At 31.1% G+C, this 144179-nt stretch overlaps 6 protein-coding genes and 1 long non-coding RNA gene across 16 annotated transcripts; 4 read left to right on the top strand and 3 right to left on the bottom strand.

Annotated features, from left to right (window-relative positions):
- Nucleotides 1-35783: 35783 nt before the first annotated feature.
- On the top strand, nt 35784-46889 carry LOC126833640 (phosphoserine phosphatase). Of its 3 annotated transcripts, none has more exons than XM_050565082.1 (6): nt 35784-36044; nt 41143-41281; nt 44907-45041; nt 45122-45267; nt 45359-45520; nt 46404-46889. In XM_050565082.1, the coding sequence occupies exons 1-6, from the start codon at nt 35936-35938 to the stop codon at nt 46490-46492; spliced, it is 780 nt and encodes a 259-aa protein (XP_050421039.1). In that variant the 5' UTR covers nt 35784-35935; the 3' UTR covers nt 46493-46889. The 3 variants fall into 3 exon arrangements, with proteins under 3 accessions (XP_050421039.1, XP_050421040.1, XP_050421041.1); XM_050565083.1 differs by having other exon boundaries at nt 35937-36080; XM_050565084.1 differs by lacking the exon at nt 35784-36044 and adding an exon at nt 40835-41057.
- Nucleotides 46890-51203: 4314 nt separating this feature from the next.
- Nucleotides 51204-60158, top strand: LOC126833308 (sodium- and chloride-dependent GABA transporter 2-like). 2 transcript variants are annotated; one of them, XM_050564564.1, is made up of 12 exons: nt 51204-51406; nt 53923-54134; nt 54941-55075; nt 55180-55308; nt 55372-55732; nt 55795-55927; nt 56337-56575; nt 56804-57020; nt 57110-57262; nt 57967-58170; nt 58241-58411; nt 59411-60158. In XM_050564564.1, the coding sequence occupies exons 2-12, from the start codon at nt 53927-53929 to the stop codon at nt 59555-59557; spliced, it is 2097 nt and encodes a 698-aa protein (XP_050420521.1). In that variant the 5' UTR covers nt 51204-51406; nt 53923-53926; the 3' UTR covers nt 59558-60158. The 2 variants fall into 2 exon arrangements, with proteins under 2 accessions (XP_050420521.1, XP_050420522.1); XM_050564565.1 differs by lacking the exons at nt 57967-58170; nt 58241-58411.
- Nucleotides 60159-61499: 1341 nt separating this feature from the next.
- LOC126833233 (RNA-splicing ligase RtcB homolog) lies at nt 61500-64569 on the top strand. Its single transcript, XM_050564436.1, has 10 exons — nt 61500-61751; nt 62311-62506; nt 62587-62717; nt 62812-62938; nt 63014-63120; nt 63228-63387; nt 63503-63678; nt 63758-63892; nt 63987-64151; nt 64217-64569. Exons 1-10 carry the CDS (start codon nt 61656-61658, stop codon nt 64412-64414), a joined length of 1491 nt encoding a protein of 496 aa, XP_050420393.1. The 5' UTR covers nt 61500-61655; the 3' UTR covers nt 64415-64569.
- Nucleotide 64570: 1 nt separating this feature from the next.
- LOC126833230 (sodium- and chloride-dependent GABA transporter ine-like) lies at nt 64571-88453 on the bottom strand. Its single transcript, XM_050564428.1, has 12 exons — nt 87931-88453; nt 86757-87117; nt 75748-75947; nt 74822-74956; nt 73967-74180; nt 72175-72445; nt 69679-69907; nt 68691-68803; nt 68433-68573; nt 66889-67089; nt 65057-65233; nt 64571-64993 (listed from the first exon to the last, which is right to left on the bottom strand). Exons 1-12 carry the CDS (start codon nt 88082-88084, stop codon nt 64799-64801), a joined length of 2391 nt encoding a protein of 796 aa, XP_050420385.1. The 5' UTR covers nt 88085-88453; the 3' UTR covers nt 64571-64798.
- Nucleotides 88454-92463: 4010 nt separating this feature from the next.
- On the bottom strand, nt 92464-98112 carry LOC126833231 (kelch-like protein 2). 6 transcript variants are annotated; one of them, XM_050564432.1, is made up of 12 exons: nt 97760-98112; nt 97084-97209; nt 96882-97014; nt 95177-95408; nt 94925-95100; nt 94742-94850; nt 94490-94643; nt 94254-94345; nt 93832-94149; nt 93600-93749; nt 93224-93449; nt 92464-93144 (listed from the first exon to the last, which is right to left on the bottom strand). In XM_050564432.1, exons 3-12 carry the CDS (start codon nt 96929-96931, stop codon nt 92954-92956), a joined length of 1698 nt encoding a protein of 565 aa, XP_050420389.1. In that variant the 5' UTR covers nt 96932-97014; nt 97084-97209; nt 97760-98112; the 3' UTR covers nt 92464-92953. The 6 variants fall into 6 exon arrangements, with proteins under 6 accessions (XP_050420389.1, XP_050420390.1, XP_050420388.1 ...); XM_050564433.1 differs by having other exon boundaries at nt 97139-97209; XM_050564431.1 differs by lacking the exon at nt 97084-97209 and having other exon boundaries at nt 97756-98112.
- A 3249-nt stretch (nt 98113-101361) lies between these two features.
- Nucleotides 101362-107262, bottom strand: LOC126833236 (zinc finger protein OZF-like). 2 transcript variants are annotated; one of them, XM_050564447.1, is made up of 5 exons: nt 106455-107261; nt 104922-105089; nt 103871-104038; nt 102815-102982; nt 101363-102371 (listed from the first exon to the last, which is right to left on the bottom strand). In XM_050564447.1, exons 2-5 carry the CDS (start codon nt 105068-105070, stop codon nt 101633-101635), a joined length of 1224 nt encoding a protein of 407 aa, XP_050420404.1. In that variant the 5' UTR covers nt 105071-105089; nt 106455-107261; the 3' UTR covers nt 101363-101632. The 2 variants fall into 2 exon arrangements, with proteins under 2 accessions (XP_050420405.1, XP_050420404.1); XM_050564448.1 differs by lacking the exon at nt 103871-104038 and having other exon boundaries at nt 101362-102371; nt 106455-107262.
- Nucleotides 107263-107598: 336 nt separating this feature from the next.
- On the top strand, nt 107599-108984 carry LOC126833239 (uncharacterized). The gene is made up of 3 exons (XR_007684917.1): nt 107599-107714; nt 107819-107970; nt 108855-108984. It is a non-coding gene; the product is annotated as an uncharacterized LOC126833239 (long non-coding RNA).
- Nucleotides 108985-144179: the final 35195 nt, after the last annotated feature.

Below are 144179 nucleotides of genomic sequence, written 5' to 3'. Positions count from 1 at the left end.
AAGACATTAATTGTTTATAAATATTTATGTATATATAATCTCACATAATTTGAATTTGAAACACAAAAGCCTTTTTCCGAACTTTTTCTTCAAATTTCTCAGATGATTGCAAAATATCAAAATTTACATCAGACAATTTGTTTTTTAAATATTTCACATAAACTTCCGCATAAAGAATATGCTTTCGTATCGAAGATCGTACAACATCATTATAGTCAATACCTTTTGCAATATCCACTAGTGTGGATATTTGGCAGTTCGCAGAACTGATTTCTTTATTAGGCCACTTTATAGATCAGTTAAACATACTTGCAGGGTACTTGATTGCGCCAAAAACGCACTAACTATAACACTTAATAAAAAAGAGAAAATTTGTTTCCACGAGTTAATCTATTATTATTATTTTCTATGTATTCAAACTAGAAAGGTTGAATTGTCTTTGATAACCGAAATCAATGAGATCAATAACAGACTATGCAAGGAACTAAAAAATAATCATTTAAACAAAATGTAGTCTTCAGCAAAAATTTATTTAAAATTCATAATCGTACGTATAATTTGTAAGTTCAATATTTGACACCATATTTTAGCAAGAAATTAAATATTATGTAGGTTATTTAAAAGCATTTTAAATAATTATTTAATGTTATACAGCAATGTAAAAAATATGAAACTTAAAGAGTATATAATTGAGAAAAATCATTATTAGTGCATTTATTTTTTTTAACAAATAGAATGTTTTAATATTCTATATTAAACATAAAAGGTTGATTTTTTATTATTATTCTGTATATTTTAGTTATATAATCTCACATAATTTGAATTTAAAACACAATAGACTTTTCCCGAATTTGTTTTTCAAATACCTCGAATGATTGCAAAATATCAAAATTTACATCAGTCAATTTGTTTTTTAAATATTCTACAAAAACTTCCGCACACAGAATACTCTCTCGTACCGAAGATAGTACGTCAATCTTATAGCTAATGCCTTTCGCAATATCCACCAGTGTAGATGTTTGACAATTAACTGTTTTTAGAATAGCAGGTTTGTAGTTAAAAAAATTTAATCTTGATTTCTCTGTATCGTATTTTTTCAGCAAATGCATAATCTTAGACATTTTGTCTTTTAATGTCCAAAAAACTATGGGAAAAACGGTAATGAATTTCATGAAATCATCATTCTCGTGTAATTTAAACAAGCTAGCAAAATCATTTAAATGTTGTTTGTATAATATTGTTTCTAATTGTTCCGCTGACTGAGAGTTTTTCATCGTTTTCAAATTCTTTAAAAATGCCCACCATATACGTAGCATCACAGTTTTTACAATCCGCAAAAAATAATAATGGACATCCTTGAGTGAACGGATCCAAACGGAGAGAGATGACGTAGGATTCTTAGCTGCATTTATTGAGTTACTCAATCTACTTACAAGCATCTGTCCGCCGTCTAAGCCCCCAAAACTCGTAATCAAAGTGTTCAGAAATACAGTATCTTCTGCCACGTTGTTAATATATAAGCTTGAATCAAGATCGTTATTCAAGTGGACATGGCTTTCAGACATTATGTGGAGATGTGTACATGCTTCTGTAATCTTTTCTAATGCTGAATTTGGGTTTAAGCTATTTAGTTCTTCCTCGTATGAATCATACTTGAAATGTTTAGGCCACACATATTTACATTCTTCCATTTCCCAATTTAAATGCGTTTTCGCGTACCCGTGAAGATTTTTTAATTCTTTTACTGCGTCGCGCATTGCAAATATTTTCATTTTTTCCTTTAAAAAATAAAACATCCACAACGTGTACGGAAATTTTCTTAACGGGAATCCACTATTGATTATTGCGTTCAGCATATGCTGAGCCCAGTTTGAGCATGCATAGTCAACGCTATTATATAAATTCTCATTCGTGTAGTTTTCCGGAGTCATTACATTCATAAAAACTAATATATTATACGAATAATTACAATAAAGTTCTTTTCTAGTTTTATTTAAAATACCTCTTACTTCATTAATGCTGTCAATTTCCGTTAAATCTATTTGGGGGCTGGCAAAACTTCCTCTGTTGAGCGCGTGAAGATAGTTATATTCATCTATTAATTTTAGTTTATACAAGTATATCATTCTGCTTATGGAATTTGTGGATTTTGAAATCGACGGCCAAGAGTCAATTTCTCCTTTTAATTTTAGAAGACTACTGCCCATCTCGTTGTTTGTGGGTACGGCACTCCTTGATCTTAAATTAAATTTATCTTTTATCTTTAGTTTAGATAATTCCATCTCGTTGTGTATGTGTAGTGCACTCGTTGAGCTAGATTCAAATTCATCTAGTAATTTTTGTTTAAGTAAATCCTTCTCGCCGTCTAGGGATACTGCACTCGATATTCTAACGATTACGAGAATTGTGACCATCCAAATAGTAGTGTTATAATGTGCCATTTTCAAGCTTGTAAATCGTACTAACGTTTCCGTTTTAATGTATCGCTATTTTTTTTTATTTCCCAACTGTCTGTTCATTTTGTAAACACAACCACATTTGTCAGGCTGTATTATCGTATAGCTTACACCAAAAATGAAAAATATCTGGATTGTAATAAATTTACTTTAACATTAAAAACACTTTTTGCATTGTTCAATGCTGACTTATTCTAAAATACCGAAAAAAAATACCTATATGAAACATTTTTGGTTATTATCATACGATGTTATTCATTTCAATTATTTTTCTTTCTGTAAAATGATTTTAGGAGTGGTGACATAGAATTTCTTAAAGAAACCTGTATATTAATTTAAAAATACTCATTAAACTAATTTTTTCAAACACCGGTAGTAAAATAGAATTTGATTGAATTTAAGCCTACAACATCAATCAAAAGATCCGTAGCCTTTAAAAATGTCTTTTAAAAATATGATTGCAAAAATAACCGTAATGAATTTTGATGACTAATTTTAATTATTTAATAAGATAAAGATGGATTTAAAAATATCGACGTTTGAGTTTATAAGTTTCGGTTAAATGTCAATTTTGTTGGTATGTCCATTAGCTCCATTTTTCATCATCAGTTCTGTACAAAATACACTTGTACGGTCTGTTGGCTAGACGGCTAGATAGACCGAAACGACAGTCGATAGGGTTAAATTAGTGGACCTGAAGATGGGACGGATTGCTAAGCCATATCTACACTTAAATATCTCTAAAGTCTTCTTTATAAATTTGTTGTATCGCCTGAAGAGCTTAACATGCGATCGTACCTCTAAATAACTTTACTCTCAAGTGTGCAACGAAAAGGAAACAGGTTCATTAAATAAGTAAATCATCTATGTATTTAAGTATTGCATCTCCATCTGGGTGATAAAGCGATTCACCGTAGTTAGACACAGTAAATACCAGTACGGTATGAAGTAAGGTAAGAGACAAGAGCACAATTGTATTAAAAAATTACGAAAAAACAAGAGTATTTTACGATAAGTATAAAAACCTACTTTGTTTAATGTTTGAACAATATACTCGCACATTAAATTTCTACTTATCCAGTAGCGGCCAACCGAGGCCATCGGCTAGGCTTTCAATTACTGACAAAGTCTATTTAAAACAATTATACCATCTTCATTTTTGACATTCGATTCTATATATAATAATATATTTAAATCAAATAGCCAAATAAACTAAATTTAATTTAATTCAAATAGTATTTATAAAAAAAAACGCATAACGATAAAATATGCAGGGAACTGAAAAATAATCATTTAACTAAAATTTACAGCACAATAAACATTCAGTTAAAATTCATAAATATATGTATAATATGCTAGTACAATATTTGAAACCATATTTTAACAAGAAATAACACATCCTATTTGTTATTTAAAAATGTTTTTTAACATTATACAGCAATGTAAACAATATAATCAAAAAACTAAAAAATTTATAATTGAAAACAGGAATTTAAGAAAACTTGTTTTTAACATTCTATATAATATTAAGGTTGATTTTAATTAATATTCTCTAAGTTTTTAATCAATAAATACTCTCACTTGATTTTAATTTACCACACAAATGTCTTCTTTCGAACCCATTGGTCAAGTACATCAAATGATTGCAAAATATTAAAATTTACATGAGACAATTTGTTTTTTAAATATTCCACAAAAACTTCCGCACACAGAATACTTTCTCGTACCGGAGATCGTATTTCAATCTTATAGCTAATACCTTTCGCAATATCCACAAGTGTGGATGTTTGGCAGTACACTTTTTCTAGGATCACAGGTTCGTAGTAGTTCCCATAAATTAATTCGTCCTTCTCTGTTTCGTATTTATTCAGCAAACGTATAATCTTTTTCATTTTCTCTTCTATAATCCAAGAAAAACTAGGCGAAATTTCGCCAAGGCGTTCTGTCAACTCATTATTTTTATTTAAATTAATGAGTTTCATGAAATCATCATTTGTGTTTAATTTAAACAAGATTGCAAAATCATTCAAATGTTGTTTGATTAATATTGTTTCTAATTGTTCCGCCGACTGTGAGTTACCCATCGTTTTCAAATTCTTTAAAAACGCCCACCATATACGTAACATAATAGTTTTTACAATCCGCAAAAAATAATAATGGACATCATGAAGTGAATGGATCCAATCGGAAAGTGATGACGTAGGATTCTTAGCTGCATTTATTGAATTACGCAATCTACTTACAAGAATCTTTTTTCCGTGTAAACCTCCAAAACTAGCAATCAAGGTGTTTATAAATACAGTGTCTTCTACCACGTTATTAATATATAAAGTTGAATCAAGATCATGATTCAAGTGGAGTTTGCTTTCAGACATCATGTTGAGATGAGTACATGCTTCTGTAATCTTTTCAAATGCTGAATTATAGTCTAAGCTACTTAGTTCTTTCTCGTATGGATCATATGTAACACTTTTAGGGCAAAAACATTTAAATAACATAATTTCCTTATTTAAATGCGTCATCATGTAACCGTTAAGATTATTCATTTCTTGTTTAGCGTCACGCATTGCGAACATTTTCATTTTTTTCATGTAAAGATAATACATCCACAAAGTGTATGGAAATCTCTTAAACGGGAAACCACTATTGATTCTTGCGTTCAGCATATGCTGAGCCCAATTCGAGCACGCATGATCAACCTTTTCATATAATTCCTTAATCGTGTAGTTTTCTAAAGTCATTAACTTTATAAAAACTAAAGTATCGTACGTATAATTATAATCAAGTTCTTCTAAAATTTTATCTAAAATATCTCTTACTTCATCAAGTCTGTCAATTTTCGTTATATCTATTTGGGGACTGGTAAAACTTCCTCTGTTGAGCGCTTGAAGATAATTGTATTCATCTATTAGTTGGAGTTTAGATATGTATATCTCGCTGTTGGTGGGTGTTGCACTCGATGACTCAGAATCAAGTTTATCTTTTAATTTTAGTTTTGATAAGTCCACTTCTTTGTCTGTGGGTACTGCACTCGATGATCCATATTCAAATCTATCAAGTAACTTTTGTTTTAGTGGGTCCTTTTCGTTGCCTGTGGATACTTCACCCGATAATACAATGATTATCAGAATAGTAATCATCCGAATAGTAGTATTATAGTGTGCCATTCTCGAACGTATCATTCGTACTGACTTAAGTTTTTATTTTACTGCTCTTATTTTCGTGTAGGAGACTTTATATCGGCATAATTTTTAATTTTCAGTTCCTTTTGTAAACACAACAACATTTGTTAGGCTGTAATTGCATACAGCCTGCACCAATATGGAAACACCTGGTTTTAAAATGTATATTTACCTAAATAAGAGCAATAAAAAAATGCCAGTAGTCTAACGCTAAAAACTGTATTTTATGCCCAAAATATTGAACAGGTACAACGCATTTATCGATATTTGTGTTTTTATCTGTGAACACTGGCTGCATCTTACTCACTTAATAGTACTACTACTACTAATACTACTTATTTCTACTACTCACTTACGAATAATACTTTTCTGCGATGCTGGTTTGTATTGTGCTTGTTTTGGACTGTACTGGTTTCAACATACCATTCACAGATTCGCATCGTAACTTTTTGTTATAAGTGACTTTTTTACTTTCAGTTATAATATTTTCTGTAGGCCTGTGATCTCCTCGTTCCCACTATGCCCCGACCCCACTGTATTGGCTATATATTTTCACACAAGCATATTAAACACATCAGCATTTGTCAAGCTGTATTATCGTATGCCCCAACCTCATTTTTCTCCCTCCCTACTATGTTACTTCATCACTGTACTGGCTTTATATACTTTAAAATGTTTAAACTGCGTTACACTTTTGAAACACATGCGCTGATGTGCAAAATTTTACAAAAACCTTACATTTCAACATACAAATATATAATATGCTCTTATCATTAATGAATCACCCCGTGTATGTAATTTTAATTACATTTGGAGTTATTGAACTTAGGGTGGGAGCAATGGTAGAGTGAAATAACAGTTTTATTCGCAAGCACTCCCCAACCGCACAACACTTCTGTAAAAATACTGAGCTTTTGAAAATAATAGAAAAGATAAATGTTTAGTAATTTTATACATTTTTAAAATAACGCAATATTAAATGTTTCCAATTATTAGCAAAACTTAAAAAATGCGATTATCTTAAGAGAAAATGAAAAGATACACGAGTATTAATATAAAATGTTAGTTTTTTGACGATTTATTATTTTGTTTTTTTCATCGATGCACAAAGAAAACAAATGTAGTGTAATACCGACTGATAAGGTATAATATTTATTCTTGGGGTCTATGAAGTCCCTTGAAGCCCTATTAGTGGGATATTTTTGGAAAAAAATTCAGTTTTTTTGAAATTTTTGAGCTAGGTCGAAACTGTGGTTTTTTGTAAATTTTGACAATTTAAATCACACAAATGGGCAATTTTACCGGATATTCTGATTGCAGACAAAATTTTCTTGACTTTGATCTAGGTTTGAGCGGATTTAGTGCCAAAATTTAGAATTTAAGTAGGTTTTAGTGTGTTATTTGTGTTGGATATACCTTGAGTAAACCTAGTTTATTCTTGCTATGTTAAAATATTTGAACAATTAACACATATGTATGGGTTAAAAGGCAACCTGAGATATTTGTGAATCTTTTAAGCCACAATACAGCCCTATTAGTGGGATATTTTTGGAAAAAAATTCAGTTTTTTTGACTTATTAAAATTGTATGGTAACATATACAAAATGCCGAAAATTTAGAGCCATTTTTTATCAATTGATATTTAGATTCTTTTCACAATAATTGTGAAAAATAGTGAAATTGTTTATAAACACAGTCGAACAATCGATGACGTTAGTTGACGGTTAGTAAACTATACATTTAGCAACGGTCATTAAATTCATAAAAACTAACATATCATACGTATAATTACAATCAAGTTCTTGTGTAGTTGTAGATAGAATATCTCCTACCTTATAAAATATGTCAAATTCCGTTATATCTATTTGGAGACTAGCAAATCTTCTTCTGTTGAGCGTTTGAACATGATTAAATTCGTCTATTCATCTATGGTTAAATAACTTTTTTTCATCGTCAGTTGGTACGGCACTGTACTAAGCTTTTACTAGAAGCTGAGAAGGGTTGGTATTAAAAAAGATAAAACGATAATTTTTTTTATGGTGCGTGTGACTGAAGTACTGTTTATTAGTAATGTAGTAAAGGACTGTTCCCGATTTGTTTTTCATTAAAGATACCGCCATTTTCAATGATTATGAAAACCGTAGTAGAGATGATTATAATATTTAACATGAAGGTTTGTGATATACGCATTTTTTTTATACAGTATCATACATTCTTTACCATATAATTTACATTACTGGTCCAAACCAAGCACAGTAGGAAAGTATCTATGTGAGTTGCAGTGTCCACAAATTAGCGTCAAAGCATTTTATCCCTAACGAAGCACGTTGTATGTATATAATTTATAAAACGTGGAATTCTGATAACCAGTGACGCATTGTTTCGTTTCGGACTGAATGACCCACAATTTTAGTGGATCATTAAGATGGACATTTTCAATATTTATACATTTTTTTTGATAGAATTGGACTCCCAATCCAATGTCTTCAATAAAGTTCAAAGGTTGGATGAGTACAACTAGATTTTCACATTTTCAAACAAGGAGCTCCTCGCATCAATCTACCACGGATTTGGGATTTTTTTTCCATAGTTTTACTCTTAACCTGAAAGAAAATCACATTTTACCATAACAAAGTTAATTCATTTTTATACCACAAGTATTGTATCAATTAAAAAATACAATGACATTAAAAATTTGGTAGAAAAATTTCAGAAATTTAAGGGTCCCCCATTAAGCCAAAACGAACCAAAAAGTTCACTTGTTCTCAGGATCCCAAAGAATGTACATACAGGGTGGTCCATTAAATATAATACCCATATATTTTATATTATGTATAAATCATTTCAATTGTAAAAAAGTGAGGTTTTGTATAAATTCGCACTTCAACACATGTGTTTCAAAAGTCTTACCTAGTCTAAAGCCAAACACGAATTTTATCATACGGTTTTTTTTTTAAAGTTTTGTTTATTTAGTTCGTACCTAGGTGTGTAAAATCGACAAAAATTTCCATTGGTTACACGTATACTGTACTCATTTATATTGAAAAAAGTTACAAAATCAAAGGTCTTAGAACAATTTTTAGATACTCATAGTTTGCTTATAATTTACACCTAATGACGTCAAATACAGGGTGTTTAGTATTGCAAGGTTCACCTGACTTATTGAAGAAATATGAGATAACAACCTATGTGGAACGCAGACTAAAAAATAACCATTTAAATAGAATTTAAAGCACAGCAAAAATGGATTTAAAATTCATAATTCTATGTATAGTAAATGTATGTATAATATGTTATTACAATATTTGAAATGTATGTGAACTTGGCGGCTATCTTGTAACAGATCAGATCTCAACCAAAACATACTTATAAAAACCGTATTTTAACAAGACATAAAATATCACGTTATTCATTTAAAAATAATTTTTAACATTATACAGCCATGTAATCAATATGAAAATAAAGAGTATGTAATTGAATTAATTAGGAATTTGAAAATATTTATTTTTAACGTTATGTATAATATTAAAACAAGGTTGATTTTAATTAATATTCAAAAAGTTTAATATAGATAGATAATCTCACTTGATTTGAATTTACCACACAAATGACTTCTTTCGAACCCAATGGTCAAGTACATCAAATGATTGCAAAACATCAAAATTTACATCAGACAATTTGTATTTTAAATAGTCCACAAAAACTTCCGCACACAGTATACTCTCTCGTACCGGAAATAGTATATCAATGGTATGGCCAGTACCGTTTGCAATATCGACTAGTGTAGATGTTTGGCAATGGCCTTTTTTTAGAATCACAGGTTCGTACACGTTGTTTTCAAAAATGAATCTGGCATTCTCTTTTTCGTATTTAGTCAGTAAACGAATAATCTTTCTCATTTTCTCTTCGGGTTTACAAGTAAAACGAGGTATAATGTGGTCAAAGAGTCCACTCAAATCCTCATCTTCCTCCTCCTCATTTAAATTAATCAGTTTCATGAAATCATCAGTCTCGTGTAATTTAAACGAGCTAGCAAAGTCATTCAAATGTTGTTTGTATAATATGGTTTCTAATTGTTCCGCTGACTGAGAGTTTTCCATCGTTTTCAAATTCTCTAAAATAGCCCACCATATACGTAACATTATAGTTTTTACAATCCGCAAAAAAAAATTATGGACATCATGAAGTGAGCGGATCCAATTGGAAAGCGATGACTAAGAATTCTTAGCCGCCTTCATTGATTTATTCAACCTATTTAAAAGAAACTCCCTACCGTGTAAACCTTCAAAACTAGTTACCAAAGTGTCCGACGATTAGATAGTATCTAGACATATATTCGAATATAACCAGCAGTTTTCATATATATATATATATATATATAGTGACCTGGAAAGACCGTGTTAATAAAAAAACAAAACACCAAATCATGTGTATGTATTGAACGCAACCGTTGCCGACTATTATCGCCGATACATACTAAACAATATTTTTTTGTAAAAGCTAACATAGTACTGTGAGTACCGACCCACCAGAAACGAGAAAAAAATATCATATGGTTTTATATGATATTTTCTTTTCGGTGGACTCATAAGTACCGTCGGACGACAAATGGTTAAACTAAGGGGGGGGGGAGGGGTGGAATGGTATAGTGGAATAATAGTTTTATCTGCAAGCACTACTTTACCGCACAACACTTCTGTAAAAATACTTGGGTGTTAAGAATAATCGAAAAGGTAAATCGTATATATTATAATATATATAGTAATATTTACAAATTTTTAAAATAACACAATATTATCTAAACTTAAAAAATGCGATTATCTTAAGTGAAAATGAAAAGGTAAACGTGTATTAATATAAAGTGTTTGTTTTATAACGATTTATTGTATTGCTCATTTCATCGATGCGCAAAAAGTAGTCAAAGATAACGAATATAGCGAAATACTGACTGATAACGCATAATGTTTATTCTTGGGGTCTTACGATGTCCCTCGGAGGCGATTTCTAACAATTGATATTTTAATTATTTTTACAATTATTATGAAAAATAGTGCATATCTTTATAAACGCTTTCGAACAATCGATGACGTTAGTTGACGGTTAGTACATTATAATTTTGGTGACGGTATTTATTTTTTTTTGCAACACAACTGCGATGGCTGACAATGCAAACATAAAAACTTATACTTCTCGGGTAAAAATATATGCAATGGGAAAATTGTAATATTTGTTACCTAAATTTTTTTTTACGTAACTTAAAAAAAGTTGTTACGGTAAATCATTTCAAAACTTTCGCTATCGAATTTTTTGTAATATTTGAATAATACTCTTGTATATTACATTTTTCTATTTCACCAGTGGGGCCAACCGAGACCATCAGATAGAATTTCTATTCCTGACAATGGTTTTTTAAATTAACTATACCATCATCATTTCTGACATTCTATTTTATCTAAATTATCTTTATCGTTAACATAAAATGCATTTGTTAAGCATTTAAAATAAACGCTCAATGATATACTTTTCAGGGAATTCTAAAAGAACCATTTAACTACAAAATAGAGCACAGCAAACATTTGTTTAAAAATATAATTGTATATATAATATGTTAGTACAATATTTGGAACAATGTGTGCATGTGTGCATTGTCAGCCATCGCAGATGTGTTGCAAAAAAAAAAAGAATAAAACCGCCGTCAAAAGTATAGTTTACCAACCGTCAACTAACGTCACCGGTTGTTCCACTGTGTTAAAGAAAATTTCACAATTTTCCCAAATTAATGTAAAAACGCAAGTGCAAAATGCACTGCAATGCTCTTCAGCATTGTATCAGTATATGTATTTACATATATTATATGTCATGCATGTAAATTTGGTAGGTGGACCTTTTTTTTGCTGCCCTAAGGCGTGTGTCGAGTATAGAACATTTTGGCCTAATGTGGGGGGTGGGGTCCCTTGGAATGGACGGTAGGCCTCTATAGTGATGACGTACCTGTTGGGGTACTTAAAACCAAAATTTTCAGCGTTTGGACCAGGACTCTACACCAAACATTTGCCGCGGAGTTAAAGGGATTCAAAATTTCCAAAAACTAAAGAGGAGGGGAAGACACTTTTAATAAGATATCCGTCCTAGCACCCCGAGGTGGACGCCGGCGGCCCGAGGTCGATTCGACTAGTCCGAAAACTGGGTTCCCTACACCCGGTAGTGATAATATACAGATAACTATCGCAATAGATAAATGTCAATGTAAATAAGCCCTAACACGTTTTTGTTACTTGATAAAAATAATTATACTTTGAATTTTAGGGGAGGTCCTAAGCCAGAGACGGCGCGTAGTGGCAACAAGGAAGTAACAGGTGATAAAAACACTTTCAAATAATACATGCATGAGTCCCATTTTCGATAAAACAGACTGCTCGGTCATAGCTGACTAGTAAGTAGTTGAGGGTTTTCTTTAAAATTCATTTTGGTCGGTTCCGTGTTAAAATATAGCTTTTCAGTGTAATTTTCGACTAATGAAGTTTTTTTTTCAATTGGGTTTTCTGTTTTTTTTTGTAGTTTCGTTTGTAATTTTCGTATTTAAAGAATGAGATAGTGTCGAAGATAGGCACGAAAAAGAAGTTGAGGGGCGTTTGTTTATAGTTTTTGAGTGTAAGGATTTTGTCTTCGATAGGATTAAGTGTTTAGTTAAAGTGTCATCTGTGACGAAAATTCTAAATTGTAAGTTTTTATAATTAATGATTAAAGAACCAGGTAGTTTGTGGACATCTTCATTATTATCGTATTATGTACTTTTAGTTTTGACTTATCACGATCAATTTTGTTTCTTAATTAATTTAGAAATGGTATGAATTTCGTAATCATTATAAATGGCGATATCTTTATTGGAAAACAGCTTTTAACAAAATATTTCTGAAGTGGTTCATTAAATTCAAGTTCATTAGTATCTTAATGTCTTCTTAGTTCATACTTAATGATTAAAGAGCCAGGTAGTTTGTGTACATCTTTATTATTATGATATTATTTTAATACAGTTTTAATTTTAATGACCAATTGTGTTTTTTAAATTAATTGAGAAATGGTATGTTTTTCATAATCATTAAAAACAGCCTTTAACTAAATTACCGATAAACTATTCCTCAGTTGCTAAGCTATAAAAAAAAATCATTTTTATATCGTTTTCATACCCAACCTTTTCAGCTACAAATATAGCTAAGAAATTTCGCTAAAATAAGGTTTTTTGAACAAAAAAAGTTGTTGTACAAAACAAATCAAATCTAATCTCAAGTTCAAGCTTTTCATTCAGTAAATATTAATATACAAACAAGATGTTTTCCATTTTTCGCGAGGGCTATACAATAACAGAGCCTAACAAATACTGTTGTGTTTACCTTAGACGGTTGAAAATTGTTGTACCGATATGAAGTCGCCTACATAAAAAATAAGAGCCATAAAATAAAAACTAACGTTAGTACGATTTACAAGCTTGAAAATGGCATACTATAATACTACTATTTGGACGATCACGATTCTGGTAATCGTTGGACTATCTAATGCAGTAAACAAATTCGACGACAAGGACTCGGAAAAACAAAAATTACTCGATGGATATGAAATTGGATCAACGAGTGCACTACCCACAGACAACGAGATATATGTATCTAAACTAAAGTTAAAAGATGACCTTGATTCTGGGTCATCGAGTGCAACAACCACAAGCAGCGAGATATACTTATCTAAACTAAAATTAATAGATGAATATAATTATCTTCAAGCGCTCAACAGAGGAAGTTTCGCCAGTCCCCAAATAGATATTACGGAAATAACCAAACTTGATAAAGTAAGAGACATTTTAGAAAAAACCATAAAAGAACTAGATTATAATTATACATATGATACTTTAGTTTTTATGAAGTTAATGACTTCAGAAAACTACAAATATGAAAAATTATGTAAACAGGTTGACCGTGCATGCCCAAACTGGGCTCAGCACATGCTGAATTCTATAATTAATAGTGGATTTCCGTTAAGGAGAGTTTCGATCACTTTGTGGATGTTTTTTCTTTATACGAAAAAAATGAAAATGTTCGCAATGCGTGACGCAAAAAAAGAAATAAATAATCTTACCGGTTACATGATGACGCATTTTAAATGGGAAATGGAACATTCTAAATATTTGTGGCCTAAAGATTACAAATATGATTCATACGAGGACGAACTGAAAATCATAGAGCCAAATTCAGCATTTGAAAAGCTAACAGAAGCATGTACACATCTCAACACAATGTCTAAAAGTAACCTGCACTTCAATCTTGATCTTTATTCAACCTTATATATTAAGAATGTGGTAGAAGATACTGTATTTATAAATACTTTGATTACGAGTTTTGGAGGTTTACACGGCAGACGGTTTCTTCTAAGGGAATTAAAAAGTTCAATAAATGCAGCTAAGAATCCTACGTCATCACTTTCCGATTGGATCCATTCACTTCATGATGTCCATTATTATTTTTTGCGGATTGTAAAAACTATTATGTTACGTATATGGTGGGCGTTTTTAAAGAATTTGAAAACGATAGAAAACTATCAGTCAGCGGAACAATTGGAAACAATATTATACAAACAACATTTGAATGATTTTGCTAGCTTGCTTAAATTGCATAAGAAAGATGATTTCATGAAACTTATTAATTCAAATGAGGAAAAGAATGAGGAGGATTTTAGAGAACTCCCTTACGATACTTTACCACGGTCTTATTGTAAAACTAAAAGGAAAATGAGTATGATTATACAGGTGCTGAACAAATACGAAATAGAAAAGTCCGAAATCATAGTTGGAAAATACTTGTACAAACCTGTAATCCTAGAAAAAGTTTATTGCCAAACATCTACACTAGTCAATATTGCAAATGCTATTGGCCATAAGGTTGATATACGGTCTCCGTTACGAGAGAAAATTCTGTGTGCTGAAATTTTTGTGGAATATTTAAAAAACAAATTGTCTAATGTAAATTTTGATATTTTGCAATCATTTGATACACTTGACCAATGGGTTCGAAAGAATACATTTTTGTGGTAAATTTAAATTTAGTGAGATTATGTAACTAAAATACACTTGATAAATATTAATAAATATTAACCTTTTTTTCATTTTAATATTATATAGAGTAAAAAAAAATATGTTATTGAATTCCCCTTCTCAAATATATACCGTTTAGTTTCGTATTGTTGACATTACTGTAAAATGTTAAAAAATTTTTTTTTAACATCTATCCTGATATTTTATTTATTAATAAAATATTATTTCAAATATTGTACAAACATATTATACATACAATTATGAATTTTCAATAAATGTTTGCTGTGCTGTACATTTTATTTAAATTATTATTTTAGAGTTTCTTGCAAAGTTTATCGTTGAGGGGTTATTTTTTAAATGGATTTTTAGACATTGTGTGTTAAAGATAATGATTATTTAGAAAAATGAAACTTCAGAAATGATGTTCGTATATTTCTTTTAAATAGCTTTTGTCGGGAATTGAAACCCAATGTGGTCTCGGTTTGCCTGCACTGGTGAAGTAGAAAAATTCTATGCACAAGGGTATTGTTCAAACATCACAAATATGATAGAGAAAGCTTTGAAACGATTTACTGTAACAACTCATTTTAAGTTACACAAAAAAAATGTAGGTACCAAATTTCACAGTTTTCCCATTGCGTATATTTTCCCTATATATTTGCATTGTCAGCCATCGCAGCTGTGTTGCAAAAAAAAAAAAAGACCATCGCTAAAAGTATAGTTTACTAACCGTCAACTAACGGCATCGATTGTTCGACTGCACTTATAAAAAATTTCACTAGTTTTCACACTTTTTGTGAAAAGAATCAAAATATTAATCTTAGAAAATGCTCTGAATTTCCTGAAAAAATATAATATAGTCATTAAAATGTATAACGGTTATTTTAGAAATCGTATTTTTAAAAGAAATTTGCACAGGCTAAAGCTCTTTTGATTGATGTTATTAACTTGAAAGTTCAATCAAATTTTATTTTCCTACTGATTTTTGAACAAAAATAGCTTAACATGCATATTTTAATTATTGTACAGTTTTCTGTAAGATATTCCTATGCCATGTCACCACTGAGTATTGTTACCGATGGGAAAACAATTGCAATGAAAATAATATAATTTTATGATAAAAAAACAAAAATGTTTTTCACAGGTAGTTTTCTTATAATTTTTGAAAAAGTCAAGTGGGCCATGAAATTTTATACAACCTGTATTAGTTGACATTAGGTGAATATTTTTATTATATGCAAACCTAATAAGGTTATCCAAAAAACGTTAAGACAATTTTGAATTTGTAAATTTTTTTCAGTATAAGGGATTACAGTATCTTTCATATACACGTGACTAGTGGGAATCAAAGGTACATCAAATCACACAACTATTTTTCTCTAGTAATAAAAATTTTGTTTTCGAGTGTTCCTACCTAGGTATGAACTACATAAACAATACTTATAAAATATGTGTTTACTTTTAGATTCAGTATAACTTTTGAAACACATGTGCAGAAGTGCGAATTTTTACAAAACCTCACTTACTTTACAATTGAAATGATTTTTTCATGTATATATGGTCTCATGAACCACTCTGTATATAGAAACGTTGGGATCCTGATGACCAGTGAACTTTTTGGTCCGATTTGACCCCTAAACTCCCAAAAAATTGTCCACCAATTTTTAATGTCACCGCCATCTTAAATATTTTGAAATTGAGTGGATCATTAAGATGGACATTTTTAATTTTTATAAACCTTTTTTTTAAAATTAGACATTCATACCAATTATTTATCATAGTTTGATAATAGGATGTGTACAATTCGTGTTTTTTAATTTTTTTATTTAAAAAATAACTGTTTTTAATTGTTACAATATAATGCTTATAGTAAAAAATAAGAATAAACGTTATGACGGTAAAATGTATAATTCTTTTAGGTTTAAAAGTATAACGATAGAGATATATTCCAATGCCGTGGTAGATTGATGCAAGCAGCTACATTGGATCGCCAAATAGTTTTTAATAAGTCACTAGTTATCGAAATTCTAGGTTTCATGTATTTATGTACATATAGGGTGATTCATTAGAGATAAAACGCTTTGATGCTAATCCGTGGACACTGCAACTCACTTGGATACTTCCCTAATGTGCTTGGTTTGGAGCAGTGGTGTAATTTGTGTAATACAAAATGTATTATACTGTATTATAATTGCATATATTATAAATCTTCATGTGAAATACTAAAATCATTTTATTTTTTTTTATGCTATTTTTTTGTACAATTTAAAACCAGATATTTTCCATATTTGTGCGAGCTATGTGCTATTACAGCCTGACAAATGCTGTTGTGTTTACATAACGAACTGACAGCCGAAAATTATTGCACCGATATTAAGACTCCTACATAAAAATAAGAGCCGTACAATAAAATCTAACGTCAGTACGATTTACAAGCTTGAAAATGGCATACTATAATACAACAACTTGGATGGTCATGATGCTGGTGATCGTCGGATTATCGAGTGCAGTACCCACAGAAGACAAGGAGGAGTCGTCTAACCAGCAGTTAATAGATGAGTTTAATTATGTTCAAGCGCTCAACAGAGGAAGTTTCGCCAGTCCCCATATAGATATAACGGAATTTGACATTTTTTATAAGGTAGGAGATATTCTATCTACAACTACACAAGAACTTGATTGTAATTATACGCTTGATATGTTAGTTTTTATGAATTTAATGACTCCGGAAAACTACAAGAATGATAATTTATGTAATACTGTTGACCAAGCGTGCTCAAATTGGGCACAGCATATGCTGAACGCTAGAATCAATAGCGGTTTCCCGTCAAGGGACATTTTTCCAAACACTTCATGGATGTTTTATCTGTACACGAAAAAAATGAAAATGTTAGCAACGCTTGACGCAAAAAATAAAATGAATAGTCTTCACGTTTACATCAAGACACATTTAATGGGACAAATGGGAAAATGTATATATTTGTGGCCTAAAAATTACAAATATGATTCATACGAGGACGAACTGAATAGCTTAAATCCAATTTCAGCATTAAAAAAAATTACAGAGGCCTGTACACATCTCCGCATGCTGTCTGAAAGCAATATCAACTTAAATATCGATCTTGACTCAAGCTTATACATTAATAACGTGGCAGAAGACAATATAATAATGACAACTTTGCTTACGAGTTTTGGAGGTTTACACGGCGGAAAGATCCTTGCAAATGTCTTGAATAACTCAATAATTGCAGCAAAGAATCCTACGTCATCGCTTTTCGAATGGATCTTTTCACTTAAAGATGTCCATCATTATTTTTTGCAAATTGCAAAAACTATAATGTTACGAATTTGTTGGGCATTTTTAGAGAAACTGAAAACAGTGAAAAACCCTCAGTCTGCGGAACAAGTACAAACATTATTATACAAACAACATTTGAATGATTTTGCAATTTTGTTTAAATTAAATAAGGATGCTGTTTTCATGAGACTCATTACTGAAATTTTACCTGGAATTTATTGGACAATAGAAGAGAAAATGTCCAATATTATGAGTTTACTGAAAACATACGATTCAAAGACTTATTTTTTGAACTACTGTCCAGTGATTCTAGAAAAAGTTAATTGTCAAACATCTACACTTCTGAATATTGCAGAAGGTATTGGCTATAATATTAACATGCTATCTTCGATACGAGAAAGTATCCTGTGTGCGGAAGTTTATGTAGAATATTTAAAAAAAATATTGGCTAAAGTAAATTTTGATATTTTAAATTCGTTCGAGGTATTTGAAAAAAATTATAGGTTAACCTTAACATAGTAAATGTTATTTTGCTAAAATATGGTTTCTAATATTGTACTAACATATTCAAACAGAAATGATGTATACAATTATGAATTTTAAATACATTTTTGCTGTGCTATAATTTTTTTTTAAATTATTATTTTTCAGTTCTCAGCATTGTCCGTCATTGATATTTTTGTTATTTGAAAAAAGTATTTTTATATACATTTTGGGCATAATGAATAATTGTTGGATTATGTTTTTTTTTAATTTTAATTTAATTCGCTGAAAAATAAAAAATATTATAAAAACTGATACTCATGAGGAAAATACATTATGTTGACTAGCTCACAGTATGTTAATGATAGTTCGACTTTTAGAGTTTAACTTAAATTTATAATAAATATTAAAAATAGCGTGACTTGTGGAAAAATATTTTATCTTTTTTTTTTTAAATTTTTTAACCATAATTTTTGCCTTCATTCCTTGCCTTTCAAAATCGAGTTTGACATCCAAAAAGTGTGCATAATTGAAAATTTTAAATTACGGCGCACTGTAACTTTGTGTATGTAGGAAAATGAAACCACTCTTAATAAATAAAAATAAACAATTACGGCTCGAAAGGCAAGATGTTTACATACGGTTAGCATTGGCTGGTCAATGTTGCTTGGACACCATAATCTTATGTTATTTGACAATCGATCGCTAAACGAAAAGTTAATTTCGCGCATTATTTTTTTTTCTTTTTCTGTTTAAACCTTTGATTAAGATGAATATTGTACATATAATATACAGAGTGTATCACGCGAGAACTGCACTGCGCAATAATCAAAACACGAGAGGCGAGTTAAACCATTAACGAATGACAAATGATGAGTGCTAAGCATATAGGTACTACAGAAAATAGCTCTAAGAGGGACATAAAACTAGTGTGCTCTAAATTCTAAAAAAAAATGTCATAATCTTTGTCAGTTTAAAGCTTTACCCAGCAACAATGGATATATTGTAATTACAATGATGACTTTTTATTAATTTTATGTTGTGACCAAACCGTTCAACCCCTTAAACTATAAATAAATGAAACTTAATAATTATAAGTTTCCTAACCCAAACATTCTAATTTGTAAGGAATATTCTTATGATAAAGGACTATAGATAAACGTTGACAAAAAACCAGTTCAGTGGGGTCGGGGCATAGTGGGGATAGATTATAGTTGGGTCGGGGCATAGTGGGGACGGGGAGGATACAGGTTAACAGGAATTTTGAAGCCTGAAAGTGATAAAATCACTTTCGAATAAACACTTCGATGCAAATCGGTATTTAGTATTTTTAAGCCAGTACAGTCCAAAACAAGCACAGTATAAACCAGCAAAGTTGGAAAGTGTTAAATTGAGGTGCTGTATTTACAAATAAGCAATCAAAGCGTTTATTTGAAAGTGATTGTATTGAATTTTATCACTTTTATTTATAAAAATTCCTTTAGATCTGTGACCTCTCCATCCCCTCGTCGCTTTGATTACATTATGCCTATACTCTTCCGTACTAGTCCTCTCGGATAAAATCACTTTAAAAATCATAAAACCAACACATAATGTGGATCCAATAAACAACATTTCTTTTCATAATTTACAGGTAGTTGGACATAATATACTCATAGTTGACATTCGGTACGGTCGGCCGCGGTCGATAAAATAACGAGATAACGATGGTGGTTTTGCCATTTTAGAACGACTAAGTGCTCAAAAAGTAGACGGATCAGTTTTTTTCACAATAAATCGTGTATCTACTGTAATCAGTTACACGATTTAGTCGTCTGTGATATCATGTAATAAACACAATATTATGATACCGACCGTTGGGTCCTAACATAACCTAACACCGTTCGACGTTACCAACCGACAGTTCATTTCTCATAATTGGTAAACCGTGATTATAGTTTGATAATACATTTTTTAAGATTTTAGGTGTTTTTGTTAAAATATACGCAACCTGCGAAAACACAGTTTTCAGGCAGTTAAAAAAAAACTGGAGTGCAGAATTTTTCTCCGTTTAAATGTTATGGATACATATGAGTTCTAACTACTGAGAAATTTTCAACTTAAAGGTCCTAAAATTACGGCTAAAAATCTAAAAAAACAAAAACACTTGTACCCCCCATAGGGGGGTGCGAAACGGGTATAACTTAAATTTTATGAAATCTGTGAATAAAACCAGTAAGTTTAAAACCAGTACAGTCCAAAACAAGCACAGTAAAAACCAGCGCAACAAGAAAGTATCATACATAAGTGAGTAGTAGTAATAAAAGTATTAAAAAGTAGTTGTAGTATTAAGTGAATAAAGGAGGTCCAATGTTCAAAGATAAAAATACAAATATCGATAAAAGATTGTACTTATTGACTATTATGTGCTTAAAAAGTAATTGTTAGTGTTAGGCTACAGGCATTTTTTTCTGGCTACAGGCATTTTTTTATAGGTGACTATAAATTAAAAAAATAGATGTTTTTTACATTGACGCAAGCTATGTGCTATTACAGCCTGACAAATGTTGTTGTGTTTACAAAAGGAAATGACAGTTGAAAATTATTTAACAATATTACGTCTTCTACATAAAAATATAAGCCGTAAAATGCAAATCAACGTTAGTACGATTTATACATTCGAAAATGGCATGCTATAATACTACTATTTGGATGATCACGATTCTGGTAATCGTTGGATTATCAAATGCAGTACACACAGATGACGAGGAGGACTCGCTTAAACAAAAGTTACTAGCTGAATATGAATCGGGATCAACGAGTTCATTACCCACAGGCAACCAGATAGACTTATATAATCTAAATTTAAAAGATGAACTTGATTCTGGTTCATCGAGTGAAAATTCTACAAGAAGTGAGATATACTTATATAAACTAAAGTTAATAGATGGATATAATTATATTCAAGCGCTCAACAGAGGAAGTTTTGCCAGTCCCCAAATAGATATAAAGGGAATTGACAAACTTTATAAAGTAAGAGATATTTTAGAGACAACTATAGAAGAACTTGATTGTAATTATACGTATGATGCTTTAGTTTTTATGAAGTTAATGACTACAGAAAACTACTCGAATGAGAAATTATGTGAAAAGGTTGACTATGCATGCTCAAATTGGGCTCAGCATATGCTGAACGCTAGAATCAATAGTGGCTTCCCGTTATGGGAATTTCCGTACACATTGTGGATGTTTTATCTTTACACGAAAAAAATGAAAATGTTCGCAATACGCGACGCAAAAAAAAAAATGAATAATCTTAACGGTTACATGATGATGCGTTTTAAATGGGAAATGGAACGTTGTATAAATGTGTGGCCTAAAAATGTTAAAACGTACAAATATGATTCATACGAGGCCGAACTCAATAGCTTAAAACCGAATTCAGCATTAGAAAAGATTACAGAAGCATGTACACATCTCAGCATGATGTCTGAAAGCAAACTTAACTTCAATCTCGATATTGAATCAAGCTTATATATCAATAACATGGTAGAAGATACTGTATTTATGGAAACTTTGGTAACTAGTTTTGGAGGTTTACACAGCAGGGAGTTTCTTTTAAGTAGATTGAATAGATCAATGAAGGCGGCTAAGAATTCTAAGTCATCGCTTTCCGATTGGATCCATTCACTTCATGATGTCCATTATTATTTTTTGCGGATTGTAAAAACTATAATGTTACGTATATGGTGCGCATTTTTAGATAATTTGATAAAGATGGAAAACTCTCAGTCAGCGGAACAACTAGAAGCAATATTAATCAAACAACATTTGAATGATTTCGCTAACTTGCTTAAACTAAATAAGAATGATGATTTCATGAAACTCGTTAATTTAAATATAAGGAATGACTTCAGAGAACTCATTGACGATGTTATTTTTCCTAGTTCTACTTGGAAAACAGAAGAGAAAATGAGAAGGATTATTTATTTGCTGAGTAAATATGAAGTAGGGAAAGACGAAGAAGCGATGGTATTTGGAAACGACTTTGAACCTGTGATCCTAGGAAACGTTAATTGCCAAACATCTACACTAGTGGATATTGCAGAAGGTATTGGCTATAATATCGAAGTACGATCTTCGATGCGAGAGAGTATTCTGTGTGCGGAAGTTTTTGTGGAATATTTAAAAAACAAATTGTCTCATGTAAATTTTGATATTTTGCAATCATTTGATATACTTGACCAATGGGTTCAGAATAAGACATTTGTGTGGTAAATTTTAATGATGTGAGATTATTTATCACCTGTTAAAATTAATAAAAGTCAACCTTTTTTTTTGTTTTAATATTATATAGAATGGAATAAAAAGAGTTCTTAAATTACTCTCCTCAATTATATACTCTTTAGTTTCATTTTATTTACATTACTGTATAATGTTAAAAAAAATTGTTTAATAACTAACATGATATTTTATTTATTGTTAAAATATTATTTCAAATATTGTACTAACATATTATACATACAATTATGAATTTTAAATAAATGTTGGCTGTGCTGTACATTTTATTTAAATTATTATTTTAGAGTTCCTTGCAAAGTTTATCGTTGAGCGTCTTTTATGTAAACTATTTGAGTTTTAAATGCATCTATTAGGCATTGTGTTAAATATGTAAAATGGAATGTGGGGTTTAAGGATGGTATTTTTATTTGCAATAGTCTTTGTCAAGAATAAAAACCCTAAACAATGGCATTGGTTGATCTCTATTGGAAAATTAGAAAACTAATATATCTGAACAATACAATTAGTATTCTTCAAATACTAAACAAAGTATGTTTATATATTTAACGTAAAATACTCTTGTTTTTTCTATATAATTTTTGTGTTATGATTACAATTGTCCTTTTTTTCTTCGTAATGTACTGGTATCTACTATGCCTGTTTCTGCTGTACTAGGTTAAGTCTAAACCTTTTAGATTGTGTTGATCTATACTGTTTTTAAAAAGAATAAAAACAGGAAAAAAAATGTATTTTGTGCAAATGATGAAAAACGAAGCTTTTAGAGATACAAATTACCAACAAAACTAACTTAGCCAAGATGTATTAATCAATTTTGTGCGCTAAAACTAAAAATGTTTCACATAGTTAGTTTTTTCATAATTTTAGAAAAAGACGACAGGTGAGCCATGCGTTTTGAAACACCCTGTATTTGTAGACATTATGTGTATATTATATGCAAACTTAATATGGGTATCTAAAAAATGTGCAAAGTCTTTTGAATTTGTAACTTTTTTCAATATAAATGAGTACAGTTGTTGTACACGTGTAACCAGTGGAAATCAAACGTAAATCAAATCACAAGTGTTAGTAATACAAATTTAGTTTCGAGTTTACGTACCTAGGTACGAAGTAATTAAACTAAGCTTTTTTTATAAAAACGGCATTTGTCAATTTTTGTTTACTTTTAGACTAGGTATCACTTTTGAAACACATATTAAAATATTTGCGCTTATACAAAACGTCACATTTTTAAAATTGAAATAATTTATACATGTATTTATGGTCTTACCATTAATGATTCACCTTGTTTATACAACCCGTGGAATCCCAATGACCAGTGAACTTTTTAGTTCATTTTGGCTTAATAAGAGATCCTTAAAATTCTGAACATTTTCCACCAATTTTTAATGTCACCGCCATGCCCAATGCCCAAAAACCAGGCACAATATAAACCAGCACTGCAAAAAAAGTATTACACCTAAGTTAGTTGTGGTGATAAGTAGTAGTAAGTGAGTACGGGAGTTCCAGTGTTCACAGATAAAAAAATATACATCGTTAGAAGCAATGAAGCTATTCACTATTTGTGAATATAAATACATTTTTAGTGTTATGCTACTGACATTTTTTTTAAACTAATTAAATGCTAAATAAATTCAAAAACCAGATGTATTCATATTGGTTCAAGTTATGTACTATTACAGCCTATAATTATTGCACCGAATTATTGACTCCTACAGAAAAAAGAGCGATAAAATACAAACTCAAGTCAGTACGATTTAAACGTTCGAAAATGACATACTATAATACTTTTATTTGGATGGTCACAATTATTCTGGTAATTGTTGGATTATCAATTGCAGTATCCACAGAAGACGAGAAGGACCCACTTAAACAAAAATTACTAGATAAGTTTGAATATGGATCAACGAGTGCAGTACCCACAGACAACGAGATGGACTTATCTAAATTAAAGTTAGAAGATGAATTTAATTCTGGATCATTGAGTGTAGAATCCACAGACAATAAGATGGAACTAATCAAACAAGAATTAATAGATGAATATAATTATCTTCAATCGCTCAACAGAGGAATTTTTGCCAGCCCCCAAAAACATATAACGGAATTAGGCATATTTGATGAACAAGGCATTAGATATGGTAAAGCTGTAGATATTTTATTTAAAACTTCACATGAACTTGATTGTAACTATACGTATGATATATTAGTTTTTATGAAGTTAATGACTCCAGATAACTACACAAATGAGAGATTATATAAAAATGTTGACCATGCGTGCTCAAATTGGGCTCAGCATATGCTGAACGCTAGGATCAATAGTGGTTTCCAGTTAAGGAAATTTCCGTACACTTCGTGGTTGATTTATTTTTACATGAAAAAAATGAAAATTTTCTTTAAGCGTGGCGAAAATAAAGAAATGAATAAACTTTACGATAACATTAGGACGCATTTCAATAAGGAAATGAGAGTATGTAAATATGTTTGGCCTAAAAATTACAAATATGATTCATACGAGGACGAACTGAAAAGCTTAGAGCCAAATTCAGCATTTGAAAAGCTAACAGAAGCATGTACACATCTCCGCACGATGTCTGAAAGCAAACCCCACTTTAATTTTAATCTTGATTCAAGCTTATATATTAATAACGTGACAGAAGATACTGTATTAATGAACACGTTGATTACGGGTTTTGGAGGTTTAGACGGCGGACAGATTCTTGTAAGTAGATTGATCGGATCAATGAATGCAGCTAAGAACCCTAAGTCATCGCTTTCCGATTGGATCCATTCGCTTAATAATGTCCATTGTTATTTTTTGCGAATTGTGAAAACTATAATGTTACGTTTGTGGTGGGCATTTTTGGAGAATTTGAAAACTGTCAAAAACTCTCAGTCAGCGGAACAAATACATTCATTATTGTACAATCAACATTTGAATGATTTTGCTAACTTGCTGAAATTAAATAAGGATGATGATTTGATGAAACTCATTAAATATAAACAAGAGGATGATTTGACGAAACTGATTACTAATATTCTACCAAGTTTTAATCGGACAATAGAAGACAAAATGTCTAAGATTTCGAGTTTGCTGAAAAAATACGATACAAAGAATTCAGGATTATATTTTTGGAACCACGAACCTAAGTTATTAAAAACCGTTGCCTGTCAAACATCTAGATTAGAGGAAATTGCAAAATCTATTGGTTATAGCATTGACATACGATCTTTGTTACGAGAAAGTATTCTTTGTGTGGAAGTTTTTGTAGAATATTTAAAAAACAAATTGTCTGATGTAAATTTTAATATTTTGCTTCTTTTTGAGGCATTTCATGAAAAAGTTCGGGAAAATTCTTTTGTACGGTAACATCAAATTAACTGACATTATTTCACTAAAATACACTGAGTATTAATAAAAGTTCAACCTTTTATGTTTTAATACTATAAAGAAGGTTTAAAAAAAAAATGTGTACTAATAATCTTTTTTCTCAGTTTATTATTCTCTTTAAGTTACATTTTATTTACATTATTTGACATAATGTTAAACAACTGTTTAAAATATGTTTCACGAACTAACATAATATTTAATTTTTTGCTAAAATATGACGAAAATGTTGCACTAACATATTATTATGCGTACAAATATGAATTTTAAATACATTTTAACTGTGCACTAAATTTTGTTTAAATTATTATTTTTGAGTTCCTTACATAGTCTGTCGTTGATCATTATTTGCCTAAAATACGCTTATTTTTTCTTAATATTTGAATACAATTTTTTAATTTACAATTAAACACCCTTAGTCATCTGAATTTTTACTTGATAGACTGGCCTACATTATTTTATTCCTAAGCGAATCTCAGTAACGTCGGACGAGCCTCAGAGCATTGCCATCTTGGAGCAAAATAAGTAATTTTGGTATTCAAAGACAATTCAACCTTTCTAGTTTAAATACATATAAAATAATAGTAATAGAGTAACTTGTCGAAAAAAATGGTCTCTTTTTTATTAAGCGATGAACTTATTACATTTTTGGCCCCATAAAATACCTTTCAGGAACGTTTAATTGATCTATAAAGTGCCTGAATAAAGAAATCAGTTCTGCGAGTCTAGATACAGAGAAAAATAAAATAAAAATTTCTTCTGCACTGATTTATACAGTATAAATTGGTTTGGACTGTGCCTGATTTTAATTGTCCTTCTTTTTATGATGTTTTTGGTTTTGTTTTTTTCGTACAGCGCCTACCTTTATGGATCCCAAAATGTGTGCGATTTTTAACTACCTTACCCCCAAAACCGAGAAACAGTATTTTCTTATTTCTTTTATTATTTGTTACATATATTTAAGAAAATCGTGTTTTCTAAACAATTTTTGCTTATAATAATAGTTAAACCAAACATATTAATGGTTTATGAACGTAGTTTAGATTTTAAAAATTTAAAACTATTAAATATTTTTTCGTGAGAAATTCGGTTTTAATAATTACTGTTTATTCTAGCATTTTTTTTTTATAATTGTATATAGTGCATACGTGTTCATTTATTAGTTGCAAGTACGTACGACTGTATTTTTTAAAAATAACTAACACTTGTATACACTAAAAATTATACATTATGACTAACTACCAAGCGAAGAAACCTTGTCACTGTTTACATCATTAGCATGGTTGGCATAACTAGTGGGTCGTAGGGGCTGGGGAAGAACAAATTCTCCTAAACTCCTAAAATATTCTGATTGATTTTTTAAAAATCACTCTCTAAATACCGTACACAATATTTATACAATGATATTTTAAGGTCATTGTAATTTTTCCCCCTTTCGGTAAGGGGATTTCAGAGGGGCGATATTGGAATGTCTATTATTTTAGATATGGATTTTGAGCTATTTTTTTTTTTTAGTAAAATTATATTAGCCGTTTTATAATCGATTTGGGGTATTCTTTCAATGCTGTTGAAAACAATAGCGAATTTTGATTTTGATTTAACAGCATAACATTGTTTGATGTTATGGTTCTTCACGAATAGTTTTAATTGGATTTTGGTTGTAAAAATAAATGTACAAGTGTATTAGTAAAAAAAGGTGTTTGTTTTGCGACGATTAATTATTTTGTTTTCTTTATCGATGCGCGAAAATAAAATAGTGACTGAAAACGCCAAATAATTAATATCCCTTAGATGGAAACACATAGAAATTATTAATATCTTAAGTAAAGTATATTTTTTAGAAAATACCTAACAATTACTAAATTTTGATTCTTTTCGTTAAAATTGTGAAAAATATTGAAATTTTTTTTTTAACGCAGTGGAAAATGACGTAGCCGACGGTATATAACTATAATTTTGACGACGGTCTTTTTTTTTTTTTTTTGCAACAGCTGCGATGTCTGACTGACTATGCACACATTAACGTCCTGGGTAAAATTATATGCAATGGGCAAATTGTGAATTTTGGTACCTACATTTTTTTTATGCAACTTAAAAAAAGTTGTTACAGTAAATCGTTTTAAAATTATCTCTATTGTAATTTAATGTATGAAAAAAATGGGAATAGGTAAAAATTCCAAAATGATAGAAAAAAACATAAATATGTTTTTAAAATAACCATGAGCAACCGCTAATAGAAAATATTTATTTTATCAGAAAACATTGAATTAAAACATTTAACTATATATGTTAACGTCGCTCTGGTTAGATTTTATTTGCAAATCCTCTTTTCATAAATATTTTTATTTCACTTTTATATACACAATTTAGGTATTTAAATTGGGCTCATTCCCTAGTTGGTCAGAGAAATAATTTCCCATATAACCTATAGAAAGTACAGCCGCACATTTTGCACACATGCCAATGTAAGCTCGTGGGTAGATAATTACCTTTATATATGTAAATTTGGGTAATAGAGAACTTGTATAACTACTTCTTAAACACCAAGTAAAATTAAATTATGAGTTATAAATTTGGCTATCTAAGAAATAACAGTGGGTTTTGCCTCTTATAGAACACATCTGACATTTACTTCAATATTTGAGGCAACGTTGGCACTGTCTCCAAAGAGAAAACCCTATACTTAATGGTACCGTTGTAATTTTACAATTGTACCAACATAAGTTGAAACTAAAACACCTTTTTGACATTGATATGCATAATAGAGCATTAGGTATGATATGATCTTATAGCCACATATAATATATTCAGCTATACTCATTCAAAAGTACCATTGGATGATATTTTGGTAAGTATTAAATGGAATATTAAAAGATTTAATATTATAAACCGAGGATAAGGTACAATTTATATGCACAAATTATAACAGAATATAATATGGAAACAGAAAACAAATTAAAAATCGGAAAAGGATTGAAAGATTATTTTTATATAAACCCCGTCAAGGAAATTTTACTCAAATATTAAGGAAAAATAAGAGTATATAACATTTTTTAAAATAAATTTTGAACAATTAACTTGCCAACCGAGACCATCGGATAGGGTTTCTGTTCCTGACAAAGTCTACTTAAAATAACTATACCATATTCAATTCATTTCATTTTATACATTTAATTATTATATTTAACACATAATGGCCAATAAATGTATTTCAAATTTAAATAGCATTTATATAAGAACGCTCAAAAAAGAAATATCATGTGAAAATTCCTTGAACGATTCCAAAGTATTAAAATTTACACCAATTAACATTGTTTTTAAATATTCTACAAAAACTTCCGCACACAGAATACTCTCTCGTATCACACATCTTACATTAACATTATATTTAATACCTTTTGCAATTTCCACAAGTGTAGATTTTTGGCAATCAACTTTTTCTAGGATCACAGGTTCGTAGTTGCCAAAAATCTTCTCTTTTTCGCCCTTCTCTGTTTCGTATTTAGTCAGCAAACGTATAATCTTCGACTTTTTTTCTTCTGCACTCCAAGTACTAGGCAAATCATTGTTAGAGATTTCTCCCGAATCATCCTCTATATTCAAGCTAATCAGTTTCATGAAATCATCATCCTTATTTAATTTCAGCAAGCTAACAAAATCGTTCAAATGTAGTTTGTATAATAATGTTTCTAATTGTTCCGCTGACTGAGAGTTGTCCACCTTATTCAAATTCTCTAAGAATGCCCACCATATACGTAACATTATGGTTTTTACAATCCGCAGAAAATAATAATGGACATCCGCAAGCGAACGGATCCAATCGGAAAGCGATGACGTAGGATTCTTAGCTGCCTTCATTGATTGATTTAATCTACTTACAAGAAACTGTCTGCCGTGTAAACCTCCAAAACTCGTAACCAATGTGTTCACAAATACAGTATTTTCTACCACGTTCTTGATATATAAGCTTGATTCAATATCGATATTGAAGTTGAGTTTGGTTTCAGACATCATGCTGAGATGTGTACAAGCCGCTGTAAGTTTTTCTAACGCTGTGTCTTGTTTTAAGCTGTCCAGTTCTTGCTCGTATGAATTATAATTGTAACTTTTAGGCAACAAATATTTACATTTTTCCATTTGCTCTAAAAAATGTGTCTTCATGTAAACGTAAAGATTATTCATTTTATTTTTTGCGTCACGCGTTGCTAACATTTTCATTTTTTTCGTGTACAGATAAAACATCCACGAAGTGGTCGCATAAATTACCCTTAACGGGAAACCACTATTGATCCTAGCGTTCAGCATATGCTGAGCCCAATTTGAGCATGCAGAGTCAACGTTTTTACATAATTTATCATTCGTGTAGTTTTCGGAAGTCATTAAATTCATGAAAACTAAAGTATCGTACCTGTAATTACAATCAAGTTCTTCTGAAGTTTTATATAAAATATCTCTTACTTCATCAAGTTTGTTAATTTTCGTTATATCTATTTTCGGACTGGCAAAAATTCCTCTGTTGAGCGCTTGAAGATAATTGTATTCATCTAATAGTTTTCGTTTAATTATCTTGTTGTCTGTAGATTCTACACTCGATGATCTAGAATTAAATTCATCTTTTATCTTTAGTTTAGATAAGTCCATCTCGTTGTATGTGGATACAGCACTCGTTGATCCAGTTTCATATTCATCAAGTAATTTTTGTGTAAGCGGGTTTTTTTTGTCGACTGCGTATACTGCAATCGATAATCTAGCGATTACCAGAATCGTGACTATCCACATAATAGTATTATAGTATGCCATTTTCGAACGTATAAATCGTACTGACTTTATACGTTTATAATTTGTCGCTCTTCTTTTACGTAGGATCCATAAATTCACTACGATAATAATATTCTACTGTTACTTTTTTTTGTTAACACAATAAAACAAACAGAAATACTTCGTCAAAGTCAAATAATGCTCTGCTGTGAAATCAAAAATAAAATTCGAAAATTCGCTCACAAAACATATTCAATTTCGCCGACGACACTGCGATGTCACAGAAAGGTACTATCCATTTTGTGTACTACTGCAATAGATATACTTGATAAGAAAACACATGCGCCGATGTGCGAAATTATACAAAAACCTGACATTTGAAAATATAAATATATAATCATATGGTCTTATCGTTAATGAATCACTCTGTATATAGAATAATACATACTTCTGGTTAGTTATTAAACATAGGGCGGGAGGAAGAGTAGGGTGAAATATTAAATTTATCTACAAGCATATCTCTACCATTCATAACCATTCTGTAAAAATACTGAGCTGTTGAAGGTAATAGTAAAGGTAATCATTTAGTAATTTTACTATACATTTTTAAAATAACACAATATTAAGTGTTTCCAATTATTATAAAAACTACAAAAATACAATTTCTTTATCGATGCGCAAAAAGTAGTAAGGAAAATACTATAACATAATAACGACTGAAAACGCATACCTAATATTTATTCTTGGTGTCTATAAGGTCCATTTACAAATGATTGACTTTTTAAATAAAGCCTTATTTACCGTAAATTTAGAGCGATTTCTAACAATTGCTATTTTCATTCTCTTCACAATATTTGTGGAAAATAGTGAATTTTTTATAAAAGCAGTGGACGTTAGCTGACGGTAAGTAAACTATACATTTGACGACGGTTTTTTTTTTTTTTTTGCAACACAGCAGCGATGGCTGACAATGCAAACATTAACGTCTAGGATGAAAGTATATGCAATGAGCAAACTGTGAAATACCTACCATTGGAGATTAAACTATCCTTGTTAACGTCGTTCTGGTTAAATTTTATTTAACCAGTTCTCTTTTCATTAATTTTTTTATTTCATTTTTGTATAGATAATTTAGACATTTAAATTGGGCTCATTACGTAGTTGGTCAGAGAAATCATTTTCTATATAACCTATTGAAAGTACAGCCATATAAATTGCACAGGCCAAGATGCGTTTGAGGATAGATAATTGCCTTATAATATGTCGATTTAGTTAATAGAGAACCTGCGTAATACCAAGTAAAGAGAAAATAACTGGCACTGTCTTCTAATATATCCTAAGCTTTATAGTACCGTTGTACTTATGTAGTGTACCTACATAAGTTGAAACAAGAACACCATTTTGACATTGAAACGCATAATATAAGGTCTCGGGTGTGATATGATATCTTCTCCACATAAATGTTTTACAACCGAGAAACATATGCATTTAACCCGGTTTAAAAACATAACCTAAACGAAAAACTTTTGAGGTTGTTTTTAGATAAAATCCGTCAAGGAAATTGTATTCATATATTAAGAAAAAATATGAGTAAAACTTATAATATGTAAGTACAATATTCGAAGTTATATTTTAGCAAGAAGTAATAATTTATGTGAATGATTTACAAAATGTTTTAATATTATACAGAGTGATTTTTTTTATCATGGGTTACTCAATATCTCATAGGATTTAATAAGAAATTAAAATGTTTTTTTTCATACTGTTACTATACAACCACGACATCAAACAATGCTCTGCTGTTAAGTCAAAATCAAAATCCGAAAATTCGCCCCCATAATTTCGTGACGTCACTGCAAAACGGTCTTTATTCCTCATCATACTTATGTAAATCCTCCAGTCATACATTAACTTTATACCTTAAAAAGCTAATTACACCACTTATAACTGAGTTGGATAACTCTGAAAATTAAACATTACATCAACAGCCAACTATCAAATACTAAATAATATTGCACATAAGTTCGTTAATCCCTTAAGAAATCTTTCGATATTACTTAAGTTACCCCTATGGAACTGTCAATCCACGCAAAACCTTTAATCCTTTCGAAATAAAACCCCACACTCAAAAACTATAAACAAACGCAAAGCACCCTCCTTTTCCTGTCCATCTTAGACACTATCTCAATTAACAAATATGCAAATTATAAACGCAATTGCAAAAAATGCAATCAGCAAGAGATCCCAAAATCACCTCCCTCTCCCTAAATCCTCTTACCCAAGGGGTGACCTCGAAATATCATTGTATGATAAAAACCGAAAATGACTCACATAGTTAGTGTTTTTAATAATTTTAGAAATCAAAATCGTCTTTTGAACGTGTAAAAAAAATTGCATGTGAACGATTAGGTACTATATTATGTTCAATTATGTAAACAGTGGAAATGGAAACGCACATCAAATCACAAAAGTATTTTTCTAAAGTAAAAATGTTCAGGCAAGAATTTTATAGACAATACTTTAATATAAAATCATATTTTTAAATTTCTGTTTACTTTTGAAACACATGCGCCGGGTTGTGAAACTATACAAGAATCTCACTTTTTAAAAATTTGCTTTAAACAATTTGTACATTTAAATAATATTGTCTTATTATTAATGGAATGACACTGAATATACAACCCTTGGGATTCTGATGACCAGTGGATTTTTTAGTTCATATTAGCCTAAAATGAGCCCCCAATTTTTGGAAAATTGTCCACCAACCAACCAACAGACAATAAATTAAAAACCAATTAAGGATTAAAAGAGTGTTTTTAGATAAAACCCGTCAAAGAAATTTTATACAAATATCAAAAAAAAAAAAAAAAAAATAAGAGTAATATGTTAGTAAATATTTGAAACTTTAATTTAGTGAGAAATAATTTTATGTTAATGATTTTTAAATATTTTTAACACTACAAAGCAATGTAACATATCTATATGGTATTAAAACACAGAAAGTACATTTTTTTATTAGTATTAAACAAATGTATTTTCAAATGTAACAATCTGCAATGCCAATATATAAATTTTGCAATGTAAGGAGTTATATTATTCATTTTTTTTTTTAATTTGGTCTTTTGAAGCGATTTAAGTCAAATGATTCAGTATATTATAAGGAATACTATGAAGGCAATACACAAATAAAATATAGATTTTAAATACAAAATTAAATATTTTATATTTAAACGTACAATATAATAATTGATAATTTAAATTTAAACATTTAATGGCCGACCCGTGTAGTTGGGAGTGTATAGCGAACATGAAGAAGAAGATGATTTATGGGCAAACTTATCTACAATTTCTTCAAAGCCTAAAGATTTCGCAATCTATTATTTAATCTATTAATTTTTATTTTATTTTCTTGTCGAGAAAAATATTAATCGCGTTTGGAATATTATAACTTATTATAGAGTTCTGCTTTCAATGTTTCAGTATTTAAATTTTTAAATGTTTCGCTAAAGGTTCACGGTCAGAAATTTAGCATTAGGCGGATGTAAGTAAGTAATGGTATAATATTGGAGTTATATGTTGATAACCGTTTCTCTGACTCGCTGAAAATGTTGTCTAAAATTGAACCGACCAAGTTTCGTTAATTTGGACCCGCCGAGTAGTCGAAACAATGACAAGCTATTGAAAACTCTATTTATTAAGGGGCAAAGGATAGGCAATATTTGACAAAAATTGACCCATTAGCCATTGTTAATATCAAGTTTTTCTAGTCAGTATACGTTTGAGGTTATTTTTCTCCGAGTTATGGCGAAAGTCATTTGCTGTTGGCCGGATTTAAATTTTTTATGTGAAGCTCACCAAATTTTGCTATTGGGGCTAAAATGCCGAGTTTTGGTTTAAAGAGTAACGAATAGGCAATTTTTTTAACAAATCTTAAAAATTGAACTATAGGGTATACTTATTATTAATACACAAACAAGGATACATTGTTGATTGTCATTGGTTTTTTTTTTTCAGACTATCACAGTCAGCATAGGCGTATTTAGGAGGGCTTGGGGGGACTAAGAAATAGCTCCCCACAAAATTATTTTAAGCTATCTGAATTAAAATATATTTTACCTTAGAAATCGTTTATTGTTACGATACCTATTCAAAGTTAATATTTATTCATAAAAAAAAAAATTGTACTATTCATTGTAAATAGCAACATAGATTGGTTTTGTATTTTAATCTGTGATGATAGCAATACGTGACGATCAGCGCTACAATGAGTGTGATATAAGTATTATAACGAATTTTTTTTAATAGGTACTCACTTATATTACACGGTTATTAGTATTACTTCGGCATCTCGCAATTAATACTTGTATATGAGATCAAATATACGAGTCAAGATAGGTTTTCTTCGCTTGCCGTTCGCAATGCCTATAAAAAGGGATGACATCAGCCGATAATGTAAGCCCAAATGATAATCTTGATATCATCTACTCTAAAGAAAACAGGTGTTTACAGGGGTATTTTTTTTTTTGTATAACCTTTTAGCTTAACGGTTTTGTTTAAATGGTACGTGTTTAATGGTATATGCGTATAAAGGGTGGGGGGGGGCAAATCCCCTCACAAAATCCTAGCACAGAAAAATCGTGTCGTGCGCGCGGTGGTGTTGGCAGAACTGATCGGCGATCGGCTTACATGATAATATTATCATGTTACACTATAGTGTCGTGCAGTTGGTAGTTCAGCGACCGTAAATCGCTCACACGGTATGATCCCCACCCGTCGAACGACGACGACGTCGGCCGTGATCTTAACCTTGTGGGTTTAGTTTTTTTTTTATTTTTTTTTTTTCGTGGTAAGTACTAGTAGATTCGGGTTATGAATATCGAGTGTATCACATGCGCAGTCGGTCCGTGGCACGCGGCCGTGCAATCGATACCTGCAAACCGTACTCGCCCATGCACACCACGTTTGTTTCGCACCATACCTGTCGCAGTGTAATTAATTCGATACTCGCAATATTACATGTCATTATCGACTTCGGTGAAATTCATTCAACGGCACGGACGTCGGTCAAATTCAATTGGAAAAGGCGCCGTCGGATTTATCACACGACCGCCACACAATATTGCAGGTACCGTGTGAATGAACCACATATTTGAGGAACAACGTAAGTCCGAAAAATGTAATTAGGAGAAAACAATAAAAAAAAACTGTTTTAACGCTACCAGTGTTATATATCGTCGAAACTGAAAGATCCAATGGAAAGTGCTCGTTTAGGATACATAACTTAAAAAAAAAAAAAAAAATATTGACCTCGTTCTGGCCTCGGGGGATGCGTTTGAAATTGCTGGACTTACGTCATTTCTCGAATACATGATTTTCCGTCATGCAAATGTGTGGTTTTATTACTGTAGTGAACACTCTGGACTTATGTTCATTCTGAAATACACGTAGTTAATCATAAATAGGCGTGTTTACCTATAATACTAAATTTAAAAATATTAATTTTTCACCTTTATTCCAATGATGAGTAAAAAAAAAAACTACTAATTTACTGCAATACAATATTTTTTATTGATAGTTAATATTAATCATTAATGCTTTGTTAAATTTAATTTTGATATACAGACTTAGTATTTCGAAAAAGAGAAAACAAAATTAAAAACAATGAAAAACTATCTTAAAATTAAATATTTCTCTCCAAAACGTTTACACATGATGCGTATATCAATATAAAACGTATCACATGTGCTATCTCATTTTTCAATATTTGGTGACTTACGTTGTTTCTCAGATATGTGGTTCAAATAGTAATAAAACCGCATTCGATTTTTTCAATATTACATATTATGCGCACCCAGAGTCTAGACCTACATTTTAGGGGATGCTGAAATTATGTATACCCGACTAAACATAATCTTCAAACCGTTCAAATATTTACTAAAAAAAAAAAGTACGTACATTATTAAAATTTAGAGGTGCTAAAGTCCCCCTAGAACCCCCCTAGTTGCGCCCATGCTCTAAGACCCAAGTTCTTTCCGGTGAATTTTTTTTTTGCATTTGATTAACACGGGAAGTTTAAATTTTCTATTTGACTTGGAAAAATAATTGCAATTGCTACAGTTTAAAAAGCTGAAATATAATCCGCCACTTCAAAATGACCGTCTTGGTACTACACGATAAAAGTTGTTTTTATCGCGTTACAACCTATTAAAACTGATAACTTGCTAAATAAAATATAAATCACGAGTTACAAAGATAAAGGGTTTTCGAGTGTCGTATGTTAGCTTTAGGGAATTTTTTTTCAATGTTAGAATTGTGTTTTAATTAAAAAATTTAATTTCCGTGCTAATCAAATGAAAAAAAAAAATAAATAATGAGATAGTAAATATTTTCCAAACACCTGTTGATTGTTAATTTATTCACTCGTATCAGCGACTTGTTAATTTATGAATTATTACGGTTAGATTTAATAGAAGAGGGGAGACTTGATATTTTAAGAAAAACACTAATGCCCGGTTGCACCTAACTTGACGTTATCTATTGGTAAATTATTCACCACCGTAATAAACTAACTTTTGTTAAACTTTATCTTTTGTTAAATTAACATGTGTTAAACTTACGTGTGTCGCTAAAACGTTGTTGTATGTTCATGTTGTTACCAGTACATTGGTTATCAAATAAATGGTATCCTACAGCAGTAGGAGTTAATATTATTATCATACAGGGTCTAATCACAGACTTCTATAGAACATAGACCTATAAAAAAAATGGACTGATAGTAGAGAGAGAGGTACGCATATCGACATCGTTAAAAAGAGACAGAGAGAGTTGTTAGGTATGGCATGGAAGAAATAATATCACGGAGAAATAGTAATGTGATAATACCCGATAACGAAATTTTTATATTAAACATTTTTAATTAGTCTTATTAAAATATTTAATTCGCGTTGGTACTTCCCAATACATTCTAATAGTATGTAAAACAATATTAACAATATTTTAGTACGATAATAATTTTATCAACAATAAATTGTCTATAGAGTTTGTACAGAAAAACTATTTGCCAAAACATACTTAAACGTTTTATAAAAAGTAAAACAGAATGTTCATTGATAAAATCTGAATGAAATTGTAATGTTTTTTAAGTATTTATTACCGATATACTATACATATCTATTTAAAACAATACATCATGCGAAAGTATTGGATACCCGACAAAATAATGAAATACTTAAATGGTTTACAACTTTGAATAACACAATAATAAATAATAATTAAATATAGTTTAATTATTTTATATTTCCATGTGTGTGTATATATATATATCATTTTATTATTCCATCAGCCGGTTTCACCAACATTTGTTAAGAATTTAACTTATTGTTTATTACATTTAACTTCTAGTTAGTGAAAATTGGGTTTCATCGAGATTTGTTAGCCTTAACACATTGTTAAAACGATTGTTAAATTAATCACCCGAAATCGGCTTGTTAAAAAGTCAATCGGCATGTTAAAATATATTGTAGTACTTATATATAATTTTTATATTATTATAGTTCTAAAATTGTTTTATAATTTTTGTTGATTTAATCGTTGAGTCGTCATATTGCAAATGAAGGCTATTAAAAAAAAAAAAAAAATGCTTGTTGATTGAATTTACTAGTAATATACAATAATAAATTCCACATTTAATGAGGAACTTCTTTATATTGAGTATTGAAAAAACAATAGAAAAGTAACTTCGATAACCCTTTATTAGGTAAGCAGAAATTCATTTTATGTAGGTAGATTAAGTAAAATGGAATGGACACAGACTTACATTATTGGTTCAAATATCATAATTTTTTGTATTTTGTTATTTAGATAATATGATTATATCTTGCCTATCCATGAGTATAACAATGAAAATAATTCTTATCACTACCTACCTTTTTTTAGGCCTTCAAAATAGAAAAACCTATTTTACTGAACTTGAACTACTGAATAAAAAATTATATATAAATTATTTATATAAACCGTAACATTAAAAGAAAGTAAAATAAAATGCTAAATAATAACAAACTGACAAATTAAATAATACAATCACTTATCAGTTATCACATACTTAATAACCAATGAGAACGTTGGAATCGATGTAACCGCTTTGGTAACCCAACTAACGTTTTGTTAACTTAACAAATAGAATTTAACAATAATAATGTCACGGTGAAACTTATTTCATTTAACCAGATGTTAAATTTAAATGAATTGTTAACTAACATTGTGTGAAGAGTGTATTTAACAATAGATGGTAAAAATGGCTGTATGTCTTTTACATTTTTATTCCATGGGAAACCTAACAACTCTACCTATCTCTTTCATGTTGTATCTTTATAGGTCTATGCTATAGAAGTCGGTGGGTCTAATCAATGACCCAATAAACTGATAACGCACATTTCCATTATCACAACTTCAACGCAAAACATTGATAAGAAAATTTAACTATAAATACATTTTTACACAGCGATTATTGACCCTGTAATTTAACTCGTGATAAAGTACATTTTGAACAACGGATAAAATTTAAAACATGGTTTATGCAACAGAATTTATTTTAACCTCAGTTAAACGAGTTTATCTCTGTGTAAATATTTGGTGCGACCCGGCATAAATCTACCGTTAGTCTTATTATTAGACTTTAAGTCCCAAAACTACCCCCCCCCTCCTCCTCGCCCTTCTGGGGTAAACGTTTTTTGATCGTTTGTTTTATTTATCAATTAGTAGTGTATAATATAAAAAAAAAAAACATCACATACATCACGTTTGAAAGTGATGTGCTTGATTTTTTTAAGTTGAAAGTGTGTAATTATTTTAGGGCGGTTTTCTCGATTTCTAACAGAGAAGTGGTGATTTTTTTTAATGTTTAGCCCCAATAAAGTACGTTTTAGGTTAAGTTTAATTATTTGTAACGGTAGATGAATGTCTTGAGTAAAATTACACACGTGTTTTTTTTATAATAGTTTTTTAAAAGGTACCCAAACCTTTTAAAAATATATCCTTGATACATTATTCAGTTTCATCAATCTCTAACGTCTATTAATATTTTAGTGTTTTAAACTTTAAGCGCAATTTTCTCAAGATCCCTTTTTTCAAACTGAAAAAAAAGTTTGCAAACAGTAAAAAAAAAACTCGACCTAATGACTTTTAATTGATATTTACCTTTAATTTATAACAATATTTTCTAGATGAACCTAAGAAACTAATAAAAAAATAATACTAGTTACATCATTTCTTTGTAAAAAAAATGCGGCATGTAAACTGCACGACAAACGCCCAATTTTTGCGGCAAGATTACTTAGGTTATAAAGGTTTATGTTCGTATAAATGGTTTTATTTTTTTCATGAAATACAAAAAATACTATAGTGACAATTTCAGGAAGATTTGCTTTATACTTGGATCACAAAAATTGTTCATAATTTAGCTAATTATTATCTCGTTACGCAAATGTTTTTTTTTAACAAAAATCGCCCATTGTTTTATAAATTGTAACAGTTGAAAAAAAAAATATGATAGTTAAATAAGGAGTTCAATTGCATAATTTGTTTACAATTGTATTAGTGTCCAAGTGGAAAATTATATAAATTATATTTTGTAATTTCGCGGTTATGTCGTTTCTTTATCGCTTTGAAGACAAAGCAGTTAAGTTAGGTTGAATTTTTTTGTAGGGCACATTCTTGATAGCTATGTATAAATTGTCAAACAGTAACATGATAAATAGACAATGAATGTGAGCGATTCGGTCGCGGTATTTATAATCATAAACATAATTGACTAATTGTATAATAATACATTACAATAGCTACACAAGACTCACGCCACCGGTATCAGTGTAGTTCAAATCGTGACGCTCGATGCAACACTCTTGTTAAAATGTTTTATTAATCCATTAACGACCTATCTCTTTGTACTTAGTCTTTGAGAATAAGTTATACATAAAAATATTTTATAATAATAATAATATATTTGCGCAATTTTTTTTTTTTTTTGGTAACCATGGTTAATTTTGAAAATTGATTGTTCTCAATTGGCATGCAAACACTGCGTTTTATAGTAGTTAGTGTTTACTTTTGGTAAAAAGTAAATACTTTTGGTCAACTCCTGGTAAAAAATCATTATCAAAAATTGGAATCAACTATATTTCTAGACAATATTATTATACTATTATGTTTTTTTTTTTCCGGAACAGGAAACATGACGGAAGCGGTAAAACAAATTTGGCAAGAAGCGGATGCCGTCTGCTTTGACGTGGACTCTACGGTCATTCAAGAAGAAGCCATCGACGAACTGGCGAAATTTTGTAACAAAGGACCGGAAGTCGAAAAATTGTAAGCATACAAACAGTAATACAGAGGGGTCGGGTTAGGTTAGGTCTATAGGTCTACAAGAATTAAATAATGTATACCTGAAAGTGATAAAACCGCGTACAAATAAACGCTTCTTTGTGAATCTGATTTTTGACATTATCCAAACATTTACACTATTTACATGACTTGAGGTTACTCCCACTAGAATGTCTTGACTAGTTCGCCAACGCTTCAACGCCAATTGATAACGGCAATCAGTCATGCGGTAGCCGGCCAAGGCGAAGGGACGTGGCCGTAGAAAACAGCTGGCAGCGGCAAGAGGAAGCGAAGAATGCGGTGGGGGGTATGGTATATAACCTACGCCCACAGAAGCGAATCGGTCAGTCTGCAGGAGAGGGCGTAACGAGCAACATTGAACCACAGCCCTGAACAGATGGAACGTCCAAGTGTTCCGAAACGTTGGCGAACTAGTCAAGACATTCAAGTGGGAATAACCTCAAGTCATATAAATAGTGTAAATATAATACCCCACTCAAGTTTCAACAATTTTGAATGGGTGGGAATGGGGATAGGGGTAAAAGATATGAGATAGGGGTAAGAGATAGGAGATAGTGGTAAGATATAGGAGTTATGAGATAGGGGGTAGGAGATAGGAGAGATGAGGGGCGAAGGTGGTATTGGGGTTGGGGATGGGTGTGGGAATTAGCTCTGGCACATAACCGAAAAAAGTGTTACGCTGTTATTTTAAATTATGTGCTGTATTTACAACGATCAAACTAGAACTAAATAAAACTAAACTAAAATAGTTGAAGGGGCCAAATTCTCTATAAAATTGTTTAAGGCCAGATATTATGAAAACACTAAAACATTAGCCAGAAACTTGATATGTTTACTAGCCACCTTAAATATTAGCTTGTTAATATACCTACTATTTCATTATCTATAACTCTACCACTACTCTAAATGTATTCGGTACTTCAACGAGACATGAAAATGCTCTTTCGTGGTTGCAGACTCGGATGAAAAATGTTTTAGTTTGTCAAAGAATATCATTTACTATGTCTAAAGAATATTCCATACGGTTTTGGTACTAATTCGATGCGTTTAAAATAGTTACAAGGGTGCAGTAATTTTAAGTTGTACGTTTTTTTTAGTGTTTTTCTCGTTTTTTTGAAGGGTAAAGGGTGATTTTTTCAATTTTGCCCCCAATGAAGTGCCTTTTGGGTAAGCATCTATTGACTTGACGCTTGAAGGAATCGGTTCAGCGGTGTTAAGTTTCAGTATACGATTCAGTCTACAAATAAGTATTAAACAATTTTAAAAACAATAAAATTAATAACGAAAATAATCCATTTTTCGGGGGTTTCCTCATACACAACTTGATATTCTATCAAAAAATGTATGTTTCTGGGACTTTGAACATCCCGTATTTTTTCAATCGTGCATTTTTTAATATATTATCTGATTCCATTGGATAAAGTAGTATATCATATGAAAATACATGTGTTTAGTTGTGTTTAAAAAAAACCTCTTGGAGGCCCTAAAAGTATTTGCTGCCTTGTGTATGGTAAAACTACTACGTTTTAGTCGATAATTTAAGACCTAAAATATGTATACTAATTACACATCATCATAATAATTTAAAATTACACTTTTATCTTTTAAAGTCAACACAGGCTAGACCATTTGAATAATTGGACAGATAAATAACGAGCAACAAATAATGACTACCAATTAATATATCGGCTTTATTTGCGATTTGTTATTTATTCATAAATTATTCAAATGATTAAATTTACGAATTGAAACTTTTATTCCATTTTATTTGTATTCAAAATTTAAAAAATGAGTACCTAATAAATATTTTTTTGACTAATTATTATCATTACTGACCTTACTTGTGTGGTAGCCATGTTTTTTTCTTAATTTTGACTTTATTATGCGTTTCAAAAAAAAAATATAGCTACGACTGAAAATAACATTTGTTAATAATAATAAAAATAATATAATAATGTTGAACTGGGTGAATAGAAAAACCCTTAAACCTGATAATTTTAAATAATTTAAACAACTATTTTTTTTTACAACATATATTTTATATCTTTGCGGTTTTTAATTGGTGCGTCGATGAGTGGAAAAAGTGAGTAGAAATAAATTAACGCTTTGTTTAATATTTGATAAGCTACTATTTAATTCAATACAAAATTTCCAAGTGTGAAAAATTGACATTGTATCTGATTGAATGAAATGATAACCGCTACACTATTAACTATGATATTTCCCCTGACCTTTTATTTGTAGGCTAATTTTTTAATCGGTTATGCGTTTAAAATATTTAGATCATTGACCGCGTTTTATAGTATTATAATTGATGTTTGATTTAGATTTCAATTTAAAATTTGATTATATAATAAATAGTACACCGTCTTGTTCAAAACAGTGTACTATACATAATGTATTTATTTTATCATACATACTTTTATTATTCATTTAGAATCCAGCCTGGCTTTATTACTCAAAAATATGATTTAGAACATATATTTTTATAATATTCATCAGTTATCTTATAAATGTCATATAGAGAAAACCTCTTATTTAAGCTCTAATAGATTTTTGTTTGAAGGGGGAGGGAGAGGTTAATCGATAAACTAAAACATTAACAATTTTAGTTTTATAATAGTATGTAAATATTTCTAGTCCCGTCTAAATTCAAATAATGTGATCATTTGTGAATGGGGATCTTTGACAAATGCCCTTTTCGGTAATTATTAGACTTTGTGTAACTAATTGCGGTTAAATTCTTTTGAGTTCTTTTTTTTTACGCTTAATTGGAATGCCGTTTACATCATGTAGTTCAAGGACGATTTATTGCGGTCTGTCATAGTTGTAATTTATGACAACTCGGGTTTATTAATTGTCGAGTATTGCTTTGCCAATAATTTGTCGTCATTCACATTTTCCAAATGTTCGTCTTGTCAGTGATATTTTTATCGACTTTGTTTCTCTCAATAATAATAAATGGATGACTAAATCGTTTTCTGTCCCCTCCTGGGCTTGTATGCAACATGAGCTGATAAGGAAATCCTGACGAGGGCGAATCTAATCAATGCACAAATGTACTTGCTTGTAGTGTAGATACGATTGAAACTGACAACAATAACTATAGCTAAACTTGTGCGACACAGTTTTTAGGTACAGTAATATTGATATTCGGTAAGAACCCACGAAAATATAAACTCCTCAAGAAGGGTTAGAAACTTTTGTGTTTCGCATAAATATAAATAATGCCTTAGGTATAAGGATTTATGGTCTGAAAATTAGATTGAAGCTCTCCTTCCGTCTTTCCACTCCTCTCTGACCTATCCCGCGGTGTCACGAAATTGTCTAAGCAGAATAGTCTGGTATAATACTGATAATCTCTTAAAGATCCATATGTGCCAGAACCAAATTGAATTGTGACATCTAGGATGAAAACATCCTCAGAATCGATTATGATCAAAATGCCACTAAGGACCATAATGTCTTCTAAAATCCTTAGAGTGAAACATTTGGATCTCCGGAAGACGTTTTGATCTTAGGACAAACCTAACCTAACCTATCCAAACCTAACCTATGATCAAAAATTCACCTTACCGTTTTGCTACAGGACTAGCAGTGCCATGTCGGGTGGCATGGACTTCAGGCAAGCACTGGCCGCGAGGTTGCAAATCATTCAGCCGTCGTTGCAGCAGATTCGGGACTTCATCAGGGAACACCCGTTCAGTTTGACGGCCGGCATCAAGTAAATTAAAAACCCACGAAGCATGCGGAGCTTACGGTATTTATCTAGGAGCGTTAGATATAGATTTGTTGGTTTATCAGGACACTCGTCGAGCGATTGCAACAGAAAAACGTACCCGTCTACTTGGTATCCGGTGGTTTTCGTGGGTTAATCGGACCGATAGCGATTGAACTGGGCGTTCCGCTCCAGCACATTTACGCCAACAAATTGAAGTTTTTCATGAGCGGTAACGACAGTTCCAATGTAGCTTTTAGTTGCATTTTTTTTTTCCAAAAAATTATTGTAACCCGTTTGTTTTTCGATTTTTCCATGCTCAGGCGAATATGCCGGATTCGACGAAAAAGAACCGACCTCGAAGAACGGCGGCAAAGCCGAAGTCATAACGCTGTTGAAAGAAAAACACGGATACTCCAAGTTGGTCATGGTCGGAGACGGTATAACCGACTTGGAAGCGTGTCCTCCTGCCGACGCATTTATAGGTTAGCTGAGAGTGCACCGTATCCGTTTTGTAGTGTGTCCCAAAAGTAGTCCCTCGACAATGAAAAAAGAGTGCAAGAAATTTCCTTTCTCTTCAAGAAAACCCTACTCCTAATGTTAACTGGACATTTCACGCAATCCGTCTGATAGTTTATGATTAGGATGAGTGATAAGGATAAGTGATAAGAGATAAGGAAGCGTGATAAGGAGACACATCGGCTAACCCGTTATGGGGCCGTGACGGTGAACGGCAAATTTTGAATTCACCACAGCTATAAAACATACCTAATCATGTTAATAATTGAATTGAGAATTTCGAAAAGGGCTCATACCGAAAAATTAAAATTTTTCAGGAAACTCAAAAAACTGATTTTCTTTTTAATTTTGTTAAATAGGATGTTTTTTTCATCACAATAGAAAACAGATTTGGGCCCTTTTCCGTAAATGAAAAAAACGCGGAAAAATCAATTCTGATCAAAACTCGAGATGGGTCCTTTTCGAAATTTACAATTCAATTATAACTTAACTCTTTCAGTCATAGTGTGTCCTGGCTCCTATACCTTTCTATACCTTTATTGTTTGTCACTTTATGGTTAATATTAACCCGGGCAAGGATAATTGGGAGGGAGCCGACTAGTATTTCGTAATGGCAAATTGATAAGTGGGGATAAGAGGAAAAAGAGGGATGAAAGGAAATTGACATTTCCTGGAGAACTGATAAGAGGAAATAGATTATCTCTTGATAGCTGATAAGAGATTATTGATAAGAAAATCGGCTGATAAGAAACGAACAATGAGGATCAGTTAAAGTTTAATTCAACAAACTTACACTGTTTAATCATGTTAATGTTATGTCATATTTAAAAATTATTTTTCTTTTGGCAGGATTTGGTGGTAACAAAGCACGAGAAGAAGTGAAGTCAAAGTCTAAGTGGTTCGTCGAGAGTTTTCAAGAACTCATCGATGCCATGTGATCTCTACACACAATTTGCAAACCAATATATAACCACGGTTTAATATTCTTAAAGTGATATATTATTATGATTATTATTACAAAAGTTAATCGTTTAATTTGAAAGAAGAACTAACAAACCTGCTTCTATATTTTGAAACAATGCGACCGAGTGATGAGTACATTTCTTCGGTACTACTATTTAACGCACACTGTTAAGAACTATTCGTATAGTTAATTATTTTTGTTTTATTTGTTGTTATTCTAATTATTGTGATGAAAAGATATATATATAAATACAATTATTTGTTGTTTATAATATTATTTTATATATTTTATTGGAAATGTATTAACAATAATTTTAAGGAACAAAAAAACAAACCAATTTGACCACTTAATAAATCTATAGTAAAAACTAATATGTTGTAAAAATTTCGTTTTTAATTGATGAGAAAATCTACGATTTTCCAAACAAACGAATAACGTTAAAATCATATTTTATGTATTAAGGTGATTATTTTGTAATTGAATACAAAAATCGACGGTAACTCGTTGTGTGTATAACTTGCTAAAACATATATAGTATAATCGTTAAAACTTGGATAAATTTTATTTTAAGAAACTGCCGAAAGTAGATTTTATTAATTAAGATTTTTGAAAAAAAAAATTGTAATTTGATGGATTTTTCTCGTACAAAGTTCATAGGAAAAGTCATATATTTTTTAGTTTTTTGAAAAATAATATTTTATTTTTATTTGCTATTTATAAATATTTTTAATTTTAAATTCCTTAATACTATAAGTTTCAATAACTTTATGTTATTCGTTTTGACTGAACAAAAAAAAATATATATGTTCAAAACAAAACTAAAGAATATAATCCTATAAAATAATCGCATCTACTTAATTACTTTTGAATTTATGTTCAAAACTTGAACTTTATTTTATTGGATTTTAGCAAAAATGAACTGCACTATTCTGTAGTAATTCTTATTGGCTTTAATTGGTGTTACTTTATTAGGTACTGTATATTACTAAAATATTATTTTTTACTACAACATTACATTGAAAACACCGAGTTAAAAAATGAAATTAAATGCAAAACAAACACTCTAGCTTATTTTATTTCAAAATATTCATCTTTTGAGGGACATTAGTTTTAATTTTTAATATTTTTTTTTTTATTGCATACAAATCAGGCCTTTACATTCATGAACATCATCAATGTTTTTTTTTAATGCGGTAAAATACTATTATGTTATTTTCAACCGCGTTAAATAATTCACAATTATCCATTCACCGTGTTAAAAACGAGTGTTGCTTTGTATGTTTTTTTTTTTTAATTTTACTGTTTGTACTTGACAACCGCCTACATGTATATTGTATATATTCTGACGGTTAAGTACATTTTTCTAATACCTTTATTGTTGGGTTAGGATAATAGACGGCAACAGAATTAAGCTTAACAAAAGCCGTCGCCTAGCAATGTTCGACACTTACTAAAATAATATTAATAAACGACCAGTTTGACATTAAAAAAAAAAAAAAATTAAAGCCAATGTGCTTGAAATTGTATTTTTAGCACCTATCGATTTAAAATATTACAATACACGTCATGTATACTTCATAAATAAAATAATATTATTCTTTATCTTAGATCTCTTCACTTAATGGGTACCATTCCGTTATAACGTCTGTTAAGATAACAGTTTTACTAGTCGCGTTTCATCCTAATCTTAAACGTGGTTATTGTTACAAAATACCTATATAGGTAGTCCATTAAAACGGGTTTATTAAGATTTTAAGGTATTGATCGTTAAATTTTAAATATGACCGTTAAAAAAAAAAAAAAATTTCAAGCAGCGAGCAAATGTGTTGTAAACGCTTTTCTTTAATACAATTCAATTACTATTTACTACTGAAATACTTGTAATGGTATTTTAGGTATAATGGCACATTTCTTATCACATTAATTTTAGTTAAAATTATCCTAAAATATCTACTAAAATAACACATAATTGTAGAGAGAGAAGAACTATTATTTTAGGAAACAAGGCAAAGTGTCTGTCTGGCAAAGTATATACATTTCAGACATCTCTGTTACTGGTCATACCAGTACAATCCATGAAGCTTAAAGAAATCTATAAATAAATAATAATAGTAAGTTGATTAACAGTTTAAAACGCATAAAAATCAAATCAAATTTAATAGAAATAACACAATATTATACTAGGCAGTAAACTGACACTAATAATATTGTAAATGATACAAACAATTGTTAATGTTTAAGTTTTAAACAGGTAATAGAGCTCTAGAAAAAAAAATCAGTAAATTTTATAATATTTTAAATAACATAAAGAAAAATGTTAAAAAAAAAAAAGAAAGAATAACTACAAAATTGCAATTGTTTTTAAGAAAAAATTAGTATCCTATACTTAATGAATCACCCTGTGTTGTTATGTTATTTGTACAGGTTACAACGTCATAAATGTAAACCGGGTTTTGTTAAGGCGGTAATATTGTATCATCCATCAATTTTGATTATGGGCTTAAACGCTTTGTATCCGTTTATCGATCACATAGGGAAACGAACGGCGCGTACTTGGCTACAGCTGTAAAAGTTCAAGGTGTCTGCAGCAATATATAGGTAAGTTATACCTATACATATATATATATATATATACATATATACATACTGTGTATTAAAACCGTCTAAATTAATTACGAAGTTGAGCCCAAAGAATCCTTACGGGTGCAAAACACTTAACAAATGACCTTTTTCGCCCACGGTTTATTATTTTCAAGTCGCTTTTGCGTTTGGCTCCAAACATAACAATAACAAAATTATAAAAATATATTTTGATCGATGCGAGCCTTAACCGGGCCAACCGGAGCAGTAATAATAGAACCCGCAGGTTAACCCATAAGCAATAAGGTGTGGTGTAAGGTGATTTAGTTTTTATACACAGTGGCGCAACTAGGATTTATTTTAGACATTTTAATACTACGTTGCCCCGGACCATTGAACACCTTATACTTTGCAAACGTATAAGTTGAACATTTTTTCTATATTTTACATATTATTCATAACGATCACAAATTCGTACTATTTATTTATTATTCATATTTATTCCAAATGTAATCAACGCAATTGTCGAAAGACAATTAGGTTAAGTTAGGTTGACATAGGTTTGGTTTTGGTTGGATTAGGTTAGGTTAGGTTAGGTTAGGTTAGGTTAGGTTTGGTTTGTTTGGTTAGGTTAGGTTAGGATGCATGCGAAAATTATTCAACGAACAAATTTTATTTTAAGTTTGCGGTAAAATCAGAACTTTATATTTTTTCTACTCAAAAAATAGAGTCCTAACTAAATTAGGATTTATTAGTTAACATTTCACCTATAGAATATTAGGTTTTATTTAGGTTATTGTTATTTGGGGGAAAAAACTCACCGAAAAAAGTTCTATTAACTCTTCTATAAGTAAGTACTTTAAAAATTTCAGAATTTTAATAAAATACCAAACTTTGAAGTTACTTGTACAACATAAAAAAAAAATGTAAAAAAAGGTATGAATCAAAAGAGTATAGTATCAGAATTAAAAAAACAATTTTGAAATTTTGACCTTGAGTAAGTAAAAAAAAAAAATTGATTCGTAGTCCTACAGTACAAAATTGGAGAAATTCAAAGTCTTACAGCTCCTAGTAAAAAAAGTCTCCATTATAAAACTTTTACCAAATGTTCTACATTTTGGTTCATGTCATAAAAAGTTATAGGCTCTTAAATATTATATCACTTTTTAGTAAAATGCCAAACTTTGAGGTTACCTAAACATAAAAAAAAAAATTGCTAAAAATAAAATTATGAATCAAATAAGTATAGTATGATGTATGAAAATAAAAAATGAAAGTTTTGAAATGTTGACATTAAGTCAGTAAAAAAATTGAATGAAATTCATAAAATTTTGAATTTGTTTTTAAGTACTTAAATATTTGAAAAAAAAATTGTTGAAGTATATTATGAAAAACAACACTGAAATTGAAATTGTTCACTGAAAGTTCAATTACGATGCCATAATTAGTCATTAAGTACCGTGATCGTGAACTTAAGGTGTTTTCACAACAAGTTTTCTTAGTATAGCATCTCGCCTAAGTCCAAAAATTTTTTTAAAAAAATAGTTTTCTTCACTTTATGGAACTATCTGCATAGGATATGTAAATTTGAGGCATTTAAAAAATCCACTGGCACACACATCAGGTGATTTGGCACGAAACGATCCAATAACGTTTTAAATACCAACATCGACGTCAAACAAAATAAAAACGATAACTTTTCAATTCCTAATAACGTTAAATGCCTAATAACAATGTAGGTAATAAAAAAAAAAAAAAACCATTAAACAAATAAAGACATTTTGATTCAAACCCACTCTAGCTGATGTAGGTACATTCGGTCTAATTTTCAGGCCTCAATAGAGTTACACCTAAGAGAGAAAATCTAGAATTTTGTAAGTTTCGAAGAATATGTTTGGATTTTTTCATTTACTTAAAACTACAACAACAACAAAAACCGCCCCGTTCTGTAACTGCCCGACACACGGCAATGTTGTAATTACATCAACAAAACCGCAGTCGTTTAAATATGAAAACCCGGTAGTCAATATGAAATAAAAAATAAATGGCCACACGAGTGCTGTGTGCTCGGCCAACGCTTACACGGTCACAGCGTTGCAAGCGTCCGAGCCAAAAGGTTTGGCGTATCGTTTGCAATGCGTTCGCTAATAGGCAAACTCTGGTCCGTTTGTGTTTGAATTTTTTTTCAGTCGTTTTTTTTTTTTTTTTAATAGTCTGATCTTATATTTCACAATATACCTACACTATTCGCGACCATTCCAGTGCGTTTGTATATAAAAATTCATTCCAAGTGAAATATTTGCACACTGTGAGTATACTCTGTAACGATATTATATTAGATTTACATTGGTTTTTTTTTCACCTTAAATTTCTATTTCATGTATTTATCATACATTAATTTATGTAGGTCATTTTTTTTAGAAACATACTTGAGATAATATTTATGGTAATTGTAACCGTTTGGAAATAAGAAGTAGAATACATTTTTTTTTTTTTTTTTTTGAGAAAGGGAGGATTCAAAAGAGTTAACAAATAGAATTTTTGAAAAAAAATGACTTATGGTTTGAACCTTGTTCTAAAAAAAGGTCAAATTTTGTTTTACAGTTTAATCTATATTTTATTTTTTTAAAGTCATGTTCCTGGTTTAGCTTACGATAAAACATCCCTAATACTATAATAATAAAAACAATATTGGTTCGGATGGGACACTTGAGTACTTGTTTGTAGTTTAATTCACATTTGGTTCGGTCAATGTTATCGTTGGCTCTGAAATTATACTTATGTATATTACACCGACTGAGTGAAACGTTTGTGCTGGAACAACAGCTCTTCAATTAACTTATCAATCGTTATGCATTTAAATTGATTTTTATCAATACAACAATTCTTACACACAGCTTATGTAGCTTAATTGACCGCGGCCAGTCGCTCTTCGTATAATAGTAAATAAGGATTAATTGCAAAACGCATACCGACAATGTGTACAGTGTTGTTTTTATACATCTTGTATAATATTTCAATGGAATTTCAATCACAACATAGTCCTGTTGTCGAGTATATTCTAATGTTTTTGCAATATTATGTGCATGCTATAAATTATAATAGGTATAAAAAAATCTAGTCGAACGCTAATCATTGGCCTTTTACTACAATGTACTTGTGGTATGACGAGAAAAAAAAATCAATAAAATAGTCTCTTTAAATTATTCAAAATATAATGTCAACACTATTAGTGGTATGAGTTTAATACACTATTTAAGAACGTGGTTGATACAATGTTTTTGTCTTCGTCTTTAACAATATTTGTATGTTTGAGTTAGGTTAGATTAGATTAGGTTTGGTGAGATTTGTTTAGGTTTAGTTAGGTTTGGTTAGGTTAGAATTGGTTAGGTTTAGTTAGGTTGGTTAGGTTAGAATTAGGTTAGGTTTAGTTAGGTTAGGTTTCGTTTGATTAGGTTTAGTTTAGTTTGGTGTAGTTTGGCTTGATTTGGTTTCTAAATTATGGAATTTAAATTATATTTCGTTGTTCGCCAGCTGGAATAATTAGAGAACAATGTTCGTACACAAAATACATTTGTTTATGTTCAACAAAAGGTTAGGTTAGGTTTATAAAATTACCAAAAACTAAAAAATGTATGAAATAGTTGTATCTATTGTATTTCTTAATAATGTGTTTTGCGCAATTCAATTACCGTTATAGCGATCGATTGATGTAGGCAACGTAATTATTTCAAGTCAATTTTTTTTTTTTACTATTTCTTAACTTACAAAAAAAAAAACAGGTCGGGTTGGTGGTTTGGGTGCATTAATGATTATAATAATTTACCCCTCTGAGTAAAAAATAATCTATTTAGCTATTCATATTTTTGTATTACAAAAAAAACTGTATTGTGTATAGTGAAGTATAACATTATTATTGTATCATCGTATTGAAATTATTATCGAATAAAAGAAGTCGTAGAAGCTCCAAAGTGTAGATTATAATACTTATCAAGGTTGCGTGTCTAAGAAACATATTTTATTATAATATTATTATTCGAAATTGAAACCTTAAAAAAATAATAATAATAATAAACGAATGTTTTGTACATAAATTCCAACAGCGAGATTTACTTTCTACTTGGGACGATTTTTAAGTTGTTGGTAGTTCATGTTTAATCCATTTTTATCCAGTCGTTTCGTTTATCGATAATGGTTTTGCGCAATCGATAGTGCTCTTATTATTTATTGCAAATATTTGTAATTATAATTAATAATAATATTTTATTTTCGTTCATGGAACCCATTATGTACCAATTGATTGCACTAGTGGTTGATGACATTTAATCTGTTCGGGACCGTTTAATTTAATTTCTTTTTGCGCACTTGTATTTAAGACTCGACGCGGAACCGAGACGGTGTTGTTTTTTAGGTTTTTTTCCTCTGTTAGCTAAACTAACTCTCGAATCAGTCCCTCGGATAACTTCCAAATTTTTATGGAATACCCTCTGGATAAAGTACTGTCGATAAGCGTTTAAAAACCAAACCCTTTGCCCCAGCTGAAGGGGTGGAAAATTTGTCCTCTTATTAAGGTACGGTCTCAGGACTACAATGCTCTCGTGTTTAAAGATTCGCATCGAAGCGTTTATTTCATCTTATTCTGTTTAACAATTTCTGAAAACATGTGCCATTCCCGTCCTCACTATGCCTCTGGATCTACCTACAGTCTAATTTTCACACCTTAAGTCCTAAAATTACACATAAAAAAAAAAACAGCATAATTTTAAAATCAATACCTTCTAAGCTTCGTATTATGTAATAGTGTTTTTACTCGTTCTGTTTCAGCGTGATGAATTCCCAACGACTCCTATTGCAGACCGACGTTAAACTGAGCGACCTAAACGGCTTCGATAGCGCCGAACCAATGCAACCTGCCCAAAGGGAACAACGGGAAGAGTGGACCCATAAATTGGACTTTTTATTCTCTTGCATAAGCGTATCGGTGGGACTCGGAAACGTTTGGAGATTTCCATACTTGTGTTACAAGCACGGCGGGGGTGAGGCCAACATTTCCTGAAATCCCATTTCCATTCCTATTTCCAACTAGCCAGTAGTTATAATATTAGTTATAAGCCGGTAGATAAGTTTTAACTGCAATCCTAAATCTGTTTGAAATCATTTATTTTAATGTTATTTTGATGTACCTAATTATATTTGTTTTTACAATGAAAACCACACGTTTTATTTTAACTATTTGGACCGAAAGGTAAATAAACACTATATCGGTAGCACCTTTGATCCAAAACGCCAATGTCGATTGCATAACTTGGTTTCATAAGACGTATTGTCAACATAAAAAAAAAATGTCATTTTTGTCAACTTACATTTTCTGACATTTTTGTCTGTAGTTCATTTAAGAATTTTTATCTTTCTATACGATCAACTAAAGAAATTAATACGCTGAACTGCTAAACAATATAGATTTCAATTGAAACAATTAACGAACACTAATAATAGAGTTGGCAACTTGATTGCGTTGCAGATGCGAAACTCATTGTCATTGTCAATTTATTTATAACGAACTAAACGTAGATGGATTTTTATTGACCTTACTGCAAACATTAAATGACAGAAAATAAACACTTGAATTTTTTTTTTAATGAATACAATATTATTAATATAATGAATATTGAAAATGTAGAAAACTATAACAAATGATCTTATCAATACCGAATCGTATAGAAAACCTGTATGCTTATTTAAATTATAATCGTTCTGTGACTTTTTCTAGTCTGTCTCGTGTTGATACGCCGTTTGATTTAATTTGGCTTTCTCAAGGATTTTTTTTTATATGGAATTCCAGGTGCCTTTTTAGTTACTTACTTTATCGCGATGGTATTTTGCGGGATACCTATATTTTTCCAAGAAGTAGCTATCGGACAGTATTTGGGTTCCGGCGGGATGACATTAGTCGAAAAGTTGTGCCCAATACTATCAGGTATTTTTTTATCTTTTTACTAATAAATAATTCGTTACACTCCAATGACTGTAATGAGCTATTTGTATTTAAGAAATATATAATATAGCGACTTGTCCAAATAGGAACCGGATACGCGACGATGACTATAGTGTTCTTGTTGGACGTTTACTACTGCGTTATTGTTGCTTGGACGTTTTTTTATCTGATCAATTGCTTCATATCGTTCCCCACACTGCCGTGGGACAGTTGTGGTAAGATATATGAATGTATTAAATTAGTTTTTGCTATATATTTACCGGCGCTGCTAATTCTAGATAATTGGTGGAATACTATCCATTGTTCAAAACCAGACGGGTTGAATAGAACGCGCGAGTTTTTGGAACAGGACAGAATAGAAACTATGTTAAGCACGTCGATGTCTCTAAACGATAACTTGAAATCGTGGAACCAGACTTACTTCAACAAATCATACACATTCGACCACGATGCCTATTTATCGGAATTTTGTCGCACTTTGAAAGCATTGTCCGGTGACGATGCTGACGGTGCCAATGTAACCGAACTCGGGCAAAACAAACCCAAGGTCTTAGAACTGGACGAGAACGTCGGCTTCCTGAGAGAGCTTCACAATTGTTTTAACGTGTCTACGGTAACCCCGGCCGAAGAATACTGGGAGTGCGTCATGACTTTAAAAATAAGTTTCTCCGGATATCTCATGATACGCAATGTTTTTGTAGGAAACGAGTGCTGATGCTATCGAGTGGCATTGAACAAATCGGAGGAATCCAGTGGGAGTTGTTGATATGTTTGGCAGTGTCGTGGATCATGATTTACAAAATCCTGGGCAAAGGGCTTAGCCAAAGTGGAAAAGTAATAGTCAACGCGTACAGTGTTTTCTATACGGGTCTCGTTTCACCGAAAGTGGTACATTAGTGTGTTGCAATAGTAGGACAGCAATGGCTGCTTAAAGATGATTTTTTTTGAGAAATGCCATTCAATCAACAGGGATCACATTTTAGGCGTGTCCTAACGTTAGCACCTCACTTCCCCGTCGAGCTTTGAGTTGGCCACAAGGGTGGGAACCCTGCTACGTTCCACCTTAACGTTTGGGGACCAAAAATAGGGTGAATTTATGGATGTGGCTTATTTAAAATTCTCGAAGTGTTCAATACTGAAAGTAACCACTTTTCGCGAAATGACCCCAGACATTGAACGCGATTTTTTTAACGATTTTTACCTATATTTAAATAATGTATTGTACTTGTATTTTTTTTAACAGATAGTGTGGTTCGTAGCCATGTTTCCGTATTTGATCATGGGAGCGTTGCTGGTCCGGGCTTTGACGCTAGAAGGTGCTGGCGAAGGTATCTCGTACCTTATAACACCGCGTTGGGAGAGCCTCATGAATTCGGACACTTGGATCGAAGGAACGACACAGATATTCTTTGGCTATAGCGTCGGCGTAGGCACTCTGCCAGCTCTCGGGTCGTTCAATCGCTTTCATCACAACTGTTACAGGTACACCAAAGATCGAAGATCCGATCATTTTTCACAACAAAAATATAATATGCTTTGGTTTGATCATTTTCGGATTTACTCATCATGTCGGAAACAAGCTTGACCTGCATGTCTTGCTAATGTCCTCTCTGTAGAGTCAACTGTGTTGTCATAATTACTTGGATAGATTCGAAAACGTTCAAACCAAACAATTGAATCCAGTCTGACATTGACTTTACACTCTGACAGGGATGCGATTTTGACGTGTGTTATCAATACGCTCACCTCGATCATACCTAGTGTGATAACGTTCAGCATATTAGGATTTATGGCCGCTTCGCAGGGAACCACGGTTAGTAACGTTGTGGAAAGCGGACCAGGATTAGTGTTCATAACGTACCCTCAAGTGGTGCTCCAGCTGCCCGGCGCCAGGATTTGGGCGATAGTATTTTTCGTTATGCTCGCTGTAGGTACGGTTGCTTGGCTAACACTACACGCACTCGAAAAAGGATCTTGTTAGTTTAATTTGGGATGTTTTTTTTCCCTGGATATTAGATGATCGGCATTGACAGCGAGTTCTGTAACGTCGAGTCGTTCATAACCGGATTGACCGACAAGTGGCCAAAGTACTTGAACGCCAATCGAAAAAAATTCACCATGTTCGTCTGTGCAGGAATGTTTGTGCTGAGCACGTCTATGGTCACGAATGTAAGTACACCCCGTTTATATATTTCAGTGGAAATATTAATTGATTAGGATCCAATTCAACGACGGAAACCTTAAAATGTCTCTCAGCCAGTTACACCAACATTTGTTAATAATTCAACTTATTGTTAATTATATTTAACAACTAATTAGTGGAAATGTTGTGTTTATTTTGTAATTTAGATAATATAATTATGTCTTGCCTGTCCTGAGTATAACAATGGAAATAATTCTTATCACTACCTACTATTTTTAGGCCTTCAATATAGAAAAAAATTATTTTAATGACCTTGATGATAAACTATTTTTATAAAAGTATAGACTATCTAAACAATTTGTTAAAAAATTATATATAAATTATTTATATAAACCGTAACGTTAAAAGAAAGCAAAACAAAATGCCAAATAATAACAAAATGACAAATTAAAGAATACAATAACATATCAGTTATCACATACCTCAATAACCAATGAGAACGTTGGAATCGAGGTAACCGCTTTGGTCACCTTACTAACGTTTTGTTAACTAAACAATAATAATGTCATGGTGAAACTTAATTCATTCAACCAGTTGTTAAATTTAAATGAATAGTTAACTAACATTGTGTTAAGAGTGTATATTTTAATAATAGTTGGTGAAACCGGCTTTCTATATTTTTTTTGTTTTAATCGGTAATCTATTTTTGTTTTTTGTTTTTTTGCATTAGGGTGGCATGTATGTGTTTCAACTAATGGACACCTATGCGGCATCGGGAATATCACTGTTGTGGGTGTGTTTCTTTCAAACGATTTCTATATCTTGGTTTTTCGGAGCCGACCGTTTTCGAGATTGCGTCCATCAAATGCTCGGGTTTAGGCCGAATATATTTTGGTACATATGTTGGGTGTACCTGGCTCCGCTGGTCATGATAGTAAGACGTCGTCAGCGGTCGAAGATGAATAATTATTTAAAATAGGCATTATTGTTTTGAACCTTTCCAGTTGGTGTTCGCGTTTTATGTGGCCAATTACGAACCCGTTACTTATGGGAAATCGTACACGTACCCTTGGTGGGGCGAAGGATTGGGGATTTCCATATCGCTGTTGTCTATGGTTTGGATTCCGCTGTACGCGATATACTACTTGATAACGCAGCCCGGGACTTTGAAACAAGTAAATATACAAACATATTCAGCCGGTTTCACCAACATTTGTTAAGAATTTAATCTGTTGTCAATTATATTTAACAACTAATTAATGAAAATTGGGTTTCATCGAGATTTGTTAGCCTTAACACATTGTTAAATTAATCACCCGAAATCGGCTTGTTAAAAAGTTAATAGGCATGTTAAAATGTAGTACTTATATTATATAATATTTATATTATTAGAGTTCAGAAATTGTTTTATAATTTTTGTTGACTGATTGTACTAGTAATATATAAAAACGAATTACACATTTCATGAGGAACTTCTTTATATTGAGTATTTAGAAAACAATAGAAAAGACAACTTCGATAACTCTTTATTAGGTAAGCAGAAGTTATTTTATGTAGGTAGATTAGGTAAAACAGAATGACACAGACTTGCATTGTAGGTTCAAATATTATCATAATTTATTGTATTTTGTAATTTAGATAATATGATTATGTCTTGCCTGTCCTGAGTATAACAATGGAAATAATACTTATCACTACTTACCTTTTTTTAGGTCTTCAAAATAAAAATAAAACTATTTTACTGACCTTGATGACAAACTATTTTTAAAAAGGTATAGGCTATCTAAACAATTTGTTAAAAAATTATATATAAATTATTTATATAAAACGTAACGTTAAAATAAAATAAAATAAAATGCCAAATAATAACAAACTGACAAATTAAAGAATACAATCACTTATCAGTTATCACATACCTCAATAACCAATGAGAACGTTGGAATCGAGGTAACCGCTTTGGTAACCCAACTAACGTTTTGTTAACTTAACAAATAAAATTTAACAATAATAATGTTATGGTGAAACTTATTTCCTTTAACTACCTGTTAAATTTAAATGAACTGTTAACTAACATTGTGTTAAAAGACTGTATTTAACAATGGTTGGTGAAACCGACTGATTGGTTTGTAATGGCCTGAGTTAAAAAACTACTAATTTCTAAAATTAACTTTCAGATAATCATAAGAGGTTTCACGCCAGTTCCCGAAGTCAAATGCAGGACTGAAGTGAAAAACAAAAACCCCAATAAAGATTTGAGCGTACAGTTGATGGAATGCAATGCGCTAGTGTACTGTGACAACCAAGCCACCAAAACAATTTAACACATACCACATATTTGTACATAAAAACTTACATTACCAAAATTGTTTTTTTTTTTCATTCATTATCCAACTAGGCCGTTACTGGGATTCAATTGGAATCGGCACGTTGTTGGAATGAATTAGTAATACAATGAGGTATTAATTTATGGCAATATATGATGAAATATTTATAAATACCAGTAAAAAATAACGTCAGGCGAATCCACCGTTGGCACCATTGTTATTGTTATTTGTTTTAAGAGTAAAACTAGGGTTTTTTTTATGTATAGATTTTTAATTAAAAAAGTCCAAGACGAATGCCTTTTGCCATTGCTACCTAAATACCTGAGTAAATTATTAATGTATAAACTGTTAGGTACCACACTAATGACTTTACATAAAATATCAATGTTTGAAAAACATTATAATATATGGACGAGGTAATTGTTATTAAACTTCCACATCCACCCGTATAGGTTTGGCAAATAGTAGTTTTGAATTTGTGTTTAACAATAAGCTTTTTATCTTTATAAATTATCATAAAAATGTCGGTTACAGAACTATTAGAAAACCGTTTATTTGCGATCAGATAAATATTACAAGTTGTATAATAAAAAATTTAATAGACACTTTTTAAGATAATAGTGTTTTTTTTTTTGCTTCATCTCCCAAACTGAGTATAACATTCGAGTAAGAATTGATTTATAATTACTGGATTGTTTTTTTTTTTTACAATAATTTAATCTATTTATTCTATTCGGTACTAAAATTATAATAAATGTTATCTAACATAGTATTAAATTAATGGTTTCAATTATAACTATTCGAGGAGTAATTAAATCTATAAGCATAGTATCGTTTTAAACAACGAATACAAATTTGGTTTTTATTGCAAAACCATTATGAATTATCTTTTATTTTTACAGATATTCTACATTTCGAAGAAAAATATACTCTGATATCGATTTTATTATTTATTATTTATATTATTATAGTTCAGAAATTGTTTTATAATTTTTGTTGACTGACTGTACTAGTAATATATAATAATAAATTACACATTTAATGAGGAACTTCTTTATATTTAAAGAACAATAGAAAAGTAACTTCGATAACCCTTTATTAGGTAAGCAAAAGTTATTTTATGTAGGTAGATTAGGTAAAAAGGAATGGCACATACTTGCATTATAGGTTCAAATATCATAATTTATTGTTTTTTGTAATTTATTATTATGTATTGCCTGTCTTGAGTATAACAATGGAAATAATTCTTATCGCCTTTTTTTAGGCCTTCAAAATAGAAAAAATTATTTTAAAGACCTTGACGACAAACTATTTTTAGAAAAGTTAGATAGACTATCTAAACAATGTGTTAAAACGTTATATTATATAACTTATTTATATGAACCGAAACGTTAAAAGAAAGTAAAATAAAATGCCAAATAATAACAAACTAATAATGTTTGTAATTATTATTATAGCTGTGCATCATAACAGTGTTACTATGCTATCTTAAACATTAAAATTGAATTATGTCACAGGGGTAATTATTATTTTACTCTATCACGCGCTGTCCAATTATTGTTCTACACACCAGTTACTCATGCAACCATTTATGAACAAATTAAAATAATAACAGTAAACCTGAAACGGTTAGGTTATTTTATTTTATTTCATAATGTAATACGGGCTGTATAATGTAATTTTGCCCAATTTACGGTTAATAGACTTAAATCACATTGATATAGTATAAAATATATAATAATGACAAATTCAACGACGGAGTTTTGTCGAATTAAATTAATGTTTTTTTTTTTAATAATCGCGCGCGCCTTTTTTAGTTCACATTTTTTATTCCATGTCAACAACATAGTACCATCATGGAATAACAAAGTGCGGTATCATTTGTTATCATTAGATAGAAAACAAACGCCGTCCCGGTGTGATAATAGGCTATGTTGTTAAAAAACGATGATGGAATTTAAAGCAAAATATAATAATATTGTCAACAACAAACAATAAAATACAATATTTAGTTAAAATCGTGTTAAACGTCAAATTTACAGTTTTAAACTGTGTATTTTTTTCTAACATACTTGCACAATCGATCGTCTTCACAATGGTCGTGAGACCGTACAAAGAAGAGTTAGAGTTTTTGGAAAAGAAGACTCCTTACATGTGGGAAATTAAAAAAGGTTTCCAACCCAACATGAAGGTAAACTCGTCCGTGTTATTTATATTTTACTCTTTTAACCGTCTTCTTCCTCTTTGCGTACAGTACAAACTGTTTTGTTCAAAAGAAAATATGACGATACTACCTAGTAAATATATACCTTGCTCGATGAAGTGTCGTTTTTAAACCTGTTTACTGCTCGCTTGTGTAATTTATCAATTGAAACGAGTCCAAAATCACACGAGTAGAAGTATATTATGGCTATTAAAATGTATATCCTAAAATAATATATTATGGAAAAAAACTTATTGATTATAAATTCGCATTTGTCGTCGAACTAAAAGATTCGTTAAATGTTTAAAATTTTTAAAACATTTTGAACTAAAGTAACAAAATAAAGTATTGTATCGATATTTTACAGCACATGTTTCTTAATAAGTTTTGCAATCTTCGTTTGGAATAAAGTCCGATATGATATGAAGTGTCGTTGTTATAAAGAATAATTTGTAGACAAAATATTATTATTCAATTTGTAATATGTTTTTAGTATTAACACAAGTTTTTTTATAAATGTCTAATAGTTTTGTTTTTAATTCATTAGGTAGAAGGTGTGTTTTATGTCAACAAGATGCTGGAAAAACTAATGCTGGACGAACTACAAAACGCTTGTCGGCCTGGAATGATTGGCGGATTTTTACCCGGCGTAAAACAAATAGCCAACGTCGCTGCTCTGCCGGGAATCGTACACAAGTCTATCGGCCTGCCGGACGTCCATTCTGGTTACGGATTCGCTATTGGTTGGTAACCATTTTATTAATTTAAAATATTTTACCATATTATGTATTTTACTTATCTGTCGTTTCATTTATTCTCAAAGGTAATATGGCAGCGTTTGATATGGACGATCCTCTGTCGATAGTTTCGCCCGGCGGCGTCGGATTCGATATAAACTGTGGTGTACGATTATTGCGCACCAATTTATTTGAAAAAGACGTCCAACCCATAAAAGTAATTTGTGTTATTTTCATATTTTATTTATTCAGATTGATTGATTATAATTATATAATTTTTTTTTTTTGTCTTTTTCCTTGAACGTAACCAGGAACAATTGGCTCAAAGCATGTTCGACCATATACCCGTCGGCGTCGGCTCCAAAGGTATAATTCCGATGAACGCAAACGACTTGGAAGAAGCGTTAGAAATGGGAATGGATTGGTCACTGAGAGAAGGTAGACAAATCGATTGAACTAAATTCTGGTTGTCGTTATCCGTATGATAATGTTTTTTAAATTATTTTTATTAAGGATACGTGTGGGCCGAAGACAAAGAACATTGCGAAGAAAACGGTAGAATGTTGAATGCCGATTCTTCCAAAGTCAGCATGAGGGCCAGAAAACGAGGTTTACCGCAGGTAATTTTTTTTTTCTTGTTTAAAATAAACATCATTTGTACTTACTTTTAATAATGTCTTTTTAAAACCGTAATCACATCGAGTTTTAATAAAAAGTATTTTTATAGTTGGGAACGTTAGGAGCCGGCAATCATTATGCAGAAATACAAGTCGTAGACGAAGTTTACGATAAATGGGCGGCTAAAAAAATGGGCATCGAAAACAAAGGACAAGTGTGCGTCATGATACATTCCGGCAGTAGAGGATTCGGCCATCAAGTAGCCACAGGTTTTTTGCACACTGTTTTTAACGAGTAGAGTCAAGTTGAAAAATTAATAAAACTAAAATTTGTAGTTTTTTTTTTAAATATTTAAATGTTTTTTTTTTTTTTTGGACATTTAAGACGCTCTACTAGAAATGGAAAAAGCGATGAAACGAGATAATATCGAGACCAACGACCGACAGTTGGCTTGCGCCCGTATCAATTCTACGGAAGGTCAGAACTACTTGAAAGCCATGTCGGCCGCCGCAAACTTTGCTTGGGTCAACCGAAGTTCTATGACGTTTTTAGCTCGTCAAGTGCGTTATGATACATATTTCGATAAACGATAAATACAATTTTTTTTTTTTTTTTTACTATATTTTAATCCCTTTGCAGGCATTCGCCAAGCAGTTCCAATCGACGCCGGACGATTTAGACATGCACGTAATTTATGACGTGTCGCACAACATTGCCAAAATGGAACAACATTTGGTCGACGGCAAACCCAAACATTTATTAGTGCATAGAAAAGTAAAATATATACTATCGACTGGATTTTCTTTTTTTTTTTTTTAATTTTATAAAACTTAATAAATGAAAAATAACCTAATGTTGACATTTTAAGGGTTCAACCAGGGCTTTTCCGCCGTATCATCCTCTCATTCCCGTTGACTATCAGCTAACTGGTCAACCGGTTTTGATCGGAGGCACGATGGGCACTTGTTCGTACGTGCTAACCGGAACCGAACAGGGCATGACTGAAACGTTTGGGTCGACGTGTCACGGAGCGGTAATTGAAAAAAACTGCCGGGTTAGGAAAACGTTGATAAGAAAAATATTGTAATTTTTTTTTAGGGACGTGCGTTGTCCAGAGCGAAGTCGCGAAGAAATTTAGATTACAATCAAGTTTTGGAAAAACTGGAACAACAAGGAATAGCCATTCGTGTGGCTTCGCCGAAGCTAGTCATGGAAGAGGCTCCGGAATCGTATAAAAACGTTACCGACGTGGTGGACACGTGCCACGAAGCCGGGATCAGTAAAAAAAACGGTTAAACTAAGACCGATAGCCGTCATCAAAGGATAAAAACGTACCATCGGCTTTGTTATCCGTAATCATTTACATATAATTTTCTACAAGTACTCTGTACGTACCATTTTGTACATAACAATTACGATAATGTTAAATAAATACAAAACGATCGATTTAAGTAAGTGTAACTTAATATATTTTTTTTACAAAAAGGTTTCTTTTCAATTTGATTATTTTCTAGTTTTACGTTATTACTATGTCATACATAAAATCGACGGTAACAGTCTATGGGTTTGTCGCGTTTTAAGGCACGTGTTTTTTATTGTACGGAATGTCTGTGCATTACACGAATAGGTGAAATTATCATTAATCTAGACAAAATATTATGTAACATTATTGTCACGACGTTATCGTATTGATGTGTTGTTCACGGTTGACGTTTGATTGTGTTTTCGGTCTTTATCGGCCGGAACGATTACAATCGGTGGAATTTCCGGCACTTTACATTCGATTAAAGTGGCCATCTCTTTCAAGTTGTCTTTGGACGCAGTCGGAAGCTCGCCAAAGTCGTTTGATCGCGGCTTTATTGATTTGTTCAGTTTCTGGAAGATTAGGAGAAATATAATAAACGACCGTTGTCGTCGGACCGGTCGACGACTACTCACTTGGTAAAATGTCATTCCTTCGGAACGTAGGAACGTGTAAACGGATACGACGGGTATGCACGCCAATGAGATCATGACTACGGACCATCCAACCATGTGGGCCCATAAAGGAAAACTGTGTGTGCCGTTAACGTAAGTCGGAGGTTCATAGTCGAACAAGCTGAACATCCATATCGACTGCAACGATAGGTTAATAATTATTGGTAAATGATTTTTAATGATAATAATGATGTTTTCAGGCTTGGGGTCGACCGAGAAAATTTGTTTGCGTAACTATGATAAAATTTAAATTAAGAGCCACTTTATAGCTCCGAATTGCATTGATGGTTTTAGAGCAGCCACCCAGGGTGGAAATGAAAGTGAACAACATTTTGCACACAATGACAATAGTGACTTTATTCAAAATATTTCTTAGAAAAAAGCTGTTATGAGAAAATTAAATAAACACCTTGTTTTACAACATCAGGTATCAAGTTAATAACAGTAACATAAGAATATGTCATTGACTGTATAATTTCAAAACTTTTTTTTTATTCTCATACATCATACTATACTTGTTTGATTGATAACTTTTTTTTAACAATTTTTTATTTTTTTTTTATGTATAGGTATCCTCAAAGTTTGGCATTTTACTAAAAAGTGATATATTTAAGAGCCTATATCTTTTTATGACATTGTAGGGCTACAATGAGAAATTCAATTCATTCAAATCGCATTGTAGTCCTACAGTACAGAACTAGAGAAATTCAAAATCTTACAGCTTCTAGTAAAAAAAAAGTCTCCATCACAAAACTTTTGCCAAATGTTTTACATACATGTAAGTGCTTAAAAAATTTCAGAATTTTCGGTTCTTGTCATAAAAAGTCATAGGCTCTTAAATATATCACTTTTTAGTTAAATGCCAAACTTTGAGGTTACCTAAACATAAAACAAAAAATTGTAAAAAAAATGTTATGAATCAAACAAGTATAGTATGATGAATGAAAATGAAAAATAAAAGTTTCGAAATTTTGACCTTAAGTTAGTAAAAAAATTGAATGAAATTCACAAAATTTTGAATTTGTTTTAAAGTACTTAAATATTTGAAAAAAAATTGTTCGAGTATATTATGAAAAACAAGTTCACTTAAATTAAAATTGTTCACTGAAAGTCCCATGTCATAATTAGTCATTAAGTAACATGATCGTGAACTGAATGGTGTTTTGACAACAAATTTTCGAAATATGGCTTCGCCTAAGTCCAAAAATTTTTTTTAAAAATTGTTTTCTTCACTTTTCTGATTTTATGGAACTATCTGCATTGGATATGTAAATTTGAGGCTTTTAAAATGTCCACTGCGCCACACACATCAGATGATTTGGCATGGGATGACCCACAGATATTTTTTAATACCCTTTTTCGTGTTTTCACATTTTCTTTAACGCACTTACAAAGTAATTAATTCATAACTGAAGGAGTGAGTGGATAAAGGGGCGTTGGCTGACAATTCCGAAACTGTTCTAGGGGCAATATACATGATATGTAAGTCTATTCGAATGCTTGTAAGTTTTTAATCTCGACACACGCGTGCCATTGTTATAATATTTTTTGCCGAATTGTGTAATATATCCTAACGCTTTCAATTCGTTCAAACTAGAAAGTATTTTGGAAAAAAAAATAACACTCGACACCTTTCACTCCACCACCCTTCAATTGTCAGTCACCCTTCCCTGCCCTGCTGCCGTCTCCACGAGATCAACGTTTATGTGTAATTCGCAAGTAATACACACTAATGTGTATAGTAATATATATATATATATATATATATTTTTATCTCTCTCAAGCATTCATACCATTAGTATGAGCGGTGTGGTCGAGTACCAGCTGTAGGTGAAAAACCGAAGGGGTTTGGTGCCGGTTATCCTTTGGATGTCGGCCGACAACCGATTGGCACCGTACATCCAGGACACGGCGATCACTTCGAAGAATGCAACGTAAATGATCGACCACGTCGCTATGTAGTAGTCCACAATTTCGAACAAATAGATACCGCCCTGTAATGTTTTAGAAATTAAGGGCATTTAAAAAAAAAAAGTTATATATATATATACAGGGTGTAGTTCTACCGAGCTTCAAATAAGACATTCAAGATGCTTTATGGGTACAAAAAATGGTGTTAGTTTTTTTTTAATTTTTAAATTATTTAATATAGAACTCGTATCTCATTAAAAAATTGTCTAACAAAAAAAATTATTTAAGATTTGAAATCGGGAGAAAAAATCTCGTCGAGTTGATGTGTAACATGATTTTTTGGTATCTGGCCACATACAGGATGTTCCAGCATGAAAGGTAAGTAATAGGTGATTGGACATCTGGGACACCCCCAAATAAGCCCCACGTTTTTATTTTTTCGGTAAGTCAAAAATTGAAGGTTTCGACAGTTGAGTAAAAAAATAATGACCTAAAAAACAAAAAATTATTCCATGTTATTCAGTTCAAAAAGCTAACCTTAAAAGAGGGGTCACATCGTTTTCAGTCCCTTTCGGCCCCTAACTCAAAAAATGATTAGAGACCAGAAATAAATGATAAGTTTTAAAAGATAAATGCTAAGACATAATTGATAAGAGATAAATTATGAGAGATTAGATATGAATGATAAGAGTTAGGAGATAAATAATTAGAAACAAGAGATAAGAAATACATAATAAGATATTAGTGATAAGAGATAAATGATTAGAGACTAGAGGTAAGAAAAAAATGATAAGAGAAGAGTTAGGGGCTGAAAAAGACTTGAAATGATGTGACCCCTCTTTTAAGGTGAGCTTTTTGCACTGATCAACAGGGAAAATAATTTTTTTTTAAAGTCATTATTTTTTTACTTAACTGTCGAAATCTTCAATTTTTGACTTATCGAAAAAATGAAAACGGGGGGCTTATTTGGGGGTCCCCCAGATGTCCAATCACCTATTACTTACCTTTCATGCTGGAACACCCTGTATACGTCCACAGGGTACATGCGAAACATCATTTACTATAATATAATTCTAAGGACACCAATGAATTGAGAACAAAATTCTAACCCAAAACGATGTGTTACATGCCATATGTTAGTTTTGGTCACATGCCGATCACTCAGTGGCCACTCGATGGCCACCCTGTGGACGTATGTGTGGCCAGATACGAAAAAATCATGTTACATATCAATTCAACAAGATTTGTTCTCCTGATTTCAAATCTTAAATTATTTTTTTCGTTAGACAATTTTTTAATGAGATACGAGTTCTATTTAAAAAAAATTGAATACCATTTTTTGTACCCATAAAGCATCCTGAATGTCTCATTTGAAGCTCGGTGGACCTTTACATTACACCCTGTATATATGTAATAATATTTATACCTGTGTGACGAACGGAAGTCCCAGTAGAAACGAAGCGAGGCAGACGGCCAACACCAAAAGTTCATGGCAGACTAGATATTTTTTTATGCCCCTGGGAAATCCGTCTTGTATGGACGTGACCACCACTTCGACGATGGCAAACTGTAGTAAAATATAAAAAAAAACAAAATTAAATACAACAAAGGCCAACTGTACGGACTGTATTATAGGTAATTATTAGTATCGCTTGACCGATTGATAATAATTAATAGTATGTACCTCGCTGTTTAGGCAAAGACACAGCATGGCGAAAAACAGCAGAGTCGACCAAAGACCGGAAAACGGCATGTTGGACAGCACTTCCGGAAACAAAACAAACACGATGCCCGGACCTAGGTGAGCATTCCGATTTTAGTTAAATGTTTTTAGTTTTTTATTCTTTTGCAATTCGGTATTAAAGTTTTGCGTGCAAGACGAGAAACCCCAAAACTACAGCTAAAAAAGCGAAATACAGGATTAAGTTACTACCCCGCCTAAGGGAAAAGGCTTATTGATATCGACGGATTTTTTTTTTCTTGGTTAGTAATATACCAAGAGAATAGCGTCTGTACCGATTTGGAACTAGCTCGACTATTTTGAAAAAAAATTATAGTAATTTTAAGTTAAAATATTTGTATATTCCCTCCATTTCAAAGGGAAATGGGTGAACGAAATTTCAGTGGACAACCTAGTAAGAAAAATGATGGAAAGCAGAGAAGTATGGCAAGCACCAGCAAGGTTAAATTAAGAGGTAATGACGAAAAGAAAGAATTAGGCGACAAATTCGTATATAAATTGTTTGTATTTTTTATGATGTGGACCATGAAGGTGAAGTTTTTTTTGTAATTTGTATCATTGTGTTGTTATGGGGGGGGGGGGTGGCATGAAATTACCACGGTCAGGACTCCCCCCTCTCTAGTGAATGGTATGAAATGCAAAAAATTGTACCTACACCCTTCTTTTCACATTGACAATAATAAGCTATTGGAGGTTTTAGGAGACTTAAGAGTTGAGCTGTCCAAGCTCCTAAAATATGCCAGGTGTGCAGTTTTGCTAAAACAAGTGGCGGTGCTTAAGCCCTGGAAGTATTAGAAAATCTCAAAGGTGTAAAATACAAAACTAGGAGTGCTAAGCAAACCCGAGGAATTGGCAAATAGAGCCTTTGAAAATAGGTGCCCTCCGGGGGGATCCCACAGAAATCAAAAGTTTTCTTTTTTTTTTTACTGACTGTCCAAAATGACATCTTCCATAGATTTCCCATATTCCTTGGCCACGTGACCCAGGGTGGCGAAAGTGAGCAGTCCCACGGCAAAACTGGACACTCCGTTGATCAGCGATATAGTGATTGTGTCCACCAGAATGTTGTTATTGTACCGGTTGTACGAAGCGAACGATATCACCAGACCGAATGCAAGTCCCACGGAATTCAGGTTTTGACCAACGGCGCTCACCCATATCTAAAAACAATACAGTAACATTAAAAAAAAAACCTGGTAAATTTTAATTACAAACAAGAGTAGATTTTTGTGTTGTATGTAAATATTTCGAGCCGGATTTCTGATACCACATGAGAGGTATAAAAGAAAAGAAAAACAATCCTTTCCATTGAAGTAAATACATTAGATATGAACTCTTATTGCGTTCAACTGATTTTTATCTCTTATCTCTTATCGTCTGATTCTCTTATTAATAATTTCTTAACAGCGATTCCTCTTATCAATAATCTCTTATCAGTTATAGAATTAACTTAAGTTTGATAATAAAGAAAAATTGTTATCAATTTTGGTGTCAATAAATTCGTTTTGACGTACCGAATTTTTTAACACGTTTTGTTTTATTGCAAATAAGTGACTTTTCTGGGTTTTCCCCTCTATATTTCCAATGTGAAAATTAACAAAAATTATCAAAAGGCAATAGAAATATCTAAAAATTTTCTAGAATATTTTTATTCTATGTTTTTACCGGACGTCATCGGTTATTTGAGTGACTCAACGGGTAAACCGGTGAATACCTTCAGACGATATTGCACAACTGACAACCTAAGAACACTCACATACACACGGACGTATCGTGTTGCTCTCGAAAATGCTATTCTGGTCAAATATTTGTCAGTTTCGTTTAGTTCATTTTATAATTATCGGGCAGAAATATTTATAGCGACATAAAAAAAGAGTTTCAAAAAAGACCACAAATTTGGGGTTTTTTTTTTAGCGACAACGGTGTTCATTGAAATGGTGGGAATCAAAAGCTTGTGATTAAGTGGCTTTTATACATTTTAATTGTTGAAAATTGTTATTTCCATGTGTTTTCGTGGGTAATGTTTATTGGGTTTTCTTTGATCTTTCATGACAAAGCAAGCATATCAATTCATGTGAAAAAAGGGCAAAAAAACCATCAGATAGAAATAGGTTCAAACGTGTCTGCAGCTATTATGCCGGATAATATGCAATATGTGATTTATACGACTATAGTGCATTTTGAGGCCATTTGCAATGTCAGTGTATTATGTAAAAACAGTCGGTGCAATGTTTACACGTGTATTGTAAATAACAAACACACACGCGTTGTTTACACCGGATACAGAAGTCGCCAACCTTAACTTTGAGATTTAAATTATGATAATTATTCGTACCTATATTATTATTTATTATTATCTGATGGGCCAGCAAGAATTTAGTCTCATAATTATTTGTTTATTATAATTTGCCAACGCGTCGTAAACATTATGCCGCACTTACACACTGTACAACAACTGGCCGAACTTCCGTATTAAATTTACAGGGTTATTCGAATTTCACCTCGCAGAAATTTTATCAACAAAAAAAAAAATTGTGTATAGCAAAAACATTTTCAAATAATAAAAGAGTTATTGTGTTAAACTATTAAAAGTGGTAGTTTCGAGGGGTAACTTTAAGAAATCAAACGATAACATATTATATTTGCGTATTAAATTTGTTTTTACTTAAATATTAAAACATATAAATATGGTCAGGGAGATTTTATTTTTGAGTTGAGAATAATCTACCAAAGTTCAGTAATAGGGTAGATGCGTTTGGGGTTGACCGTTAGTCTTTTTTAAATTATTCGTCCCTATTGTTATCAATAGATAACCATCTCACCACCTGGGAGGCAGCCATTTTGTGTACCGATTTCATAGAAGTATTATTTAAAAATATGTTAGGTTAGGTGATGATAACACCGTCATATCACTGACTATATAGTGTGTGGTCGTGTATTTGATAGATCATAGAAAAAACAATAAATATCGTGGACGAAACAATAACTGTACACGAAATGGCAGCTTCCTACCAGGGGACATTTTCAAAATCAGCAGACTATAGGCAATACGCGTTCTATAATACGGGGTGTTTCAAAAATAATGGTGGCGTTTCAAACGGCTGTAGGTTGTGAAGTATTGGACCTACAGCGCTCTGGTAGGGCTTGAACGAAAGAGGGAGTTGTCAATTTTCCAAATGACTGCCACTAGATGTTTCATAGCTGTCACTTCGCTTGTGAGGACGCCATCTTAACAAACTGAACGATGAAGGCTGGCGACACAAACGGGAACGCGGAGAGACATCTAGTGGCAATCATTCGACAATTGACAGAGCGCCGTAGGTCCAATACTTCACAACCTACAGCCGTTTGAAACCCCACCATTCTTTTTGAGACACCCTGTTAAATGGTTTGGTTAGGCCGTGACACCCCCCTCTATTAATCTCACCTTGGAGTCCAGGAGCAGTCGCCATTGAGGTTTGTACAAGAAGTAGTCGAGCCCGATTTCCGCACCGTCCAGGTACAGAGACCGCACCAGCAGCACAATCAGCAGTGCGAACGGCAGCGTAGCCGTCAGGTAGAGCACACGGCCGGAGGACTTGATGCTTTTCCACAGGGTGAAGTACACGACGATCCACACGACGAACATGCAAGCCACCAGCTCCCATCGCATGCTACCGAGGGTCTGTAGGTCTTTGGTGGCGTGTAGCACTTTGAGGCTGTCGAACAAATGAAATTTACCGACCGGTTCACAATCGAAACATAAGCAACATATACTACACTAACGGTGAAGTATTTACCGAGGGGCCTCTCTAGATCCAGAGATATGGCACACTTTTGAAATGTTAATAAATTGAGAGAAAAAAAAAGAATCTCTCCCTCGAAGCGGACAGACGTTGGATCACGAATAATATATGTCTTATGACGGCTGATTTCCTGTCTGTTATCAATCATCTCTTATCAGCCGAGTCTCCTTGGTTTTCGATTTTATTAATATCCCTCCCCTCCCTTCTCCTTCCCACCACTCGTTATCACATTACTATTTATCACTATCCATCTATCCGAAACCCTATTCAATTTGACCAACGTTTTAAATCGATCAAACCGTATGTTGCAAACTTGAACTTATTTATTGTGTTGGAAAGTTATAATAGCTAATTGATGTTAGCGTTAAGCTAGTTTGCAAAAAGTGAATAGATATGGTAAAAACATTTTTAGACTTGTATAACTGGAAAATTGGTCGGTTTCATAATAATATTATTAGGCGTTGTTCGGTGTTAGTCAACTCCAATAATATAACAATACGATAGGTAGGTACAGGCAAAAACTAAAAGTCACTTTTTAAAATGGCCATTTTGATGTAATATGATTTGTTTTGATGTGAAGTCGAAAAGGTATTGTTTTTACAATGATATTTTTTTTTGTATGTCTGAACTGATTCCTTTACATAGCAGTATATAAAAGAAATAGTACCAAAAAGTGAAATAAAATACAAATTTACCCTTTTCTTTAAAAATAGTTCAATAATATCAAAATTTGTATAAAATAATCTTTAGATATTGCACTACCTAATATTATATCGTTAACTCGCTGTCCTAGAGAACAGGAATCTTTTTCATTATTTCGCTCTGTTAGGTTTAGTTTTGGGACTTGACTTCTGTAAATAAAACTAATCGTAGGTCTAGGTATCTGAAATAAATTTTCACTATGTTTTTGATTTGCCTATTGTTGACAACAGCGATGAATTATTAGGAAACACCGGGTTGTTCGTTTAACCAGATAGTGCACTTCGTAGTAAAACAATCGATTTTCATAAAACGGTTTTCGATTGGTTTAAACTTAATGCAGTAGGGCAAATTTAGAGTGTCGAAAATATTGTACAACCTATTTACAATAATAACGTAAACTGATAAGAATTACTGATAACAACTGGTATCAACTGGTAGTCGATTAACGATGGTTGATGGTGATAACATTACAAAAATGTTTGATAACATTTCTTTGACCACACTATATTAGAAAAGGATTATTTTTTTTCATTTTTTGGTCACACTGACACGAGGTTATTAAAGTTTGTTTACATTTATCGATTTTTTTTAGACCTAACCTTTTTTAGGTTAGGTTTTATTTAATCTGTGATCCAACCCTAATCGTATCCGCTTTAACACCAAATTTATGTCTTCCTTCATTGTGCTGAATTTCTTAAAGCTTTTTCAAACATGTTTTATGTTTTAACGTACTAGTAAAACTCTTCGGTGGGGCTTTTGCTATTGGACGTGGTGCTCCGGTTGTCTGCCATCGACCAGCAATCAGGAGTGTTCCATCGGTTGTTACAGTGTGTCCAAGGCGGTTGGTCCCGAAAGGCGGAGAAAAAATAATACAGGACATAAGCGATGATCACGTTGTAGTAAGTAGACATGAAAAACGACGTCACGACACTGGATAATCCGGCGCCTACGACAGTGTAAATACAATTCTGAGGTCAACACTATGAATAAAATATTGCATGCTAATAAAGGATACATGGATAGGTGGGGAAAAAACACTGTATAAAAAACGCACAAGCCGATTGATATTGGAAACAAATATTTTACACCAATAACTGTACCTAATTGAATATTGCTCCTAAAATTGTTGTGTTTTTTTTCAAATTAATGATAACAATAGAAATCGCATCAAGTCACCGATAGGTACCATAAGAGAAAATTACAATGGTCGTACTCTGAAGCATAATAGCCACATACAAGTAGTTCTAGAAGGAACTGGGCCTGAATTATGTAGATTTTAAAAGAAAAATAGAGACGGAGAAGAACGAGTAAGAGTTGTGTAGATAAGCAATACCACTCGAAAGACTGAAAATCTAAAGAACAATAAAAATACTCCTAAATTATCGTTAATTTCTTCTAATGGAAAAGAGTGGCAAAACAAAAAAAAAACAAATATTTTAATGCTATACCTATTAGACAACTACATATATTGTAATAATTAGTTAACTTTAGTAATTGTCCATAGCTACATTTACATCAGCATACCTATCTTCTAATTACTAGCAAACTAGTAGTGATTAAAAATGATTAGTTGTTGGCTGTTATTACCTTTTAAAATGGGACACAATTTCGATATGGCTCCGATGGGTCCTCTTTTCGTGAACTGACCAACGGCCAGTTCCAAATATAGCAGTGGCACACCGCAGAAAATCATTATCACATAGTATGGAATTAAAAAAATACCTAGAAAAACAAAAACAGATTTACTTACAGTATAATTTCGACACGCACACAAGTGATAAATGATGATCATAAGGTGCAAATCAGACGCAAAGAAACACCTAAAGTTAACATATAAATATAAAAACGATTTTCACCTTCAAAGAATATTAAAAAAACAATGTACACGATTCGATATAAAACCGACAATTGTTAAATTGTTAATAAAACAATCCACAAAGCTATTAAAAAAAAATTAATAAGGAAATACAAAGTGATCGCTTAAGCTTTAATTTGTACAGTAATTTAATAAATGCAAATTTTTCCCATTATCCCAAGACGGTTCGATTCAATCAACTGGTTTGTGTCTCGCCTATTGTAAACCGTTTAAAGATAGAATTATCGTTATGTAAACACGCCTATTATTATTATTATTATTATCACCTATTGCCGGATGGAGTTTGCCGTTCAGTCTTTATAACAACTGCAATTTAGCATATTCTTTTATGTCCCTGATTTGTAAAAATATAATATTATGTATTATATTTTGCTCTTCGCCTTCCGTTTAAATCGGTCGCGAATTAAAAACAATCAACCACACATTAATCAGATTCCCCTTGGGATGGGAAATGGTCGTCCCTACCGACTATACAAATTGACTCCTTCCTATAATATATATATATATATAGGTAATTACCGGTGCACCTAGTTTTACTAAACGGTTTGGTCTTTGCCGGCACAACACAATAGGTTGATGCGCTACTAATATGATAATTGTTATTATTTTTTTTTTTTTAATTCAACAACCAACTCACCTCCTCCGCTTTTATAACAATGATAGGGAAATCGCCACAAGTTGCCCAGACCGACGGAGCACCCGAGACAAGCCAAAATGAACTGAAGTTTTCCCGGCCAATAGTTTATGACCCGAGGCCGGAAAGTCGACTCCGACCCAGCTAAAGATCTGGTACAGCTGCTACATTCGGTCAGCTGGCCGTCTTCGTCTTCGAAATATCTGTAAGAACATGAAAAACGTGGAAATAATTATCAAAATCGAAAAAAAAAAACGTGTAGGTTAACACGTGAAAATTGTCCAATAAGTTCCAAATTTGTATGTAATGTTTTATAGAAATAACGCACTACCCAAGAAAGTATCATTAACCCTTTTCCCTGTAGACAATTTTCGGTTATGGCGCTTGTTTAGATATGCTTTTAGGACTTTTAGGTCAATGTACAATATACAAAATATACACATCGGTTACTACATCTGGTATAAAACCTAACCTACTGCACATAAAAAAATATTTAAATCCATTGCTCTAGACAAAGTAATAAAAAGTCAAGGACTTTAGTTTTATATGTTTTTTTTTAAGCCATATATTTATGTGTTTAGTTTACCTGAAACATGTGTTAAAGGATGTAAATATGTTTTTCTAACATTTTATCTATAGTTTTTTTTAAATTCTAGTAAAACAGAAATTTAAAAACATAATGGTTCAAATTCCTTTGAGAAAAAACTGTACTTCTGTTTAAACAAGTAAATATAAATTCTTTTTCTTTTTCTTATTGAAACTCGAGTGCAATTTTTAAAACGGTAATTCTAATATTCGAAAAATAGAACTAATTTATTTCGTTAAAATGCGCATTGTTTGATCATTTGCAGAGGCAAAGTCTGAAATCTGGACACGCCTATCACGACAAATGGAAACGCATATTATACCTTTTTACCATTTTTTTAGGTTTTGTTTTTATTTGTAAAAACGCATTTGTAAATTTGTCATTTAAATACTAGAATTTTCGGTTTTGTTTGAAATATTTCCTACTAAATAGTTAAAATCGCACGCATATAATTTTGTCTAACAACGACTTTCGTTGTTCGGATCTTTTTTTAAGACTTTTCATACGTATGTAACGCCAAGTCGATTATTATTGGAGTTTTCAAAGACTCATTTTAAGTGTGTTTTTTACAACTAAACCGCGCACCGTCATTATTATCCGAGCGTTTAAACGCCGTTTAATTGTTGGCACATTAAGAATATTATAAACGTCGTTGCAATGCTTATCCGGTGGTTTTTTTATAAAAAAATAATAACAAAATAAAAAACAAGTACAGCGTAAACCAGCACAGTGAGAAATAAACACAGTGGTTCAATAGATGCGCTTCGGTGCAATCTTTATAGGTATTAGGAACACAGTACGGTACAGGGTGATATTGGTTAACTAATAACTTTAGAATAAATTATAATTTTTTTTTTAACTATCCTTTATTGTACTTTATTATAGTTGGCCCAACTTTGATAATAAATAACCCCATCCTTTATGTTTTAAAATGTTATCAACTTAGCTGTATGCAGAGTTATTAAATCATAAACTTGTATATAAAATCAATTACAGTCTAAATCGGTGCGGCTCAAGCATAGTCCAAACTAATACAGTATATAATAAAGTATAGCATACACCAGTACCTACATTGGACAAAATCTGGATATTTTATTTTTCTCGGTTGGCTACACTGTCAGATCAAACAAAGTCCGTCATAAAGTGTTATTATTGATCAGCTCGTGTTTAGCAAGCATGTGAGTATAGTCAGAGCAAAAATAACTAAAGGTAAGTATTATTTACACTACATCAAACTTTTATAAAAAAAACAATTTTAGTGTCAAAACTTCTAACGGCGATTTTATTTTGTTGACAACGGTTTTGTTATGATTAATTAACTTGTATACTGTTTTTAATTTATAATTGAATTCAATTAAATTATTCCTAACCTAAACCTAAGCCACGCCTATGAGGTTTATCTTGGAAGTATGTTCAAAAAACATGCTGCTATCTTGGACAGACATTTTTTTTCTGAACCCTTTCACTACTACTGTCCATTGCAATGGACATGACTTTATTTTCTCTTTTGTGATTTACTGTATACACAAAAAGTTCCTGATATGAACACGGAAATTTTTTTTTTTCAAAAAAATTAATTCGGTAATAAAAGTGTTAAAAAAAGTGAAAAAATAAAAAACTCCTTTTTGTTTTATTTGGGTCAAGACTAAAATTTTAAGACCATTTCCAGCCCTCTTCCAACACTCCTTTATTGTTAAATTTGAGTTCATAATTCAAAATTGCCCAAAGTTACCCGAAATTACAATTTAGTTGTACATTTTTTATAGTACTTATATAGTAGACAGTATAGTAAAACTGCAAATCCAAAACATTCTTCGAAATCGACAATTTAATAGCTTTTAAAATTACTAAAAGATATCACTTATGCCTCATTCATTTTGTGACACGGGTAAAATTGCGCAGTAGTAATTTTTTCTTTTTAAAAGAGGTTTGGTATCGTAAACGGACATAAATAAATGATTTTATCTAATACCGAAGCAGTAAGCATCATAAAATAATAAAATACATATTATACGCTCTATTTTAGATGTGTAAACACTAGACAATAATATACTAACAATGGCGTAGTGTACGGATTAAACATTTATTGTTGGAAATCGAAAACCAATTGATATTATTATAATAATAATTATAGAGCGCAATCGTTTATACGGGCAATATAATACTTGTAAAAAGATTATCGAAACGAATAAAATATGATAAAAAGTTTATTATAACGCATTATAATGGTGTCATGCATGTTGCTGTGAAAAATTGATTTCTTTAGGCACAATTTATAATTTTCAAAAATAACAACTGCTCGAATTATTGTACAAGAATAATTATTATATTTAATTTTGGAGCTGTTGGTAAAACTGAAAAAAAAACATCAGTATTTTACACTCAAAGAATATCTGGAAAAATAAATGTATTATATAAAATAAATGTATTATAATGTAACAATAACTGTAGCTATTTTTTTTTTTAAATTAACATAACGTCGACTTGAGGTCAAAGCACATTAGCACATATCACCCTGAGGAATTTAGTGATGAGACATTGACTTTAACTAAAAACTTGTCTTTTTTAAATGGCAAATATAGCGTGCTCACGCGATTCTGTATAGGTCTATAAAGCCTATAATTAAAAAAAAGAAATACTTATAACACTTAGACCATACCAATAGCCAAACTAGTTATTAGGAAGCAAATCTGAACATTCTTCGAATAATTTTTTTTATCTAAACGAATCCCAAAACGACATCGAATTATCTTTTATTATAAATTGTATTATTGCTATATTTTATGGCAAAATAATTGTTTTATTCTTCATTTGTTTGGAGTTAGTTATTGTTTATTTGATTGTTCAAATAACAATACTAATTTATAGATACAATGTGTACATTATCAAGGTGGAAAAGAAATAGTATTTAAGAAACTGTTATCTATTAACTCATTTTTAAGTTAGTAAACCAAAAAAAGCCTTAAATAAACATTAAAATATTGTTTTCATAAGTTTTGACAACGGATTTTTTTTTCTACTCATGTTATGTACATAAATTGTAACAGCGTTTTATTAATATTGTATTTATTACTAAAAATTGCTAATGATAATATATGTATACTTTGTGTTAATCCGATCGTTTAAATGCGAGTAGCAAGTCAATAATAGGTATGTTATATTATGAATATATTATACCTTTAATAATTACACACATATAGGTATACCATAGTACTTTCTCCGGCCTTATTGTGTTGGTCATCTTTTTTTACACGTTTGTCAGACCGAGGCCAAAGCTAATCACGAGTTGGTTGTTATTTAGATGATGTACCGCATAATTTATGTTATTTGTTGGAAGTCCCCATTGTATAATAGGTATAACCGCGGAATAGAGTACAAAACCGACAATAGTTTTTACTGTTTTTAAACAATTTTACAGGAATTTTTTTTTAAAAAAAATCTCTATTCTGGTCCGGGTCGGTTATAGTTAAAATTGTACACCATTATTATGACAATTACAAGTAACAACATGAACAAAAATATGCCAAGAGGTGAGAGATGGAGTCAATTTATTTAAAAAGAATGGTCAATTTTTTATTTTAAATTTTCTATATTTTTATAGTACTCACTTAACGTATAATACATTTTAAATTTCAAAGGCAATTATGGTTAGATAATATAAAAAAAAAACTTTTTAAAAAAATAGTAAAAAAGTGAACTAAAATTGTCAAAAATTAAAAATAATTTCACTATAAGAACTGTTTACCAATCGATTGTAGCACATTTTTTTTTAAAATGTCAATTACTTTGAAAACAACCGAAAATTAACTACAATTTTAAACAATGTTAAACGTCTTTAACTTTTGACCAAAAAGAAAAGCGTGGTCCTTATTCAATTATTTCAGATAACGTTTTATATTGTAAGTTTTTTTTTTTTAATTTAAATTTGATTCAATATTAATGTGTGACACATCAATTTTATAATACTTAACTCAATGAATTGTATATTAGGTGTTATTTTAAATAATTAATCCAAAAGACTGCGGTTAAGTTTGATAGAGCAAAAATAATTGTTTGTTATTATTGTCTTTGTAAAATGTTATTTAAAAAAGTTTTTGTGTAATTTTATATTTACTGTCAATATTTGAATTGCTGTTCAATGTTTAAAGTAGGTACCTATTAAAAAAAGTGTATTGACTTTTATGAGTATTTTTATTTATTATGTTAATTTTGTATGTTCAGTGTGTACACGGGATGGCCTCAATGAGACGATTTGACTTTTTTTTTTATAAAATGTTGTCATTTATAAAATCAAAGGTAAATTTATTTATATTTAGGTACTCGATAACATTCCGGATGTATCCTTCTGTATTTCGTTTAAATGCCATCGAATGAACTATTTGAAGAAGAAAAAAACAATTGGTGTCTCACCGTGTACGCCTTTCCCCTATCTCTCTACACTGCGTATAAACATAGGAAATAAATAATAATATGATAATAAATATTCTGACGGCAGTGGAACGGTATAGGTAACGGTAATGGGAATAAGTTTACTGCCGGAAGACCGCTCAAGACGCTGGTGCATTCTCGTTCGTAAGAAATCGTGATTACTCATTATTATTTATTATTGTCATCGTTGTTTTGATATAACAATATTATTACTTAATATACTTTTTAATAGCTTGGGATGTACGTATCGCCCCCATCGGCAATAATAATATTAAATAGCGCCTCCGCCAGGTGTGCTCAATGCGACGAGATGACTGAGCGCGAACTTTGTAGTCTCGTGTATAGATTATAATAATTTGTTTCATTATTATTATTTTTTTTTTAAATCCGTTCGGTTCAATAGAGGAAATCATGCGGTTTCGTCGAGGGTTTTTTGCCGGAAGGACAGTAGGCGAACGCCGCGTGGGCACATACATACAGGTAACGGGTATAAAGATCACAAACAGTATAATATTATACCTATTATTATTATTATTATTATTATTACTATAAACCGTCGGGGCCACCCAAGCCACCGAGCAACGGGATCTACATAATATTGTTTTTACAGTGATGTGTTTTTATTTATTTTCCTTGTCCGGACCCACGTGATATCTTCAAAACCGATTTCTTCATGCAACATAATAATCCAATTATTGAGCAATCGAGACAAACGTTTGAAAAGCCCACCCCACTCCCGGAAAACATTTTTTTTTTTGTCGATTGTTTTTCTCGATTTTGAAGGGAAAGTGAATTAAAAACTGTTGTAAGAATTGAAACTGTTTCATCAAAACGTACCTAGATAATTTTCCCATAAAACCCCAAATTTCTGACAAAATTGGACATGACCGGTTGTTAACGCCAAATCTTCTAGATTAAGCATCTAGTTCAACATTGGTGTAAAATATAATTTAATATAAACTATTATGTATACAAATTGGTTTGCCATAAAGTAAAAATATATAGAGCTGTGACATTTAATGCCTTGTACTCGGCAACGAAGTAATCAAGAGGGCGAGTGACAGTATGACCACTTTAAATAAAAATAAATTCTTTCTTTTACAAGTTGTTCAACACTGCACAGTATCGCCCTTAACGCAGTTATACAGATAAATAGAAACACTTTAATTCCATATGATAATGTGAGAGTACAACAGAATAACCAGAAAAGACACTTTTCAAGAATTACATGGGTTCTTATAGGGGATAGATGCGGGAGCATCAGTGTAGGCAGTATGAAGATAATTACCCTTTTTCCGTTTTTTCAGGCGACACTGCGACAGGCGAATATGCAATTTTTCAGCAGATCTAATTTAAGTGCATTCGAATGTTTTCCAACTTATTGATTTGGATGTAAAATATCAGATAGTTCTAGAGGCAGAATCTTTTTTGGCACAAAAACTAAAAATCAAAATATTAGAATCTTTTATGTAAAAAAAATATATTATACCACAAAGAACTTTTTCTACTCTAGTAATACCAACCTAACATACAAAAAAATGTATGTTGACTCCATGAAATTAATCAAATCATTTTATTTAATAATACCACCTAATTGAATTTTTTCTTTTTTTAATACACATAAAACTTTTTCTTCTAAAACTAAATAAATAATTTAAAGTTCTATCTAAGATTTGCCATAATGTTATGTGTATAGAATTTTTGTGTACTGACCAGCTCCTTCGAACTCTTTACTAGCTATAAGAAAAAGCGCGGTAAAATTCATAGCCTAAAAAACGAAAAAGTGAATTTTACAAAAAACCCATGTAGAACCTATTGGATCCCAAGGATCCTTTGGATCTGTAGCTCGCAGTTTCGCTTACTTCATAATATTTTACTTATTGCGACCCTCCTATAGTTTAAGTACATTGTAATATTATAGTAATTATTGTTGCGGACCATAACGAGCTCGTTCGGGTTATTATTATTATTATTAATTTTTCATAATACAATTTCTAACCTTGGCGTGTCCCCAGGTCGGGATAATAACAACTTGGCGCATCCGTTTTTCGAAAAAACGATACGGTACACTTGCTGTGGTCAAGTCCGTTTTGCGGTTGAATTAATATTGTAATAATAATAATTGTACGCGCACAAGTTCAAGGCGACCATTTTCGTTTTAGTGAAATAAATATAAAATCGATTCGAAATCCTTACAAAGGTTTAGACACGCCTTCCTAATACAACGACACGATTCTCGTTAAATATTACCTATTCAGCCGGTTTCACCAACATTTGTTAAGATATTAATCTGTTGTTAATTATATTTAACAACAGATTAATGATAATTGAGTTTCATAATAATGAATTACATATTTGATGAGGACCTTCTTTATGTTGAGTATTTAGAGAACTGTAGCAATGACAACTTCGATAACCCTTTATAAGGTAAGCAGAAGTTATTTTCTGTAGGTAGATTAGGTACAATGGTATGACACAGACTTGCATTATAGCTTCAAATATTATCATAATTTATTGTATTTTATAATTGAGATAATATTATTATGTCTTGCCTGTCCTGACTGAGTATAACAATGGAAATAATTCTTATCACTACCTACCTTTTTTTAGGCCTTCAAAATAGAAAAAAATTATTTTACTGAACTTGATGACAAACTATTTTTAAAAAGGTATAGACTATATTTAAACAATTTGTTAAAAAACTATGAATAAATTATTTATATAAACCGAATCGTTAAAAGAAGTAAAATAAAATGTTAAATAATAACAAACTGACAAATTAAAATATAATACAATCACTTATCAGTTATCACATATCTTAATAACCAATGAGAACGTTGGAATCGAGGTAACCGCTTTGGTAACCCAACTAACAATAGTTGGTGAAACCGGCTGAATTATATCTTAATTTGCGTTTCCAGAACTATGTGCCTAAACGGCAACGTTTTAATCGATCAACTATATTATCGTATACATATAATGTGTAAAAAAAAAATGTTGACTTTTTTTTTAAGGAGAGAAACCAAACGGATATATAGTTTTTATTTTGTTTGAAAATAAACCGACAAGTTGGTCCGGTTCCGGTTGTTAAGAAACGACACATTACATTTAAACAACTAGAATTTGTATTTTTTTTTTTTTATTATTTTCGTGCACGTTGATTTTTTTCCAAAATAAAATTTTAAAAAAAATTATGGTGATTAGTTAAGTACCACTCAGTTAATATCCATAAAGTGTAACACTTTATAGTAATTTTCTACAATATTTTCTCAGCTCCTTATCGAAGCTATACAATTTAAGGTGGTTGGTCTATGACTCGCAATCAACAAGTATAAGACATAAGACTTTTTAAAATTATTCTTTTCATACATTTCTAGTTATTAGTCAGGCCCTATTTGTTATACTTTTCATCAATACAACCTCATCCCTCGTGTGTTCATTCAAACCTTAGAGTTTTTTACAAAACATATACAGAGTGATCCATTACAAAATGTCTATTAAGAATATTACCAAATTAACAATAGCGCCAGCGTAAGCCGCTATTCATATGATTTTTTTTATCGTTGATGTGTTTTTTAATATTATCATATATTATGTCGTGTTGGTAAAATCCACTTACCGCTTATAGATAACAATATTATATACTTGGCAATGTCGTATGGACACTAATGTTTTATAAAAATATGAACAAATTACAACCAGAGTAATTAACAACTGTAAAATAAATTTCGCACCTTTTTTAAAAAAAAAAAAAATCATTAATGAAATATCATATTTTTTTTGTCGTTTGCTGCCAAAAAAGTAGCAAGTTAGTTGCCAGTTAGGTATTAGGTAAGTACAAAAGCCTCATCGAGTATGGGTAACTGACTTTTGATAGATATTAAACATTTTTTGTATACATTTGATAAAAATACACAATGTTCAATTAGTTTTTTATTAGAATATCATTACATTATCTATTTGTTTTTTTTTTTTACCGTTTATACGAGAGACTTTGAGTTAATGTGATATGACGTTTGGGTTTAAAGTGCACTACAGTACAACAGATTTGTTTAGTTCTAGTTGTCGTTTAACCATTTTGTAATGGTGTTATAAATCACAGGTGATGTGTCTTTTATGACCAACATGAATGAAACACTTGTCTTCTCTTGGGCGTAACCCGTTTCGCATTTGGGTTTTTACCGGTATGTTTTTCAATCAATGACAAAGTATTATAGTTAAATTATAATATTGATGACCGCCATTACTCGTTAAAATTCACAAGTCGTACCTATCGTTAAGAAAAGGAGAAAAGAGGAGTAGAAAAAGAGAGAGAGAGAGTGTGTGTTTAGTAAAATTTAACACGATATTAAGTAAAAAAATGAATAGTTAGTGGAAACCGACCATGGCCGTTTGAATATAATTATTATGATGTGTTTTCTAATGGGTTTTAAAGTAAAAACATTTATTCACAAAATCGCCAATTCGTTTCGATTAAAAAATATTACATTGCGGCGTCAAATACCAAAAGATTACTTGGCCATTTCCAACCAACATTCCTTTATAAATATAACTATCCTGTCCGGTCTTTCTTTTTTTGAGTATACTATTAAGATTGAGTGCATATGTGCGATTGACCAATCGAAACGTCACGGTAATGATATATTTATAAATTATCACTTGTTAGTATAGAATAAATTCTTTTATGCAAGCTATTATATTATATACAGCTGTCGGAAATCGCATTTGTTTCAGTTATACAAGAATCGACGTACTAGTGCTAATATTAATGGCACTTACAATGTCAGCGACATTGTAGTATCGTCACGAGCAGAGTGGTATTCGCAACGGGTGCGGTGGATTTGAATTTGAAGTCAACGGTAATAGTCAGTATAAAATATATTTCAAAATAAAAAAAAACACACCTCCAGGAAGGTTTTCCTTAGGTAATTATTATTAATCACAAGTAGGTGTAGTAATAATAATTATAATGTTTATTTTATTGAATTGCTCAGAAACTCTAGGCTGTATTCTAACCGTTTAGTAGAATAGTAGTCTAGAATATATTATTATTATTATTATTATTATGACGATCAAGAATAAAACAGCTATGATTTAAATAGAATAGCAAACGTCGGACTCGGCAGTTAAGATAATGTATGTAATAATAATAAAAATGTTTTCAACGCTGCCAGCTCGCGGCTATTCCATTAGCAAATTAGTTTGCACGCAAAAACAGATATGCACGCGACACTTGTGTAAAAGTAGGTACCTACTTATTATGTATTATTATAGTGTTGCAAAATTGACTGTTTGCTTTTTAAAGAACTAGTCGGTGAACAAAACGAGTAGGTACGGACAAAATAGCTCCTCGGGCAAGCTCGATTATGCTTAACCGCTGTTGCACGTATGAACAAATTGTTATTCCGCCACGATGGTTACGAAATACCGAAAGTTTATGTCGCTTTGACCAGCCCAATGGAGTTGCCATTTCCACAGCACTGTTTAGCAGAGTTATGCGACCATTTAGCACGATGCGCAGTATTGAAGAAGCGAAAGAAAAACGACAATAATTGAGATGAGAGATAATAGATGGAATATAATTAGGAATGAGCGTAGAACGAGGAGAGGCGAGTGTAGCGGTAAAGGTAGATCAAGACATGGAGATGCGCGAAGAGAGAGGATTTTCCTGGTCGAGCCAATTCCTTATGGGACAACGTGACAGAGAAAAGAACGAATTGTATTGTTCTTATTGGTCGTTTCGACTGGAAAATATAGAATCATGTTTTTGGGTTCAGAAGACAATGCTATATGCTTTTCCGCGTGGGAATATCCTACTCCTGCACTAAACTCACCTCTCCCTCTATCTTACTTCCGTTTATCCTCACTTTTCCTTCCCTTCCCTCGTCTCTCCTGCCCTTAATAACCCAGCCTTCTGGCTAGGTGGTCGCGATGACGCTGCCAACTCCACATGAAGCCAAGCCACCCAATTTTGTAATTTAAGATCGTCGTTATTTACCTCTGCGGGTTGGCCAAGTTGAGCAGTTCGGCCGGCGATGTCGGTACCTTGGTTATGGTCAGCTTCCGTCCGTCCGTAGAGCCCATGCCGATGGATGCCAGCGAACGGACGGACATGTTATTGGGCGTGGGTCGCAGAGGTGACAGGTCGCTGGGAATGCACGTGGAATTCAGGCTGACCGACCCGGTCATGGTTGTAACGACAGCAGGCGCCTTCAGGGATCTCAGACTGGGCGAGAGGGCTCGGGGTGCCATCACGGGTTGTAGCCGATAGCTGCCGTGTCGGAATGGCTGACGACCTTCACTGCTTTCACTACCACTGCTGTATTCTTTCAGCTTGACTGATTCGTCGAACGCCGCCCCTAAGCCAAAGTATAAACCGTTTAATAACACTTAAAGGGAGTACGAAAGTGGGATGCAATAAGAGGATTCATCGAGCAAGTGGTCGAAAGGGCCAACATGGAAGGGAACGTTAATTTTTGGCGGGTCAAAGATGAAAATGAAGATAGATTGTCCATAACAACAGGTCACGCATACAAATTTGTATGTGATGTTTATAAGTCGTTGTCTAGTATCTCCTTTAAATTTTTTAGAAAATCTGCCATACAAGTACGGATAGGAAAACACACGGTTGACGAATAATCTGTGATTGTAAAACTGGTTTTTGAAGAAAAAAAATCGTCACTAACCTAACCGGAACCGCATTAAAATAGTAAAATAATAGCTATACGAACGATAGTTGAGGATGGTAATTGTAATTATTTGCTTGTGATAGTTTTGTAATATGCAACAACCGAATCCCCTCGAGGAACACTATAGCGTTGGGTACATACATAGGTAAGAGTATAGTATACATATTGAATGGAAACATATTATCATGGTTATGTTCTCTTTTGTTATATTTCCATCTAATTATTATAAAGACAGAAATTTGCTGCAAGGACTGACGAACTGTGTTTGTATTAAAACCGAGGTCAAGCGTTCGAATTTAGATTAAAATTATATAAGGTAAAATTTAAGGTTTAATTAAAACTAGTTAATACTATAGTCTAAATAATATGTTAGGCATGTTTTCTGACTTTGCAGACTGACGTCGGCAAAATTTTCTCGGACGGGATGAGAAAATCTCTGGGGGGAGGAGGGGGGGGGAAAGATTCGTATGGTATTCTTATTACCTCTGGCGGCCTGACCGGTGACGGTTTCTTCGTTTTCCACGATCCGAATGGGCGGAATGTAAATTTTCGTGTGGACCTTCGGGCTCCATTTCCGGTCGGTTTCCACCACGTTGTTGTTGATGTTTCTGATTTTGCTCTCCGCCGCGGCCGACATGGTGGCGACAAGCGACAACGCCGACGTTAATAACTGACGGTCTCGTCTGCGGTTGACGCGAAAACGGTTGACTGTTTTTTTTTTCAAAAATCACACGTGCACGTGTAATAATAATTCGCGTCCGTCTCCTCGACCATGATCCCCGAGCGGACCGAACGAAAAAAACTAAAAAAATTAAACGTTTAATTTTTTAACCGACCCCGGACGACGAGCGCGTGCGGTCTACCGGGCGCGCGGTAACAAACTGTGCACCGTATACTGGGCCATGTGCGCAACAGGTAGGCGATACGCGTGTAGGATGCAACAGGTGCGCGCGTCAACAGGTTGCGGTCGTGCGGCCAATCGAACGATACACACCGGACTGACGTGCGTGCTGTGATAGACTCACGGGAAATACTCGTGCACTTCCCTCCCCCCCCCCCGGTCCAACCCATTCCACTCCTCTATCGCCTACCTACATCCGAGAGGTACCTACAGCTCTCGTGATCGGCTAGAGTCATCAACATTTGAAATAACAATATAATATCGCCGACGTGCGCCGTCCGTGAAATGCGCTGAACTTGAGCCGAGCCGAACTTTCGAATAGGTCACATCTTTTTAAAAAAAATGCACAATATTAGTCTACAAATTACATAATATAGAATAGCGCAATATCGATGTACAACATTTGAAAAAACAAAAAAAAAAACATCAAACGGCCTGGAAGTGGTGGAATCTTTTTTTTTTTTTAAAGGTACCTAGTTTGGGGGGAAGTAATTCCTCACAGGGCGCGTCCCCCCCCCCCAGTATTCTATGGGTGCATGTGAAAAAAAAAAAGGTACCTAGTTTAAGTTTTCTCAAGGTCCGAAACAATTGGACCTTAAGGTACCACTAGAGTGGGGCTGTAGCCCGTTATAGCATGAACATTTTCCTTGAAAATCTGTGGTATACATATTTTTGGTTTTACTATCATGGGGGTTTATTTTGTGTCCGTATACCCTGTGACTTTTTTTAATACTGGACCAATTCCTTCGAGTAGCGACTCCTATAAATCGCAAATTTCATCTAGTTGGTACATGGGGGGGGAGGGGGGTAAAAGTTGAAAATGTTTACTTCTTTACGGTTAAAATTTGAAGAATTAACGGTGATTTCGTGAGAAACGATAACACGAGTTGATGATACCATAACAGTTCTAATTATCAATTAATTGACAGATCTAATAATCTTCGATCGTGACCATATTGTAAATTAGGTGTGTAGATAATATTATAGACATTCAAAACTGTGAACATTGATTTAAAAAGTGCTATTATTTCAGATGTGTTGGGCGAGTGTTTGCCGAGGTCTTGTTCAGCTTGGTAAGTGACTTGCTATTTAGTATTTACTAGCTTCGGTATTGCTCTGGTTCAATTAAATGTATATAATTAATATAAAATTTATCTTTGTGATACTGCTCCTACACTGTTATTTAAAAAAAAACACAATTTTAAAAATCTCCATATAAGGTTATAGTATTGTTAAAAATGTTTAATTTATCCGGCAACAGCTAGTGGTAAAAAAAAAATATTACCTCGAGGTGCCTTTAGGGGACTACAAGGGAAACGCCGACCGACAGGTTTTGGACTTCTGTAATATTAAGTCTGCCCACGGCCATGGATCCGGCCGTCGTTGCTTATACCCTTCACGGCAAGACCATTATATAAAATTAGAAAATTTAATTCTCACAACTTATTAGTGAAATTTTGTTTGTAAAGGACCGTTCGGTTATACGTCATAATATGTAACAGCGCCAATTTATTTGTGTATAGAAACTTGGTTTAACGTTCCACGTAATGGTGTCTGATTTCTTAGAGGTTATCATATACTGATTGGGATCGACAGGAGTGATTAATATTAATCTAAAAAAAAGTACCTATATTTTATTAAAAAAAAAAAATTCTTAATGGACAAATTTATTGGACTCATTTTTGCAAGGGTTTAGGGGTAATTTTTAAATTATAAAAAGTATTGAAATAAAAATACTTTTTTTTGGAAACCAATTACAAAATATATTATTTCAAATACTTATTGAAATACTGAATTGGTTAGGTTCTTCGTCGTGCTATTAGTAAGCATATAAGTAATATATTTTATGTGATGGAATTTTGTTTTTGAAAAATTTAAATTTAAAAATAAGTAAGTACAGTTTAGGTAAACATACTATAATTTATGATACGAGTTGTGATTTATAGTATTTCTAAAGTTGTTTAAACAAAGTAAATATTTGACTTGTTTATAACGTGTAATTGACAAAGGTTTTTTTTTTTGTTACCTTTAATGTGATAATAAACAAATGTTAAAATTTTTGCAAACATTTTGCCCACACCAATCTAATCAGCACGTGTAACAAAACCTGCCAAGCATTTTATTTCTTTATTCATCAAAAAACTAATTTTTGCAATCTCCCAAAAACAATAACGATTTCGTCATTATGTTATTTTTTGTTATGTTTACTTTTTGCGTTGTGAACACAAACGATCTTCATACTACAATGTTATCTGCCAGTTATTCGTTCATAAGATGATGTTTTTTTCACCTCATTATTAAGCACACGAGTCCTTGCCATTTATCAGATGATAATATTATAAGAAACCTTGACAAATTGGTCCATTTTTTTTTTTATGTAAACATTTTATGGCATGATTCATAAGTATCACAATATAGTCGGACATTTACCTACCTGCAAAAAAATAGGTTATCTACACAGTTTTAGCTCCTGCATATAATTACATTGTTATAATAAAATATGATATTATGTTAGATGTGACATGTTCGAAAATAATAACAAATATGCGTTGGTCGGTACTTCATAATAATTTTTGAAGATTTTGACCATAACATCTTTTATACCTCACCAAATATGTATATAAATGTGATGATGTATTGTTGATGTACATATCTTTCCTGACTCACGTTGGCTAGGTACCGAATAATATATTAAGGTCTACACCCCCAAACGAATTTTTCGTCCCTTTATGCGACCAAACGTTGAAATGATTCCCACGCATCTTCTATTTAATTTATTTGCTCCTTTAGAAAATTATTCAATGCATTTAGTCGTATATCATTTTCCTTGTAATCGCTTGTACCACTCGACGGTTGGTTTTTTTTCCTTCTAAGAAACCGACAAAACGGCACAGGCGACCCAGGACTCGGTGATTATAAATAATACTGGAGAAACAGGTGCCAAGAGTTTGGTGGATAAAATACCATTATTGTGGTCTCGCGGTATAAAATGCTTGAAGTATTTGACTACTGAAGAAGCAGTGAATTGTAAACCCACATGGTATTTTCATTTTGAAGATCTAACACGTTTTTAGGGACGGATAGACGCATATAGAATGCTATTGAGTAACTTTCAAAAAGATTAGTGGAAAACCTAAGAGTACTAAAACTATTGGATTCTCAACCAATTAAAAAAAACTATTCCAGACATATAAACAATAAATTAACCTTTTTTTTTTTATCATATGGTCTCCCAGACTGAGATGGGGTCAAAAAGTAACTTAAGATTTAATTTTGTATAAGCTCCGCTGAGAAAATAATTTAAATATCGTATTTAAATTTATTTTTGACAAGACTTAATATGTAAAAAACCGTTGTGATCATTCGGTTGTATTAGCTAATCAAGTACATAATATATATTTCCTTAGTATTTACACTATGGACTTGTTGGTTGATCTACAATAATGTTCTGGTGATATCTTCTAAAACGTGTAGCGAGTCTTCGAGATCAGAAATAGTATAAATAACCCAAATAGTATCCTTTTTTATAATTTTTAATATATTACAGTTTTGTGCAATTTTGTAGATGGTATAAATTTAATTTTTTTTTTTTTGTAATGTTACCAAATAATATTAGAGTTAAAATAGCAATGACATATTATTCATGCTGTAATTATCTTAAACTTTTGTCTGAATAGATTTTGTTTAGAAAAACCAGATTTTATGATTAAGCCTTAAAATAATCACTGTACAAATGCGCGGTTGTAGGTCTACAAATAAAACGACTATTCCTAAAACAACAAGATTTTATTAGTATTTACTATCTTTAAAAAGTAATCTGAAATCAAACCAAAAATGGATAAAACGGTTGATATCTAATTTGCGGATAGATTTTACGTTATTCCGTATAAACTTTTCTTATGTTATAAACTCCGACGTTAAATGCCATAAGTTATAAAATCATTAATTACATTGAATAACAATAAAAAATGTAAGTATCATGTTATATATTGTATATAGATGTATTTTAGACAAAATATAGGTTATTTCGGGCTTGAACACAAAAAAAACATTACCTTTATCATATCATTATAGTTCTAATAAATGTATTCAAGATATAATAACAAATTGAGGCTTTTGTCGACGGATATAATTTACTTGTAGACTATAATTGCACAAATTGTATTTATTATAATATGATAAAAAGTATAGCTTTCTTTGTATTTTCTAGTTAATTTATAATTAAAACTTAATAATAAATTAGAGGTACCACACAGCAGGCGCTAACCCAGGGATTTCCCACAACCTGTTCCAACATTTTGCAATCTCTAACGTTACATAAATAATACATAGTTTGTGATCGAAATTAAAGTCCAAAAAATGAATAATTGTACAACCAATTTTTACTCACAGGATTTAATTAATAAAAAGTAATATTATAAGTGAATACCATAATATGATATCAGAGTAACATCATTAAAAGCAATATTATAACAAAAACGTTTCATATCTCTTTTGGCCTGACAATCAGGGCAATAAATACAAATAAATCATCAACAACAAAATGTGTAAATAATTTTAAGACTAAATTGAAATCACAAAAAGGTATTATTAAAAAAAATATTTCTATAACTGAATACCATGGGATTCAAGAGTAATATGATTGAAAGTAATGATATGACTTGTTAGGGATGATGACCCTTCTCTTGCCCTGTCAATCAATTGCCACTGATTTTTTCCTCTGTCATATCTTTCACAATGAAGTTTTCCTTGATGATTCACAAACACAAATAAGTCGTTTTTCATGATAACAACACCTGCATTTTATAATATTTATGAGTAAAAATAAGTATTATATATTTGATTAAATATATACAGACTTGAGCACATCCTTACAATCCATGTTTATGTTAGGCATTTCATCCCATTTGAAATGTTGTAAATCGAATTTAAAAACTCGTCGAGGTGCATAATCACCACCAATGAGATAAACGACGTTATCTATTTTTGATATATTCATGTAATAATTTTGTATCGGCATAGGATCGAGTTGTTTCCAGTGTGTCTTTTCAAAATCATAGTACTCTACAGTTGCAAGAGGGATACCATTAAATCCGCCAAACTACACAAAACAATGAAACTTGATTAAAATGCTTACAAACAATAATAGCTTGTTAAATGAAAAGTTTATAATCATTTTGTAATAAAAATATAATTAGAAACTTGTTTAGTAGTTGGGCATGGTATTTATGGTTAAATTGTGTTTACTTACTACATATAATTTATTATTAAATACTGCAGCACTGCACGAGGATCGTGCAGTGGGCATTGGTTCAGTAATTTCTGTCCATACTTTTGAATTTGTATCATAGTATTCTACAGAATTCAAACGATTACTAAATAATAAATCAGAGCCTCCAACCTATGTCATAAAAAAAAAAAAAAATTTTTTCTTGTATACAACATGTATTCGTTATGTTAACTACAATAAAACTAATACATACGACATATATGTACTGTTTGTATGTACAAACAGCAAAACTTGATCGTGGTTGTTTCAATGGCCTTGTGGAAACCCATTGTTTTGATTTTGACTTAAGATCAAGCTCGTCTACAAGATTGACTACATTATTAGACTTATTTCTACCACCAATGGCAAGTATTATCCCATTTTCAGAGACTACCATCTTTGAGTCTTTACGAGGAGGCAATAAAAATAAATGATCGCTTGGTTTCCATTTTAAGTCATTATCGTTTCTAATATCCATATACTTTACACTGGAACCACCACTGTTTGAATCACCAGTGATTGCAAAAATAATCTGAATACACAAATATACAAATGTCAGGTGATACAAGCACATAACTAGTACAACTATTGTGTACCTATACAATGTAAAAATTTAGTTTTAAAATGTCTACATACATTTGATGATTCACTTTGAGTACATCTTCCTTGAGTATACGATGGTTTTAAACAGTCGTGAGTAATAATATTTTCTAATATGCCTCTCAAAACTAAAAAAGCATAACAATAATAATATTTATTTAAAAGAGACATCAATAATATATTTCACCTATAGGCGCTATTGTATGTATAAATAAATGGCACAATTTAGATTGAATGTTGACCCGATTGGAATATCAACAATATGTACTTACCATCATTATTATTTCTCACTAATGGTTCTTTATAAATCCTTTGTAGTCCTTCTTTTGAAATTAAAGGCAAACGTAAATATTTCATAAGAACCGGTAACAAGTCATTACGTTCATCTGAGTTATAGCGTATCCACCCAATGATAAAATCAAATATCTAAAATAAACGCAAAAATGAATTAAATAATTGTAATAGAAACAACAACATTAAAATAAGTAATTTTTTTCTTTCTTTTAATGTTACAATAATTATACCTTTTCCTCAGAATCAATTACTAAATCATCACGTGTAATAAACTCGACAACATCATCAAACTCATATTCATAAAGTGTTTCTAATGCTTGATCAGAATTCAAAATTGTACTAAAAAAATATTTGTTCTATTATTTGATTATTTAAATAAATAATGCGATCATATGAAGCACCTGATTACTCACGTGCAATTGTTTAAAAAATATGACCAACAAAAATTGTAAATCTTTTCATGTGATATTAATTTGGAAGTTTTCATAAAACTCACACAATTTGTAGGATTTATGTTTTCTTTAATATGTTTAAAACATAATTCTTTTATATGATTTAGACCATACATATTAGCAGCCATCAATAGTTTCTACAAAATATAATAACAAGTAAATAAAAATAGTGTAATGTTTTATAAATAGTATATCCTATTGCATATTTCCTACTTCACAATTATTTTCTTCAATATCCAGTTTACAAGTATATGCAAATTTCACCACCAATTCTAAAATTTCAGAATCTATATCTTTTATAAGAATCTCATTTTCGTTTCTTTCCTTAAAATGACCGCTGAACATCGTGTAAAATACATGAATCGCAGAAGCCAATATATTTCTGTGAGCTTCTATTTTTAGGCCTGCATCAGTAACCAAGGTTACATCACAAAATTCTTTGTCCCTAGAAAAAATGTATCCATATTAATGTATTTATTTTCATTAGTTGTTATAAATGACTATAAAATTCATATTTTATTCTGAACGACTTCTGAAAAGCAATATTAAAATATGCAATAAAAACTTTGTTTTTTTAGAGAATTGTCTTAAAATACTGTTTCTTATAATAAAAATATTTTATTGATAATTACAAGAATTAAATAAATATTGATGATAATGTTTGTAAAACCTTTATTGTTCTCGTTTTTTCATAGTATAAACAAAAAAAAAAAAATCAGTTAAGACAAAGTTCTAGAAATAACTAAACTGAATGGCCTTATGCCGAAAGCAACCAACCCACAAAAAAAAATCGAGATTTTAGTTTAACTAGTGCAGTATACCTATACTACAGTTAGTACACTAAGTGTAGTATGGTTTGCGGGTTGGGTGCTTCCTGCATAACACCATCCAATTAAAAGTTTAGACTTTTGATATTTGGATTATGCAAAAAAAAGGACACATCATTTTTAAATGAAAGATTTGAATTATAGATTTTAAAATTCAATTAACACCATTTGTTTTCACCCCCCTCCCAACTTACTGTTTTTGATAGCATATTTTGAAACTTAAATCTTATCGCATACATTTCATTAACTTTTTAAATTGGGAACTATGTACTAAAGTTTTTGACCGGTCGATAACCAGTTTTAGTAACTATTTTTTTAAGTTATCGGAGTTTTAAGTTTAGGCAGCAGGAAAGGTGGAGTGTAGTATTTTCAATCGCTCTTCCCCACCTGCCCTAACTTACTCTTATAACTTTAAAAGTAGTGATTCAAAACTGGTTATTAACCAGTCAAAATCTTAGTTACAATAATCTTAATTTAAAAATTTAATGAAATTAATGAAAAGCTTTTCAAGTTTCAAAAGAAGCAATAAAAAAAACTAAGTTAGGTGGGGGGTACAAACAAAAAAAATTGTGAAAAATTGAGATCATATTGTATAAAAACTAGGTGTGGGCCGATACTAGATATCAGACGATATTTGTGGTATCGGTTTTATCGGTATCGTTTTTTTTTTTTCGGGAAACTGATATTTGGAACGATACCAAAAAAATAATCAATGGTAGGTAATGTGTAATATTGGTTTTATCGGGTATAGGTTTGTGATATAATGGTATAGGTTTTGTTTTATAATCAAATCATGGTTTTTGCAAACAATTTTTATTTTTTTAACATATAGGGTATAGGTTTTATATCGGCAACATATATCCGAATATTAAGTATCGGTAAAAAGTGGTATCGGCCCATCCCTAAAAAAAACAATATGAAAATAAAAAATTTAATTTCTTATTTAACACTAAGAAATATTGAGTAGTTCACGATTAAATGATCACCCAACGACTCAGCTAGGTATATTATTTCAAAAGCGCACAATTTAAATACAAACATAAATCCGTAATAAATACGACTTGTAAAATACTAATCAATTAATGACTTACTTATAGAATTGAAACATTTTTTCAAAGTGTTCTTGCATAATAACTTCCATAATTGTTTAGCTTGTATTACAGTATAGATTATAGATGTACCTTGTCTGTGTTTGATTGTTATCTAATTGTAAAATTAGCTAACCTAAAACCAATAAGATACAAAATACAATTAATTTTTTAATTAAAAAGACGAGGAAAAAAAATATTTTACTATCAACCACAACAAAGTGCCTAATTTTAATAAAACTGTATCTCAAATGCTTTACGAGAAAAAAATCATGTGAAATTGTTTTACATGGTCCTTTAATGGTCACAATGGTTAATATAGTATGTATGCCTAAAACAAATTACATTATTTGAAAAATAAAAATCAATAAAGTTATAAATGGTATATTTTGTCTTTTCTAAACATAAAAAAATTAATGTTAATTAGATGAATACCACAAAACTTAAGTATGAATTGTGTAGGTAAAAAGCTAAGACGATAAACGTTAAAGCTAAACAATAACCCATTTGACTGAGTAGATTAATTCAAGTGGCCTTGATCTCGTGTCATTCAACCTAATTCTATTTATTCACAATCAGTATTCTAGTCAACGAAAGACAGATAACACGGCAACAATGAATATAAATTAACCTTGTCTCGTTAAAAAATAGACGGTCTTATATGGATACTCTATTTATTTTTAAAACTTTAAATGGATATGTTGATAGCCCGGAACTTTTAATGTGATTGATATATGTGTTAGTTAATAAGGTTGTTAAATGTTTATTGTGTTAACGTTAAAGTTGTTTAATGTTATTACTGTATTACATCTGTACTCATTGCTCCCAGCGGGGCGTTACTTTATTAAATAAATTAGAAGTACAAAACAGTAAGTACCTACTCGCACAACGTACAATCGTAAACCACTGTTCGGGCTGCTACTTTTAAATGTATAATAAACGGATTACAGGCAAGACAAAACTTAATATTGTAACTCAATAACAAAACACGGCGCAATACGTTAGATATTTATCACAGAAATCGAGAGAAGTTATTATAATTCATATCTATGGAATTTCACGAATCGGACGCGTAGCAACGATAATGTACACAAATTGTTTCTACGGCCCTGAATCTAATCGAACCGGTATAATAATTCACAGAAATTCAGAGTGTACAAAAATAAATCTCAATTATTAAAAACAACATGACTTATTGTATTTAATATGTAGGTTTTTAACGCAAACTGGAGGGAAACGCTAAAATTGTCCAAACAGATTTGTGATAGTGTGTGTGTGTGTGTGATAACGAGTGATTGCCACAGGTGGTGGTACACCGCAGCGTGGAGGTAAACTGTCGCGCCTTTTTGGAGGCAAACAGATAAAATTGCCAACTCCGGTGGGACATTTTTCGCAATGTGTTCAAACTATAGTGTACAGTTGTACTATTATTATTAAGTACAACGATGAGGATTACTCGTTGCTCACTAAATATATATTTTGTATATAATTCTACACTATTGTATTTAGGCACTCAACATTAGAACTCCATTTCGGTTATGTAACTTCTAACGCCAAATCTTTGTATAATAATTATCGAGATGAATTAGGATTTATATCTCGTAGAAATATTGTTTTTTTTTTATTAATTCAATTAAAATGTTTCAGCACACTACATGCTCTTACAAGTCAGTTATTTTATATGCATGTACAATATTTTACGAAGTCGTAATTCGATAAAATTATAACGTATGTTGAGCTGACAGTACAGCGTGATTCATTTTGGATAAGACACTAGTTTTCTCCGAAAATCGGATTTTTACCGACGAAATTATTATTTTACATGATGACTGGTGTAACAAAAACTACTTGTCTTTGATGAACCGATTGAAAATATTGAGAAATATAGATAAAAATTCAAATATTTACAGTCATAACAAGCGAACGAATGGATAAAAATTCAAAATTCAAACAACAACATTTTTAAAAATTTGTTGTCTATATTATATATGGAATTTAAAACATATGTTGCCATTTGAAAAAGTGACGTCCTACCCTTTTTTTTTGTATAAGGGTTGGACTACAAATTTTCAGGAAATTTTAGGAATTTTTTTTTTTTTTTCCGAGAAAATTAGTGTTTTACCCAAAATGTATCGCACCCTGTATGCCTGTATAATACAGATCTAACTTTGAATGTGTATGATTGAACCTAACCTAACCTTTATTTAAAATATGTAGGTATACATGTTTTAATTTGTATATTGTATAATAATACTTAGGAAATTTATTGTACATCTGAGGTAATATTTGAACTCGCCGACCTCAAAGACATATTATAAATCGACTACTTTCTTAGTTCTTTAAACTAAAACTCAGCATACCACATTTTATCGTTTTTTGCGATTTTAGACTCATTAATAGAGTAATTAATTAAATAACTAACATAGCTTCGTGTTCCGCCAGTTTTTGCATCTGAATCTTTTTAACTTTGCTAACGAAGTAGTAGTACATTTTGTTGTTATTGTACAACACAAATTTCTGCTTCTTAGGTCCAACTTGAAATATTTTTATGAACATACACTTATAATATACTCAAAATATTCTTACTTTGTTTTTCATTTAACAATAAATAGAAAGTAACATAAAAAATCAGAGACAAGGTCTAATTTCAGAAAGCCATTTATTTTTAGCTTCAAAAATACATATATTTAAAACAAATTTAAGATATTTTTATAAAGTGCTACGCACATTACACAATATAATATAAGTAAGATCAAATCGTGTCTTAAAAGTGGGTTACAAGAAAACATTAAATTTCTTAGCAGTTTATTTTGAACATAATTCGAGGTCTTATGAGTAATGTAGGTGCAAAGCTTTGAAAATAAAACAAAAATTAGTGCATGTTAAATTTGAATGTGCAAATATAATAGTGTTCAATAAAATAATAAGATTACACTGAGATTTATTAAAATTATAGATATTGTATTAATCTGAATTTTCTGACCTCACTCTAACGATAGTGCTTCTAATTGGGTTGTATTTAAACCCAAATTTGGAAACACAGTTTCTATAAAATAGTTTATTTTTATATCGAGTTGCCCCTCTATGTCCTTTTGAGAATTTTGGGGAACCTCGTTGTTTGTATGCGTATCTGACTGAACCTCGCAAGACTTGTCAGTGAATGTGTTTAGTGCTTTTTCAACTTCTGACAAATTGCCTAGGAATATTTGCATTCTATCAGGTAACTTATTAGTAATACTAACGGTGTACATATTATCGTAATTCTTCGACTGATAGTAATTTATACTTTCAACGGAGTTCGTGAGGAAGTAAATAATTTTCAAAATATAATTTTCGAAAACAGTCCGAGGAGACAATCGTTGAAAATTCAAAAGGCTGCGTCTCATGAGCAAAATCACTGGATCGAAAAAAAAAATTGGACCGTTTTTTTTTAATCTAGGTATTCAAAATTTTGACTACACATTTTTCTCCGACCATCGTCGACATAATTTCCCAACAGTTTACAAATTTTCAATCTTTCAGTTTGGTCAAGATATTTTTAGCCAATTGTAAATATAGTTTTTATTTTGCGAAAACTAAAAAGAAACTCACCTAAGAAATTGGTAATAACTGTTAAATCCATTTATGAACTGTTCTTACTGAGACATAGTTTCTTTTACCTGATTACACCACCACTGAATTTTTAATGGTATTATTTTTACGAATATTCATACTTAAACATTAACACCTACATTGAACCTCGTTAAAATTAAAAAAGTCTACATCGACAATTATATATTATGAAATAACTTCATATTGAGCATTTGGCAAAATTACAAACAATGCTTCTGGTGGTATTTTATAAATTGTGTTTAAATATGCATGGGACGATTTTTAGAAAAAGATCCGAAACCTATTTTTATTACAATAGTATTTTAAAATGTGTCATATTTATTCCTTAAACGCTTCTTTTCAATTTTATGACATCTTGCACACTACAAACTAAAAACACCATCTACCTCAAATACGAATTTTTAATGTAACAAAAAAGTAGCAACATAAACAGAAAATACAAATGTTTGCCTGGAAAAAAAAAATTAAATTTATTAATTATAAAATAATTCACTTAAACACACGATTGGTCGATTAAGTTAAAATACATATCGAAACAAATTTTAATTTAAAATAGAAACATGTAACAAAAAAATCAACAGTTAGTATACTGTACACTATAAACATATTTTAATAAATAATAGAAACAATATAATAACCTACCTATTGTTAAAACGTGTAATTAATGCATCAAACAAATGATTAAAATATAAAAGTAGCGAAATTAATAAAAAAATATATTCATACAGATGAAAAAAAAAAAATAAACAAAAATAATCAAATGATAAAAAATAGTTTCCATAAACATGATTAGTCGGATAGAAATAAATATTTTAAAGTATAAATCAATTTTAAAATACAAACTTACACATATTAGTGGTGTATTATAAATAATTTATCTTTAAAAAACCACAACAGTAATTATTATAAAATACATTATCATATTATTTGAACACTAAATACCAATAGTAACAATATTATCTACTATTTTTCATGTGTAAATTATGGAACTAAAAAAATTATATTATAAAAAATTAAAAAACTAAACATTTTATATGGTCTGTGAAAAGAGGAGTTATAAGTCAAATAAAAAAAACGTCAAAGTCAAATGATCAGTTAAACGATGGTAAACATTAAAAAACTATAAACAAAAAAAGGCTTTTTTAGTGGTGTGCTTTTGCTTGATGTCTTTTCAGATTATCTCGGCGACCATAGGATTTATCACAGACTGAGCATTTATGCCGTACCCCACCGATATGTATGCGTTCATGTGTTCTGAGATGACATTGTTGACTGAATGTTTTTTCACAGACGTTGCACTTAAAGGGTTTCTTGCCCATGTGTATCCTTTTGTGAGTTTCCAGGTAAGATTGTGTATTAAAACATTTTGCACAGACATGGCATTTAAAGGGTTTCTCGCCGGTATGTATACGTGCATGTGTCTTGAGATGACATCGTTGACTGAATGTTTTTTCACAGACGTTGCACTTAAAAGGTTTCTTGCCCATGTGTATCCTTTTGTGAGTTTTCAGGTAAGATTGTGTATTGAAACATTTCGCACAGACATCGCATTTAAACGGTTTCTCGCCGGTATGTGTCCTTTTGTGGCTGTCCAGAGAAGACCGTCGACTGAGTGTTTTTTTACACACATCGCATTCAAAGGGCGTTTCGCCGGTATGCGTTCTTTGGTGAGTTTTCAGGTTAGATTTTTGACAAAAAGTTTTATTACAGACATTGCATTCAAAAGGCTTTTCGTCCGTATGAACGCGCCAATGTGTTCTCAGGTTTGATTTGAACGAAAAACTTTTCAAACAAATATCGCAATTGAATAGGCCATCTTTGTTTCGAGTATTGTAGTAATCCGTAGAGTTTGTGTCCATCTCGTTACGCGGATAATGCACACTGCAACAAAATAAATGAATTTAAGATCAATTATTCATAGCAAATATTAATACAGCTAATATAACACGTGTTAACGCACCAAACAAGCATCATTTTTAAGAAATAGTTTCAACGATTTGCCATACGACACATAATAGTGTTGTAATTTATCCGTTTGAAAATATTTTTACTTATGTTATTTTATAAAACTAATTTTTTATATTCTCAAATATACTACTACTAGCGGTAGGAATACTGTAAATGTTATTTTTTAAGAAAAAATAAATTAAATTAAGAGGAGTTGAAGAAGTAGGAAAGTACAACGGAATCATAGAATAATTAAATATTCATCTCGTCGAAAACTATAAGTAAATTAGCATTGATAATAGGGAGGACGACATCATTAAAAAAACTTAATTGTTTTATTTAGCATAAAAAAAAAATTGCAATAAAAATCGCCTTACTCATTAGTATTGTCGACTTCATTCTTTACCAAATACTCCTCTGTTGTAGAAATTTCATTTTTCGTGAACTGCACATCTAACGGTTTGGGTGCAATGACTTCAAAGGAGTGTTCTTCTGTTTCATCGTTTTCATGTTTAATTTTCAACATATTGTACCGCTTTAAAACTCTATAATAGACATTTAACATTAGTTGTATATCGGTGCCATATATGCATAAAGGATTAATACCACGACTTAACTACATAATTTTAACTACTTTTTATTTAGTACCAAATATTTGTAATAATAATGATATAATAAAGAAGACAGCTAATGACCTAAGTTGCCGAAGCTTGAATAATAATAAAAAAAAAGATTAATTTAGTTTACATTGTTTGAAAAATAAAAACCGACCAAATTTTCAGTGGTATATTTTGTTTTTTTTTTTTAACATTTAAAACTAAATTTTAATTTACTTAAATTAGATGAATAACACAAAACTACAAGTATGACTATTGACTTGTAGGTAAGAAGTCTAAACGATAAAGATTAAAGCTAGACGATAGACTATTTTGCCAACTAGGTTAATTTAATGTGGCGTTGATCCCGTGTTACTAGACACAACTCGACTCCGGTGTACAAAGCACCTATCTTTTAGGATACATGAGATTTTATACTTAAACAACTAAATAAACGATTGGCTTCTTTTTGGTATTAAAAAGTTATTTAGATGCACATGATCACTTACCAAACAGTTATTTCAAAAGAGTATATATTTTATTGAAAAATTTAACAGATCGATAATAAGTTTCAAATAAACTCTAATGTTTAATGTAATATAAACCCTTATGATTTCTAATAGCTTAAAGTGGAATAAGTTACTCAAGAGAAGTTCATATTTCTCTTTACTTCTTATAACGTCAAAAATAATTGTTTCAACAATATTATATTATTACTATTTTGAAAATTAATTAGGACATCATTAATTAAATTTTTTTTTTAATTACGGAGGAAGTCATAGCTACAAAAGCATAATTGTTTTATCTAGTAAAAAAATGGTAATAAAATTGACTTACTCATAAGTATTGTCGACTTCATTCTTTACCAAATACTCCTCTGTTGTAGAAATTTCATTTTTCGTGAACTGCACATCTAACGGTTTGGGTGCAATGACTTCAAAGGAGTGTTCTTCTGTTTCATCGTTTTCATGTTTAATTTTCAACATATTGTACTGCTTTAAAACTCTATAATGGACATTTAACATTAGTTGTATATCGGTGCCATACATGCATAAAGGATTAATGGCACGACTTAACTACATAATTTTAACTACTTTTTATTTAGTACCAAATATTTGTAATAATAATGATATAATAAAGAAGACAGCTAATGGCCTAAGTTGCCGAAGCTTGAATAAAAAAAAAAAAAGAATAATTTAGTTTACATGATTTGAACAATAAAAACCGACCAAATTTTCAGTGGTATATTTTGTTTTTTTTTTTAACATTTAAAACTAAATTTTAATTTACTTAAATTAGATGAATAACACAAAACTACAAGTATGACTATTGACTTGTAGGTAAGAAGTCTAAACGATAAAGATTAAAGCTAGACGATAGACTATTTTGCCAACTAGGTTAATTTAATGTGGCGTTGATCCCGTGTTACTAGACACAACTCGACTCCGGTGTACGAAGCACCTATCTTTTAGGATACATGAGATTTTATACTTAAATAACTAAATAAACGATTGGCTTCTTTTTGGTATTAAAAAGTTATTTAGATGCACATGATCACTTACCAAACAGTTATTTCAAAAGAGTATATATTTTATTGAAAAATTTAACAGATCGATAATAAGTTTCAAATAAACTCTAATGTTTAATATAATATAAGCCCTTATGATTTATAATAGCTTAAAGTGGAATAAGTTACTCAAGAAAAGTTCATAATTCTCTTTACTTCTTATAACGTCAAAAATAATTGTTTAAACAATATTATTATTACTATTTTGAAAATTAATTAGGACATCATTAATTAAATTTTTTTTTTAATTACGGAGAAAGTCATAGCTACAAAAGCATAATTGTTTTATCTAGTAAAAAAAAGGTCATAAAATTGACTTACTCATAAGTATTGTCGACTTCATTCTTTACCAAATACTCCTCTGTTGTAGAAATTTCATTTTTCGTGAACTGCACATCTAACGGTTTGGGTGCAATGACTTCAAAGGAGTGTTGTTCTGTTTCATCATTTTCAAGTTTAATTTTCAACATTTTATACCGCTTTCAAACTCTATAATTGACATTTATAGGACAAATTAATTACAACATTTTACTATTTTTTATAATAACAAATTTAGTACTACTAATGATATAATAAAGAATAATTTAGTTAACATGATTTTGACAGTAAAAAACCAACAAAGTTTTGAGTGGTATATTTTGTTTTTTTTTTAATATTTAAAACTAAATATTAATTTACTTAAATTAGACGAATAACACTAAACTACAAGTATGACTTGTAGGTAAGTAGGTAGTACGATAAAGACTAAAGCTAGACGATAGCCAATTTCGTCGACTACATTAAATTTAAGTGGCGTTGATCTCGTATTACTCGACTTAACTCCGAGTAAATAATAAGTAAACAAAGTAAAAATATGAGTAAACAAACTTCTATAGATTAAGATTTTAATTATTCACAAGCAGTATTGTAAGTTAATGAAAGACAAAACACAACAATAATGTAAATAAATTAGAAATACATAACGGTAGGTACTCACACAACGTAGAACCGTAATACACTGTCCAGGGGTGCTACATAAAATGTATGATAAATAAATTACAGGCAAGACAAAACTCAATTGTAACTCAAAAACGCAATACGTTAGGTATTTATCATAGAATTCGACCAAGTTCTTATGATTAAAATCGGACGCTTAGCAACAATAATGTAGTACTACCCATGTGCTTGTATCACCTGACATTTGGAAAAATGTGTATTCAGATTATTTTTGCAATTACTGGTCATTCAAACTGATTCAAACTTTTCACTGTTTGAATGACCAGTAATGGCAAAAATTTTCTGAGTGGTCCACGATAAAATAATCACTTGTATATATTAAAGTAGAATGTGTACAAGCACATCTCACTTAGCTTCAAAACACTATAATTATGATTTAACTTTATTTCTGTGCCATATATGCATAGAGGATTAATAAGTCGTCCTATTTTACCTATTAGGCCTGAGTTGCCGAAGCTTGAATACAATAAAAATAAATAAAGAATAATTTAGTTTACATTATTTGAAATACAAAAACCAACAAAATGTTTAATGGTATATTTTGTTTTTTTTTAAACATTTAAAACTAAATTTTAGTTTACTTAAATTAGATGAATAACACAAAACTTTAAGTATGTCTTGTAGGTAAGAAAACGATAAAGTTTAAAGCTAAACGATAGGCCATTTGACCGAATAGATTAATTTAAAGTGGCGTTGATCTTGTGTCATTCAACCGAATTTAGAGTAAATAATAAGTATTAAGCAAACACCTATAGATTATGATTCTATTTATTCACAAGCAGTAATCTAAGTCGATGAAAGACAGAAAACACGGCAATAGTGTAAATAAATTAGAAATACAAAACGGTAGGTACTCACACAACGTAGAACCGTAAACCGCTGTCGTAAAGGGCTGCTACTTAAAATGTATAATAAACAAATTACAAAAAAAACTCAATTGTAACTTACTAACGAAACACGACACAATACGTTAAGTATTTATCATAAACTTCAACTAAGTTATTATGATTAAAATCTAGAAATTCTCACGAATCGGTCCCGTAGCAACAATAATGAAAACAAATTGTTTCTGTGGCGCTAAATCGAATTCAGCTAGTTATAATTCACAGAAAGGAGAGATTACAAAATAAAAGTTCCAATTATTAACAAAAACAAAATTTGTATTTTATGTAGGTTTATTAACGACAACTACAGAACAACGCTAACATTTTCTAGACAGATTTGTGATAGTGTGTGTGTTTGTGTGATAACGAGTGGTTGCCAAAGGAGTAGGTACACCGCAGCATGGAGATAAACTGTCGCGGGTTTTAGAACACATACAAATCAAAATTCCCAATTTTGGTTTCCAAGCTCGTTGTAAATTTACCTTCATCGACATCCTAGAAAATGTATTAATGCGTTTACCTAAGTTTTTATTCGTCATGGAAACCCCTTTCGCCGACTTGTAAAATTAGTGTTTAATATTATAATTACATAACAAAAAAAAAAAACGGCATGTGCTATCTTTTTCCCAATATTTTTTCATACAATGTAATAACTAATATAAGGTACTACGTTACGGTTTTTAATTTATTCGGGGAACGTGACCATTCTGATTTACTACTAGCCGACCCTAAATATAAGTTTTTTACTTTTAATCAAATATAAAAACTATAACAAATCACACTATTTTTTGAAAAATATAAAACCGAAAAAATTAAAGAATTACATAAAAAGTTGTCTAGGGGACTATTGTAAATAGTAAATAATAACAAAAATATTATTATATTCATAAATTAAATAAGAAAGTAAATTATATAAATTTATAGATTCCTCGAAACTTTTGAATAATGTGTTAAATTTTAGAAAGTCGAATTAATCTGTAGTAAATATACATAATGCGTGAATGTATAGTCTTTTGTTATTGTTAAGGTAACAGTTTTCTGTGAGATAAATTTGTACAATTTTTTTTCAAATACAGATGAGACCATTTTATCAGAATGTGATCATTGGATATGGCCATTATGGCCAGACACATCACGCCACTTCACTCGCGCGATATCTAAAGCATATAAATATAGTGTGTAGAGTCTTAGTTCAAGCATAATACAATTGTTTTGCTCTATAACGCTATTGCTGGTGAGTTTGAAAACAATTTTTTCATAATATTACAATATTTTTTTTTCAACGTGTATTGGATTTGAAAATTAAACTGCTATATAAATTTTTGTTTTGATTTCTAGTATATTTATTCTTTAAGTTCTCCAAGAACCAAAAATCAAAAATGGGCGCAGAAAAGGTATCCATGAACATCGTTGTGGTCGGACAAGTGCAATCCGCCAAATCAGCCAAAATCGTCAACAAGGCCCAACCCCAAGTTTCTCAACACAATATGGTAAGTGCAAAATTAAGCCGATTTTTTAATGTTATATCACCTTTATTTAGATATATACCAATTAAATTATTAACGATAATATTCCTTTTTAAAATTACTTATAGCCAAAATCACCAGCTTGTTTTAATACTTGAGTACACTTTAGCTTATAATTTTAGTATTTTTAAATTCTATTCAATTTCTAAGCTTAAAATTTCCTAAGTTTAAAATATCAACCTTCTCAGACAACTCAGAGTGGTTCCTTTAGAGCCATATTTTTCCCTTTTAATTTACACGGTTTTTTCATTTTAAAATCGTCACAACTTCAAAACTATTTTTTTTTTAAATTTAAAAAATAAATTCTTAAAGCTAACACTTATTGTACCTTTAAAATACCTATATGTGAATTGGTAGTTTTTCTTCGTATTAAAAAAAAAAATAATCCTTTTTAAACAGTTAAAATTTTTTTTTTTTTTTAGTAGTTAAATTTAAATATTCTCTTGAGTTGTATTATAAATGCTAAAAAAAAATACAGTGTATTGATCAACTGGTAGATTATTTGAAAACGTGGTACAAATCTGACTAAAATGAGGTGTAAAACCGCTCTCCTGTAAAATTGCCTTTTTGTATCTACTTACTATATTTAGTAATTAAATATCATTCTATAATATTATATATATGTGCCTTTTTTCTTACTTAAACTATCACGTTTGATCTTTGTTGAGCACAGTTATATTTAAAATAACAAAATTTTATTGTGTTTAAATCTCTGTAGAAGTCCATCAATGTTGAATCTATTATTTTATATAATATTTAATACGGATCGTTTAGATATTTAAAATTATTTCACTTGTATTGTTTAATTGATACATTATTAACTAACGAATTATATTTTTTTGTTCCAGAGCTGTTAATTCAACTCATATAATATGCCCACCTCAAAAATGCCATAGACCAATCCGATATATTATGTGCAATGAATATAAACTTAACTTGTAGTATTTAAAATCAATCAATAAACTGTCTTTTCCGTTACATGATACGCAAGTTTATTTGTTTTACTTGTAATACTGTATTTTTTTGTCAAATAAGAGACATACTGGTGTATTTAGCACGAGGAAAGTATTTATTAAATTTAGCTATTTAGTACTATACACTATCCATTTTTCATACAATCTTCTTATAACTTTACAAAACATATTATTCAAGTTATAATTTAATTGTCCCTTCTTATTTTTGAAGTTAAAATATCTCTCAAGTGGTATTTAATAATACATTTATTCTTTATCTATGATTATTATTATATTTTGTTTGGTTCTTGTTATTATTATTATTTTGTTATTACTTGTTGTCAAACTACCGACAATAATCTAATGACGAATAAAAAAAATGGGTTAAGCGTCAACTGTGTAAAATATCAATAAGTACAAAAAGCGCCTCTTATTAGCTGCGTTTTTGAAATTGTCAACAACTTATTAGCAAATCAATATTTTCAAAATTTAACGTAAAAACATTTAAATTTAGACAATTTTGATTATGTATATTTAAAAAAAAGTAGCGGTTGCCATTTGAAAATCAAAAGTTGGTGTCTAGTTTTCGAGGAAGGGGGGGAGATACACAAAAATAAGTCTTATAAAATAAGTTAGTATTTTAAACACACAAACAAATAGTTAAACATTTTTTTTTTTTTTGAAAAATCTGAGCAGTTTTTGAGTAAACTAGTGTAAGGCGTTAAAAGAATCACCCTGTATAGATAGGGGGGGGGGAGTAATCATGGCTGTAGGTGAAGTTTAGTTTTTCTAAAATTTTACAAATACCCTATGATAATAACAACACTTCAGTTCTTAAATCAACATTCAATATAATATATAAGGCCTATTGTGTCATACATAATATACAACCGAATTATTACAAAATTTATATTATTTCTTATTACTAAATATGAAAACACGTTATTGCCTGAACAATACACGTGCACGATATTATTGTTTTTGTGTACTAAAACTTAGCTTGTACAGAGAGGCATCTGTTCCTTGGAAGTTCAAAAGAAGCTGTTAAGAGTCAAAAGAATTGTAATTTTTGTATTTTGGTTGATAAGACATTTTAGTTTTGTTTTTAGCCAAGGATTGAAAACGTTACATGTTGCAGTATATTATCTTTAAGGAAAGAATAATGATGGCACTTGTTTCTTTCATTTTGTTTCTTTAAAGTCTATTTTAAATTTACTTTGAGTTCTTAAGTTACGCGAATTACTACACATAACTTGTTTAAAGTAACCAAACAAAATCCACCTTGACTAGAGGCCTCCAAAGTTGCTATCAAAAAACCTAGTTTGTAGTTTTGTTTTTAGCCAAGGATTGAAAACGTTACATGTTGCAGTATATTATCTTTAAGGGAAAGAATAATGATGGCACTTGTTTTTTTCATTTTGTTTCTTTAAAGTCTATTTTAAATTTACTTTGAGTTCTTAAGTTACGCGAATTACTACACATAACTTGTTTAATGTAACCAAACAAAATCCACCTTGACTAGAGGCCTCCAAAGTTGCTATCAAAAAACCTAGTTTGTAAAGGGGGTGAAAACAAAAAAAAAGATTGGGAGAAATTGAGATCACATTATATAGCAAAAAAAAAAAAAAATTCAATTATTAATTAAACTTAGTGAGATATTGACTGGCCCACGATAAAAAAAATTACCCTTTATTTGAACAAAATGTGTTATTCGGAATGGACTGTTATTAGAATAATCTGAAGGTCGAAAAACAATTATGATAAGCAAAGATGAACATTTTACAATATACATCCAAGTATACACAAATATAAGTAATTATATTTATTTTTAGAATGAGGCTCGAATCATGGATATCGCAGTTTAGTTGGTACCCATATAATTTGTTGTCTACCAAAAACAAATTGTTTTTTGAAACATATTCTGTTATGTTAACAAAATAAAAATAAAAATACATTTTTAAACGTGAGTTGTAAAATGGAACAACTGTTTAAATGCAATACATTCTGGGACGAGGAAAAAGGTGATAAGCACTCTCTTCATTAGAAAAATCTCTTTATTAATAAAATACAAATTTACTTAAACGGGTGAATATTATTTTTACAGGTAGACAGGTATATGTAATAGATATAATATTTAATATGATTGGCAACAAAATATGGTATTTGGAATACATTGTTATTAGAAAAATCGGAAGTCTGAAACACAATTATGATAAACAAAGATGAACATTTTACAATTTACACATATCAGTAAGCATATATGTTTTCAGAATGCAAAACAGATGTTGGATACTTCATGGATCTAAAAAAAAAAAAATATTAAAATATTATGGAAAAAAATCGTTTATTTATAAGAAGCAAACACATGGATTTTAATTCAAATTAAGATTGGCTTCTTTATAAATGTATTAAGTACAAGGTGGTTTCTATTTAAAGTTAAATCTTAGGATTTACTCCATTTTTTTAATATCGGAATAAATTTTAATTTAAAATATCGCACATGTATAAAACATTCGTTTGTAGAAAACAACTTAATATAATAATTTAACAATTTTCGGCTTTATTGAAAATAATTTTAAAACTACTATAGTATCTTTGCAAATCACAAAAACTTATATAATCCTTCAACTTACAGTGATTTTGAAAACGAAAGATAAAATTGCATAATGAGTTACATTTTTATAACCTACATAAGTTTTATTTAACCTATATAAGTATTTTTTAAGTCTCAAAAACTTACTCGCCGGTGGTGGTGGTGGTTGTATTGGAAGTGGTGGTGGTGGTGGTACATACACTGATATATGATAATGCAAATCAATGTGGTTAAAATCAAATATAAGGTATTAAAATTAATTTTAAAAGTAAAAATTATTAAATAGTATATTCAAAACCTACAGTTAATTAACTATTATAAAGCACTAGTAATTACTAACAATGACTTTTCATTGTCCTAAAAAATTCAATTTACTGAAATTGCAGTGTTTTTTTTAACACAGTGTTTAACAATGCAAACCTATGTTATCATTATGCACCAGGGTTTTATATACATTTTTAAAACAATTTAAGCCCTTAATTTTATTTATTTTATTTGAATAAAGCTGTATAAGTTTTATTAAAATCTCAAAAACTTACCGCCCGGTAGATCGTCTTGTCCTGGTCTTTGCGGTGGTAAATCGCCTGGTCGTGCTGAAACACCAACAAAATAATTCAGATACTTGTTTTTCCAATTTAATTTTTAATTTTCTAGAATCCTTACAGGTGTAATAGTTTTTAGTTGCTTATCTAAAGCGTTTAAATTAGTGTTGGCCACTAATTATAGTTTCTTCACTAGACATACAAATTTATATAATAATATACTTATGGACATGATAAACTTATTTTTATTATTAAAATGTGTAACATTTTATACACATTTTCAGCTTTTTTGAAAATAAGTTTAAAATTGCTAGTATCTTTGCAAAGGACAAATACTGTTATTATCATCCGACTTTTTACAGTCATTCGAATAACGATTAATTTAAATGTATATTCAATTACACTTTTGTAATTTATATAAGTTATAGCAGTTTTAAAAACTTACGGCCATTAGGTTGCATACGTCTAGGATCAGCTAAAATTTCGAAAAAATTACTTAAATATTTTATTTATCCCAATGCATCATATGGCTCATTGTTCTAGGGCTTAGTACACAGTTGTTTTAATATGTATTCATTTTAAATGGATTATTAGGTAGATATTTTTCTACATTAAAAAATAAATATTAAGCTAGTAAAAAACGTCAATTTTATTACAAAAAAAAAAAAATGCAGAAAATTGTTAATTTTTGTTTGTTTTCGAACGTCATCTAATTGATGTACATTTTCATGAGAAATAAATCCGAAGGTTATAATGAATCAAAAATTGACATTTTTCTAGAAACAAATGTATGACCAAAATATGGTAGGCATATACACAATGTGAATTTAGGCTACTTATGTATTTGAAAAAATAATGTTCTTTAATTTGTTTGGATTATTTTGGCCTTGGTCGTTAAATTATTTTTAGTTTTTTTCTTGACACTTTATTTTTATAATTTACTATCTTCAGCCATTCAAAAATATTTATTACAAATCAGATTTTTATGTAAAATAATATCAGCTTTCTGAAAAAATATTGATTTTTTACATCAATATCATTAAAATTGAGTTTATTAGCTAAAAAGTTGTTTTTTTTTTCGTATCGCCTGAAAATTGAGAATCATTCTAAATTATTTACATCCGACAGCTGAAGAAATTGTATATAATGTGTACATAGTTTCAAATAATTGGGATCTCCATAAAAACGCTTAGAAAACAAAACGGAATAAGGTATAAAAAAGGGTAAAATAGAAGTAAAAATTCATAGAAAAGTCGAAAAAAACGACTACAGTATTCGAAATATTTGATATAATTAGGTTGGACGAAGATACTATAAAAAAAAAAGTTATAAAAAATGATATACTAAAAAAGTTTTTTATACCTTCCGGAGCGGATACACCCGACATCATTATTAATAATATGGTGGCTACAATATAAATTATACCATTCAAATTCATTTTATTGAAGTAGGTAGTTATTATAATTAAACACCAAGAATTTAGAACACTATACTAAAGCAACAGTACGTTTGATGCCTAAGTAATGGTATTTAGCATTACTGTATTTTGAATCAATCTAACGTAGGTAAGGCATTCACTTTTGCGATGAGCCGTTTTTCTTTTGTATATTTACCACCGAGCCAAAATCGTCTGTATCTTAATATTTTTTTCTAACTGTATATATGGCGTTCACCTAACACTTTATATTCAACGGCGTAATGTGCACATAAGTTTTACAATAACATGTTTTTTTGGGTTACGGAATCAATCATTTTTCGTAGCAACCAAACGGCGTAACGCCATTTTAGGATGTACAGGGTGATCGATTTAACGTCTTACACTCAATATTTCTTGAGCAAATTGCAATTTTGTAGTTTTAAAAAAAAAAAAATGTTATTTATGTTTTTTTTTTACAACATTAGGAAATTACTAAACATTTAACTAACATCTAACTTAGTTAGAATCAACTGTGTCACCAGAAAGATTAAATAGCTTAGCCATTTTAAGTATAGAGTGATCTATAATCAAAAAAATTATTAATTACGATGATATTATTAAATCATTTCCATCAAATCGTTCTCGCACACAATTTTAGAAAAACCCAAAATAAAGCTAATACTTTTTGGTAAAAATGATAAAGTTATAAACTTTTTTAATACTTTTATATTAATACTGTTAAGTTGTTTTTTAATTGTTACAAACAATATGTCTGAGTTATATATTATATTTATGTACCTATGTACCTACTACTTGAAAATGCAATTTATAAAATAATATATTTATTGACAGTATATTTAAAGCGGTTTAAATCTCTTTAAGTATTCGTTCACATCAAAATGTTTTTTTATAATGTTCATTTTTTATTTTTTATGAACTTCTCCAAAAATTGCTGTAAACCGCTTTTCTAAATTAAATACTAGCTGCGCCTGTTATATTTTATAAAATGTGTTTTGATCTTTATCAAACCCTTTAGGCCTATCAGTTTAAGAATACTAAAATGATACTTCTTTAATCAACCACTTAATGTACTGTGCTGGTTTCTGAAATAACTAAAAAATAACTATTTTTATCGGCCAAATTTAAAATTAAATGTTTAATGCTTGTAAGCAAGCGATAGAAACATTTCCTTTTTCATCGGCCCATTAAAAACTTAACCAAATTGAATTAACTAAAAGCTTAAACTTAACAAATTTTTTTTAAATCAATAATTTTTTTATTTCTGATAAAATATTTACAATAAGTAAATTAGTTAGCTATTTAGAAGAAAAAGAGATTGCAAAACAGTCAGTGAATAACATGAACAAGGAATCTCAAAGTTGAGACGCCAAATAAGATTAAAAAAACCATTAATTTTAGTAGTTCTCGAGCCAGTTCTAGACCAGTTTCTTTTAAGTCGTCTTAGAGGCAGGAATGGAGTGAAACATTTTGAACACACTAAAAGGCCCTTTGTGATTATTCAGAGGCATACGGATTGAAAGTCTCGAATTGTTTTGGTGTTAGAAGGTTTTGCTGATCACCAGATAATAATACCATAAGTGCATATTTGGTTCAAAAGTGTAGTGTAAAGAAGGAGCTTGTTTTTATTTGGTATTTTTGAGTGTAGACGAGGTCGAAGCATATCTAGTCGATAGTTGAGTGCTTTGCGTTGTTCATTTAAATGTGGTGACCAGGTTAGGAGCTCATTAAATATTAAGCCTAAATATTTGATTTGAGAGCATTGGGAGTTTCATTTGAAGACACAGTGTGACTCGAGCTGATTTTGTTTCGTTTAATTTTATTTTACAATTTTTTAGCCAGGCATCTAGTGAGGCCAGGTATAAATATACTATGTTGTATATGTAGTGAGAGAGCGAGAATTGTGAAAAAACATATTCTGGCTGGCCACAACCACATTGGTATTGGGTTGGCTTAAATAAGATTTATGTAAGAACAATTCAGAGTACGAAAATTAATCCTACGTATTTCAATTTGAAAAGTACTTTGATTTCATATTATTTTTCAACGCGTTATCGTGTGCTAAATTCCATGTTTGTAAAATTGTTTTTGTGGTTGTGTATTGATTTAGAAAAGTGTTTTTGCGTGGGCTAACACTCACATGTTATTCACTTCGATACGAACCCGAAAAAACGCCAAAAACAATGATAAATAATTGTGTTTTTACACCGAATACTTCCAAATTTGAAACCTAAATTTGGGCCTCTGGTTGAAGAGTTCTGCAACGTTGAGAAAAAATCGATTTAGGTAGAATAAAAAAAAAATATTATAAGTATATCATAGTAAAGATATCCAGCTGGTAAATATATCTAGGTATATCCAGTAAAAAACCAAGTTTTGTACAAATATCTATGGTATTATTAGCATTTTGAGAAATAGGCTGGAGGACTATCGTTGGTAATAGAAATTATCAATGTTTTTTTGTTTAAATTTCAGACACTTAAAAAAATATATGTCTAAGTCAATGGTAACGACATTGTTTTTGGTTTGGATAAATTTCTTATTTAGTGAATATGGTGTATGACTATCAGGTAACTGTTTGAACAAGCCTACAAAACACCACATCAAAATAATATGTTTTCTTCTTATTTCAATGAATAACACTTAAACTGTGTTTTCGTGTAAGAAACTAAATATAACATTTTTTTGAAAAGTAATAACAATAATAAAACCATATATTGTTTTCAAAAGGGTTTAAATGAATTAAAAAATAAAATAGTCAAATTATTCATGACCTGATGCAGACATTTTTAGGTGCCCTTAATTTTTACCAATTATTGCAACTGTAAAAAATATAATTCAGCAAAATTCTAATGGCCAAAGTTAAAATGATGTGCAATTTGGGGTTGAAGAAATGTTCAAAATTGTACAAAACTATATGTATAGTGAGGCCACAAAATAAAAACATGAATTCATGACACTTTAATAATTGTGTAGCTAGAACATCTTAATATTATTTCACAAATCTGGAATATTCTTTAAACATAGTACCTACTACCTACCGATAAACATTGACAAAACCAAAACACATCATAAACCCTTTCCACTAAAAGAGATAGACATTTCTTCTTTTTTTCTCTTTTTCAAGCAAAGTTTTAGGGATTTAAGTTTGAAAATTAGACCGGAGGAAGATCTAGAACGAAACTATAACATGTACAATTTTCTCAAAAATCTGCAGTGAAACTTTTTCCTATTAAGGGCAAACTCCAAAAAAATAGGAAATCGTCTAGCTTTGACCGTGGTCAATTTCTAGGTTTCCAGACTAGGAGCATAATTTTCAATAGGTGCAATGCTCTTATCGATATTTGTATTTGATAATAATTCTCGTAGACCTGTGACCTCCCCGTCCCCACTATGTCCTAAGTCAACTGTACTGGCTTTCTTTAACACCTATTTTAGCTTCGATGCAAAGCGAGAAGGTATTGGTTTTACTCTGATGTGGGCTTTTTTTTTGTATCTGTATACACTGTAACTTTTTTAATACTGGACCAATTTCTTCGAGTGGCAACTCTATAAATCAAAAATTTTATCTAGTCGGTACTTTGGGGGGGAGGGGTAAAAGTTGAAAAAGTTTACTTCTTCACAGACGAAATTTGAAAAAACCATACGAGTTTTTAAGTTAAAACTTTTACTAGCTATAATTTCGAGAAAAAGAGTCGGGTCGAGTTGAAATTTATAAGGAATGTTTATTTAGTATGCCCGCACACGTCGGTTGTAGCAAATTTAAATTAAACTCATTTCCCACCCCCCTGGGGGGGTTCAAGTTTTTTTGTTTTATATTTTTTTAATTTGAACAAATAAAATAATTTATTTAATTTTACTTCTTTCTTACATAACTTAAGGGTACGGTTGCAAATAAATTATACAATTCCATTTTTATTGGTTCTAGTCTTTCAGATACCTAAATGATACCATTTATCAACGAGAAACTTATAAGACAATACATTTATTTTGACTTTATATCAATAAGTTGGTAACAACTATGAGTGTTACAACTATACTAGCGGATGTTCTGACAAACTTCTTATTTAAGGAAACATTGAAAAGTAGTATCTCATATGTACAATGCAAGATCAATTGTGTACAAGTATGCATACTTCTGAGATACAACTAAATTTATACAATTATAAAGCATTGTATATTAATTCTGAAAGCATATTCTATAAATTACATCTGCATATACTAAAAATGTACACAAAAAAAAAAAAAAACTTATTTATAGGACAACAAATAAATAATTCTCGGTCTGTGAAAAATATATCTAAATTTTAGGTATCAATTATCAAAATTATTAATTCAAAAGACTATATATAAATACCAATGTTTTCTTATTCTAAAAACATTAGGGTATAGATCAAAAATTAGATGAAAATATACTAAAAATCAATATTAAAATTAAATTATTGGTAAGGTTAGAAATCACTATAATTATTGTATTGTGCTGACTAATTCTGCAACAATTATTGTGCCAGAAGATTGTTGGAAGACATTATTTTATGAGCCACTACTGACTACATTTCATACTAACGTATTACTATATGTTATTAATATTATAGTATAACTTTTGAAAAACTTATTTTATAACAATACAAGACTGATATTGAAAGTGCGGTAATTGCTTGTTTTTAATAAATAGAAACAGGAGACAGAGCGGTTTTTAAAATTAGAAACGTTGATACTCAACCATAGTAATTGGTATACAAAAAGAAATCAAAAGATAATTGCAATCTTACCTGTTGGAAAATGCAATGTGGGAATCCCACTGTGGGGATATGCGTTGGCATTTAGTTTTTCTGTTCCAGGACTAAAACAATCTATGGAAAAATGTGTAAAATATTAATATAAAATGGAACAAATGCACTTTACCGGACACCCTTTTTTTCGATTTTTTCCCCGCCATATTATAGTGTTTTTTACGCCGATTACGAATCTGAATATACTTAATACACTTTAAATTTTAATATTTTCCATTTGAATTTCAATTATTATTTTCTTCGTTTTTTAACTCTACAACATGTCTAAGAACGCCTCAAAATGTGTTGTACCCGGTTATTTATCAAGAAGTAAGTTATCTGTAAATATGCTCTAAATATTACTAGTAACTCGCCATTTGAAACAGCTTAATAAAATAAAATTGCAGTTCGAACAGGTACCTAGTACAACAAATAATAACAATTAATCTATGGTAATTAAATTAATCATATTTTATCAATTAACATGAATATGTCAAGATAAAAATATGTTTGTGGGAAATCGTGGACCTGAATAAATAATGAATTAAAAATACTAACAGTCAGTTTGTAATATTTAGTTTTACCAGTTGGAATAAATTGTTACTTGGATAAACAGGTACTTACCAATGTCATTTTTTTTTAATAGGCATAATCGTTGTAGGAAATAATGTCATAGAGTAAAAATAATAATTGTTTCGAGTACACTTTTTCCAAATGTAAACATTTCTTTCTGATCGTTTATCATACATACACTTTTTCCAGTCGCCATTTTTCTACAGGAAAAATATTTACCGGAAAAAGTGGATATTGGTAAAAGTTGTAGCAACCCGTCGTTCGACATTATTTTGGTGATCTGATTAATCTCATTTAATCGGTGTTTTTTTTTATCATACATACTATTTAAAATGATGTATTCGTTCAACCAACGCGTTGTAAATGAATCAAAAACGTCTTAATGCGGGGCATATTTTAGTAGCACAGCTGAGGTATAATATAAATCGGAAATCCAACTTTGGTTTTATTGAATTTCGCTGAACGCGATAATAATATGTAATAATTATTGTGTTAACACTTGACTTCAAAACGGAATATGTGTTATAATTTGATTGTGTACTACCGACCGATGTATCTTATTAACGCGGTATTTCGCGTGACGTTGAACAATATAATTTATTACAGTCAGTTGTTGGTTTTGCCTTAAAGTGTTTGGCTAGCTAGCAACACTCGATCCTGTTGTCGTTAAAAATGTGCATAGTTGCACACAACAAATATAGGTTAACTATTTAAACGTTTATAAATGAAAACACTACGGAATTGTTTACTCAAATCGATTTATTTTCAAATAAAAATAGTTACTATTTCGCATTCGTTGGTGTTTCAATATTAGTATTTGAAAAAAAAAAAAGTAACAGACAGTAATAAACGTAGTATTCGAGGTGTCTCGGGTCACTGTAATGAATCTGCATGTATGGTATATACCGTCAATTATGGTGGTACGCAGAAACCATAATTACCTTGCGCGTGTTAGGATCGCACCGGAAACCGAGGTCGTGGAAAAATTTGTGTATGTTGTCCTGAGCCTTAGGGACGAGCACAGAGGACAGGAATTCGCACAGACTCATTTGTCGTTCGGACGAGGGTTTCAGATGTTCGCACAACTGTCGGAAGCCTTGTTTGTCGGGCGTGAACTGAACAACGCAAACCTTGTCTATGAATTCCGTCATCGCCGAAGAACAGGTGTCGAACGCGGTGTCGAACGAATCGTGTATACCGCTCAACAGTTCGGGCGACAAGTCGGTGTCCGGAAGCGGCTCCGAGAGGAGGAACTTGTGGCTTTCACAGATATCGTCCATGCGCGCTATCAGCGTGCACAGGTTGTCTTGGAACTTGCGCTCGGTGCCCGCCTCGTCCATGCGGTTGACGGTGGCGACGGCGCCGAGCATGTGCATCAGCAGCGGCCGGATTTCGTCGATTCTCCGCACGGTCGCCCCGAAGTCGCGCCAGGCCGTCGCCGCCTCCGTCGTTTGCCGCCGCCGCCGGTGCTCCGCCAGAATCAGCCGTATCGCTTCCACGTACCACCACACGGTCTGGGCGTACTTGCAGCTCAACACCAGCGACATGAACCGGAGTTTCAGGCGTGCGTTGCGCTCGGTCACGGGCAGCGCGGACGGACCGTGTTCGTGCAATACTTTGCTGTGCACCGCTACGTTTGTGAACGGGTTCTTGACGGTAACGTTTATCGTCGTCCAACCCGGATTCGAGAGCAACGCGTTCATGTTGTCGATGATTTCTTTCGGGTCCGTACAGCGAACGGCCGGTGTCGATGGCGCGACGCTAAGCCAACACGCCACGCCGACCAGGACGATTAGCTTTAAAAAACGATACATGGATGTTTTTTTTTTTCCAACGAAACAAACGGACTTGTTACTTGTCCTTGCTCACACTTGTTTGTGACACGCGAATTTCAACTGTGACCAAGAAGAAAATATGTTCATTTTTACAGCTGCGTTCAACGACAACGTATTATACTCCAATATAAACGCGGTCGTGTGTTTTTTTAGCTTTGACGTACGACTTGTTGTTTTTGTAACTTCACCTTGTACCGTTTCCGTCACCCAGTGTAGGTTTTATGGTCGGCTAAAACCGTTTAAACGTGTAGACCATAATACAGTGTACTCGCTATAGCATTGCGAATCCGGTGGAGGGAATTTGTATGGATCATATTTTATTAGGCATATACCACTATCCAATAGTAGACTGCGACGAGGGAAGTTTTTCGTTAATTATACATCTGAAAGAGAAACTCAGTTTAATGTTACACTTAAGAAATCATATTCATAAATATCTAAAAAAAAAATATAATAAACTGTAAAATACTATAAGAAAAAAACGGTACCGTTTGGGCGGAGCATAAGTTTAATCATAAAACATCAAATTTAAAACTTATAACCAATAATTAAAGCACTCCCAACGAATATTCGTTTGGAACAAATTTAATATAATTCAGCAAAAACATATAAAAACCTCTTTAGCGTTAATGAACAGTTACACGCTCCTTAAACACCAACTTGAATAACTCCGCAACGCCCAACATTCTGTCGGCTAAAAAGTAAAATATTTTAGTTAAGAAGTTTATTTTATTTTGTCTCTAGATCTACTTCGACATTTTGTCCATTATAATATCATATTATTGTTACATCAATTTTTCCCAAGATACTTTTATAGTTGTTAAATCACTTATTCCCCGTCGCGTTAATATCGCGAAACTGAATAGAAAAAATGTATTTATCGTGTTCTTGAAATATTAACTCTTACGACCATATAAAAAACCTTAAAGAGCTTATTAACCGTGTTAATACCCATAAACTAATGGACAAATTACCTTTTTTTTTACAGTTAGTATTTTCATTTAAGATCTGATCATTATGACGACTTTTGTATCAATACCCAGACTGTAATATATTTTTTTATCAAAATCTTTTTCTCGAGATTTATTTTACTAATTCCAACTGAAAAAAGACCTACACTCTTAAAACCGCCTAGGGCGCACTTTATGCTCATTCTCACTATGAGAGTTAATAAAAAAAATTAAAACCCATTTTTAAAAAGCTATAATTTGCTATATTACCATCGGTATCATATGCGTTTATGAGAGATTCAATGTGTTTCTTTTTCGGGAAATACATCCTCTCAAGATTCTCAGCTTCATGCTTACAGAACTTGCCGTTCTTGTTTTGGTCGAACTGATGGAAATCCGTTAACACTTCTTTGACTATTTCGGCTGAGTAGACTATTCCGGTCTGAGAAATCAAAACAGAAATTCATGTAGGAAATCTTTAGATTATGTGTACTGCACAAGAGGACGGTAACGGTCATTTGTAGTGTGATAACTTGGTTGCGCGTTTAAAATATACTCTACGGGCTTTGATAGTGTTGATTTCACCGATTTTTTCATTGAAAAAAAAAGAGCATGTTATCTATAGTAATTTTTTTAGTGGCTGCTATAAAATTTTTTCTATTCATTTTTAAAGCTTAACGTTTTTAAGTATTTGTTAATATTTATAAACAATTAGTCGAAATCGTCGACACTATAGTTTTGATTCACGCACATCTATATTAATGAAAAAAATGTAATGTTTTTTAAAGAAATTACTATGATAGCATGGTAACAATAAAACTATAAACAGTAATCGTTGCTGTCCTAATGTGTATGCACTATAGTTTAAGCTCTATAGTATGACCTTACGGAAAATTCCCTATACTTTACTCTTTTAATAAATGGGTGCGACCTCATAAAAGCATATAAAACGCGATCATAATGAAAATATTAATATTACTTTTTTAGTCAGCCGATCTGTTGTATTCTGCGGAAACAAGCACCAGCTCTTGCAACTCTAAAGCAGAATTTTCTGTCCCAGGACATTAACTTCAGATAACCCAATGAAAAACTGTGTTATTTCAGTAGTCTTAATGTAAGCGTCCATTATCTACTTTGTCATCTTTAATTAGGATCAGCTCATCAATCTGTTTCTCTTCTAGAACATTGCTCTGAGTACAATTATTTAAATCATGTATATACTTATAGTGTACCGATGAATTTAGACTTTTGTTTAATGCTATTATGCGTTAAAATTTAGAAAATTTATTTTTCTTAGACACGTTAATTGTCATGTCAGGCAAAAGCATAATAATTATTATACGTGTATTTCATCAAGCCTTTAGCGAACCCATAATTTCTTACTTGTGGTTTTTATTTCAAAAAAGCCTTGTAAGAACTCCGCAAAGTTTATTGTTAGGTCACTTAGAAAAATCAATTTAGATTATCAGTCTCAGGAATATCACTGGTTTTATGCTAACCTGTGTCGAGGTCGCGAAGTACAATGCACAAAGGATAATAGCACTTTTGAAATGCATAACGGTTGTTTATTTTTCAAACACTTTGTTAAACCAGAAGTAAGTGTTCAATACCAAAGTCGGGTGAACAGTGAAATTCCATTCGACTCGGGGTGTCTTTCACATGGTGCAAATGATAAAAACAACATAATTTTAGAACTAGAAAATATTGGTAGATAGTGGTCTTTCGTTTCATTTTATTTACATGCTACACATTTAAAGTAATGTTTTCGGCCCAAATATACATTTGTAAGCACAGTGTAACCTAGAAAAACACTGTATATTTACTTTTGTGAAATGGAATAACAATATATTTGTATTTTTTTTTTTTAGTCGCACAAACACAATATAGCGAACGACAAATGTTATTAAATTTTCATAGAATAATATTGTTCGTTTAAATAAACAAAATAATTTTCACACGCTATACTTTGCGATTAAATGTTTTACTCGAGGGATGAGAAAATTCTTTCTAAAATAGCGAACGATGAACGTTGTTGAATCTTCATTAGATTATAAATGTTTCCCATTTATAAATACTTAAAAACATATTCACAATTTCTATATTAAACCTAACAAAATTAGTGAACCATGTTGAACCGGTGGGTAAATATGAGTACTGTCGGTTCCAGCGGGTTTCCTCTTCCATTCCGGAAAAATCAGAAGGTCGCTGATTTGGGTCCTTTGGGACCAAGGGCGGATACAAGGGGGGGGGGCAATAGGGGCAATCGCCCCCCCCCCCGTTCACAAAAAAAGTATCAAATATTATTCCGTTTGTAAATTAATTGTGACTAAAATTTTGTTCGTGCAAGTTATCGAGAGAGGGTCGTTATTGTATTAACCATGAACATTTTAATTATTTTTCCATTGAAAATTGTCCGTTTTTATTTTATTGAAATAGCGATCACGGCATCCGAGGCGCCACATTTTATCTACAACCGGTTATTACTGGGGTTTGACACAGTACAAAGATATATTATGATATGGCCTGAAATATTCTACGATTTTGCGATAACACCAGTCACTAATTCGATCTATTTTTAAATTAATGTGCCTTACTACAATTGCTTTACCGCTCCGCACTGCTTGCCGTTATTTTTGTATTGACAGTAGTTTAATTTATTTCGTAAGACAAATAATACAAAGTTATTATATTATGGTTTAACTTTATTTGACAAGAATTTAAAAAAAAAAAAGTATTGTACACCGAGTTATCGCTATATTTGTTGGACCCTATCTCACAAGTTGTGTTTTGCGGTGACCAACATAAAATTTTACTGAATCATCTAAATTAAACCAAACCTAAAAAAAATCATTAGTTTAATAGTTAATCTAGTGCCTGATCGAAGCTTTTTTTTTTAAATTAAACAAAATGGTGACCTCTGACCATTTACTCGTGGATTTTCAAGGAAAAAAGCACTAGTTTATTGTTAATAAAAAATATAATTTTTAATAAAAAAAAAAAAAACCTTCGATCAGGCACTAGTTTTTTATGATTTTAGAACTGATCTAGATGATAGAACTAAAATGATCTTTACGGACAGCGCCAAATTTTTATACAAAACGCAAATTGTCATTATAAGCGTTTAAATTTGTATTTTTCATAGTTTTTCTAATTTTACTAATTTTTTAATAGCTAAATCAAAATTAAGCGTTTTAGCCCCTATAGAGAAAATAGTTTTACATAAAAAAAATAAAGTTTTAAACGCAAAAAAATGTAATATTTGTTCACCTTAATTGGTTAAATTTTCCATAATTAATAGCGCTTTCCATTCTCCTTAAGTAATACATTTTCACCAATTTTAAAATGAGTGAGGGATTTTACTCTACATCTTAAATAAACTTATTCTACAGTACTCTGAGAGGAATTTTTCTGATCCCGATATTAAGCTCAGTTTCCACTATGCCTCTACCACAGTGCTGAATAAAAAATAAATAAATCAGTTGAAAAATAAAAACTCAATATGTAAACCATGGGTTTCGTATGAATGACAAAATCTTTATTAAATGATAACGCTAACATTTTTTTTTTTACACAGAAAATATGCGAAATCTGATCGTCAGTCTGATATGTATATTATGTAATCTGACTAGGAACTAAATAAAACAGTGACATATACTGAAATAATATAATACGTATAGGGGATGTCTCAAAAAGAAATTTGAAGGACTTGAAAAGGCCGCCATTTTTGTTTTTTTGTTTTGTCGGCAGCATTGGCTTTGTTATTTTTGTTATCTGTTATCATTTTTTACATAAAAGTGAAATAGAGCAATAAGTCCAAGTGTTGTACTTTGTATCCTCCTCAGTGCTGTGCTATTGCTTGGAGACTTTGTCAAATAATAACGTTAGTCATACTAGATATTTAATTTATTGAAATGATTAAATTGAAACTTTTATTAGAACAAGGGCCCAATTTCAAATTTTCTTTTTTAGGAGACGTTACCTGTAGACGTGACGATTTAATCGGTCTTATCATTAATGTCTAGCTATAGTGCGAAGGGAGGGATGGAAAAGGGAAAGTGTCGGTAGGGGACATAAATAGATATATAGGTATTCCCCACGTCCCCTATTTTTTTTTATAAATAGGTTGAAATTTGTGTAGGGTTTATTTGAAATATTTACACGGTTTTACAGTTATTATCTTCTGGGATGTGTCGAGGGCTGGTCAAGTGTTGTTCGGTCCGCTGTGCTGCTACCTGTTGACTAAAGTGATCAAGGCTGCAAGTTCCATCCCCACTATTATTTTCTTGCTGCCTCTGGCTTCTCCTGTTCTTGACATTTGTTAATCTGTTAGGTCAGGTCAGGTGAATCCAAAAATTGCGTGGATATTTTCATGTCACGTTCATGTCCGTCACGTTTAAAGTCACAGTGCTCAAGTCATATGGATCATGGAATACAATAACATGACAAAAAAAACATATATATATATATATATATATATATATATAAATAATATATAAAGGTAACAACAATTTAAAAGTATATCAAATAAAATTTAAGGCAAGAAATCAAAATTATTGTAGTTTAAGAAGCGCATAGATCTAATTAGGGGATCGTTCATTAAGAGAAAAGGGGATTTTAATAAACGTTGACCACATCAATAAACATTTAGTTACAGGTTAATTATTTGTATAAGTTTCAAGGTGTATTATTTTAACTGTACAATTTTTTTTTTTAAATTAGTAAACGTCATTTTGGCGGTATTTTAGACCTAGGTAAAGTAGCCAACGAACTCGAAAATTTTTTACAGAACTGAAATCAGACCATTCTAAGTAGTCGACATTTTTTGTCAGGCTTTTTGATCCGAAACGTCAAAAAAACCGACCGCTTTGAGTCCCGACTATTTCCACGATTATTAAGTTCTTTATAATTGTGAGTATTTTAGTTTTTACATGAATAGCTATTATTATAGATATTAACTAAATAAATACAAAACGATTTATACTAATTTTATAAATTAATCATAGTTAATAAATGTAATAAAATTACTCTTTGCCATATGTAGTCTGCGTCCTAAAAAGTTTTCATGGGTGAATTTTCTAGGCCAGGCGATCGGATAGCATCCAAGTACTTGACTTTTGTCCGAGGAATACATATTACTTATTTCAAATCGAGCTTCTAAAATGGGCCTAGAGTTAACCACACAGTCACATTAAAAAAAAAAAAAAGTTTTCTAATTATTATATATTTTTAACATACAAGTAGTGAGAATTTTACCGATACAATAATTCCTTATACTCTTACAGCTGTATATAAATAAATTATAATTAACATATTGTACACAAAATCACTATACATGTATTTTGCATACCCGTTACTTGGTATTATTTGTACTTGAGTATTTGCAAATTCACAATTACGACCATCATATGTTGAACTTGTTCGAATGCGAAAATCTAACTAGGTAAACATCTATTTTTTGTTTGATATTAAGCGTTTAGATTTGATCAAAATATGGCAATATACTCGTTTCCAAACCACCCATGGGGTAGAGTATTTGGCTCGTTTTTTTTAAACGTGGTATCTCCATACACGGTGATGCTTGAAAAGTGAGCTAGTCAGTACTTAATTAGAATTGTGTGTGTGTGTGTGTGTGTGTAGCGTGCATTATTTAAGATATTAGGGGTCATGCAGATAATATGACTGGTGAGGGTATCAAGGAGGTTATCCTGCTGGATCACGGTACAGGTTGAATGAGACAATGATGGACTTAGTATCATCTATAGATAGATTCGGGTTTACCTTGAGTTTTACTTAATCCTAGTATTGACAGCTATTAACGACGGCATCCTGGTATTGAGAGCTTGGGCTGCTGCGAACAAACGTTAACTTACACATCTATGTCTAACTGAACTTACCTTAGGTTCAACTTCACAACGACCGCATCTTCGTCGACCTGGTATCGACCGAAATGGGCGGCCACGCGACAAACGTGGACTTATGCATCGATGTCGAACCAGGGATAATTTCATCACGACGACATCCTGGTGTATTGACAGCTTGGGCGACCACGCAACAAATGTAAACTCCGAGGCGATTCTATGAAACTAAGCAATTTTTTCACTTTAAAAAAGGTCAAGTACTCAAAGTATTCAAATATCCATAATTGATTTTGAAAACTAGAGTACTTTCTTAACTGAATAATGTCAGGGACAAACGTGGACTTATACATCTGCGTCTAACCGGGCTTACCTTAAGTTCAACTTCACAACTACACATCCTGGTATCGACCGAAATGGGCGGCCACGCGAAAAACGTGGACTTGTGCATCGACGTCGATCCAGGCAAAACTTCATCACGACGACATCCTGGTATTGACAGCTTGGGCGACCACGCAACAAACGTAAACTCCGGGGCGATTCTCTGAAACAAAGCAATTTTTACACCCATTGTTTCACTTTAGAAAAAGTCAATTTTTTACGAATTTATTTTTGGTTTCCGATTAAGCACAGGGTTCACATTTTATGACCATTAAAGGTCCTGAGCTAAAAAGTATGGGACACATAGTTTATAGGGTAAAATGAGAAAATCATTTAAGTATTCAAAAGTCCATAATTGATTCTGAAAACTAGAGTACCCTCTTGACTGGACAATGTCAGGAACAAACGTGGACTTATACACCTACGTCTAACCGGGCTTACCTTGAGTTTGACTTCACAGCGGCCACATCCTGGTATCGACATAACGGGCGGCCATGCGACGAACATGGACTTAAGCGTCGATCCAGGCATACTCGAACTTCACTACGACCGCGTCCTGGTATCGACCGAAATGGGCGGCCACGCGATTAACGTGGACTTATGCATCGATATCGATCCAGGAACACGGGCGAGTGTCTGAAACTAAGCAATTTTTACACTTTAGAAAATGTAATTTTTTTCAAATTAAAGACCATTAAAGGTCCTGAACTAAAAAATAAGGGACATAGGTCTATGTCGAACCCATGGACTTACCTAAAGGTTAATAGCGACCACATCCTGGTATCAACCGACATGGGCGGCCACGAGATAAACGTGGACTTATGCATCGATATCGAACCAGACAGGCGCAATTCTTATACTAATAACGATATTTAAACTTCACCACATCCACGTCCTGATAACGACAGCTTGATCGGCCACTCAGCAAACGTGGACTTGTGCATCTATGTCGATACGGGCTCGCCTTAAGCTTAACTCCACAACGACCACGTCCTGGTATTGGCAGCTTGGCGGGCATAACTTGTCATTAACTTAATACTAAAAACGCATTGGGCTATTGATGTCTTATGCTTGACAAAGGGTATCGAGGAGGTTGTCCAGCAGGATAACGGTATAGATATTGGTAGTTTTATTTATAAAAAAACAATCTTGTTACCAAATAAGTATTGACTCGCTATTGTGTAAGTAGTTCAGTTTGATTAGCTGAAGTGATGACGATAGTACTGCTATAACGTGTAAATTGTGTTAAATAAATAAATTATAGTTTTGCGGTTGTTTAAAATAGTTTATGCGGGGAGAACTAGCATCATCGTATACAGACCTAATCCACACAGTACTTGACTCGGTGGGCAAGTAATATTAGAATTTAAAATAAATTACTACACGCATTGCTTACCGCAGTTACTTTGTGTTATTTATACTTATTTGGAAATCCATGATAGCCTCCAGGTTTGGGATTTATTTTTTGAATATCTTGAAGAAGTATGTCCAGTCTTATTGTAGGTACACTGACAATAATGTTTAAGTCGTTCAACCATTTAACTGAAGAACGCTTGGACACGTTGTATATTGTTCGCTGAAAATATTATAACACTGGTATTGAATTTTAATGTTTTATAAATATAATACATTCGTTACTAACTCCTTGTTATATTAAGTTCACATAGAAACAAATTGATTTCAGCCGTTGAAAACGCATACATCGAATTTTGGCCAACAAACGTTTGCTTATTATCACAATATAGATGGCCTCTCTGAACACAAAATCCGCATAATATTAGGTATTTATATTAATTTAACATGAAGCGACAGAGTAATAATTGTAATTTATAAAGGGATGTAGCTATATTAATGGGAATGATTTGAAAATTTCCGATTAAATATTATATGCATCCATCCAGAATAACAGCTATATCATGTAGAATATCTAGGTAAACAGGGCTATCGAGAACGGGCGGTTTTTAAGGGGTTTTTATGTAGGCAATATTTAAGAAGATGGTGGTTTTAATAAATGTCGACCATGTCAATTTTTTTCCAGGATATACATTTTAACGTACACAATTTTTTTCTACGAGTCAAAGCCATTTTGTTCTTACAGGAAACCAGAATGATCGTTTATCTATGTAAGTTTCAGATTTTTATAATTAAGTTAAATATTTTTTTTTTAAAAAGTGCAAATGACCGCCATTACCCATATAGCTGCGTGGTAATACCAGTCACCAAAAAACACATGTAAAATGATAGGGGAAAATTTAAGTGCCTAAAAAACATACAAATTATGATCAAAATATCATGTTATCAGTACACAGACCTATTGTACAATGATATTGTTCAAAGACATTGTATGTTTAATGGGCGGTCGCCCCCTCATAACAAATTCTTGCCCTTCTCTCGCCCCCCCCCCAGATATTTTGCTAAATAGTATAATTTTAAATATTTGATTATTATTCCTAAGTAACTTTCCTAAAACCCAGATTTTGAATATCTGTATTTTTATATATACAAATTTAGTTATTACGGAAATTGTGAAAACAATTGTTGTTTTGATGTAAACCTGTTTATCTATACAAATTTAGTTATTAGTTATGACATTGCCACTAAATGTGGCCTTTTTTTATCAATATATTTTGAGTGTTTTTGCAATCGGTTATCAATAATCCGTCGCCCATATAATTATGTGTTTTGGTGTATATATATATACACATATATATATATATATATATATATATATAATTATAATATTTACGTTTGTGTTTGTGTTTTCCAAAAATTCAGTGTTTATTGACGGATTGTTTCGGTTTAATAGAATGTAGGTATAACACGATAACTATAATCTCCACTGACTGGTTGTTAGGCGTTTTATAAGCCTTCATTTTTACTTCGACTTTCATAGAGTACAATAAGAGCTATATGATGGCCGACAGGTAAAAATAACGCTTTTTTAAAAAGTTGCCTTACTTAAATTGTACACTAGTATATATTGTCCCTTAATCTGTAATAAATTCATATTTTATACTATTTCACTGATAAATATTAAAGTCATTCACTGGTAAATCATTATAATTGTTTTTTATTGACAGAAGTAGGTAAAATTATTGCGGTTGCCCTTCCAAAAAATTCACTTGACCTTTCCCGCCCCCCTAGGAAAAAAATTCTGGCGCCGTGCCTGGGCGTAAGTGTTACAACTCTGCTTCTATAATGTCGTTTAGCCCAGGTAAATCACTTTTATAATTTCACCATTTAAAATTTCCTCGTCAACATAACGAATACCTACATAAGGAAAACTGTTCGACTTGAGATATGTCAGTGGTTTTATCTGCTAGTAGGTATTGTATAAACATTTGTTTTTGATACTTTTTCAAGTATTTTTAATTGAATCATTTCAATAGATACATTACCACAATACATAGATTTACCACCACTAGTTTCTAAATGTTCTTTTAATACGTTATCACCGTTTTTTTGCACGATATCGGAGCAAACAACGGAAATTACCATCGTTATGTTTTGGTTATTCTAAAGAGATTTGACCAGAATCCTCATGTCCCCTTAACGCTAGTTGCTGCCATTTAATTAATTTGAAATTTACGTTTATATTTTCCAGCAGTGTCATATGGAAAATCAAACTTACAATCAGGGGTCCATACGTTTTGTAAAATAGAAACCTTTTTTTCGTCACTTAAATTTTGTTTACACTCAACATAAGCTCCTATGTACTACTGATGTCTAATTGTTTGTATTTATTCATAATATCTCTACAATAGTAGTGTACACTGTATGTACCGCGGAATAAAGCAAAATATTATGAAGATGATCACTCCTATCCCTATGCTTTGCCACAAGACTGAAAACAATAAGCGCCCGTAAGTCGGCCGCCCAAAATATAATAATAACAACTTCAGCCGTTGTGTTTTAAAAAAAAATCGTAAATAGCGATTTATTATTTTTAAAACGACAATATTGAACGTCTACAATTTATATCCTATAGATATAGAGTATGGCTCATGCCGCTTAGGCAGACTTAAAACAAATTTCCTGAAATTTCAGGGGGAGGGGCTGAAGCCCCCTCAGCCCCCCATAAATACGCCCCTGCAATCCAGAGATGGGCATTTTTTTATTTAAGTTAAGAATAATGGTTAACTAAGAATCAATAATTAGTTATTATTATTAATTCGTTAATTTGACATGCCATTTTTTTGAACGGTAACGTTTTGATTTTACTGTTATAAAGCGATTTTAGGGCAAGGTGGGGGAATTACGGCCACATAAGCGAGAAATTCAATATCTTTACAACTAAAAGTTCAGAAATTTCGTTATTTCTTGAAATCCAATTATAAACCTGTTAGGTATAATGTGTATAAGTTTTATGTTTTCAAAATTAAATAAAATATAATTTTTTTAAAAATTGCAAATGGCCGCCATTGACCCATCATTGTTGGTTGGTATTACACTTATCAGTCTTTTGTTTTATAAAATACATGTATTTACTTAAAAGCTATAATATTTAGGTAGATTATGAGCATACGTATAGCTTTATAGAAAAAATGTTTAAATTCTTACCTTGAGATGATTTTCAATTTGGACAAATTTTACATCGACTGTGATGACAAAATTGACAATTATTTTTTTAGAGGGAAAAAAGTCGTTTACCGTTTTGAAACATCTGGCAAGTGGTATTAGGTTTTGGTAACCACAGTTATTATATTTTAAGAGGTATGCGCGCCATTCACCGGCATTGTCAACTTTTCTACTTGAAGATTTTATAGAGTAAACAATAAAATACTTTTTATAAATTGTGATTGTTAAAAGTCACAACGTATAAGAAGAAATCAAACTATTAAATTAGTATCCATAGACACTAAAAACAACACAGGCTTTACATTGTATTTTTGTATAATTATAGTATAAAATGTTTAATTAATTTTTTTTTTTTATAATTAGGTTTAAAGCTAACTCATAGTATTTGTATTGTTCAATATTGTTTGAACAAAATGTGTATATTTCAACATGTTACAAATAACAGCTATGTATTTAATACATATTTTTCCGTTAGCCCCATAAATTAAAAAATAATGTTACTGTAAAAAAATGATCAAGACATTCTAATAATAGCCTTCGACATGTTTGAAATTCATAGAAATTTAGAAAAACCGGAAAATTATCTCATTTTCACACATAACTAATTTTTTATTACTGTGTTTGTTTTCTCGACTTTTCTATGAATTTCCACCCTTCTTTTTGAACCCAGTTTGAAATTTGTACACTTCATGCGATATTTGTTCAGCTTTTCGAAGAAAAAAAAATATTAGAGAAATTCTTCTGAATCTTTTTTTTCGATTAAGGAAGAACAAAACTAAAGGGGAAAATTACACTTTGACGGTTGTAAGTAGACATCTGAAATATAATATTTGTAAATTATACCGTTGGTACTTGATTGTATAATATAAGGGATTTTATCACATTCAGTCAGTTCCATTTTACTTAACGCAGGCTGTCACACGTTGTCTGTAACGGTACAAGCTAAGTATTTTTTTCTTTTATTAAGATTTCCAATTTGTTTTGCGGATTTTCATTGGCAGCAGTTTGGAAAATAACAAGACAATATCTATGTGCGCAAATCTTGTGTAAATATCGTGTCTGAACCGATGAAATCGTCGATGAATTTTTTTTGCATGAAAAGTAATACTAAGATGAGCACAAAAAAAAAAAAAAAATAAGAAAAATGAAAAATACTAGTAAAGACGATTTTGTTTTTTTTTTCTGCTTAAAATGTAATACTCGTTTTGTAAATATTTATCGAAGAAAGTCAACAAAAAAATGTACCTACGCGTTTATGTGCACAAATGCCAATTTTTAGTAGAAGAAGTTTTACCGAAAAAATTGCACATAAGAAAACACCAAATTTCCACATAGTAGACATTGCGGTTGATTTACAATCACAGCTTAGCTACAACTTTTGAACAGTAATTTATAAGTAACAGACAACAGTAAACCACATCCAACCAAGATAGTAAGTCAATTTTTTTTTTTGTATATTTTGTTAAGTTAACTAATTTATATATTTTCCATTTGAAATTTAACCGGTAAGTCGAGTCCATTTAATTGCAAGCTTATATTACACACTTTGTATACATAATCAACAGTTACAGTAAATGTTATGGTCTTTTATTGAGCTAAAAGTATAAGAGAAATTTAACATTCAAACGTTTAAAAAAAAATTGGTAACATAACTGTGTATCTCATTTTTTTTAAATGAATAAATATATATTAACCATTTGGTCTTGTCAATTAGACAACTTGCGATTGAGTAAAACAAAAATATTTTTAAAAAATGTTACAAAGTGAACAATTACATTTTTAATCTTTTTGTATACATGACAAATTATAATTTAAAAAAAAAAAAATTATGGTATAGAGAACTATTTAAACCATTATGATTAGGTCCAAATCAAGTATGTCAAAATAAAAACAAAAAACACCATACTAATTTGAATTTTAAACGGCTATTATTAAAAAAAATCTTATTTAAAGTTGTTAAATGTGAATATTTTTAGAGCTTTTTCTCTTGTTTATAGAAGTCTTATAATTCATGCATTGTTTTAGCATATCAGTTCAACTTAGCGGATATTTTAATATTTATTATTTTTCCAGATAAAAATGAACATTTTATATATTTTACTACCATTCGCTTTGGTCAATGTGTCGGTAGCTTTAGGTGATTGTTTTATATTAAAGCGTACACAAGACAGTAAAATTCTGTAAAAAAAAAAAAAAACTCAATATTTAACTTATTTTACAGATGATTACATAAGGCAGGTTATCATGACATGTCAGTGTACATTTTTTTTCATACAAAATAATTTTTGATATTTATGTTTATCATTTTCTACAGCCGATCAGATGTATATTGCAAGAGGTAAAATATATTAATTAATATTGTAATTAATTAGTTTAATTAGAATTTACTTATTATTTATTACTATAGGCAGTGATTATTTTACATAACAAGATGAGTAATGTTAGGTGAAATGGTAACCGCTTAAAACATGGTATACACTTATTTTGCAGGCTTAGTTATATTGGTTAAGTCTGAATTTTTTTTTTTTATTTCTAACCACAATTATTGTTTAAATACTTTCTGGAATGTTTTGGCCAGCTTGTGACATATGTGTGGCCAGATGCCAAAAAATCATGTCACATATCAATTCAACAAGATTTTTTCTCCCGATTTCAAATCTGACCTTAATTTTTTGTAAGACAATTTTTTAATATGCTGTGGCAGGTGTATCCTTTCGCTGGTTGGAATTATAAAAGCTGTGATTGGTCGTGGACAATACATTTGGAATAATTAAGTGGGATTATAAAAGCTGTCATTGGTTGTGGATGCTAGTGAATGGTTATAATTGGAGATTTTCAAGAGGGGATATCGGTGTATGTGTGTTTAACGTTTATACTAAAATAATAATAATAATATAATTTTTAAATATTACAGTTAAAATTAAATTTGTTATCACAAACTTAATTTAATACGTATATGAAAAGATAAGTTTATTTATTCATAAACGCCCGAAAGCTTAAAGTATTAATTCAAATTATAACTTAATAGCATACTTTCTTATTATAGCTAAAAAAATATTAAACAAAAACTTTATTAGAATAGCATATTTTGCAATGGTTCAATCATTAATCCAATATGGCATAATAGTTTGAGGGGGGGGGGGGTTGTATGCCTCTATTAAAGATGGTTTAAGGTCTCTAAATGTTATTCCAAAAGAATTATTAATTTGTTCAAATTATTCACACTTTAAATATAAACTTAAAAATTGGTTTTACAACAATCTTTAAATGTACAGTAATAATTATTTCTAAATGTATACTACAATACTCACCAATTTCTTATTTATATCTAATCATTTTTAATCAAATAAGTTTTATTTCTTCTTATTATTTTTATTACTATTATAATTTATATTTTTTTCTCTTCTTTATTGTTACAACATTTTAATTTAAATAAATTAAGTACTCTTACTCTACGACACGAGGTTCAATCTCAGTGTAAAGTAATTTATAGTAATAATCCAATTGTAAACAATTTTTTCATTTCTGGATCTGTTTTTTTTATACCATTTATTTTTAGTATGTGAAGAATTTTCCGTTTTGCAGTAAGTACTGTAATACCTAGTAAAATTGCATATAACATTCATTCATTAATTTCGTATGGTCAGTTTTGTATACATTTGATCTATCGATTTATTAACCTGCTATATATGAGTTAATTAAACTTTAAGTAAATTAAATATCACTAAAAGCTTGCTTCTATTTGTTTTTTGTAATTACGTTACTCAGTTATAGTTCCAACATTGTTTTACTCATCATTATAAAATGCTAACGTTCATATCAAGAAAAATTAATAATTCGTGTTTGTGAATAATTTTAAACAAACTCATTGTGAAAGATTCGACAATCAAGAAAACAAATGGCTATTGGTTAACACCTCACTATCAAAAAAAAAATGATTTTAATGATAATACTCTTAAGTCTGAAGTCATAAGATATTTACTTTTTTTTTTTACTGTCACAATCATTTTATAGACAGACTATCGTCTATCAACCCTAATCGTATCCATCTCAACTAATTGTTTACATTATTACAACAAGAGTAATAAAGCTATCAAAATGATTCAAACTATGTTGGATATTGTATTTTTTATTCTGTTCGTTGTTTCATAAATTTTAATAAACAGTAGCCATACTATTCGAGAATGCGCGCAAGCTTGTGTAATAACACAACAGTGCCGCCGCTAACGCCTAACCCGGTCATTTTTTTTTTTGTTTTAACATTTTTGGGGGAAGAAGTAGATTTTTCCAAATCTTCTTACCCCTCTATGTACCAACTATGTCCAATCACTGATCGATTGATGTGCCACTCGCGTAAATCGGTACAGCGGTTTAAAAGTTAAAGTGGTTCAAAGTTAAAGGTACTGCGTACGGATAGCACAGCACAGCTCACCTAACCCGGACCGGGCTAAAAATCAGTATTTTAGAATATTATAAAGTAGGTAACAGAAATAATATCGGATATCGATAAATGCAATAAAATAAAAATACAACTATTGTAGATAAGAAGAAATATACAATAGGAAAAATTATATTATTACTTGCCGCCTAAAACCGGTTTTGGTCGCGGTCGGCGGCCGCCGCCTTCGTGTTCACGTGAATTGCAACCCGCTAGGAGCTGCCCCCACCACCACTGCCCTGCCGCCGCCGCGTCACACCGCATGTGTTTTAAAGTCGCCGCTAGGATCGCCACAAACTGGCACTAATAACTACTAAAATTTGACTAAAACATGTCTCAGGATATGCAATTTTCTGAGAAACTGAGTGGTTTTAGCGCATACTTGCCTATTAACAAAATTAAAGATGAAAAGTTTATCTACATATTAACAGAGGTTTTTTTCGATAAAATGTTTTAAAACGAAGATATACGCTATTGAAAAATAAAAAACTTCAAAGATCTATAACTCGGTTCCTAGTGACATAATCGAAAAAAACCTATGTTAACATGTAGATAAACTTCTAATCTTTAATTTTGTTCATTAGCAAGTATACGCTAAACCCACTCGGTTTCCCAGAAAATTGCATATCCTGAGACATGTTTTACGCGCCGAAAAAAAGTGGTGTGACGCCCTCTTAAGTCAAAATCAAAACAATGGGTTTCTACGTGGCCATTGAAACAACCACGAAAATGGTTTGCCGTTTGCACTCGTAAGCAATACATATATGTCGTACGTATTAATTTAATTGTAGTTAATATAACAAATACACATTAAGCCGGTCCCACACGTAAGACGATAATTCGCCCAGCATTAGCGATGACAATAATCGTCAAGTACACAAGTCGTGTGGGACCGACTTTGTATACAAGAAAAAAAATATGTATTTATTTTTATATAGGTTGGAGGCCGTGATTACTCAGGTATAAGATGTTTTAATTCTGTAGAATACTATGATACAAATTCAAAAATATGGACCGAAATTACAGAACCAATGCCCACTGCTCGAGACTCATGCAGTGCTGCAACGCTTAATAATCAATTGTATGTTGTAAGTATATACAATCATTTAACAATTAATACCATGTTTAAATACTTAATATGTTTATACATATATTTTAATAATTTTTATTCAAAAAAACTGTAAAATATTCATTTAACAAGCTATGAATGGTTTGTAAGCATTTTAATCAAGTTTCATTGTTTTGTGTAGTTTGATGGATATAATGAAAACACTCTTGCAACTGTAGAGTACTATGATTTTGAAAAGACACACTGGAAACAACTCGATCCTATGCCGATTTATAATTTAAAAATGGATGTGTCAATAATAAATAACGTAATTTATCTCATTGGTGGTTCCAATGCACCTCGACGAGTTTTTAAATTTGATTTAGAACATTTCAAATGGCGGTTAATGCCTAACGTGAAAGATATGAAAAAGGACAAAAAAAATGGAAATTGGTTAACAGGGTAGGAGATTCATCAACCCTAAGAAGTCATATGATGACTTTCAATGATATTATTCTTAAATCCTATGATATACAATTATAATACTATTTTTTTGTTGATGATTTATTTGTATTTGTTAATACTTTGGGAGACATTCATTGTAAAATATATTACACAAAGAAAACATGGCATCTGTTTGTCGGGACATCAAAAGTGACATCAAACGTTTGTGTTATAACATTGCTTTTAATGGTGTTACTCTGAAATCATATGGTATTCACTTATAATATTACTTTTTATTAATTAAATACTGTATAAAAATTAGTTTTAAAATTATTCATTTTTTTGGCCTATAATTTCAATTACAAAATATGTATTATATTTTTTGCAACGTTAGAGGTTGCAATAGGTAAAAGGGTTAGGGTTGGTTAGCTCCTGCTGTGTAGTACCTCTAATTTATTATTCAGTTTTAACTAAAAGATACACTTTTTATAATATGATAGTAAATAACATTGGTAAAAATATGGCCTACAAGTGAATTTTATTCGTCGACAAAGTCTCGATTTGTTATTATATCTTAATACATTTATTAGAACTAAAAAGATGATAAAGGTTATGTTTTTTTATGTGTTTATTGACTATTTGGAAAACATAAAATAAAGACAAGGCGTATAAGCTAAAATTAATCAAATTAATGGTAATCTGCGATAGGGGAAATATTTCTAGAATAAGACTATTAGACAAAATTATAAATAAATGTATAATTTCCTTTTGAGGACTTGTCAAGATCTATATGGAAAGCTGAAAATTTATCTGTTATACAATATTACTTGTGGCTTTTTTGGAGGGTCGGTTCACTCGAGTAGCATTATCGATTTGTTTTTATATTGTTTTAATAGTATGAAATAACCAGTTGTTTAGAATATCATATTAATAGTTGTCGCATTAATAAAATAAAGCACTAGATTGTGCTCAAAACGCTAAGATTAGTGTAAGGTACATAATATCATCTTTTATCTTATTATTTCACCATCTATCATATCAAAACAGCCTGTAAAAATTTGGGAACAGTTAAACTGACGGTAAAAGTTGTTTTTTTTAAATAGCTATAAAGTACTTAACTATAAACAACTTTATTTACTCGAAAAAGGTACGCCATGACGCAAATATCAAGGCTAAAGTTTCAACTTTATCACCATCAATGATGTCAAAACAGGTATTTAACCATAGAATTTAAAGATCGTAAATTTAACAAAAGGTATCTAATTAAGTATTAGCACCTAAATATAATTACTAAAAATATATAAAGTTAATCAAACAGTATCGGTATCGACTGTTGCGTTACACATTTATACCTTTAACAAATAATTATATAATGCATAAATACTAAGGTGTCCCTTATTTTTGACTTTTTCGAAAAGTTAAGTATGTAAACATTTTTTTCTTGAGATTTAAAAATAATATAAATAACATTTATTTAGGATTTTGAAAATATGTGGTTATTTATTTTTTAATTTAAATAAATAAGATAAATAATATAACAGGATTTTGGGACTATTGTTAAAACTATAGTTTTTCTATGGATATTTGATTAATAAATGAAATAATGATGTATTCTTCATCTAATTTTTCTAAAATGGAAATCCAAGGTTTTCGTAATTAGAAAACATAAAGTTGCCAATTTCGTTTGCAAACATGGTTATCAGACTGCTGAACGTTAATTTAGCTATTTGGTCCAAAAATATTTTCATATTGATCATTTTAAAAGGAGTACAGCTTTTTTTGAAGGCTGTGTCTAAACGTTGTATGATATCGTTCATGTCGTTCTCGATTCTCAGAGTCCGTCGCGTAATATCGTCCATAATTGTGTCGTGGAAATAATTGTTGTAGTCTACTAATATGTCAGAAATGTCTATGTCGTAGTCAACGTGAGGAGATATCTGATGGATACACGAAAGAGCTTGTTGCATATGCGAGACCGACGGTTTGCTCGTCATAACTGTATCCGCGAACTGTGCCCGGAGGTTTGATGCATTGGACAAATGCTTGCTTTTATTGTATTGTTTCCACAGGAGTCTGACGTAGGCGATATATCTCTTCAATGTTGTAGCATAATGGCAGTTCAAAAAATGGTGCGTGTGCTCGACTTTTTCGTCTATATTTGCTTTAGTGACAATTTTTCCATCAGCGGTAGGTGAAATAAACTCCGAAAAGGTTACTCTACGGTACAGCGTTCTAATATCTAACTCTTCCAACGCCGTCCATCCAGGTTTTCCAAGTAGCTTGTTCATTATTTCTACCCGTCGTAGCAAGTCTGGATCATACATTAAAACGGTATCTTTTGAATCGAAATTACATTTAAAACCGAACCTCCCGTCAAAATATTCCATATATCTAATTGTATTCTGTATATTCGAAAATATGTCTGTCGTTATTCGAACAAGATCATTCCCTTCGAGATGTCTTTTAACGCGATTCGCATGTCTGGAAATCGCGTCAGCCTCTTCTATCCAACAACAGTTACCGTGGAATTCATTTAGTTTTTCTAAGGTTTCCGACATTTTGTTTTCAACAGATGCAGATTTTGTCGCTACGGTATAAATGATAGTGGCATACTCTTCTTCAGCGATCGAGTCCCTGTCAAAATGCATGTTCCTGTAAAAATCGATTAAAGCCTCGAGAATTTCGAACAGTGGCTTTTCAAATGGAGTTTGTGGTGATAAATCGTATAAACACAAAAGTGAACCTCGCATACACCTGACTAACGGTATCGGATTTTCGATAATTTCCAGTAAATCTTCCAAACAACCCAAAGAATCGGACGCTTTTTTTATTCTCCTGCACGCATGGCTCAAACCCCTCTCGTACACACAGAACTTCATCAACACCGTGGCAAATTTACAGTTCAAAAACTGGTGTGCTTGTATCATTTTATGGTCCACATTGTCGTTAGTAACTATCGGTCCGTCGTCACTAGGTACGAGTAATTCACTTACATCGGTTACTTTATCGTCCATCCAGTGGTCAATTATACCGCCATAGTCATAGTCGCTCTTTTTTGTCATAGGCCATTCAATCCATCCGACATGAGTAAACATATCGTTCATCACGTTAACGCGATGCTCGGGTTCTGCGTTCAACAGATACATTTGTATGTAAATAATAAAAAAAACCGAGGACACCAGCGATTTGCATTTTATATCGAACTTGAAATATAACAAACTGAACAAAAACTTTTTTTTTGAAGTATAAAATCGTTAAATATACGTTTTTTTTACGCGAGAATATATGAAATACTGTGTTCGCAAAATAACGCTTTAAAAGCATACACGGCAACGACGAGAGTGGTTTGTTTGCATAAACTTTTTTAGTATCGGCATGTGTTTTAGTAAGGTGAGTACAGAGTGAGCCATCCAATGTAAGAATGTCTATTTTTCTCGCAAAATAAGAATATTGTGAAATTTGGTTTTTCTTAAAAGTGTTGGTACATATTTTACTACCAACTCTCGAAATGTTTCTACTTTCATCTCTTGTATGCAAGTGTACTATAAAATCATAAATATCTAACCAAACATTTTTAAAGGCTACTGTTTTTTTAGATAACTGAAAAATACGATGAAATGTATTATCTTTATAAAGTCATATAATTATCATAAAAATTAAAAATTCAAACTCTAAATTGTTTTAACTTTTAGTGTCTACATATTATTTATGGAATTAAAAATATATTTCTCGTTGGAAAAAAAAACGAAGTCCGTGTTTGTTTTAAGTATAGATGACGAAGATAAATGTATAATTTTTAAATCCTATTTTTAAAATGTTCATATATTTCTAGAAAACGAGTGTCTTATATCAGATGAATCACCTTGTATGTTGTAAATCTTTTCAATTTATTGTTCTACCACCTTTCGATACAGTATATTAAAACGTACCTATTTAGTACGTTTTAATACACATTTGTATTATATTCTATAGCAAGATTGGGGTGCAGTAAATCGAAAAGACGGTAAATAGTGTTCGGATACTCCTTTTAATTTCTCGGTAAAAAACTAATATGGAAAAAAAAATATGAAATCGTCACGTCTTAAAAGTCAATACCGTGTGTTATTGTTCGTATATGTTAACAAATAATAAATGAACACGCACGCATTATACACAGATATTGAAAATAATAGCTTGAAACTCCTAAACGGCATTTTATAGTACTACGCGTTAAGGTAAAATTTTCAAATTAATTGGGAACTAATCCTATATAAAAAAATAATATTCGAAATATTTATTTTTCCCGAGCAAATGAGTGTCTTACAACAAATAGATCATCCCCTGTATCATTATTGCTAATGATTAATTAGGAAAAAAAATTATACATTTTTAATTAGCTTTAAAAATGGTAAATCGAGTGACTCTTTGTAAGACAATTTGTATTGAAATTACAAGTTTTTCAATTTGGTATAATGATCTATATTAAAAATAAAAGCTTTACGTAGAGCTGATAGTCTGAAATTCAAACTTAACACAATAAATTAGATTATTAGATTATTTCGTAAATATTCCACTTTTAGTAAAATAAGCACCCGTTACACTAGTCACCTGAATTATTTTAATTATTGTAATATTATTGTGTGTGGTGTGGTTGGAGCCTTGTGTAGTTAACTTTGTATCTATAGTTTATAACGGGGCTTCACAAATAGATACCAATAGTTTTTTCGTAAAAAGCAACTTAATAAATCATTGTAACGACAAGAGCCACAGTGATTTTGACTTTTATGAATTTTTATAGGTACTCGGATATTCAAATCATATAATGAGGTATGGCTTTCAACAAGAGTGTCAGTACTTGCGTTCAAGCTACCAACCGTTTTATTATAGTTATAAAGCTAGACAATATTATAATTGTCCTGAGGCATTATACTATTTATAAGCAGAGGCTTGATCGTTGGATGGAAAAACACCTGAGGCAGAAACAATCCGGGAGGTGACTAGAGCTCTGCCACATTTTATGCGTACTTACTAAAAAGTACCTTAGTGTTTAGGTAAAAGGTAATAAGTAATTTTATTTACAGTGTGTGTGTGTTAAACGGTTCGTGTACCAAAGTGCGTATACGACAGTATTAAAAAAGTTACAGCGTATACAGATAAAAAAAAAGCCCACATCAGAGTAAAACCAATACTTTCGCCGCTCCGCATCGAAGCTAATAAAAGTTTTCTAAATATAACGCCAAGCGTGTATGTGTGCTGTAAGCCAACATGGGGTTATTGACAAAACATAAATTTTGTAAATTAAATTTGACGCCTGAGGTTTGAATCCGAAAAATCAAAAAACCATTGCAGTTTAGTAACAATTTAGTATCGAAACTAGATGCGGATTGAAATGACGCTCTCGAAATTATCACCAACGACGATCAACTTGAGCCTAGTGGCCTTGTTGAGCCTCCTGGCCTCTTTGAGCACACCGGTACTGTCGCTGGATACCGGTTACAGATATGGCACGAATGAAAATCCGTCGACGGCAGCCCAGTACAAAGATTTAAAATGCACGTATCTTTTTTTAGGACTCACACACATGCGGTTAGTGCAACTCATGCTGGCAGACCAAAACGTTCCTACCAAAACCCCGGTCGGCCTCATGAGCATTTACGACATCCGGGCGGTGATATGCACCCTGTACGACGTGGCCGACGTGGAAATCGGCTCGTTATGGCTGCTACTATTGTACGCGAACACGGTGAAGTCTTACTACGACAAGCATATCTTCAAAGAAGCAAACGAAGATGAACGC

Source organism: Adelges cooleyi, unplaced genomic scaffold (genome assembly GCF_023614345.1).
Source record: "Adelges cooleyi isolate 19-005CV unplaced genomic scaffold, UGA_ACOO_1.1 ACOO_flye_CR_arks_rails_tigmint_CR_PRNA_2, whole genome shotgun sequence".
NCBI classification, from domain to species: Eukaryota; Metazoa; Arthropoda; class Insecta; order Hemiptera; family Adelgidae; genus Adelges; species Adelges cooleyi.
The sequence above is the reverse complement of the archived record's forward strand: the minus strand, read 5'-3'. Positions and strand labels throughout refer to the sequence as shown.

Coding starts and splice junctions, on each gene's coding strand:
- LOC126833640 (XM_050565082.1), top strand. CDS start 35,936: ATGTCATTATCGACTTCGGTGAAATTCATTCAACGGCACGGACGTCGG. Junction 41,282..44,906: donor GGACCGGAAGTCGAAAAATT/GTAAGCATACAA, acceptor GTTTTGCTACAG/GACTAGCAGTGCCATGTCGG. Junction 45,521..46,403: donor TCCTGCCGACGCATTTATAG/GTTAGCTGAGAG, acceptor TTCTTTTGGCAG/GATTTGGTGGTAACAAAGCA.
- LOC126833308 (XM_050564564.1), top strand. CDS start 53,927: ATGAATTCCCAACGACTCCTATTGCAGACCGACGTTAAACTGAGCGAC. Junction 55,928..56,336: donor GGCTTAGCCAAAGTGGAAAA/GTAATAGTCAAC, acceptor TTTTTTTAACAG/ATAGTGTGGTTCGTAGCCAT. Junction 57,263..57,966: donor GCACGTCTATGGTCACGAAT/GTAAGTACACCC, acceptor TTTTTGCATTAG/GGTGGCATGTATGTGTTTCA.
- LOC126833233 (XM_050564436.1), top strand. CDS start 61,656: ATGGTCGTGAGACCGTACAAAGAAGAGTTAGAGTTTTTGGAAAAGAAG. Junction 63,893..63,986: donor ATTTATTAGTGCATAGAAAA/GTAAAATATATA, acceptor TGACATTTTAAG/GGTTCAACCAGGGCTTTTCC. Junction 64,152..64,216: donor GGTCGACGTGTCACGGAGCG/GTAATTGAAAAA, acceptor ATTTTTTTTTAG/GGACGTGCGTTGTCCAGAGC.
- LOC126833230 (XM_050564428.1), bottom strand. CDS start 88,084: ATGTCGGCCGCGGCGGAGAGCAAAATCAGAAACATCAACAACAACGTG. Junction 74,181..74,821: donor ATTGTGTCCCATTTTAAAAG/GTAATAACAGCC, acceptor ACACTGTCGTAG/GCGCCGGATTATCCAGTGTC. Junction 69,908..72,174: donor GACTGCTCCTGGACTCCAAG/GTGAGATTAATA, acceptor TATTGTTTTTAG/ATATGGGTGAGCGCCGTTGG.
- LOC126833231 (XM_050564431.1), bottom strand. CDS start 96,931: ATGGAAGTTATTATGCAAGAACACTTTGAAAAAATGTTTCAATTCTAT. Junction 94,346..94,489: donor AGTGAGAAATAATAATGATG/GTAAGTACATAT, acceptor ATGCTTTTTTAG/TTTTGAGAGGCATATTAGAA. Junction 94,150..94,253: donor CTCAAAGTGAATCATCAAAT/GTATGTAGACAT, acceptor TTGTGTATTCAG/ATTATTTTTGCAATCACTGG.
- LOC126833236 (XM_050564447.1), bottom strand. CDS start 105,070: ATGTTGAAAATTAAACTTGAAAATGATGAAACAGAACAACACTCCTTT. Junction 102,983..103,870: donor GAAGTCGACAATACTTATGA/GTAAGTCAATTT, acceptor TGTCTATTATAG/AGTTTTAAAGCGGTACAATA. Junction 102,372..102,814: donor GAAGTCGACAATACTAATGA/GTAAGGCGATTT, acceptor ATTTTGTTGCAG/TGTGCATTATCCGCGTAACG.